The sequence below is a fragment of the Liolophura sinensis genome, chromosome 11 (assembly GCF_032854445.1).
Source record: "Liolophura sinensis isolate JHLJ2023 chromosome 11, CUHK_Ljap_v2, whole genome shotgun sequence".
NCBI lineage: Eukaryota > Metazoa > Mollusca > Polyplacophora > Chitonida > Chitonidae > Liolophura > Liolophura sinensis.
This window is the reverse complement of record NC_088305.1, coordinates 13084595-13217930: the sequence shown is the minus strand read 5'-3', so window position 1 is coordinate 13217930 and position 133336 is coordinate 13084595. Positions and strand designations below refer to the sequence as shown.

The window sequence follows — 133336 nt, the reverse complement described above, 5'->3', positions numbered from 1 at the left end:
GTGTTATGTGGCGATTTCAACTTCATAGATCATTACCGCAAAAACTGGTGTCTCAAATGGTAATACCATTGTTAGGTTAGGGTTTACAATGAGAAAATTCTCTCAAGTAACCAAATGTTTACTGGCTTCCTAATTTTGTCTAATTTCGCTTAACCTGGGAATGGAGGCTTTATATATGAACAGTGGCTGTCAAAAAGCACAGTTCAGATCCATATTTATCGACAACTTATATACTAACATGGTACACAACTTGAATACTGAGTTATGCCTTGATTATTTCTGGCGTATTTCCATCACTGAAAACTGTTCACGGTTGTCATTTAATTTGGTACACATATTTTCTTAGTTCTTTGATTGTTTGCAATGAACGTTAGTTTTGGGAATTGGTCTAGCGAAACACCCAAAGCATGTATGGTTGGCATCTGATATGCTATTGTTTTAATGCCTAGATTCTTCATGGAAATTTACACGTGGAAACGTCAAAACCACGTGAATAGAATGAGAAATGTACTTGAGCTATAGTGTTAGGGGGCGTGTCATTTTCTTCTTTGTGTATTTACGCATTTACATGACAAGTTACAATAAAACGCTAACTGAGGTATACTAAAACGAGGATGTATTTCGCGGGTCACGTATTTCATGGGTTACGTATGCCTGTTTGCTGGCTATTAAGATGTCGTAAATCCTCTGGCGTTGCTCTCTATGCTACAAGTCTGTTTATTATATTATTTATGTTAAAAAGTAGCTAGTCGCATCAGTAATTCAAGCGTACAAACACGCCCGCCAGGACTAAGGACGTCATACTGCAGAGAGAAGCAAACACCTGAAACGTCTTCATCACAGTTGTAAGATCATGCACCCTGTGCCAGGTATAAATTCTAAAATCTGTGCGCGATGGAGCGCATTTCATTTTACGCATCACGGAAATGTTCAAGCAGTTAGTTTTAACCGAAAAGCCCTTCAGACATGGCAAACAATAACAAATAGCAGAGGCAAAATTTTTATTCGTACTTCCGGTGTTTTTAGCCTTTTTTGTTCAGATAATTTCATAAATATATCTATGTTTACACGACAACCAGTCCTTGTTTCCTTGCTCTCACCTCTCGATACCAGATACTCGGCGACATTTGAACCACACATACCCAACGAAATTACTGTGGGCAGCAAGCCGTTCAGTACAGCCGAAGTATAGCTGTTATCGTGACCACAAGACAAGGAGCTAACTAGTTGCATCGGTAAAGGTAATAAACTAAAATAGTATTTGAGATTCAACTCCAAATGGCGGTAATGAGCAAGAAGGGGAGCTCGATTGTCATGAGCAAGTCCCCGCGCCATGTTTTTTGAGAGCCAGGGATGGAGTCATCTGACTGTTTTAAAATTCTGGCATTCATTCTAACGCAGGTCCGTCTAGATGGGCTACAGTAGGCTGTGTTCATATCTTGAGGCAATGACAGTCTTGTTTTCTTTTAAATTCTACCATACAGTAGGAACAGTGCCGTTAGGTCTTCGTTACAGAGAAACTTATTTAAAAAATGCTGTACATAATTCAATGAACCCTTTAAGTCCAACTCTCATAATTATTGCTAAATAAAAGGATTTTAAGTTGTACATACAGAATCACAGAAATCCGCCAATAAACACAAGACGGACAGCCTCTGGTGAGTGGCCTCACAGACTGAGAACGACATAAAACAGTGTATGGTACAACTTCAAAAAACATTTTTTTCGTCAGTTTTAATCAATTTATGCACATATATCTGTCAGTATAATGACAGAATTTGCTACGATGCGGTTGAATATTCCTGACGTAGTCTTACGTCATAATTATTCATTTGTTCCCTCCTGTAGCATTCCATCCCAGCCACTATAATTTTGTCACGTGATCGCGAGGCGTTCCAGAGTATTACATTTCCTCTCATGTACGCCGGATTAGCGTGAGCAAGATTTTAGTTACACCTATAGTGTCGTTCTATATTGTCAAGTTGTGTACTGTTGGATGGTTTTTGTTAGTGTAACATTTCTGTGTTTCTAACAGTGATCAAAGCTTTGTTCTCATCACAAATCGTCATTTCAGCTATTTGTTGTAATCGGGACAAAAAACGATATGTCAACAAATAAGACAATTTTTAATGTATACATAATAAAGTGCCAATCAAACATGTTCAGATAATTTCAAAACATTTCTAAAATAAATCTGGCGGAGACTTTTACACATGTACGTGTTTAATGTCAGCTTCTTGAAATACTTGAGACAGATGTGCCATTTTACAACAAGATTGACCACCATACGGGCGTTAGATACGCGTCTGAATATTTGCACGTCTTGTTCATTTTCTTAGACGGCGACGTAATAAGAGCAGTACTAAAAGCAACTCTTCTTCCTGCATTTCGTCGTCCGCCATTTTGAGCACTCACGTGGGATAGTTGAGGGTCACGTGGTGTATTAGAGCGAAAATATGCTGAGACGAATGCGCCCGTGTGCGGCGAAGAAAATGGAGAGTAAGTTGCTGTGCCTACCACCTCTCGTGATAGACAGCTCAGCAAGTTCCCCTCGTGTCCGCCAGGCTTAAGCTTTAATCAGATTTCCAACTGTATTGAGAGGTTCACGACACAACTATTGCACCTTATTTCATCAAGCAGTCTGGGAGATGGATGTCTGTGATGCGGATTTGCAGTTGCACTGGCTCGTGTTTGAAGTCCTCTCAAGGAAGCGGACCGTAATCTAGTGGCTGAAGGTCTCAAACCAAGCCTTTATTGGTAGTAAGGCCAGAGTGGCAATAAAGCTGTTGACGACACCGTTTGCGCAGTCTTACGTTCCTGTAAAAGCAGGTGGTATAAAGGCAGGTGGTGTAAGAATATCTCTTTTGACCCCTAGATACCTCACGTATTTAAATGTCACTGATATCCACAATCCAGTTTTGCTAACACCTTCAATACATTAAGTGCGAATATTATAAACTCTAGAAGTACATAACATGAATATATTATATAACGGAGACCTTGTGAACATTAGATAACTATATTATGTGTTGTGACAACACAACGGCGTGGAAATTCCACCTATCGGAATATCTTAAATACACATGAATGTTTTAATGATAAGGGTTTAACGTCACATCGGCAATACATCAGCCGTGTCGTGACGAGAACATGTTACAAACAGGTGGTACACTTGACTGAATCGTGAAATCCACTGATTTCACCACTGTTAAGCTGTAGCACTTAAAGGAGAAGAAAACAGAAAAATGATGCCAAAATCAGATGAAAGAGCGTCAAAACTTTAATATTTTTTGGGAAAGAGAAAAGGGTATTTGAAAATATTTTTGTATGGTGGGTATTTAGGACCAACTTTTGGTATTTATCAGGCATGGATAGCAGACATTGGATGCTGTTATAATTTTCGAGTGGGAAAGTTCCTTGACCCTCGGGCGCTTCTTGCGTATAAAGTAATGACATTTTACGCCTCTGTTTTTCTTAATTACTAACAACTCATGTTTGTGTGTACAATACCGTAGCTGTCACATGTCCGCATGGCTGAACTCTAACCGTATTATTCAGCCAGAAATATTTAAGGTGAAAAAGCTATGACCAGCAGAATTGTATCCTATGATATAGGCCAATGGCAGTAAAAAAACTTTATGACAACATCATCAGCAGCGATGCAGTCAGACAACTCATATACAGAGTTGACTGTAAAATCTTTGCTGAACATGGGCAAAGCCCACACAGTGACCAAAGACATGTTTGATGCCGTATTCAGCATCACATCCAACACACTCTGGGGCAGAGCCCCCATCAAGAATAAAATTGTGAGTTAGACGACAATGCCCCATACGACACCTCGTTAAAACCACCTTGGTCTTTTCGAGATATACAATGGGTGTACAAATTAAAGCCAATAACAGGGTGAACACTGTGGACCTGAAGGTCCCATTCACCCTGTCAAGGGCGACGAATATATGTTTGATATGGATTTATTAAGGCACCTTTTGCCTTCCTGTCTACGTTTGTGCTTCCTTCGGTACCAATATAGCTCGGTATCCAAACGAATATAATATCTTTACATCTTTCAATTAGTTTTCTATGTAAGGCTAAAATATGAAGAATGGAGACTAGACAGCGCTGAAAGGAAAGCGTGGACCCTAACAGCTGAAAGGGAACAGTGTTCACAGTCTGGCCCGAAACATTTGTAAAATTCCATTTGGTACGGACGCCTCACACTGTTGTCTAATAAGAACTGAATTCTGCTCGCAAAGCCCGCAAATTTTTGTCTGATCTGAGGCGTCTCATGGACGATGAGCAAAATGCCTTTAGGTCTTCGTGATCACAAATATTGGTTGATGCGGTCGCTAAATCGTAGGGTGTCCTGTGGACAGTCACTGTAAAACTTAACATACCTCTCCCTTGCCAGCATGTCCCACACAAGTAGATAGATCTGTCAAAGACATAAATTTCTTTCGCAGTTACTTTTTCGTCTGTCAGTGCACGCGGCTGTGGAAGGATTATTCTTTCTCTGGTAAGGCTCCTAGGAAGCGTGATTTCTGTCAGCCATTCTCAAAGTAGTGCCCAGGATCGCTCCATTGGATTGAGGCGGCTTTGCCTTGGTGCATTGACCATTAATGTCAGGCTGTCCAGTTCTACATGACGCTACAACCTCCCGTAACTCATTATGTTCACCAATGACTTGGTTGACCAGTCGGGTCCACAGTTAGCCAGGAGGGAAACCACAGTGCCAGATTGTCCGAGACAAGCGTTAAAATCGGGTTGAAGAAATGGTCTGCGTGTGTCTGGCTGTTACGGCTATGGAACTTGCTAGCCTTAAGGGGCACATCCATGCCCCCAGGATAGCCGCACACGTCCACTTGGATCAATCGTCTCCTTCTTTGTCACTCATGACCACAGAGAGAGACTCATAGTGTCATGGCTGCAGGCGATATCTTCTATTTTCGGTGATCAAGTTTGGCTTCCTCTTTCTAGGAGCCAAAGGAAATTAGTTTCGGGATAATTTTCTTCATCGCTTCAAGAGAAAAATCTCTTTTCCTAAAAAGGGCGACTGACAGTGAACCGACATTTGCTTTGTTTTTTCGGAGTACACATTCCTCTTCAAATAGAGAACACAGCTCGATGGCATAGTTTTCAGCGCCGCAGGTGTATCTTATATCCGGGTGGCTATTAGCAGCGTTGTTTCTCTTAGGACGGGCTCTGGCATCAACAACACCCCGACAACGCAGTTCCTGTGAATTGTACTCTTTGGTATGGTGCGCCTAACATAAGTGCGTGTGTCCTTAGGACACACATTGAGAAACTAGTAGTTTCGACTAGTGTGTGCCTCGGCAGATGTTTTTGCAATAAACCTCTGGGACAGGTTTCAGTTGAGCAAATTTATTCGTCATCGGTTTCCTTCTGTGTTTTACTGGAACATGCTGGGTGGATTGTCCCGTCCTCGTATTCTGCCATACTAAACATCCAATAGTCATGGTCGGAATCAGTGTCCTGATAATACGCCATTCTGTATTACCGCCTTTTTTGATAATTATTTGTGAATGAACATTTGTTGAAATAGTGGTCCTTAGGGCCACTTCCCTTTTGGATATCGTGGCACTCAAATTAGCGCATTTAATAACACATTTTCACTGGTAACTGGTTTTTGATTTAAAATGCTACTTGGTTATTTTCATATATCTTGATTGGGATAGATTGTCCATGCTCCCATCAGTTAAGTTTTACATTTTTGATACAGGAATAACAACTGAGATAAAAGACAACCAAGACAAGTGTGTACTGAAACAGAAGTAGCGGTGAGAAAAAGTTATTTATTTGTATAGTGTTCAACTCAAGTGGCCCAACAAGTTTACTCACAGGTTAAGTTATGCAAGTTGAGCGACATGAAGGATGACAGTGTGGTGATCAGTCAACCTCACCAGTACACGGACACTCTTACAAAGGGGGACAATAAAAAAGGGGCACCCAAAAATATATGCCAGTATGCCCCAAGTCAGCGGGAGCGTGTCATTGGTATATTCAATACCGGAATGTCAGTAACAGCAGTGATGACACACTTAAATAGGAGTCATTCCACCATCAGTCGCTTACAACCACGTTTCCAAGAGACTAAGAGCACTGTGAACCGTCACTGTAAACGTGGCCGACGACGACGTGTAAATACGCCCGTCACATGCGGCTCCAGCATCTGAGAGATCAGCTCCGATCGGCAAAACGAACTGCTGAAGCACTGATGGGCTGCACAAACAGCCCAGACAGTGTGAAACGGCCTGAGAGAGGCCGGCCTCCGAGCCCACCTAACACACTGGGGCCTCGACCTCACGGCAGCCCGGTGTCAGACCCTACTGGCCTGGGCCAACGTTCAAGTGCACTTGACTCTTGCACGGTGGTGAACAGTGCTCTTCAGCGACAAATCTCGGTTCCAGCTGTATCGCGATGATTTATTTATTTATTTATTTGATTGGTGTTTTACGCCGTGCTCAAGAATATTTCACTTATACGACGGCGGCCAACATTATGGTGGGAGGAAACCGGGCAGAACCCGAGAGAAATCCATGACCATTTGCAGGTTGTCTTGCAGACCTTTCCACGTTCGGCCGGAGAGGGAGCCAACATGAGCTGGACTTGAACTCACAGCGACCGCAATTGGTGACAAGTTCCTGGGTCATTACGCTGTGCTAGCGCGCTAACCTACTAAGCCAAGGAGGCCCCAATATCGCGCTGATGACTGACTCACATGACTCTGTATGGCGTCGTGTTGGGGGGCGTTATGCTGAGGCCAGTGTCCGGCGGAGAGTTGGCACATGGTGGTGCTAGTGGCATGGTGGTGGGCCACGAACAGCGCTCTCGTCCCCATTTTACCATTTTATCCATTACAACGTGAATGGGTAGCGGTACAGAGACGAAATCCTGAGGCCCATTGTCGTGCCGTTTGTGCTCCCCTATCATGTGACATTCCCGCAGGACAGTGGTCGCTCTCACATCGCCAGGCCCCCGTGGGGGTTTCCGGGGTGATAGGAATAGGACCTCAGCCCTCTAGGCAAGCTTGTCGTAAAAGTCGACTAACCTAGAGCTCTCCTGTGTGAGCCCGGTGAATACAATAGGCTCACATCTTCTCGGTTGTGTGAGAGGCAACCGGGAGCGACCTGTTTGCCGTGGGTGGCGACCCGTAATCTCCGAGGACGGGAATCCTGGTGGCTGAAAGAGGGTTGGTCTTGCGAGATCCTCACGCCCAACACGTCACTTTGGCCCTTACTTGGAGTGAGACGGGAGGTCGGATGGGCCCGGTCCGATCAATCGCTTGGTCATGTCTTGCCTCTGCGTGATCCCAATGTTTTCTCTAACATTCATAAGAGAATAAATGATACATTTTAACTTTCCTTTGAGGGATTACGTTTGAGGCGGTGGCTCATGGGTCAATCGAGTAGTACGTGTCTAATGGGTGACCTTATTCACTTGGTGGGAGAGAGGAGCTTGTGGTGGGGTTTGCTCATTGAGGCCATCTATTCGAGTATACCTCATGTGGAGTCCTTGGTGTGGTATCCTGCTGGATCTCCGCAGGTTCAGGCATCGCCCTTGTTGGCACTCCGTGGGGGTGGGGAACACATGGGTGAATTGTTATAAAATATATAAAATGTCATCTTTAAATATTCTCAAAATGTTCTAATGTGTCTAATGATCCTCCTCTGGGACGACTTCAAGTACCGAGAAAAAGAGGAAGTTGAGGTTTTGTCGGACTCACTTGACAAATGTAATAGACCGGACAGTTGGCCGGCTTTTATTGTTCCTCTCAAACAAAGAGTGAACAAAGGCCGGCCTCTAAACTTCATCCTTTTCTATTAAAACGGGCTCTCTTCAGGGTGTAACTGGGACCTTAAAAAACGTAAAAAAGCTGAGATCCGGAGACATTCTCATTGAATGTTTCCGCCAACAACAATCAGGTCAATTTATTATCTTTGAAAAAATTCAGGACATACCAGTGTTTACATCCCTCACAAATTCCCTCAACAGTTGTCGGGGAATAATTCGTGACCGGGATCAAGATATTTTGGAACTTTCGGAAGAAGAAATCTGCGACAAATTAAAATCACAGGGTGTTATCAGAGTGAAGCGCTTCACCACGAAGGAAGCTGGTAATATCCTTAAACTAAATACATATCTGCTGACTTTTAATAGTACCTCTCTTCATCGTACATCTACATTGGTCCGTATAGGGTCAATATAGATTTATATTTCCCAAACCCAACCCGCTGTTTTACTTGCAAAACTTTGGTCACGGCAAGGGCCAGTGTAAAAATAAACTGGTTTGTTTCGATGCGGCAGTGAGGGTCATGATGGTTTTGACTGCATCAGCACAGTTAAGTGCTGCAATTGCAGTGGAGATAACATGGCCTCCTCTAAGGGCTGTCCTCTTTTTCTTAAGGAAAAGCAAATAATGAATTTAAAATCCAAAAACAATATATCTTATCAGGAGGCCCGTAAACTGGCCTCTCTTTCTAATACTTCACCGCAATCTTCGTTTGCCAGTGTGGTAAAGCGAGTAGCATCTGTTGCTACTCAAACTTCAATGACTTTGGCCCATTGGAAACGACAAACCTAGTTTTTACTTCAATGTCACTTCCGGCTCACCCTGCGCTTAATTCCAGCCCAACCCAGACAACTGTAGTACAGGAAATAAAACCAGTAAGTAATCCACATCAAACTGAAAAACCTGAACCTAATCAATCCAAAACAAAAACTCCCAAACAAAAAGTCCGGAAATAAATCTCAAAATGATCATAATAAACCTAGTGGTCCCCCAGAGCGTCCCTCTAAGGCACTAGGGACCTTATCCAAACTTATAATAGGTTTGGATCATTGGAGGACGTTGGTCCTTTAACCTCAGATGCGATGTGATGGATACATCACCCGCACCAGGGAGATCTAACAGCCGATCTCCACGGAAGGGTCGTCCTCGGTCCAAACATGAAGATAAATCCCCCATACGCCCCCTCCATAATGTCTTCTTTAGACAAAATTTATACAGTGGAATTGTCGAGGTCTTAAGGAAAATTTTATTGAAATAACACAGCTAGTTCAATTACTAAATCCTATTGCCCTTTGTCTTCAGGAAACTCACCTGAAGACATCTGACAAAGATAAAATAACTCGTAAAAATTATTCATTATATAGTACTTATTCAAATGAAGAAGAGCGAGCTGGCAGGCGGCTCCTCGATCTTAATCAATAACAATATTATCCACAGCCCTGTTGCTCTGCATACAGAGCTTCAGGCTGTGGCTGTCCGTGTTTCATTGTCTGAAACAATCACATTATGTTCAGTGTATATTCCTCCTAACATTTCTTTGTCAGCTTTACAGTTACATAATTTAAAAGAACAATTGCCAAAACCTTTTATACTATTGGGAGATTTTAATTCCCCATAACCCCTTTGGGGCAGTAATACCATAAATAATAAGGGCAAGATAGTCGAAGACTTCTTATCGAAGGAGGAACTGTGTTATTTCAATGATGGTTCTAATACCTATTTACATCCGGGTAATGGCACTTATTCTGCTATCGATCTCACTATTACAGATACATCACTTCTCCTTGATTTTTCTTGGAAGGTTCATGATGATCTTTGTGGTAGTGATCATTTTCCGATTATACTAGAGCATATCACTTCTAATTCTTTAGAACGTGTAGCTAGATGGAAATTCGATAAAGCAGACTGGATCGCATTTGAGATGTTCTGTGAGGCTGATATCTCTCCAGAGACACTCAATGCAGCAGATGATCCTGTATTAAAATTTAATGAGCTTGTCTTACGAGTTGCCAATAGAACTATACCTAAGACCTCGACAAATCCCCAATCCCAAAGTAAATCCTGGTACGACAATGATTGTCGTAAAACCATAAAGGACCGTGAAAAGGCTGAACGCAGGTTTAATCATTGTCCTACTGAGAATAATTTAAACCAGGTTCGTATTTTTCGAGCTAAGGCTTGTCGATCACTCAGGTCCAAGAGACGATCTTGTTGGCGGAACTTTGTTTCGGGAATTACGTCAAACAAACCCATGCGTAAGGTCTGGAAGGTTGTTCAGAAGCTTAAGGGCAAAATTAATAAAGCAAAAGTCCAGCATTTGAATAATGGAGATAAAATATATACCTCTCCATCTGATATAGCCAATAAATTAGCTGAGACAATTTCCAAGAAATCTTCTACCGAGAATTATACTAAAGCATTCCAACATATTAAAAAACCAGTAGAAAATTAAATTGCCCTTTTCTTCTAAAAATTTAGAAGATTATAATCGTCATTTTAATATCGAGGAACTTAAAACTGCATTAAAAAAGGTCCACGATACTGCTTGTAGTCCCTGATAATGTATATTATAAGTTTCTGAATCATTTACCACCTGAGCCACTAGAGACTCTCCTGGACTTGCTTAATGATATTTGGATAACTGGTAATTTTCCACCATCATGGAGGGAGGCGTGTATTATCCCGGTTCCCAAACCGGGTAAGGATCATACTGATCCAAATAATTACCGTCCCATAGCTCTTACCAGCTGTGTCTGTAAGACTATGGAACGGATGATTAATGATAGACTTGTTTGGTTTCTTGAAATCAACAAGCTTTTATCTAACATTCAATGTGGTTTTCGTCAAGGTCGATATACCATGGATCACCTTGTTCGGTTCGAAACCTTTATTCGCGACGGCTTCATCAATAATGAACATGTGGTGCCCATATTTTTTGACCTTGAAAAGGCTTACGACACCACATGGAAATATGGTATTTTAAAAGATCTCGCGAATATGGGTCTAAAAGGCCGATTACCTATATTTATATCCGAATTTTTGTCTGATCGTCAGTTTAGGGTACGGGTGGGTTCCACTCTTTCTGACTCTTATGAGCAGGAAATGGGTTACCCCAGGGCAATATTCTATCACCAACTCTGTTTAGCATAAAAATAAAGCCTAGCAAAAACATTAACATCTGGCACAGAGGGTTCTTTATACGTGGATGATTTCCTCATATGCTTCCGAGCTAAGAATATGAATAATATCGAACGTCAGTTGCAGCTTTGTCTCAATAAGATCGAGAAATGGGCAACTAAAAACGGTTTTAGATTTTCAACGTCTAAAACCGTCGGTATGCATTTTTGTAATAAACGGAAACTTCATCTTGACCCTGAGCTTAATTTTTGTGGTAAACAGGTTAAAATTGTTGGAGAAACAAAATGTTTAGGTATAAAATTTGATAGTAAGCTATCTTTTATACCTCATATTAAAATGCTTAAAGCTAAATGTACAAAGGCTCTCGATATACTTAAGGTCGTGTCTAGCACCGATTGGGGTGCTGACCGATCAGTTTTACTTAATTTATATCGTTCTCTGGTGAGGTCTAAATTGGACTATGGATCCATCATTTACAGTTCCGCTAGGAAGTCGTACATTAAAATGTTGGATCCTGTTCATCACCAAGGTTTGAGGCTCAGCCTTGGTGCTTTTAGAACCTCACCAGTAGAAAGTTTATACGTGGAGGCAAATGAACCTTCTTTATATCACCGACTCATCCAACAAACTCTGCCTACGACTGTGTTTTCAATCCGTTGTATGTAGACAAATATACTAAATGTCCTAACAAGATCCCTTCGTTCGGTCTTCGTATACAGGACCATATTGTGGGAGCTAACATCAAGCTGGAAGATATAGCTCCGGTGTCTTTTCCGGAGTCTCCTCCATGGCTCCTCCCACAACCAAAACTAATATTTGATCTATGTAAATATAATAAATCGAATATAAATCCTCTTATAATTCAGCAAGGTTTTGCTGAAATTAAAGCTAATTATATGGATTATAAATTTATATATATACTGACGGGTCGAAGGATGGGGACAGGGTTGCGACTGTGGCTGTCTTAGAGCAGCGGGTCTCTTCCTTTCGTCTTCCATCCTCTTCTTCAATATTCTCTGCCGAGGCCAGAGCTATACTCCTGGCCTTATCATATGTTTCTTCTGGGTGTGCCCAGAGGGCAATGATATGCACTGACTCGTTGTCTTGCTTGTTGGCAATACAGAATAATAAATTAAAAAATCCCTTGATCCTTCAAATTTTAGCTATACATAGGAAATTAATTAAAAGAGGTAAAGATATTATATTCTACTGGATACCAAATCATATTGGTATCCATGGAAACACAGTCGCAGACAGGGAGGCGAAAGCTGCCCTAAATAAACCCATATCTAAGATAAAAATCCCTTATACTGACATGAAGTCCAAAATTCTTAAATATATTCGTTGCCTTTGGCAGGGTGAATGGAACTTGCAGCTCCATAATAAACTGCATGCTATTCATCCGGTCATTGGCTACAACAATTATAATTGCGAAAAGTCTCATAGAGACCAAGTAGTTTTAACAAGGTGTCGTGTTGGGCATTCTCGTCTAACGCACAATTTCATACTAGATGGGAGCAGTGCTCCCGAGTGCGTTGGATGCGATGCCCAATATAGCATCAAACATATCTTGGTTGACTGTGTAGACTTTGCCCACGTTCGGCAGAGATTCTACACGGTCGACTCTATATATGATTTGTTTGACAACATCGCTGGCGATGTTGTCATCAATTTTTTGAAGGCCATTGGCCTTTATCATAAGATATAATTTATTAATATATAAATATTTATCACAAGATATAATTTATTAGTATATAAATATTTATCTATAATGTTATATATACATTTCTTGATATATTATTTTTAAAATATGAGGGGTTTCGAGTTTTAACTGTTTTTGGTTATTCTAATCTGGTTTAAACATGTCCAAACATTTGTTTCCATTTTTAATGTTATCACCACCATATTGGAAACCTCAACTGCCTCGTGTTTCGATCTTGCTCTCGCCACGATATGGCTGAAATACTGCCGATGTGGCGTTAAACCATAATCATTCATTCATTCATTTATACATGTACAACAGAAGTACAGTTTCGGCCAATTACGTCAAATATGTTTTTTTTTTTTACCTAAGCTAAAAGACATGGACTTCATGTAAGATCTGCGACTCGAAATAGCTGATGCTCTCAAGTACGCTTTCCCAAAAATCACTGCCACTTGAAATGTTGTTACAACTCTTCCAGCATTGTTTCTCGACCACTTTTTTAGTTCGTGATCATAAAATGTTGATAATGGCTTCATAAAAGACATAATTAAGCGGTTGCATCTTATGGGGGCAATGTGGCGGTATACGTAGCAACTTATCTCCGTTTTCTGTTGCTAGGTCGATCATATCGATATTCTTTGTGTGTGTGCGGAATGTCCATCTAGTATTAAAAGGCCGCGGTTGACTTTTTGGTGGCGCCAGACGTCTTCAGGAAGTGTTTAAACCATTCTGTGCAAATGGAAAGTTTCTTCCATCCGCTTTTGTAGCGTGAAGCTATAGAACCATGTGGGGCCCCATTCATAAATTCAGGTTTCATTCCCACCCTTGGAAAAATGAAGAATGGCGGAATAAATGAGCCTGTTGCACTCAAACAAATTTCCGCAGTCACTAGCTGACCTCTCGGCGGAAACCAAGCTGCGCACTTGACGTCTTCCACGTTTAAACAGAATTTTAGACGGATTGATATAGACCGTAGTGATTCCAATTCCATCCAAATTGTATAAAAGAATAAGGTGTTTGTCCAGCAAAGGCTCTAGCAGATCAAAGAAAGCATTTACATTTTCTTTATTACATGCTCTTGTCCTAGGAGCTGACGTAGTTTCTGGCTGCCGGAGAGAGAGAGGGGGAGCTCCAAGTGGCGTTGGCTAAAGTAATAGGCCCCATCCCTTCCTGCCGTTTAAGTTTCTTTGTTGAATGATTTGGGACCGGATCAGTTTCTACGTGCTTACAGAAAGTGGTCTGAAATGTTCAAACAAAGGAAGGTGCTGACCAAGAAGCAAATTACAGTTATTAAAGCATTACAAAATTACAATATCAAGGATTAAATAGATAACTTTACTAAGTTAACTTTTAATTCTTAATACATTTTTTCTTAACATATTGCCAATGCATGACACCGTGTTATTTGGCACTTACATGTGATTTCGTATACTAAGCCGGTATTAAACTTTACGTTCAGAAGTTTACCTTCACAAATTTTGTAATTTACAAATACATAAATCGTTTATCATTAACAGAGGTCCTAAAGTGGTTGTGGAAACTTTTACTGTATGGTCTCAATGTGGACCAATGCTTTCTCCATGCTTTGCTCATTCCAAGTCTGTCGTTTTGCCTTCCAAACGTCGTTGCGTACCATTTTTGATTGTCTGGAAATTAAATTTATCTTAGTTTTTATTAGGAATATTTATTTACGGCAGACGGCAGCCAGCATTATGGTGGGAGAAAACCGGGCAGAGCCCGGGGAAAACCCACGACCACCTGCAGGTTGCTGTCAGACCTTCCCACGTACGGTTTTTAGGAATATATTATATATAAAATTCTCATATTTTTGACTGAATAAAGACAAAATAATTTATTGGTTCAAAGGCAAAATAAAAATTAAATCATATTTAAATTGATGGGGGAAAATGATACAGATACAGGGACAAAATGAAACACTGTTCTATTTTGCCCCTTGACTTGGTGTTCCATTTTGCCCCAGACACTATATTTTGTTTTTCTCTATCCACACTGAAAAGAAATACTTGTCAACATCGTAAATCCAGTATACTACGAAATGTAAAAATTTTTGATGGAAGCCATGGTAACAGTTAAACAAATTTGTTCACAGTTCAAACAGTAGCTTACCTTAAATCGGACTGTACAAAATTCTTCATCTACCTCCCAAATTATTACAGCTCTTTTCTGCCTACCGACAGTAAAGTCTGCGTGCTCACATGCGACGCGCAGTGAAGGAAAATTACGTCACCTAGCGGCTGAAGTTGAACGTGGTTGGAATTTTAAAGTTTCATTTTGTCCCGCGGTTTCATTTTGTCCCACTATCCTCTATTTTTCCGTACATGTCCCAAACAGAGTCTGACACCGCGTACATCAATCGGTACCGGTCATCCTATTTGAATTTGACTCACTTCTCTTCCATAACTCGCGCCAGCAGTGACGTAGCACAAGCATTCTCGACAAGTCTTGTTTGCTTTGGACAGGAAAGGTCAACCTACCACGTTTAGTTCTGCTTTATACAATCGGCAAAACCACCAAACGCACCGATCAGCAAAGAAAGAAAAGGGATTTATTTAAATCTAAAACTTAAATCTGAAACGCTTTGAAGCTTGGCTACGCAGGCTGCGTACGGAACTACGCGGACTTTCCGTCGTGATGTTTTTTTTACAAGCAGCGATGGCAACTTTTTTTTTCCTACGTATATACCGGGTTAATGAAAAACGTTTTGCTTCTCGTAAATTGGTACGAGATTGAAATATTGGTCTATATAGGCTACAGCAAATATCTATGGAATTAATGTTAATAGCTAGGTAAGAAATATAGACCAAAATATTTTTTTTCGTCGACTTGAGCGGAACATTTTTGCCTCGCGGAGGGGTGCGTCTGCACCCCACAGCCTACCCTCCTGCAACTATATGGGTGTATGTGCATGTTTTATCGCGGGCTATTTCAATATTGCTTGTGACAGACAAGGATAAAAAAAGCAATTCAGTTGTAAACATATCAACCGACTGAATTTTTGTTTCGCAAATAAAGCAAAGAATCTATCAAGAAATCGAAAATCCTGCGGGCAGGCAGTGGTAACTTTTCTGCTTTCCCAATTTTTTCTGTGATTTTGAACATCAGTAAGAAAACAAAATTGAAAAAGGGCACTCATTTGCGAAATTTTTGGTTCTTCTTTACATAACAGGTGAATTAAAAATTGAACTGAAATCTAATGCACTATTTTTTAAAATATCTTTATTGGATATTGGTGCATGAAAAAAATGTATATATATATATGATTAATTCGTGTTTTATCCCGTACCAGTTAAAATACAGTGTCGGCCAGCATTATGGTTGTAGAAAACCTGATAGTGAGCCCGGCGGAAGCCCACGACCAGTCGTAGGTGCTGGCAGGCTTTCCCTAGGAGAGGAAGCCAGCATGACCTGAACTTGAACTCACAACGACCGCATTAGTGGGAAGCTTCTTGGTCATTGCGTCGTGCTGGCGTGCTAACCACCTCGGCCACGGAGGACCCTGGGTAACCGATAGTGAATGAATGAAATATGTCCTTATATTCCCAGAAAACTCTAACTGTGTATGTAGGGAAACTTTTCCAAGGTGACTAAAATAAGTTGGTCCAAGACACATCCCCAGGATGACGTTAAATCTATAGCCAATATAGGATTGTAGATCAGTGACGTCCATTAAATTGAAGCTAACTATAAGGCATTTTCATACCTAATTCTGCTTAAGCCATGGGCGTGTAATTTGCTACTATTTATAAGCATTTACATGAATAGTTAGAAAAAAATGGTTAAACTACTTCTCTTGCAATCCTATATGCATCTAAAATCTAAATATCTTTATATGAAGTGTAAGTGTTTATAATCAATAAATCGCATAAGGGAAGTCTAATGGTGCATGATTATATAATTTATTTATTTGATAAAGGGGCCGAGGTTGTTAGCGTGCCAGCGCGCCACCGTCGACCAAAGAGCCTCCTACCTATGCAATCGCTGTGAGTTTAAGTCCAGCTCAAGTCTTTCTGTCTGTGAGACGGTTCCCGGCAACGTGCGCATGGTCGTAGGTTTCCCCCGAGCACTTGCCCGATTTCTTCCCACCATAACCGGCCCGGATAGCACAGTTGGTAGAGCGTCCGCTTCGGGACCGGTAGATCCAGGATCAATCCTTGGTCGAGTCACACCTAAGACTTTAAAAGAGGAAGTTGTAACTTCCTCGCTTGGCGTTCAGCATGAAGGGGATAGTGCAACGACTGGTTGACCCGTATCAGTATAATGGCTCGGGCGGGGCGGCTTACTTGCCTTCGGTAAGTCGTCTCAGTGATGCAGCACTAAATAAAAGAGCGGTGGAAATCCGTCCTGCAACAAGGAGGCACATTACACGTGCATGCACCCTAATGATTCCTTCGTCGTCATATAACTGAAAAATTGTTGAGTACGACGTTAAACCCCAAGCACTCACTCTTCCCACCATAAAATGCTGGCCGACGTCGAATGAGTGAAATATTCTTGAGTACGACCTCAAATACTAATCAAATAAATAAACGAGTAAATTTATTTCATGCATTGTCTAACGTCATACTCAAGACTTTGAGCATATGTTGTCTCTCCCCTACCAAACAGATCCCCGAACACACACACAGCACCACCTCATCTACGGGCCCTGCACTTTCGTAAGCCGCCATCTGCTCTTCCTACTTCTCTGATACAACATTTTGTTGGGACAAATGCGCCATACTCAAAATGACCCAAACTGTGCAGTGCGCTCAGTGTGGCCTTCGGCTCGGCTGTTTTTCCTCTTACACTTGTGAAGGTTCATTTTTACCTCGCATATACGAAAGTGTACCTATGTCTTACTTTTTATGTTATTGTAGGTTAATTGTAGGTTGATTTACATGAACAGTTAGGATAACACCCTAACTGAGGTATACTTGTAAGGGGCCATATATATTTCACAGGTCGCCTGTGACCATTTGCCATCAGTAGCACACTGTCTCCGCGTTTCTCTCTACTATTTCACTCCATGCTGTAAACTTGTCAACACTTAGGCTATAATGCACGTCGGCGTCGGTGTCCAGTAACAGCGGAAGCAATGTTAAGGTACAAATGGAATGTTAAAAATTACCGCAAGTGGTACATGAGTTCAGGTTTTGTATACCCTTTAGGTACTGTAAAATAACACTATAATCGAATATTCCATCGTGATGTATTGATTATCGTAAATTACAAAATACACACATAATGGAATCCATGTTAATTTAAATATTATGGGTAGTTTTCATCTGTTGAATTATTTAATGGTATTTTACGGCATAATCAAGAGTATATCTATTACAGTATCATAGCGGGAGAAAACCGAGCAGAGCCTGGAAGAAACCCAGAGCCATCCACAGGCAGGCATTCCCACGTGCTAAATCAATTATAATTAGGCGGCCTGTATTAGTTTATAAGTGAATAGGTAAATAAGTATCAATACATTTTTTTTGTATTATATTTGTAGGACCAGATCATCACCACCTCAGTCATCTTTCAGCTTTCGCTGGGCTTTACTGCAAATCAGTTTCATAATGTGGTCATAGTAGTCCGTATCCGATTTTTAGGCTCATGCCGCACAACTGGCTTGTCGCTGTATTTCGATGTGACCATGCTATTTCCTGTTGAATAATCAGTTACCACGTGTTGTATGTATTGAGCAAAACATTTAATTCTTGTTTGCATTTTCACAGCTGAAAGTCATCACCAGGTGTGTGACACCGTGTCTGGAAGTTCTCATAGTTATGTAACTTGTCGACATAGGGCAGATTGAAAGGAAAAATCGTTAGAAAATGGGGAAGAAGCGCGATTTTTCAGAGCGCCCGAAACCTGGACCAGGGAGGAAGGCACGAAAACAGGGTCTGCCAGGCTTGCCTCCGAGCTTGTCAGGTACTAGGCCATGTTCTATGGCGTATTCTAGTGATATATGTAAACCGGCATGCATTGCTTTGATCTTTTTTGAACAGTCGGTAACAAATAAACAGTGTCACTCATGATTACCAATTATGTCGCTCCGCATTTGTCAAGAACAAATCTTTTCCGGGACAAAGCAAGTCCTGTAGCTCTCAGTTTCATTCCGTGGAAATAAATGTACATTACCTTAAGTTGTTACAATATTTCTGAGAACGACATAAAGCACTAATCAAACAAATAAATATATTTTTGCCACATCAATACACTTTTGAACTTGTAAAGTAACGTGTAATTTTAGGTGTTGTGTACATGCTGTTAATCTGTTCTAATTTACCAGTATTTTTGTTTTTTCAGACAAAGATGGCCAAGCGAAGAAACCTGGCAGAAGAGAGCGGAAGAGGTTGGTGTTGAGTTTGATTTTGTACATGTTGTCCTGTATAGTGAGAGTTTTTGAAGCGTATTTGCTTGACTGGGTACAATAAACCTCAGAAGTCCAACAGAAGGCTCATTTTGGTGGGCCCTAAAGACCGAAATGATAGACCTGATAAAGAGCAGACTGGCCACCCATTCGCATAAGTCACAGTAACACATAACTACTGCGTTGACATCTGTCAAGGTAACAGATTTAAACAGAACACATTTTAAGGTACATCAGCAAATATATGATACCATATTTCGCAGTTTGGTTTAATTTCAGGCCTATATCTAAAAGAAAAACGTGACCACAAAGCTTCTCTGGAGAGCCATTTTTAATAGGGTATCTCTCATGTTTGCCATGTCAGATTTGATCACATGATTCAAATGGTATGTACAAACAACAGCATAGTAATGAGTACATAAGAATAAATGTTGTTATTGCACAGTTTGGTTTAGGCATTAAATTGCACTGCAAAACACTTCTGAACAAGAGATTAGAATGTGCAGTACATAGTTTTGTACAAAGGGATTAGACTGTGCTGAGTATTGTACAAAGTGATTAGAATGCTAGACAAGAAAGTTGTCATGTATACAATTGTCATCTGACCTCCTTTTTTTTTTGTAAAATATTCTACCTGCACTTGTTTTACAGGCAGTTCAAAAGGCAGGAGAAGCTAGCACAGAAAGAAGAGAGATTGAAAAAAAGGCAAGAAAATCAAGTGAAGAAGAGTGAGGAGCCAGCTGAGGATAGTGATGAGGAAAGCGACATGGAGGTCAGCATGAAACCTGTTAATAAGGTGGGGAAGAGTAAAGGGAAACCAGTTGGGAAAAGAAAACCAGATGAGGAAACAGAAGAAACCAGTGAGGAGGAAGAAGATGAAGACAGTGAAGAATCAGATGGTAACTTATTGGGATTTAATTGTCAGGTCTGATTGGCCAGGGAGGTTATAGGTCCTGCTGTTCATGTTAAAAGGCATCTCAGATGCCTGGTACTGGTTTCCCCAAGAGCTTGACTGGTTTCCTCCACATGTAAACATAACCGTCATGCAAGTGAAAAACTTTGTGATTAAACTGGTGTTTAGGTACAGTTTAAATAGAATTCAAAATAATTCATTTGGACTAAGTCATTTCTAAATGAGAATAAGTCAGAAAACTCTGATAAGTCTGACTTAGTGGCTAATAACGAGATATACTAGCATATTGACCCAGGAGTCTCTCATTGACACATATGTAATTGCTGTGAGGTTAAGTCTAGCTCATGCTGGCTTCCTCTCTTGTCATACGTGGAAAGGCCTTCCAGCAGGCTGCAGATGGGTGTGGGTTTTCCCCCGGGACTCTGGCCAGTTTCCTCCCACCATAATGTTGTCTCTCATCGAATAAGATAAATATCTTTGAGCGCAGCATAAAACACCAGTTAAATAAATGAAATAAATAAATTTAAGTGGGCAAGAAATTTGAAACAGTACTAAATATAAGTTGGCTTGAAATTAAAAGGGCCAGATTGTTTTTTCTCGCAGTATAATGTGAATGTGTTCAGTGACCTAAAGTACTCCCATTCAGTAACCTAAAGTACTCCCATTCAGTAACCTAAAGTACTCCCATTCAGTAACCTAAAGTACTCCCATTCAGTAACCTAAAGTACTCCCATTCCCATGTTTGTTACATTTACCTTACTTAACGAGTTATGTTTTTGTATGTCAGAACACAGTGGAGAGGTCCAGGGATTCACAGATGACAACAGGGACTGGCTGAGACCAAAACTGAAGAGGAAATTGATGGAGGATGATAGTGATGAAGAGGAGGAAATGGAGGTAACCATGGGAACTAGTTGGCAGGAGAATTTTGTCAGTTATGATATTAATTTAATGATTTCATTTCTTCAACCAACGTTAAACAGGTATCTGACATTTTGGAAAAAAATCCTTTTTGATACGGTGGTAAGAATCATCTTGTCCATATTAATAATAATTCAATTTTGCTTGACCTAAGAAAAGGGTGTTTTCATAAATGTCTATTTTGGGGCTTGGTAAACCAGTGCAGTAAATTCGGAAATTTGTAAAAAAAAACTTCACATGTTTTTCTCTGATTTTTCTCACCAGGGTCTTAATGCTATGAAGTGATCAAATTGATCAGAATTAATGAGAATTGTAATTTGGCTCTGAAATCACATTCATATTTCTTGAAACAGGCTTCATTTGTTTTTCTGCTCTTCACAATAAACTAGACCTCTTCAGTAAAGAATTTTCTTGTTGTAGAGTAAACATACCATATTGTTACAAAACCCAACTGAAGTGTTGTGCACCCTTTCTCCATTGAAGGGTGCTGAGGATTCTGATGACAGCGATGATTTACAAGATGAGTTTGATGATGGGAAGGATTTGGACAGTGATGACGATGATGATGATATTGGGGATGAGGAGGTTTGTGTTCCAGAAGTCCCCGAACACCTGTCACATATCCCCTTAATACTGTAATCTGATATAAAAGAAGAGTTTTGGGAGCACTATGAAGAGCCGTTCATTTAATATTCACCTTCTCATTATGAATATTGTACAGATATTCTTCTTTCTTGTGTTGGTCATGTAAAACATACTTAGTATACACCTTTTCGGTATTGTATGGGAACTGTTTTTCTGTAACATACCATGAAATAGTGTTTAGTGCGCTGTAAAAATAATGTAAAAAAAGACAAAAAGAATATCAAAAATTCCTTTCTTCATGGGAGCTCTGTAGATGCCTGATATCATTGTTATTTATTTCCAGCTTTTACCCATAGAAAAGGCAGCAAAAAAGTTAACAAAAAAAGAAGAGAGGGACAAGTAAGTGTTTTTTTATCTTGCTAGCTGAAGCTTGAGACGCTGGTACAAATCTAAACAGGGTTGTCCTTTAACATGTCAGACCTGCTTTGAAGCAGTTTTTTTAAAACCTTTCATTTCAAAACACCTGTAGAAGGGCAGGTAAAACGATTTATATGTGCATTCATAGTTTTGCACTTTAACACTTTAGCAGAGAATCGAAAGTATAATCTAGCGGCAAAAAAAAGAAAATTAGATAGTATTCTATTTATGTGATGTCTTTGGTATTTAGCTAAAAGGAGATTTATCACGGATTTTGGACCCACAATTTGTGTGTAGGCATGCAGCCTCTAACCTGAATCCGCCTTGAACTGTTTTTCTGTCGGGAAATGAAAAGTTGAAATTCAAAGACATCCCTAGAATGTCTTTTTTTTTTTTTTGTTTTGTAAGTCTAATTATAGCCAAGTTGCAGGTCAAGGGAAAGAGGTGTGCTCTTTGGCTCATTTGTTTGCAGCCTCGTTCTCATCACAGCTGACTCTTGACCACTGACACCCTGGTCTGCTGGCAACCTGCGGATGGTTGTGGGTTTCCCCCGGGCTCTGCCCAGTTTCCACCCACCATAATGCTGGCCGCTGTCGTATAAGTGAAATATTCTTGAGTACGGCGTAAAACAGCAATCAAATAAATCAAATTAAAGAACTAATTTGGCTGCAGGATTAAGTTATGAGTTTTGCCATTTACTTTAAGAACGATGGTTTTCTCTTGATTTTACTCACATAACCAGCAACATTTGTGTTAGTGTTCTGGAATATTAACAAATAGATAAAAATCTTTGTTGTTGTTGTTGTTGTCTTGTTTTCTAGGAAGTTATCAGAGGCTGAACTGAAGACCAACATTTCCCAGATGGAGACATACACATTACCTAGTGGGCAGGAGATTGAAAAAGAAAATATCCTTTTGCTTGAATTTTACTATTCATTATATGCTTAAAGTTACAAAGTATGGGGCACTGTTGTGATGATGTTTGGAAAATGACAGTGTCGGATTTCAGCTTAGATTTTTTTGTTAGCTTTAGGATGGCTTTGTCCATGTAGATATGTAGTTTGCATTCACGGTAAAGAATATATCTTGATGACTGGGTAACTTCATTCATTATCCTGTAAACTAGCGGGTCAGACATGTTTGGTGAGCTGATGCTATCATTTTCTGACCACTCTTAATGGTCAAATACACAGAGTTTCTCATTATTTTTCTTGGGAGTTCAAATAGTGCAATGACTAGTTGACGTGTATCAGTATAATGGCTCGAGCTGGGCACCTTACTTGCCTTTGGTCAGGCATCTCAGTGAAGTAGCACTAGATAAAAGAGCGGTTGAAATCCGTTCTGCAACAAGGAGGCACATTACCTGCACTCTAAGGATTCCTTCGCGTCATATGACTGAAAAATTGTTAAGTTAACCTCAAACATTCGCTCACTCACCCACTCTCTATCTCTTTCTCTCTCTCTATCTTTCTGTCTCTACTCTCTTTCTCTCTCTCTCTCTCTCTCTTGGGAGGTAGGTATAGTGTGCTATAGTAGAGATAAACAAGGTGTACTCTAAGTGACACACACATGAGGCATGGGCAGAATAAAACAGAGGCTATAACTAAGAAATATTCAGGGCTCAGTTTCACTAAACTTCTTCAGTTTTTTGTCTTAAGCAAAACTGTTGTGCATAAGCATGTAATACCATGCGTATGTAGTGTTTGACTCCAGCTTTCTTTGAGAATTGGACTTCAGAATAAAACTACCATCTTAAGCAATTTACTGAACTCGTGACACCAGGCCTTGATTTTTTACGCAACTACCTTGACTCTCCACACCTGTTCAGGCTCCAGATTTAACACTTCTGCAGCAAAGAATCAAGGACATTATCCAGGTCTTAGGAGATTTTACCAACAGAAGAGAGCCTGGAAAGTAAGTTATTTGAAAAGAAGAGTTATACAATGAAAACTTGTCAAACAGTAGCAGTTTTCTGCCCCTAGATTTCTGTGTTGATCTTTTTATTTATGAAGAAAATTATATTGTGGTGAAAAACACTTATGTAATCAATGCATGGGGTTGTATGCATGGGGTTTTAATGCATGGGGGTGTAATGCATGGGGCTGTAATGCATGGAGTTGTATGCATGGGGTTCTAATGCGTGGGGGTGTAATGCGTGGGGGTGTAATGTATGGGTAGTAATGTGTGGAGCTGTAATGCATGGGTTGTAATGCGTGGGGTTGTATGCATGGGGCTGTATGCGTGGGGCTGCAATGCATTGGGCTGCAATGCATGGGGTTGTATGCGTGGGGCTGTAATGCATGGGGCTGTAATGCATGGAGTTGTAATGCATGAGGTTGCAATGCATGGGGCTGTAATGTATGGAGTTGTATGCATGGGGTTGTAATGCATGAGGTTGTAATGCATGAGGCTGTAATGCATGGGGTTGTATGCATGAGGTTGTAGTGCATGGGTTGTATGCGTGGTGCAAGGGGATGTAATGCGTGCAGACGAAAAAAAACATTGTATTTCTACCGTAATCAAATATATGGGTTTGTTTTTTGTTTGAAGGACCAGACAGAATTATCTCACACAGTTAAGGAAGGATCTCTGCAGTTACTATGGTTACAGTGATGTTCTGATGGAGAAGTTGATGGATCTGTTCCCATTGGAGGTGAGCGGGTGGTTACATGTTGATGTCGCCATTTTGAAGTGTACACGAGTTTGTACTGCAAACGTGATACTGAGAGAGTTTCGTAGAGAGAATGATGCCATGCTGTCTTTATATAATGACTCCAATGCACATTGATCGGTGCGTACAATCACGGATAGAGCTGCTCTTGTGTTTCTGTTCATAGAAAGTTGCATGGCGATGCATTTTGATAAAGTTAATGAAAAATGGTTTCGAACTAAAATGCCTTAGTTACATATGTGTAAAATGGATCATGTACTGATAAGGCAAGACAAAAATCAAACCTTTGTTTCTATTCTAATACATCTAAATTTCACCAAAAAGTTATTAATGTGTTGCATTTTTAATTGAATCTTTTGAAACAACCAATCTTTCACCATTTAATACACACAATGTACAAGTACATTTCTCTTCACAGATAATGGAGTTTCTGGAAGCTAACGAGGTCCAACGACCAATCACAATCAGAACAAACACACTCAAGACTCGAAGACGGGATTTAGCTCAGGTAAGGTCAGGTGATTAAAGGTGTTTACAAATTTGGACCTGAGTACGCTTGTGCAAAATGATCGTAAGCTAAGTTGATCGTAACTACCATGGCAACACGTGTTTAAAAACATATGTTGACATGATAGTTATAATCAGCTTAGCTCACAATCGATGTGTGCAAGATACCGATGGTGTATTGTCATCTTATGTATGTCTGTCTGTCCATTTCACAAAAACTTGAATGAATTACATAAGTTTTAATAAATGTGAGGAATTTTGCATTCACCTCTTCTGAATGATAGATTGACTTGTTGTTTAAGTTCAGGATGTATCTGGTGGAATGTCCAAAATAATTGTGAATGGAACCTTGTCAGATCAGTATTTTTCAAAGTTATGCCTTTGATAATACTCTTGGCTCTCTTCCATTTCTTGAATAGAATGAAATGATAACAGTTTCTCGGATTAGAACATATGTGTGTGTATTAGATATCATTTTAAAAGTGTTTCCTGTAGACAAGGGGTTTTGCTTTATATTTGGGAAAGCAAGGGATTTTTCTGCACAAAAAGTACTGACTGTCTGTGAATGTCTCGACCAGTACGTGGCCGGTGAAACTTCGTGTACGGGCACAAAAGTCCAGTTACAACATCAGCAAATCTTCGCATACTAATGGTTTATTGCATGTAATGTGGACTTATTTATTTATTTATGTGGTCACAAGATAAACTCAGTTAAATGAGTGGAAGGTGATGAATGAAAGAAATGTAGGTATTCTGCGTGAGATTCAGCTGTAGACATTGAACATGCACTTTTTTATTACAGGCTCTCATCAACAGAGGAGTGAACTTGGATCCGATTGGGAAATGGTCGAAAGTCGGTCTGGTGATATATGACTCACAAGTTCCTCTGGGTGAGTCAACAGTGAAGACAACCTTGTGGAAGAGTTCTAATGCAGAAAACTATTTCAGCCCACACTTTGTTCAGTTCAGTTATTGATGTGGAATTATGCCCCGAATCATTCATTCAATCATTCATTCAATCATTCATTCAACCATTCATTCATTCATTCAATAATTCATTCGTTGTCAAACACATCCTCGTTGACTGCATATGTGTATTTTGCGCATATGCAGCAAATGTTCTGCGCAGTTCGCACTGTGTATGCTTGATGCACATGTATTTCACGTCATAAGAATTTTCACGTCATTATTGGATTTTCAAATTTTATTGGACATTTGGCTTTTTGGCTTTTTTTGAAAATGTACATCCAATTTTGTATGATTTTGGATGTTGGCATTAAGAACTATTTTACGGTATAAATTTGTTCTCGCCACGATATGGTGGCAGTACTGCTGGATTGGCATCAAGCCATAATCTTTCATTCACTCATTAATGATTTTGTGACAAAAAAACCTGACCCTGTTGTTGCTGTTGTCATTCTTCAGGTGCGACCCCAGAGTACCTAGCAGGACATTACATGTTACAGGGAGGCTCTAGCTTTCTGCCAGTCATGGCCCTGGCACCCCAGGAAAATGAGCGGGTGCTCGACATGGCCGCTGCCCCAGGAGGGAAAACTACCCATATAGGTGAGAATTATAGGCTCGATTTGTACAGTCTAAAAGACAGTCCGTGAGGGCAGCTCGTGTCTGTACCAGCTTCTAAGTTACAAACAAAATGCAGTATCTGGGGGAAATTCAGTTTTGTAAATGGTGAATCCAGGGTTTTAATCCTAAAACAAGTCTGGTATATGGACCGATAATCTTTACACTACCCTGTGTAAGAGGAACAGACAAAGTACTGGTCGGCCTACTATCAGTATCATCTGTTTGACATGCCTGGGTGGGGCCTTGTATCTGGTGTCTTCGGCATGGCAAGCCAGTGAAGCAGCACCATTCATGTGTCATCATTAGGTCTAGTGTGCTATAAGGAGATACAGTGGTGGTATAACCAAAATAATGATGAAAGTGACATTAGACCCTATCAAACAAACATAATTAAATGTTTAATTACCTGTAAATCTCATTGCCATAAAAGTAGCAAAATTTTCTTCGGTATGATTTGAAACACCAGATAAACATTTTTTATCCTCGGTGGTTATGTAATTAATCATGTTGGACTGACTTTGATTTTCAGCTGCCCTAATGAGAAACACAGGCTGTGTCTTTGCTAACGATGCCAACAAGGATCGCGCTAAAGCCCTTGTGGGAAACCTTCACAGAATGGGTGTCCTCAACACAGTTGTGTCCAACTACGACGGACGTCAATTTGTAAAGGTGGGTTACCTTGTGGTCAGAAATCCATATCGTATCATCTTCAGAAAATTGCTTAACAACTGTGGAAGGCAAGTTTTGATTCAGATAGTTTGGAGGTGTGTTGTAAAATGCATGTTTTATTTGTTTGATTGGTGTTCCAACATGTTTTCACATTAAAAAAATATCTTTGCAGTATGTTTCTTTGTAGCAGACCATTCTCTACACTGGTAAATTTCTTCCTTTGCCCAATTTCTCGGTCACACCCAGTACTTGCCCAACCCACTTAACGTGAATGATATATGCTTTATGTAGTCCAGGGGCCAAAATGTTTTGGCAGCCACTTGTTTGTAGGAGCTTATAATTATAATGAACTCAGCCAGACCCTAGGTAATCACAGCTATCCCACAAAAACTCTGTCGTTTTGCAGTCAGGCCCCTGGTTGAGGGAATCGTCAATGTTAAAAAATAAGAAGTCGAAATTTGACTGACAGACGAGCTATCAGTGAACTGTTTAAAGAGCCGTGTGTCACAGCTAAAAATCAAATTTATTATTAACAAGTTGCCATGGGTTTGAAAAAGGTACATGTATGGAAAGGAATTCACATGGTTTCCCCGGAGTCTGCCAGGTTTCCTCTCACCATAATGCTGGCCATTGTTGTACAATTCAAATATTCTTGACTACGGCATAAAACACCAATCAAATCAACTACTAGTAAATGAAGAAATCTTTACATGTGTGTGCTGATTGTTTATAGTGTGCCGATTGTTTAAGTGTGCTGATTGTTTAATTGTGCTGATTGTTTAAGTGTACAGCAATAAAGAACGTGGGTTGTATGGAACTTGCTCCATACAAATTTTGAGTTCTATAACACCTGTTCATAGATACTTGTAGTGTGATCATCAAAAACGAATGGATGTCTTTTAACACATCCTGATTGATCCAAGCTCCCAAGGGGTAAGGTATTTATTTTGTCAGTGTGACCGTTCCGGTCCACATTTTATTAATTATTTTGCTATGTGTTTGAAAAACCATGCTTGTAATTCAGACTGCAAAAAACTGTTTCAAATTTTGTGCACCTTATATACAGGAAGAGCTGAATGCAGCTTTTAATTTTTGGCACAAAATTGAACTAAAATAAAAAAAAAAAATTCCTGTCTGTCAGTCAAATAGATCTAATATTTAGATACATATCCAAACTCCTTTCCACTTGCCTATTGTTACACCTGGGTGGACGTCTTTGTCTACACAGCTCTAAAAGTAGGCGAAAGAATAGTGCTGAGAAGAGTTGTTTTCATGAAGACGTGATAGATTTGCTTCTTGTCTACTATCTCAGCCACACACTTCAACTCAGCCAAGCAAGCTTTTAGCATCAGCTAGTTAATCCAGATGAACAGGACATCACATGGACTTGAAACGACACGATTGTTTGGTTATTTGTGACGATGTTCAGTGTTGTTGTTGCTGTAGGTAATCCACGGCTTTGACCGCGTGTTATTGGACGCTCCATGTAGTGGCACTGGCGTGCTGTCTAAGGACCCAGAGGCAAAGACCAATAAGGTACGACAAAATTTAATTAAATAAAATAATTAAAATTTAATTTAATGGAGTATTCTTCAGTACAAATGGCTACATTTGAAACACACGTTACAAATGGCCATATTTGGAACTGCCTGTTACACTCCTGTTACTCGCTGTTTAACCTGTGATATTCTGCTAAAGCCTTGGAACTCTGTTACGCCTCTCTTTGTTAAACCCTTGGTACTTTTATTTACCTGTTACTTTGTTAAACCCATGATATTCTCTGTTAAACTCCTTGTATTCTCTGTTAAACCCGTGGGACTCTGTTACCCCCGTGTTACTCTGTTACCCCCGTGTTACTCTGTTACACACTTGGGACTTGCTGCTACACCTCCAGCTGTTACTCTCTGTTAAACCCTTGGGACTCTGTTACAAAGGTGGAACTCTGTTTCACTCTTGTTATGCATTCTTATATGTGTACCTGAATACTCTCAGATACATAATGAAGCAGGTATTTAAAGTATCTAAAGTAGGTATTCAGTGTTACACATATGATATTCGTTGTTACACATCTGCTATTTCTCAGTTACTGAGCACATATTCCCTGTTACATCTCATATTTTCCCCAGCGATACCCCTATGTTCAGCATGTCTGTTACATCTCTAGTATTCCTTGTTGTCTTTCAGGATGACAAAGATTTTCAGCGCTGCGCTCACATACAGAAGCAGTTGTTGTTGTCGGCCATTGATTGCTGCGATGCCAAATCTGCCACAGGGGGATACATTGTCTACTCCACCTGCTCGGTCACGGTAAGTTCCAGCAACTCGTAGCACTTTGCGTGCGTCTTCAAAACATGTAGAGAACCGATTTGTGTCTTTTTAGTGTCAAAGTTGCCCTTCATTACCCAGGTACAGTGAAAGCTGTTAAAAGCCAGTGTGGACACTGCATACAAATTTATAGGTAGTTCGAAAACGTAAATTCCGTTCCACTTGCCTATTGTTACACCTGGGTAGACGTTTTTGTCTACACAGCTCTAAAAATAGGCCACAGGATAATGCTGAGGTGTTGCCATGGAGCTGAGGTACATTTTCTTCATGTCTGCAAATCTCAGCCACATACTGTGTACTTAACACTTATCGAATCCACTGTTCTCATTGTTTTCGGGGCTTTGGTGACATTGACAGTCAGTGGCACTTGTGACTTGTTGATGAAGTCTAATCTTCATTCATGACCGCTTGGTTTCCAGATTTTAATTAGCATGGCCAGAAGGTTGTGGGTTCCCCTCAGGATCTGCTCCATTTCCTTCAACCATAGAGTAGGTCACTGTCATATAAGTGAAATATTCTTGAGGACTGTGTGAACACACCAGTAAAATAAATAAATAAATTGACAAGGCATTTGCAGGATTAGAACATGAAGATTTGTCTTATTTTGGAGGAAAATGCTAGCCATACAAATGATTGCTACATTGTGAATGGAAGAAAGATGTAACAGTCTATCAAATATTTTGGTGGTGTTGTTTTGTTGCATGACTTTCTGCTGCTAATGCGCTTGTTCACATTACAAAAATGTTAGTGTTTCCTTAGCTGCTGTGACAGAGTTGTCCCCCTTTGCTTGGTGAAGCCTTGACAGGTGTTGTGATTGTTTTAACAGGTGGAAGAAAATGAAGCCGTGATTGAGTATGCCCTGAAGAAGAGGAATGTGAAGCTGGCCCCCACGGGCCTGGACTTTGGCAGGGAGGGGTTTGTCAAGTAAGGGACATACATACATTGTAGCTATTATTATATACATATTATATAAATATGAGTATGGCGTAAAACACCGATCAAATAAATAAATAAATGTATACATACGATATGTTAACTAGAAAAATAAATGTTAGTGGCTGCATGTCACTTTCGCTTGATCGGATGTGGCTGTTATATACATTCTCTATCACATGTCACATCCTTTCAATTACATTCTTGCCTGTGTATTTTTCATTGTGTATAACAGCTTATCTATCATAGTTTTTTGCTTATTATTATTATTATTATTCTGGCAGAATCCTAATAACTGTACATTCAATCAAGTTATTATCAGGCCTAATTCTTAATGGGGATGTGACAGTAACAGAAATTAGGCAACTGCAATTTAAATTGCTGTTTTGTGTGAGGAATAAATTTTTTTTTCAATGCCAGAGGAAGGTATAAAAATAGAAATAAAACTTTTCCTGTTACAGACATGTTTACACGATCAGAGAGTCTTGAAAAACAGGACAAGCCTAAAAATCCTCAAGATCTAGTAAAATTAAAATGGTAGATTTAAATTTTTATTCCATTTATTGATTTTTTTATTTAGTATCAGCTGGTTCGTAAAATACAAAATAAATTTCAGTCGCCTTTAACCCCCCCTCCCCCCCCCCCCCCCCCAACGCACACAAAAATAATTTAAACTTAACTCTTGCATGGTTATTAAATGATTTAAGCATGATTATATCTGCCTATTGTTACACTTGTACTGAGCTTGAAAATTAGTCGACAGGAAGATGAGTTGTAGCCATGGAAACATATTCATTGCTTTTGCTCTCCGGCCGTCCGTGGAAAGGTCTGCCAGCAACCTGCAGATGGTTGTGGGTTTCCCCTGGGCTCTGCCCGGTTTTCTCCCACCATAATGCTGGCCGTCGTCGCATAAGTGAAATATTCCTAAGTACGGAGTAAAACACCAATCAAATAAATAAATCAATATTTATTGGTTTCATGGTAATCAAAGTGAGTAACAAGCCCTTGTTCAGTGTTTTATCAAGTCCAGCTCGTGTTGGCTTCCTCTCCAGGTGTACATGGAAAAGTCTGCCAGCAGCCTGCGGATGGTCGAGGGTAGAGCCCACTTTCCTTCCACCATAATGCTGGTTGTCGTCATGTAAAGGAAATATTCTTGAATACGGTGTAAAACACAAATCAAATAAACAAAATTCTATGTGTCATTATCATTGGCTTCTTCAGTTTATTGTTGAAGTCTGGTTGTGTAGTTTTTTTGTGAATCCTCATCATCTGTTTTTTTCTTGGCATTTCAGTTTCCAGAGACATAGATTCCACCCTAGCATGAAGCTGACCAGACGATTCTACCCACACACACATAACCTAGACGGCTTCTTTGTGGCTAAATTCAAGAAATTCTCCAACAAACTTCCTGCTCAAGGTAGGCAGATGGTATCTTTTGTAAAACTCGCCTATTTATTCATTTACAGCATTCTTTGGACGATAGAAGTACTGAAATATGGGTGCCATTTGTCTTTTTGAGTCTGCTTCACTTTCACCATAATGCTGGCCGCCGTGGTAGAAGTGAATTACTCTGGAGTACTTTGTAAAACTCCAATCAAATAAATAAATCAGAACTTTGAGGTCATGGAAGTTATACTATTTTTTTTGAAAATATAACAAAATTGTCTCGCATGTGTACCCAGTCATGTAGAAGAACGCCATTCTTGTTTGTGACCTTGACCTATTTTTTTTTCAAGGTCATTGGGGCCGAGCCTCCATGAATGCTTTGAATGCTTGTTGCTTGATTTATCAAACTTCTACCACTTTTACACTTAGGCATTATGATGAACACTTTTCATTTCCGGTGACCATGACCTTTATTTTTTTTTTTTTTTAAGTCATTAGGGCCATTTAATTTGTGTTTTGTGACAGGCTTGCAAACACGATATCTCTTGAACTCCCATGGTGCGTCTTGTCATTTAGACGAACTAATTTAACAATGACCTTAACCTATTTTTCCAAGGTCATCAGGACTGTGCCACCATTACCTTGCAAAATTTTGTTTTGAATGCTTGGAGCTACTTTTTGTGACAATAATAGGGGCTGTACCTAAATTATCATCTAAACCCAATGTCATTTGTAACTGTGCTTAAAACAGAAGGTATTTTAGTGTATTGCACAGTGTTTTGTGAGATTTGTTAGATAAATCAGTTTTGGGTCAAAGGGACATGTGCATCATCATATCTTAGTGATGGATAAGTTCAGACATTGAGCTGTACTAATAAACTTTATTTGTATCTTTTTCAGCGGGACAGGAAGGAGAATCTGAGGAGACACCTAGTGGTGGTACGAAGGAGGATAACTCCAGGGTAGAGACAACCACCGTCGACCAGACTGCGGCAGATACAGAGGGAACAAAGAAGGATTTCAAGCCTGGGAAAAACAAAAAATTTAAGAAATCCGAGGAAGCAGAAGATCAGGGGAAAAGTCAAAAAGCAAAGCCTGGTTTCAAATCAAAACCTGGGAAAAAACACAATCGCAAAGGTTTTAGAAATAAACCAGGGAATAAACACTTCAAGCAGAAACCTAATCGGCCTGGCTGAAGAATAATTAACTGAGGAGTCTTTCAGCTAGGATTGTTTTCATATTTTATGTTCTCTCAGTCTGTATCTACCAAATAAAATTGTACACATACGTGTATTATGTCACATTTAGTTTTATTGTAAAAATGTATTTAAGAGGATGTTTTTTTTTTTTTCTTGTGTCCATGTCAAACATAACAGGTGTAGGTCCGTTAGCTGTCCATAACCAGTAAGATCGCAGATGCGATCTGGAATATCCTGTAGAAATACTACCATTTATTCCATACACCTTGCAGCACCTGAGTCACTCTCTGTGTTCACTTGACATCACTACGACCACTAGACAAGCTTGACCTTTAAGGTCTGTGCAATGGGAGTTACTTGGTTTAAGACTAGCCCTATCACTAGTGTCTCCATGTAAAGAAAAGCTGTTAACAGCTTAAATTTTGCGATCACGAAGAAACGCGTAAAGTTCCATATAAGCTTGTACTTAAAGGCGCTTTTGAGTCCCTCCGTGGCCTTTTGGTTATCGACCTCCAGAAGCACATAGACCCAGGGGTCTCTTACTAATGCACTAAGTCCAGCTCATGCTGGATTCCTCTTATATCGTGGTTTGGGGCTCCTCGGTCCCAAACATTCCAAGTGGCTTTCGTGGGTTCATTTGCCCAGTTATTGTCAGGTGAACATTATACCCAACTTTCGGCTGTCGTCGGCATGACCGTCGACATATAATTCTGATACATTCTAATATGGTATTGATCCAAACTAAAGCTACAGCACACATGATTTTATGCATTATAGCTATCGTAATCGTGCACACTGTGTGAATGAACTATCGCGGAGATAGATAACGCAATATATATATATAAGGTTTATTTTAGCATCACGTCGTATGCAAACATGTCTGATGGAATTACCTCGATTTTGCACAAGGATCTCTTTTTTTTTTTTTTTCATTGTAGCATAGTTTCCTACAGTTATTTAATAGCAACATTACCCTGTGTTCTCGGTGATTGGGATAATCAAAGTATTCTTTGATGGGCAGAATAAAAGGTAATTCTTACAAACTTTGAGAACCGAACGCGTGTGACGGAATTTCTGCGGCAAGTATAATTTCGTAACGGTACTGCATGAAACCATACTGCGTTTCCAACTTGAAATAAGTAAAATCTTTATCTTCTTTCAGTGTTTCATCTGGGATACAAATGAGGACCGGTCAAAGAAAGTAAAATTATGTTTTCTGTGAGCGTGTTTTGTTATCAGTATCATCCCTTTAACTATAGTTTAACTATTTATCAATGCACTTATAGTTTTGCCCGCCATTGTTCTGGATAGACATCATACTGATAAAAATCTTTTACTCTCTTTTAGAAGATAATAAGAAACAGACCTGCAGCGTAGACTATAAAGACCACAGCAGCGACGACATTGTGATAGATGACAAATGATCCCACACAACCGCTGAAATAGGGCCACTTGTCAGTTTACGTCAGTCGCTCTGATTTTGAAATAAGCGTCTTCACATCATTCAAAAATGCCTCTGTCCATACAGAGAAGGCATCTCTTTTCTTTGGGGGTGCCAACAATCTGCGGATGGTCGTGGGTTTCCCACTGGCTCTGCCCGCTTTCCTCCCACCATAATGCTAGCCGCCGTCGTATAAGTGAAATATTCGTGAGTACGGCGTAAAATACCAATCAAATAAATAAATAAATCTTTTCTTTGGGCTGTTAGGTAAGACATTCAAAACTTCTCTGTTCGCTTTCCACAATGAGGCACTCCGTAGTGGACCTCAAAGTTGCGGTATAAAATGGTTAGTTAAGCCACTGCATTGTGTAGAGGCCTCACACCGAAGCTTTAACGTACCCTAAAAAAAAAAAATCTCCCGTTAGATCCGTTCCCAGCTATACGGTGATGACGGATTGCATTTTCGTCAGTGTGACGTATTAATCCGTACCTGATAAATTAATTTGTAAACAAGGGACGGATTAATTCGTTAAATCGACGAAAATACAAGCCGTTTAACCGAAGGTTTTGTGAGGCTATCCGCGTGTCGATTTTGCTTCAACAACGACAGTTTTTGCGTTGAATGGTTGTCATCAAGCTATGGATTTTCTCCTTTTCCCTTTTCCAACATATATCATCAGTATGGCTTGGACCGTTATTCAGTGGGAATGGAATCTTGTAAAATCTTCCAAAAAGAGATATTCTATCCTTCCTTGTCCCATTGAGGTCATGTGTTCGAATCCATCAGCTCTTTGTGGGGCGTCTGAAGCTTTAGGCCAAAAGGTTTGTCATCAGGTATATACCTGGCGAAGATCGTGTACATGACGTATTCCGGGCACCCATAAAACTGACCTCGGACAAAAAAACTTGAGCACTGCTCTAAACTCCAAAGAAATACATAAATTCCCCAAACTCGTCATATGTACCTGACGTGTTTGTCCTCACCCTTGATGACATACTGTATATTCTGCTAAGGTCACTATCCTGATTTCAGTTAGTGTATAGCCCCGTACGCACACATAAGCCTGTCCTGATTTCCACTCAGTATATTACGCAGTACCAGCACCAATAATTGGCGCATCTCTTAAATGACCACCTTTGGTTAAATTTAATTCCCATGCTTAAGTTAATTTGAACATACATGTACTATCTATTTGCCAGTCTATCTAACTGTGAGGGCCTTCATGGCTCAGTTGGTAAATGCGCTAGCGCAGCGTAATCACCCAGGAGTCTCTCGCCAATGCGATCCAGCTCATGCTGGCTTCCTCTCCGGCCGTACGGGAAGGTCTGCCAACAATCTGCGTTTGGTCGTGGGTTTCCCCCCGGCTGGGCCCGTTTTCCACCCACCATAATGCTGGCCGCCGTCGTATAAGTGAAATATTCTTGAGTACGGTGTAAAACACCAATCAAATAAATAAATAAATAAATAAATCTAACAGTGTCTCATTTCCATGAATCAAAGGTTGTTTCTCAGACATTGTGTCTTCAATGATTGTTGGACTGTACAGTTTAAATATTCAGCTTCATTCTCCATGCACTGGTTGTTTGCCTTTTTGACTTTCTGATTTTTTACCCCTGCAACGTGAAGTAGCTAGTACAGGTTCAATCCAGGCCTTGGCTAGGGAATTTGCAGACTCTACCACTTCTTTCATTAACTATTCCTTACGTAAACTTGCTTTTTAACGTGATTTCGTTTCACGTACGTTGTCGGGATAAACCACGGACCTTTGACAAATTGCTGATAAACTTTCGCACATCAGACGCACTCTGGCATGTATGCACACGGTTAAGAAAAGTGGCATGGCCTTCAGCGTGTACTATGCTGCGCAAACGGCCATATAGGACTACGCGCTTCGTGGGCAGCTCTTTGCCACGAAGGCTCCAAGACCAAGAAAAAGGGACAATGTACAAATTCCGCGAACAAAGACGGGGTTGAACTCGTACTTGTCAGTACTACGGTGCTCGGTACTGGCATGCCCGAAACTTTCAACATTTTCTGATTATTTACCGTGCTTCAAGGTTTCCCTAAGTTTATTATTAGGAACAGCTAGTTAAAAAAAACCTCAGTATATCCAAAAGGGAATCAAATAATGTAATAATTTGATATTAATATTTTGAACAATTCAGCTATAAACTTGGCAAAACAGTGCAAAACGTTTTCTCCGCAGTGTAAACAATTTCTCTGCGGTGATGACGTGCTCTCCATGGTGGAAAGGTTTTCACCACCGTGGAAAGGTTTTCTCCGCCGTGTAAACCTTTTCTGCGTGGTGTAGGCCTAAACGTTTTCTCTGCGGTGTAAACTTTTCCGTCACGGTGTAAACCTCGTCTCCGCGGTGGAAAAGTTTTCTCTACGGTGTAAACCTGTTCTCTGCGGTAGATAGGTTTTCATCGCCATGGAAACTCGTGTGACTCTTAATCCCGATCTGATATATTCGGCATCTTTGATCAGTACTTATTTATTTATTTATTTATTTATTTGATTAGTGTTTTACACCGTACTCAAGAATATTTCACTTATACGACGGTGGCCAGCATTGTGGTGGGAGGAAACCGGGCAGAGCCCGGGGGAAACCCACGACCATCCGCAGGTCCATCTTTGATCAGACGAACATACGCTACTTTAATAATCTCAGATCGAGACTAAGGGTCACATGGGTTTCCATCGCGGTGAAAACCTTTCCACCGCGGAGTAAAAGCTTACGCCGAGAAGAAAATCTTTCCACCGTGGAGAAAACCGTTAATATATAGTAGAATTTATCAATTTTGTTTAAAAATTTTTTTGTTTCTGCGTCAATTTCCTTTTGTGTAGGCCTATAGGCCTACTTCAATTTCTGAAGTGCATAATGATCAGTTTCATCAGAAAGTCCTCTAAATTAGGCCTGTCGTAAATCAGTAGAAAATGTAAAAAAATTCGAATGCCACTTACGGTGGGCCACTGCAGCCTGCGTGTTCGTGTGGCCCGCTTTGCTCACAAGCACCTTCTATTGGTTAGATATGAAAAAAATCACCATTGATCAAGTCACAATTAGGCCTACTAACTAGATGGCTAGCTTTATTCACAGTATCAACATAGACCTATTCAATGACTTGTTTTGACAAATAGTTTGATCACTTTGAGTGGCCAGTTGAAGCATGTCGTCATGAACTCAGTTTAAATCTCCCGCCAAATAATTACGGAGCATCATATGGGCGAAAATCTTAGCTAAACTGGCCAATATCCAACCTCTATTTTGATTTAGCAATTTAATGGTTTGGTCCCAAGCATTCTAAATGCAAAGTATTGTGTTTTAATTATACCCAATGGCAAAAGAAAGTTAAATAGTTTCCGGTCCAGTGACTTCCTCTGGTTGGGGTCCGCCAATTGGTCAATTGTCGGACCCCTGATAGGAGTATTGTATCTCCATATTGGGACTAGGGAGGCAGAGGTGTCTTCCGGGTGACGAGTGATTCCTATGATAAGTGGCGAGGGAAATGAACTCTGACGAGTTAGGATGACTTGATTTTAATCCTGGAACGGACTATCTCGAATCTTAATCAACGTAAGTATAGGTATGTTACCGTATGTTGGCTGTTGGTGGCCGATGTTTATGTGTTTGGTAGGCGGGGACGATCTGGAGCTTAAGGCCGTCAGGGAGCTTGTCACACTACCGTGCTTGTCACGATTGCAGTGTGTGACAAATGTTACCACAGAGTCAGTATACGAGGATGTAAAAACTGATCACAGCACAAAAACAGGACGATTTACCATTAATGCCAACTGACCGTGCAATGTAATTGATCCTACACTAGCAGCAAGCACCGAAGAATTAAATTTGCATCAGCACTGGGAGATGTTGAGATCACTTAGACGTTAGTCAGGATTTTTGAGGAAGTTAGAGATGTTAAATTTGTGTAACGAATGGCCACAAATTTTAGCGATCAAACACACGATGCATGTTCAATTAGGCCTAATTCAAGAGACTACAGTAAATAATGGTATCCACACAGTTGTGTTCCAACACATCAAGCTCTTCAGCTGTTTGTTTTATTTACATGTAGGTTTGTTGATGTTTAGCCTAACTTTGAGCTGTTGACAGTGTATTCAATAAACTAAGCAACTCAACATGATGTGATATATAAATTGTAATTGAAATGATGTTAAAAAACAGAACAATGTCAGCTGAGAGTGCAACTGCAAGTAATGTTTTTTGGCCAGTACGTGCCTTGTTGGAAATGACAGAAAGACTTGAACCGTCCCTCTTATCTGACTTGAACTCGGTCAAGGCCTGAGTCTGTACCAGCTTTCCCTTAGGTGACACATGTCATGATATAAACATGACGTGTGTCATGCAAGCAAAACGTGTGAATCGACTCAAAGAGAGGCAGTCATTGCAGTTAGTAGATAAATATACAACCGTCCCATTCACCCAGTCAGTGCGGCCACAAAATTTACAACAACAGCACTTTGGTAGCATGGAATTGCCTTGCTACAAGATGACACAGGTACGTGTACACACACGTAATGACTCCTGGTCTTCGTATGACTGAAAAAATGTTAAGTACGACGTAAAGCCCGAAACATGCATACATACATACATACTGTGGTAACAATAGAACCATGGCTGGACTGTGCATGAGAATGACTTCAACTTTCACAGTGGGGTTCGAATTTTGCACATGTCCAAGTTAATCCCAGCATTCATTCATTGATGGAAGAAAATGAAAAAAGCTCAGGTTGCTGTCAGTAACTTGAAATATATGCGCCCATTCTGACTTACCTGTACATACATTGTACATGTACAAGAAGAGAGCCTCCTTACAGCATACATTTGTTGATGGACGCTTTGATTTACTGTTGAATCTCAAACAGTGTAGTCAACATCGACACAATAAGGCGCCAACAAAATGAAGGCAGATTTTAATCATCAGCACTCTAAACATATGTCTGGGATGAGAGCACTCTGCAGTTACAAAGAATTGCTGTTTGATGCACGCAGATGGCAGAACAGTCAAAAGTGACTGTGATTTTGTATCGTTTTATACATTGTGGATGTCAGGTTATTTCTGGACTGTACTGTACTATAGGTGAAATACAGTAAACTGAAAAAACATTCAGGTAGTTTGTATGTATTAAGAAAAGTGAAAGTGTTGAAGATAAACTTTGGGGGGTGTTATTCATGGAATAGGTTGTACTTTTAACTAATGGGAAAATGTAAGGTGATGTGTCTGATGGAGTACACAATTACATGTACACAAAACCTCATGTTTATCAGATTCTTCTGTGTAACAGGATTTGCAGTGGCAAAGCAGGATGAGTGGCGTTTCCTGCACAACAGAACATATGACCTAAAAACTTGGTTGTAAGCAGATTCCATTACAAATTAGATTTATAATTGCAGCAATCAGTCTGCAGACAAATGGGTGTGCATACTGAAATTCCCTGTTTTCATGCTGAGCTTCCAGTCATTTACATACATGTACATCACTAGGGTTGATGGTTAAATTTGTCTCCTCCACCCTCTAAAACTGATCAGTGACGTGTAAGTTTACCTTAACTGTGAATATTAAGGTCATTTGTGTCATCACATGTGGGGCATTGTGTATCTGGATAAATTGGTTCTACAGAGACAAGTGGATGTGCCTGTAGATTTACATGTAAATTGTAATATAAGACCTTTCCTGGTTAAGTCTGCCCAGTGTATGTCACTGTGTGTGGACTACATGTACCTAGCAGTATTGAGAATTGGCACATAATGTGAAAACCGTATAAAGCCAACTGATGCTGAGAAAAGAATGTAATTGATTGCCAGCTGTGCTTGGCGATCAGTACGGACATGCATTACCTTAATTCTTTAACCTTTTCAGCTACCATTGTGACCAATGTTTTGAAGCATTCTGAGGTGTGGAGAAATAATTTGCGTAGTTTTGTGAAGCTTGGATCTTTAGTCATTTTTAACATCATTTTCATAATGATTGGATGCATAAATTTCATTGAAAAAAGTGCTTTAGTGGTTGAAAGATTTACAGTACATGCATTTATAGTTTCTCTGCTTGGAATTTCTACGATTTAAAAGTAAGCCAAATTTTGGACTATAGATCAAATTGACTAGGAACTGACCCCTTACTGATACCCCCAACTTTTAAAGCTCATTTTTTCCTGTAACATGTACTTGTTCAGGTCTGTTGTAGATGTTCTTGTACATGCAGTACATGAAACTTCCTCATTTGGATGACTAATAGGCCATTTACAGTCACGGAAAAAATTATTAGACCACTCATATTTTCTTTGGTTTCTTGTTCATTTTAATGCCTGGCAACCCTAAAGGTGTATTAACCGAAGATTACAATGAATACGACAAAAATCCAGCTGATTCCATAATACTTTGTCGTATTTGATATGCTTTAAGGTCAGTTGTATTCCTAGGGTGTATGCGAGGCAATTTCATGCTTTCCATTTACATGCAGACTTACATAAAGAGTGGTTTCCTGTTTACATGTAGGCTTACATAAATAGGGGTCTCTTGTTTATATATTAAGACGCAGCACAACTCGGTAGTTGTCAGCTCTCATAATGCCTAAAACGAAAGAATTATGTGGAACCAGAAAGGCAGCCATCTTGGCACAGCTGGATACTGGATTGAGCGAGCGACAAGTGGCCAAAAAACTGAAGATCTCTAAGACAGCAGTTTCTTTACACCAAGAAAAAGCAAGCCGAACATGGTACTACAAAACTGCTAGCTGGTCAAGCCAGGAAACGTCTTTCTACCCCACGAGATGACCGAGCACTCATCCGGTCCTGTATCAAGAATTGTCGTCAGACCTCCAGAGACCTTAGAAATGAGTGGGCATTGTCAACAAATGTGACTTGTTCAGCAAGAACAGTTCGAAACCGACTTCTTGAAGCTGGTCTAAAGTCGCACAGGGCACGGAAGAAGCCCTTCATCAACGAGAGGCAGCGGAAGGCCCGCTTGCGTTTTGCAAGGGATCACAAGAGTTGGACTGTTGATGATTGGGCTAAAGTTCTCTTCAGTGATGAATCCAATTTTGAGTTGATGCCTACTCCAGCCAACTTACTGGTTAGGAGGAAGCCTGGGGAAGCCTACAAACCAGACTGCCTTGCTCCTACTGTAAAGCATGGGGGTGGATCAGTGATGATCTGGGGTTGTTTCAGTATGGGTGGAACAGGACAGATGCAGTTGTGTGAAGGGAGAATGAACCAAGTCACATACAGAGCTACTCTTGAAAACAGTCTTCTTCCATCAGCTGCTAAACTCTTTCCTGGCTCGAATGACTGGATTTTCCAAGACAATGCCCCTTGCCACACGGCAAGGTCAGTTAAAACCTGGATAGAGAACCGGAACATTCGAACCATGAATTGGCCTGCTCAGTCACCTGATCTGAATCCAATTGAAAACCTGTGGAATATTATCAAGTTCAAAATGGAGAACCACTAGCCCAAAAACAAAGCAAATTTGTTCGAATTTTTGCAACAGGAATGGGCTGCTGTGACTGCAGGGCAATGTAACAAACTGGTGGAGAGCATGCCAAGGCGCATGGCTGCAGTCATCAAAAACAATGGGCATGCAATCAAGTACTAACTCCCGTGTGAGACTGAGAGTCATGTGACTACGTGACTAGGAGACAGGAGAAAAAATGAAATGCCAAAATGTTTTTGAGAATACAGTTGCTACATCTACAGATGTATGAACTTAAGTGATTTTGGTCATTGTCAAGAAAGTCATAGAGAACTGATAGATATCACCTCTTAAATAAAACCCTTATGAACTATTTCTGTTTTCATCACTTTCTTTGCCCAAACAAATATTCCTTCAGTTATGCAAGGTTTTAAAATGAACAAGAAATGGGAGAAAGCAAGGGTGGTCTAATAATTTTTTCCATGACTGTACATGTACATGTAAACTGCACATAGTGTCAGAATTCAGGGAAAGTTTTTGGAGCACATGTGTACCTCGCCCTGTAACTTACATGTACATCTACATGTACATGCTTTATGGCAGATAAATTGCATGTATTAATGTTTGGTGTGAAAACTTTGCGGAAATATATTTATGAAAAGAGGTAACACTTATATGCTTACTGTATAATTATATTCCTTGTGATTTGATACAGCAAGGAAATTATCTGCAAAAATAATTCAATCAAGGTGTGCATATATCATCTCTAATTTATGTTACAACTAGAGTCTGTATTCAAGGCTTTCAAGTGTGAAGTTGTCGTGGTGACCGCAGCAGTAGGCTGTTGCCATTCCGGTTTGAGGTCATTTATCTGCTAATGACAGATTAACCGGTTTGTAACGTCATAGTCATGCGGACATGTACACCTGTGATTTCCTATTGATTTGTGACCAGTGATTAGGCGCTAACAAATTGATGTTGTATGAGCATCTTTGAGGTGTAGTACTGGTACGCATACATACAGTGTACCTGTAGGTGCTTGTTGTTCTGTATGTATGTACATGACAGGTGCAGTATGCATGTTTAATGGCGTTTGATTTCACCACTGGATCTCAGAACCCCCTGTCCCCGTTTTCACGCCCCACTGGCTCTCCCTGGCATCCCTTGCCCTCCCCTTCCCTTCCCCCTCATTGGTACCGCTTATGCACCTCCTTCTCCCCAACCATTGGCACTGTGTTTCACGAAACGTTCAGCTTGTATCAGGAGACACATTTTGCTTGATTCTTTAACCATACATGGCAATGTATCATTTAAAGGCCTTAATGTGCTTCTGAAAATGACATTTTTATAGGCTATAGTTAAGGTGAAATACAGCACAGTATATGCATGTATATGTAGGGTGTAGTTGGCTTTTACAAGGAACTTACGTGTCATTATTATTATGCCGTTTATTTATGGTTATTTTTTTCATTTGATCGACACTGCTATCTCCCCCAAGTCTACATGTACACAATGAGCTTACATGCTTATCCTGTTTCAAAGTAGGTCACCATGGCGCCCAGTCAAGCCTGAAGATTTTAAATGTATAATTTAAATTAAAGACAAACGATAGAAAAAAATATACCCACACACTGACAGGTAGGACTGGTGTAAGGTATTTAGTTGTTTGTCCATGTGTATGGGTCGGATAACATATTTACATACTCATTTTGTATAGGCATGTGCTGAAACATGTGCTGCTGTGTTGTCTTTCCGTGGTTTAAATGTAAATGATCTGTCATGGACTGAGTTTTAATGAAGCTGATAAATTCAGTGGTTGTGATGTTTCAATGTAGTAATGTATGCACTGTACATGGGGAGTACATGCACAGTGTAAGACTGTTGCATCAGTGAAAAGCCTGTAGTTTCTCCAAGGCTCTGCATGGTTCTCTTTACCCCTAAACCTGAAGGCTGTCAACTCTGTCCTGCACCACATCATTCTTGAGTATGGCAGTATTGTGTTTTTTTGAAAATTCACTTGGAGGTAATTTAAAAATTACCTGAGCTGAAAAACGTACCTGTACACGTAGACTTCATTTCAGATTTCTCAACATTTTTGTGACTGTCAAAGGTTGATATCATGTTTTTTTTTTTACATTTTGTTGCCTCGAAAATATTTGTCACTATTTGTCGTAGCCTACACACTGTATGCTTTGATGGGCGAGGTTCCACTTCTAATACATGCAGTTCAGCGCCTCAAAAACTAATCTAGCATTACATCATGGTTGCTGTCATGAAACAACAAAGGTAATTCAGAACAGGCCTATTGTGATGGGTGTCAAACAACTTTGTGGGGAGAAGAGCCTGATCGAATCCTGATTCAAACTCACAAATTACAAGGTGCCACATGTAAGCTGGCCCTGCATTCCCCTGTATTCCCAGCAAATTCACATATCACGACATGTTAGGAAACTTCCGACCACTGACTGAATGTGTTTAAAATAGAGGTCTTATTAATTACGAAATATAAAAAGTGCCCCAAAAATGAAATTTTATTTGCCTTACATGTAACTGTCTTGATTTCGCTTGTTTTAGAACATCGTTTCAGATATCCTTTTAAATACAATGTCGCTCTTTTCTTCAAAAATACATGTATGTCCCATTGAAATTCTGCTATTAGATGAACAGATTTGCATGTGTTCTTTCCCTAAGCATAGTTAGATGTATTAAGTTAAGCTGCACATAGTGGTATTGCGTAATGTATTTGCCATGTAAGTAATACAGTGAACATTCCTGTGCACACTGAGTACACAGGTAGATGTACCTGTTAGTCAATACTGCACTGCTCTACGTGATATTATACCATGAGGTATAGACTATCAAGGATGAGACAGGGATGAGCTGTCCTCAGATGACAACATCTGAAAGCAAAGATGGTCATGGGGAGCAGACTGTCTATTAAGTTCTGGTGACCTCTCCAGGTATATATAGATTTACCTGACAGGCACACCACCTTATCCTCGGGTAAGGTTGCAGTTACATGTAAGTGAGCGACGGAATCCTGATTCAAACACATGGGCTTCTGATGTTCAACAAGACAGACCTGTGACCACTGGCCTAGTCACAGTCCTAGCAAGAGGCATTGTGATAAATTTTTTTGTTGATGGCTATTTTATACACGTAGGAACAGTAGAATGTGCATTACGTGGATCTTCTTAATTATGCAATTATGGTAATACTTGTACATGATGAGGATAAAATCTATAACAAATCCCTTATGCCTTTATTACATGTATATATTTCCCTAGTCCACTGCGGGATATATTTACTTACCTACATCTACATATGCTTATCATATGTAGATTATTGCATTATGATGCATGAAGGACCAGTTCGGTTCGTAAGCTCAAAAACTAAATTTACAAGGAGGAAATGAAAAAATAAATGTAGATGCACTTCTGAAAATATGTTTTCATAATTTAGAGATTAACCCAGTTTAAAATTTATAGGAAGTACAGTGAGCATAGGAGATAGGGACAGAAGTCAGGGTACAGATGAATATTTATCAGTAGAATAATTCTTCACCGACACTGCATATAATTCCATATACAGTATGTATATGGCCTACTTTTGTAACCAGCATTCATCATGCATCGTAGTGGTGATGTGGACAGTGGAGATTCAGCTGTTCCTATGTAGGTTGGGAGGCTTACAGTACACACATGTACATCTATAGTGTATGCATAGTCATACAGGTGTGCACAGACTCGCTCTTCTTACCTTTACATGTATACCAAATACATGTGTGTGTATGTTTTACATTTAGTGTACTCTGCTACAGATATCTACGTGTACGGTGTATGTCCTCTTTGATACATGCGTGAGGTTAGGATTATGTGTAATTTGTTGTCATTCGTGTTCCAAGGAAATTTTGAGAAGGCCACAGGATGGTGTAAATACAGGTACAATCCCTTCGAACAGAATCTCGGAAGGCCTACAATTAATTTATTTGCAGCCATAAACTTGTTGATTATTAATTCCTTGGATATGTATTTCAATGCTTACATGTGTTTACCATTGCATTCCTGTTTTAAAAGCTATCTGGTATTGTGTAGACACGTACATGTGCAATATACAGATGGAAGATGAGTAATATAGCCCCGATGTCAGTTCGTAACTGTGGTGCCTGTTAGGTGGAGAAATCCAGCCAAAGCGACAGGACTTACGGCAGTCTGTACTGCTGTTTAGCTGTCGCAAGAATTCTGCTGAACTTGAGTGTTAAAATCAGTGCGTGATTGTTGCCCGGCTCTAACAAATGTACATGTACTATACATGTGTATTAACATTATACATTGCCCATCAGGGTGCCCCAAATCAGAACTCCATTGCTCAATGTCTGATTTGAGTGGTATTTTTGAAAAGTTTACCTTTGACCTTTTATCTGGACAGTGTGTAAATGAGCGCACCTTGATCTCACAGGTATGTTATTAGAGAGACCAAAGAAAACTGTGTGGTGTATGTCCTGTGTAGATATGACCTACTTTTACTGCTGGGATTGTAACTTCCTTTGACTAGGCTAGTTTTACCTGGGTCAAATCCTCAAGGTGTGCTTTGTTTTAACTCACCTTTTTTTTACCTGTGGCTGTGAGGTGTGTAGAGTGTTAGTGTGATGTCAGTATGTAATCAGTTCACAGAGCACACCCTGATTTTGCAACATTACTGCGTTCAGTTGTGTTTTATAGTTTGATGTCAGTTGACAAACCTGTAGTGATCTGTCTGATGTCTTTTATGTAGTCCACACAGACTAAGACTTGCTAAAGTGCAGTATAAACCAGATGTATTTACCTTTATATGTGTGACGAAACAAAAATGCATTGCATACGTCACCCTTGCATAATGACATCACCCTTTTCGTGTGAAGAATGTCAAGGATTTAGGACGCTTTTGTAACGTAGGGTTTGGGAGCAGCCTGTCATGTGGGTGGACTCGTGATTCATCTAAACCCAGTTTTAATACACCTATATAAATATATCTGTGAGGTGACAAGGTGTACTGGATACATGTGTAGCTGTTCAGAGAATAGGACTGATTGTTAGAGGGTTGTCAGTAGGTGCTGTGTTCATTGATGATACATGTATATATATTCAGCACAGGTAGACTGGCATGCATGTACGCTGTACCTGTAGCCTCACGAATCAGTAAACTGCAGTCTGAAGATGACTGCACATGTGCATGTATTTATGCCTGTGTAATTGTTTTCAATTAGTCTTGCCTAATGATCAGACCCAGCGGTGTACTGTAGTTTGGAAGAATAGGCATCTGTTCTGTTTGCACAGCAGAATATGTGGGCAGTGTTTAATGAATTTGGGTCTTTCATTAATAAATTTTCTCCTTTTTCCTCACAGGGTTTTGGTATGTACACGTTTATTTAAAAGTGAATGAGAATTGGGTGTTTCATGGGAACTGAGACCTCTTCTTAACTATGACTGTGTGTACCATGGAGTAATGTAGGAACATTTTCATAGCTCTGTGAACAGGTTAAAGTTCACCAAATGAATATCTAATCTGAAACAACTCTGTTTTTCTTCAAACACTGGGTAAAAAAAAATTGAATATCATCAGATATCCTACAACTTACACATGTATACTGTACCAATCCTTATGGTGATGAAATTAACATAGATGGGAGAGAGAAAACTTTCCAAGGCACACTGACTGACTTCATAGAGCCTTTCAGGGTTTTGATGATGATTTCTCAGCCTTGACATTAAGATTTGTGTACACATAATAGCATGTGCTAATAATAACATCCAGGAACCCTCACTGATTGCAGACAGGGTTTTCATATTACCTGCTGAATACCTTTAGATTGTGGAAATCAATAGTTTACTGACCGGGGAAGTTGTTTACAGTATAAAATTACATAACCTGACATGTACAAGGGAATCACACTGGATAGAAATACCCGTTTTGATATTGATCAAATCTTTGGATTACACACATTGTGCAATACTGCCTTCTTCTTGAACTTGTGATGCTGTCAAAGGTACAGGTCTTATTATAAAGACTTCTCTTGTTGTGGAATTTAGCTCAAGCTCACACTGTTGTGTAAACTATTTTGAGATGCCTAAAACATGAAAACACAAGAAATGCTTGATAATGTATGAGCCATTTAATTTTCTGAGACAAAATAAGTAAGCCTTTCAAGGTGACAGTATGTCATAATAAAGGTGGGGGAAAAGGATACCCACATTACATGTACATCATTGTATGCAAATTATGGTGGGCATTCTGTAGTAGTGTGCAAAACTTGTGGGCAAATCATGGTGTGCATTCTGTAGTAGTGTGCAAAAATTGTGGGCAAATTATGGTGGGCATTCTGTAGTAGTGTGCAAAACTTGTGGGCAAATTATGGTGTGCATTCTGTAGTAGTGTGCAAAACTTGTGGGACGTCCATTAAATTTGTGGTCTGGCCTGCATGGCCCAGTCGGTTAGCACGCTATTGCTAACCCGTTGCTGATCCTATAATGACCCAGGAGTCTCTCACCAGTGCGGTCGCTGTGAGTTCAAGTCCAGCTCATGCTGGCTTCCTCTCTGGGAAGGTTTGTCAGCAACCTGCGAATGTCCGTGGGTTTCCCCCAGGCTCTGCTTGGTTTCCTCCCACCATAATGCTGGCCGCTGTTGTATAAGTGAAATATTCTTGAGTACAGCATAAGACACCAATCAAATAAATAAATAAACTTTGTGGTCTGAGACTTGGCCATGTGTAGCACAACTGCTTCGGGTACAAATATAGAGGGTTTGCATGGCCTAAATGTTCATCTGGCAGCCATATTGGAGTACTGTGGATATACCATGGTAACAAGTCTCCAATATGGCTGACTGGCTGTGTCATGTGCAACTTCTCTTGTTTATTATTAAACAGAAAATTTATGTATGAGCATGTCTGTATTGCATGGTTTACATGGCAAGTCTTCCAGGAAGTTGATACATTATGTTAATGGTGTTATAGACACTGTACAAGTCCATCCTGGCCGGTACAGACCATTATGGCCTAATGGTTAGAGTGTCCGCCTTGTAGTCACGAGACCCGGGTGACACCATTGTCTGAGAGGTTAGAGGAAGGAGACAGGACTGGTTGTCCCAGTGTCAGTATAGTGTGACTAGGTTGGGTATCTGTTGACTTCATCATGATACTTCAGTGGCGGCAGCACGTTGGTGGCATGGACTCGCCCTAAACCCCAAGCATTCATTCATGGTCTGTACACAAGTTTTTATACATGAGAGATTGTGATGATGTGGGACAGTTGCAGTGTTGCAGTTAGTGTTGGTGACCAGTTTGGCCAGAAATTCTTCGTTTACAAGGCCAGTTAATGCACTTTTATCTCAAGTTTCCAAAGTGCAGACTTGTATTTTTTGTATGTTTTTTTCCATGATGTAATACTCACATATATATATATTATCATATCAAATACAAACATGTACATGTACATGTATGTACAAAGAATATTCATTTGTATAGGATTAATTCAAAGCTGATTTGCGAGGTTCTTTTGGTAGGGTGGTGGTTTATAGGTAGGACGGGGGGTTATGGGTGGGGTGGTGTTTGATGGGTAGGGTGGTGGTTTATGGGTAGGATAGGGGGTTATGGGTGGGGTGTTGTTTGATGGGTAGGGTGGTGGTTTATGGGTGGGGTGGGGTGGTGTTTGATGGGTAGGGTGGTGGTTTATGGGCAGGATGGGGGGTTATGGGTGGGGTGGTGTTTGATGGGTAGGGTGGTGGTTTATGGGTGAGATGGGGTGGTGTTTGATGGGTAGGGCAGTGGTTAATGGGTAGGGTGGTACATGTAGCTTATGGATAGGGTGGGGGTTATGGGTAGGCTGGGGGGTTATGGATAGGGTAGGAAGGGTGTGGGGCTATGGGTAGGATTCAGGCTTGTGGATAAGGTGGGGGTTATGGCAGGGTTAGGGGTTATGGATAAGGTGGGGGATTATGGGTAGGGTGAGGGGTTATGGAAAAGATGGGTGATTATGGGTAGGATGAGGGGTTATGGAAAAGATGGGTGATTATGGGTAGGATGAGGGGTTATGGATAAGATGGGGGATTATGGGTAGGATGAGGTGTTATGGATAAGATGGGGGATTATGGGTAGGGTGAGGAGTTATGGATAAGATATGTTTATTATGGGTAGGGTGAGGGGTTATGGATAAGATATGTTTATTATGGGTAGGGTGAGGGGTTATGGATAAGGTGGGGGATTATGGGTAGGATTGGGGTTTACTCCATTCATAAAGGGGTTGAAATCTAATGACGTACAGTAAGTGAAAAATTATTGAGCCTGTGCAGCTTAGACGCTCTTATCCTGTGAAACTCTTATCCTGTTACTTGCAGGTTCACCTGATGTCTTTTTTTTTTTCACCACAAGTCTAAGCCAAATTTAATCAGCATTTTGGCTTAGTTGAGTGGATGATGTAAACAACCCTGGAAGGTTTTCGATGACTTACGACACATGTATCTACATGGGCATTTACACATATACATGTACAAATTACAGCTGCATGTAGACGTACAGCAATTTACGAAAACCTTTGCAGGGAGGGCATAGTTACATTGAATTAATTCCCGCATGTGTATGTTAATAAAGCTGGAACAGGTGGACATGTGGTTTGCAGTTATTTGATCCTAACCTTGGACAGGTGTGGGTACATGAAGTCCCTGAAACTGATACCTTAAATCTTTCAACTTTTGCATGTGAATTATTTTTTTGAAAGCCTCTGAATTACATTTTCAGGCAAACAGGCATCCAGATCCAGTTGGACAGACTACAAATTTGAATTAACCCTTGACTAATTTTCTCCATAGCATACATGTAAATCTGAGCCTAATTACGAAGGGAGGATCCCTTAGAGATTGTTGATGGGGTAAAGGAAAGGCCTTTATTACTGAGCTGCGCGAGAATTTGTACATTCCTCGGGTTACACAGCTCATGGGGCCTTGGGGACAGTCACATCGACAATGTCTTTGTCACAGTTTAGATAGTCTTTGACGATGACTTGTCTTCCACACTATTTACCCATAAAATGACCACCACATAAGGGGTGTTAAGCAACAATCAAATAAAAAAATAAATAAATAAATAGATAAAATTGGACCGTCACTTTGTGTGTTTACAGAGATTGGATAGAGCTGTGGTGTTAAACCGTGAAGGATGCCTCCTCCACCACCCCCGGCTCCCCCACCCCCGCCGACGGCGCCGGCCCCTCCCCCTATGGGGAAGAGTTCCAAGGGGCCGTCAAAGGGGGGCTCGGCTCCAGTGAACCGAGGGGCTCTGTTGGGACAAATTCATCAGGGGGCCCGGCTTAAGAAAACGGTGACAAATGACAGAAGTGCACCCCAGGTGGGAGGTAAGCTGTGACTTGGCTCTTCTACAGATTTGTCAACATCTACACGTTTGTCATTATCTAGATTTTGAACTCGATTTGTTTGTAGTGAAACAAATCAAGTTGTTTAGCTCAACGTTCACATTTTTTTGTGTTTTTTTTTTTTTTTCAGAAACAAAGCCATTCAGTTGCCATTAGGGCTGATATTTTTAGAGTTTTGGTAGTAACAAGTAACAGTTGCACATCATGGGTACTGGTAGATCGAGAAAAAACACTCCAGTACATGCTGCATGCAAACACTGCTAGTTTTCATCCTAATTACCAGAGGCTATTCATTGAGAAGGTCGTAAGTCCACAGCAGATGAAAAAAGTTTGTGTTCAAGGGAGATAACTCTAATGACCATAAAGTGAATATGTGCTATATTTGAGTGAATGAGTGTAACACTGTTTATAATGATATTGTAGTCTATGTTCAAGCACCTTGATACAGTGTACTTGTAGTTGTGTTTTGATTTTTATTTGTTCTACCAATACTATGAAGATTTCGTTATTTTTCTTATATTTAAGTGCTGATCAATGTTTAATTTGATCGGTACTTGTAGCCCCACTCTACCTGACTGAAGCGGTCTAGTGTCTAGAGTGTTTGCATTATTGGGAGAGAGCCATGTTCACTCCTTCATTTGGACATCACTCATGGCTGCGCCTATGACTTTACAAATTTACAGTTTTGATACTTTCTGGCTTTGAGCGTTTTGATATGAGTGGGTGATGTGGAAGGGAATATTGAATCGCAACTCCCATGGCTATGGAGCTCTGTGATGACAGAGGGAAGGCGGCTGTTGTATCATTATGACACAAAAGTGGTGTCTTTGGAAATAATACATGTAATTAATAACAGATATTGGTCTGTGGAGAAATTCATTGTGTCGTTGAAAATGTGTTTTGAGAAAAATGTAATGAGTGAATATCAGATCAATGAAAATGACGTTCCACCTTTTCGTTCTTTTGCAAAACCAATCCAGAAAGTAAGAAAAAAAAAGTGGCTGTAATTCTGTCAGCAGAACTATTGTCTTTTAATTTTTTTTTTAATCAAACTTAGATCTCCATGTATACAATATTTTGGTTATATACATATTCTGGAAAATGGTAATTTTGGGTTAAACTGTACATTGTGGAAGTTCTGGGGATTCCAGTGTGATGTCTTTTTTTGGAAAAGTTGGGCCAATCCGAGTAGTTTTTACATGGCCTGGTACAGACTACAAATAAAAATTTTGGTCTAGGTTTTAAATTGAGTGAAATTGACTTTTAGAACTCATTAGAACTTGAAACATGCAAATACAAAAACATTCTGGGAGTGGTTTACTCTATCATATCATGATTGACCGCATTCATGTACAAAGATATGGATAAGCAGGCAAAGAGACCGTAACATAGAACAGTGTCCCCGTCACAGCAAGGGACATAACTCTGATTTATTTATTTGATTAGTGTCTTACACCATACTGAAGAGTATTTCACTTATATATTTATTTATTTATGTATTTATTTATTTATTTGATAGATGTTTTACACCGTACTCAAGAATATTTCAATAATACAAGAGCGACCGGCATTATGGTGGGTGGAAATCGGGCAAAGCCCGGGGGAAACCCACAACCATCCACAGGTTGCTGACAGACCTCCCCACATATGACCGGAGAGGAAGCCAACATAAGCTGGAGTTGAACTCACAGCGGCCGCATTGGTGAGAGGCTTCTGGGTCATTATGCTGCGCTAGCATGGTAACCAACTGAGCCACGGAAGCCCCCCATTTCACTTATACAATGGTGACCAGCATAGTGGGAGGAATCTGGGAAACCCACGACCATCTGCAGGATGCTGGAAGGTCTTCCCACTGCATGAGGTGGACTTGAACTCACAGGGACTTCATTGGTGGGGAGGCTCCTGTGTCATTTCTCATTATATTCTTAGTTGTTCTGCATGTTTGTGTGGAAATGCTTCCAGAGAAGGAAAAGTTTAGTTACATGTACATGTGGACATGTAGTTTATTTTCAGCTGTTTCATACAATTGTCTCTGTTCACTGCTTTCTGATGGCTGAGAAGGTTGGTCAAACATTTCCCCAGTATCCCTATGGTACTTTCTTAATATTTTTGAATATGATATATACGGTTCGTATACATATTTTTTTTCCTGTGGTACACTCCCATAGTATTTCTGAAGATATTTATTTCACACTGTCTTAAAGATGTATTTTATTAATCTAAACATATTTTTTATTTTTGCAATACATGTATTTCAACACTTAAGTGCAAGGCAAATATTTCAGGAGATGAATTTTTAGCAATGGTTGTAGTGATTAACAGACATGTTTGATGTTCATACACGTGCGTGTGTCCATAATAATATGTGGGTGTGCTGTACCTTGCGGTGGTCTCTTTCTTCAGGTAGGAAGCAGGGTGGGGGTGACCCAGGGGGAACTACATGTAGACCTGTGAGTGTCAATCGTTCTAACACTGTGGCCTATTCTTCAGCAGGACGAGGTGAACGCCCTAAACCCCCCGTACGGCGGAAGCCGAGTCTAAACAACCCAGATGGTACAAGCTAACCCCGTCATCGTGTTGCTGTTGTTGTTGCTCATACGCTGATGCCACTAACATATCCATGCATGACGGCTTATATTCTTTCTTGTTTAGGTTCGGTGGTATTGTGTTAGAACAGTTGACAGCATTCCCTGTTTCCTTTGTTTCAGTGTTGGTTATTTGGGTTTCTTGTTAAATGCAGTTGCTGTGTTTACAATATAAATATGTACTGTATGTGTACCAGGTTTATGGCAGGCCTTTACATATTCTTGTGATGCTCTTCCATGTGTTCATGGCGTTCGGTTCTTGCACAGCTGTTTTATGTATTTAGTGCATTGCAAAACACCATAAGTGATGGGTACCTAACCAGATTGTCATGAAAAAGCAGACTGTTATGTGTGTAAAATCAGAATCATTTGAAGAGGCATTAATAGTGCACTTGTTTATTTCCCTGTGGAAATATACATAAGTAACAGACCATTTTGTGGAATTTCTCATTGAAAAGTAAAAATCTGACTCTTATGTCTTCAAGAGAATACCATAAAGACATTTAACTGCAAAGTTTTGTTGTCTGTACTTGGGCTATTTACATGCAACAGAAATTCTAGCCAGCATATTTCCTGTGCAAACTTACCGGTTGGACATTAAAATAACCACTTGATAAAAGCTATTTACACAGGGCTTGCCAGATTTATTTCAAATTTCAAATCTGGCGAGCCCTGTGTAAATAGCTTTTATCAAGTGGTTATTTTACTGTCCAACCGGTTGTTGCAGTTGAAGTGAGTTGTTTGGCACATGATCATGCGTGTCGTTGGTTTGCCGTCAAGCTGGCACCCCTCCCTGAGTCATCAAACATGACAGTTTCACTTACCTTGACAGAACTTGAGCTCTTATTAATGCTTGGTAGAAATCCTCAAGTCGTCTGTGATTGAAAGATGTCAAAGTCTGCATCAACAAACCAACCTATTTCTAACAATAATCCAGTTGTCGAATTTTTTGAATTGAGAAATGAAACAGATGGTTGCGATCATCGCACGCTGGAACCTTAGGCAAGGTACATGTACGTGCTGGCCGTTAACATTGTGTGGGGTGCTTGGCATAAAGGGGTTGGTCCAAATATCAGTAGTTGCACTGGGCATGACTGTCCATATACACGCACATCCACGCCTGACCATTGTGGCTAGGTGAGACATCAGATAAGTTTTATATGGGCATACCGGTCCAGTGAGGAGGGGCTGTATTAATATGACAGAGCTGGGATGGCCCCACTGATGTGTAAAGGGAGACTGTTATGACTGTTTGAGGCTTTACGGGACTAGCCTAACGTTACCAGGCAGTTTATGAAATAGTCTGTTGTGCCAATCCCAGTTAATCTGAGTTGTCTCCCCTTGTGCAAGAATACAATTGCAATTCTCTCATGCAAACAGCTAATTCAAATATTTATTATTATGAATGCTGCTGTTTTGTTGTGGATCTGAAAGTCTCTGCAGATCACATATATGTGTGTACATTTTACAGTGAGTCATTACCTCCCCAGAACAGCCTGGTTTCCTTCCACCATAATGCTGGTTGTCCTCGTATAGGTGAAATATGACATTAAACTCCACAGTCACAGTCAAATAAATAAATATCATGAGACGTGTATGTACATGTAGCTGAGGTAATAGAAAGCTCTGCTGATGATATGTACATTTCTGTGGCATGTGTTTTATACATGTATTTGGTTTTGGGGCAACCATGCTAAGCTGCAGGAATGTAAGCACTCTTTTATGGTATCAAGTTTACACATTTATACCCAGAAGCATGTACACATAACCTGTTATTTGTTTTATTATAGAATGTGTATTTAGCATGATTTTGCCTTGTGCAGCATTAAGATAGGGCTTCAGATACAGTAGCTTTACATACAGGGTGTTCTCATAACTAGATCTTACCATTTAGCCTTTTAATTTTGGTCTTCTTCATTTATGTATCTTTTGTCCTGTATGGTACATGTGTAATTCTTGGATTCCTTAAACTTTTTTTATGGTTTAAAAGAATAGTTTTTGATAACAGTTTAAGAGTTAAAAGCGGGTAAAGTCTACATTTGTTAGCTAGGGGAAATGAGTTCAGAATTTAATTACATTTTGTGAAAGTGTTCTTTCTATATGCGGATGTGTTTTCTGTTTTCTTTTGTTTTGAAAAATTTGAAAACTTATATTGAAATTTGGAAGAATATTGATGACAGAACAGAAGGGCTTGTATCCTGTACATATACATGTGATATCACCATTATTGAGCTTTTAAGCTTTCCAAGAAATATTGTTTTTTTTTTTTTTTATGCAAGTAAAATTATTCAAAGTTAATTACATAAGCATAGGTGTATTTTCAGTGTTGCTTTACATGATGCATTAAGCCCACAAAATGGCTGACAAATTCATACAGTTTCCAGGAATGTTAACCTTGAAAGAAAATTTTTTAATCACTTAAAAGACACATGTGAGTTGTTGTTTTTTTCTCTTGCTTATTATGTTTCATCTGAATGTATTTTCTTCATCTAAGCTAATCAGTTTATCCTTGTAAAGTGTGTTGTCTTACACGAAGTCTTGTTGTTGTTACAGGTGTGAAATCTAGCCCGGTTGGTGGCGGAGGCGGGGGCGGGGGCGGAGGTGGGACGTCTGGGGGTTCAGGAGGGAGTAGCAGCTCAAGCCAGGGCTCAGGCGGGATGGGCAGCTCTGCAAGTCTGGGTGGACTGTTTGCTGGGGGAATTCCCACATTGAGGAAGACAGGGAGGCTACCAGCGGGTTCTGGGCGTGAGTATTCGAATTATACATAGCTCCGTGTACAGGCATGGGAATTTTTTTTTTTTTTGCCAGTTGGCAGATTTCAGACTTTTTTGTTTTAATTTCAAAGAAACAAAAGCAGCTGACTTTGTCTTAACAGGTGATTGCTAATGCAATTTGGTGGTTTGGGTGAGGTATTTTCAGACTTCCTTTAGAATTTTCAGACATTGTTTTCTGGCCGTATGTACTGGCTGTCATTTTTGCAGTGTTTTTGTTTGAAACAAGACCAAGCAGACAATAAGGTGCATGTACATTTTCTTGTGCATTGCTGACGTATCCAAGTCCCTGTCAAATAGACCATTGTTCTCTGGCAATGCGTGGGCAACAGTTTCCCCACAAAACGTCCTCATAAAGGCAGGAAGGAAAAATAGACTACACAGCTTGGGCCTAAATAGGCCTCCTGAAGTGCCTGTCACTCAGCAATAATGTGACATAGTTTTTGAGGCATGAAACTGCAAGAAGTGGGACCCTGCCTATTAAAGAATGCCTATACATTTCATGTACGGGTTATGTCACAACAGTGACAACTATTTTCTAAGCAACAGAATGTAGAAAAACATGACATCAGCCATTGAGAGTCTCAGAAATGTGAAGAGATCTTCAGTGAAGTGGATTTTTTTAGCATAAGTAGAACAGAAGTATTTAACCCTCTAACCTGCTGTACATATACATGTATTTCATTAGGGAACTTTCAAATTTCCTTCGAATTGGTTTATATATTATGTGTATGTCGTTACAAATCAGTTTATGAGCTGAAAATCTGCCCTGAAGATTGGTCTTCAACCAACTTATGCCCCTCTATCTCCAAAAAGGTAGCCATTTTAAGAGGTTCCACCAAAGCATACCTTACTCCTAAAAATGTGTCATTTAAATGGGTGAGTACCCTCATTGGGTGGAAGAGTGGATGCTACGTGTAATTTGGTGCGTCCGTATCACAGTTACATGTAGGCGGAAAATGTCCCCCATTAAGAGTTGATATCATTTTGCCCTCTTTGGGTTCCGGTTTACAGTGATATTCAGGTACCTGATTTCTTCTAATTTTTGGGACATCTGGTCTGCTCATTTTAACCAATATATATGTAATTGTAGCAGGAATATTGAGCCTCTTTCTTCTCACATTGTTAGACCTTCTAATGAACAACATACTCATATCTTTACTTGTCCAAAAAGCTGATAAAGAACTGTAATATTCTACTTTCAACACTACTAATATCTGACCCCCCCTCCCCCCCCCTCAAATAAAGCATTAGAGTACATGCAGTTGTAGTTTTTCATTTACATTTATAACACCCTTTTTGGACTCCTGTTGACACTGTCTTCCGGATTGATGAAGTCCTTCCTTGTTCACATACTTGTATAAAACTGCAAATTTGTAACATATATGAAACTTTAATCGCCTGAAATCCTTTTGCAATCCCGGTTATGGACATTGGATTTTTGGCTCATCTCAAGAACTAAGGAGAGGTATTGTGAGATGGGGAATCAGATGCTGTCGGTGGTGGTGGCCTGTTTTAGGCCAATCATAGGGTTGCAGTGGCCACCCATAGTACGCAACTAGCCTATCATTTGTAACTCCTCTCCGGCCGTACGTAGGAAGGTGTGTCAGCAACCTGCAGATGGTCGTGGGTTTCCCCCGGGCTCTACCCGGTTTCCACCCACCATAATGCTGGCCGTCGTCGTGTAAGGGAAATATTCTTGAGTACGGCGTAAAATACCAATTAAATAAATAAATAAATAAATACTATCATCTGTAACGATTTGCATATCAAAGAGCAAGCTTAACCGCATAGCTCGACATTTTGCAGAGCTATTCACAAGGTTACAGTTACCTCCCATAGTACATGGATTGCGAAATGCGGTTCCTGATTTGCATATTAAAGACCCCTGTGGTACAGTTGTGCACTAACTCCCTACAGTGTCTTTTACCACCACAATGATTTACAACTCCATAACATATGAATTCACTGCTCTGCAGTCTCTACGCACATGATAAAGTCATAGTTGTGACAGAATAATAATTTAGGTCTGGTTGATTTAGTGGAAAGATTTTAGTTCTACATAATTAGAAGGTAGTACCTGTGTTTGACATTCATTCTACTTTTCTTTGGTTTAGAGGTCAGTATTTTAAATGTGTCACATGAGTGGAACATTATGCAGTTTTACAAACTGCTCAGTCAGGCGAGCTACCGGTATTCTCGAAAGGCCTTAGTGAAACTAGTAACATTCTTTCCACCTGTAACAGTGACTTGTATTTAATTATGTCATCGAAGTTTAAGTGTAATATTAAAGGGATACAGAATCAACGCTGATTGACTGAGAGTGGAGATAGGGTTTCCTAGGTTAAACCCTGCAGTCTTGTTCACGCTTGAATAGCCTGGGCTTGCCTATCTCTCACACCAGTCAGTCCGAATCGATTCTGCATCCCTTTAAATGTGGCAGCAGCTGCAGCAATTCAGTTCAAGGGAGGTAACTTTTGGGTTGCTAGTGCTCCTGCATAGTTGCCATCTGTATACAGGTGTGTGGACATGTACAGTGTGTGTATAGTGCATGCACATTTCAAGATCTATAGTGGTACACAGTTATTGTGTGATCTGTGTGGCTACAGTTTTCTTAGGGTCTTGCGGTGTCCTGTGTCCAGATATTTGACTCTTTCACTCTGCGCTCAGCACTGCGTGCCCAGGTGGTGTATCGGGCTAGATTACCTTGCACAATGTGATGTGCTTGACATGTACAGGATATGCGGAATAGTGTTATTCTGGGCCAGGCAGATCTGCATATACAGTTACATTTACAAATAAGAGGAGCTCAAGTTGAACAGGTAAGCAGGAAATACAGAACAGATTTTGGCTCTCTCGTTATAAGCTTTTCTTCTTGCTTGATCCCCACATCCCACTTCTGTAGTGGATCGTGTATAAAAGTTATGGTCAGGCATTGACATTTTCTAACATTTTTTATGTGCACATTTAAAAATATCATTTTTCTGGGTAGTTCAGATTCGAAGAGATTTCCCCTACCTCTCGAGTAATATCAAAGAACATCTTAATCCAATCTTAATAGATATTAATCCAAGGCAAATGTTAGTGTGAATGACACTAATGAGTTTATTTTTTAAATAGAAAGTAATAAGATATGTACTAGCTTTCTGTTGTCTATTAAAGGCATAGAAATTTTATATTGTAGTCAATTCTAACGTGACAGTAACATGTACATTCCTTAGAAATAGAAGTACGTGGAAAGGGTTGCCAGCAACCTGCGGGATGGTTATGGGTTTCCCCCGGGCTCGGCCCAGTTTCCACCCACCATAATGCTGGCCGCCCTCATATAATTGAAACATTCTTTAGTATGGCGTAAAACACCAATCAAATAATCAAGTCCTTTGGATAGAGCATTTATACATGTAGATGTCCACAGCTACCAAAGCCAAGTTTAATACATGTTAAAAGAAGCATGCATATCATGTAGTCCAAAGTGCCCACTTCCATGGACATATACATGATGTATGAGAAAGGCTGAGCAGTTGTGGTGTACATGTATATGGTTGGTCTGTCTTTGCTTAAGGGTGGAAAAAACTGCATTCCTGGGCGCCCCCCTAGCACATGTAACTGTCTGTGTGCATAACAGTTAAAGAGGCTTTGAGCTAACCTTGAGGCTGTCATATGACATAGGCTTGTGTGCAGCTGCACTTCCTTCCTACCCTACAACAAAACCCCCCCCCGCCCCATCCCCCCTCGTACTTTTTTTTTTTTTTTGACAAAAATCCTAAGACAGCCTTGCTTTCAGAAACACATTCACATGCAACACTGGGCTCTTATTATGTCATTTAATACTACAGCTGAATAGCGTCTGTTTTCCTTACATTGCGGATATGCTCACTGCTGAGAGCATTGTGAACTTCGGCTGTACTTTTGTAGAAAGACAGTTATATGTACTTACACACAAACTGTACAGGTATATACATCTTGTGTGGAGATGGGTCATAATGTGCACTTTATACTTAGAATTTTGCACAGTGTAAATACAATTTTTACGTATTACGTATGTCGTCTTGAATGAATTTAGTTCAAGTGCACCATAAGATATTCGAGCCTGATTGTGTTTATTTATTGATTTATTTGACTGGTGTTTTACGCCGTACTCAAGAATATTTCACTTATGACTCAGAAACCCACGACCATCCGCATTTTTCTGACAGACCTTCTCGTGTGTAGCCGAACAGGAAGTCAGCATGAAGTCAGCATAAGCCAGACTTGAACTCACATTGACTGCATTGGCGAGAGGCTCCTGGGTCATTGCGACTAAAAAAGGTTAATTTTTATGTAAAATTAACCTACATACAGAGTGTGTATATTTTTAATATTTAAAAACTTAAAGAGGTTAGAAAATATATTAGTGAAAGTCATACACTTTTGATATGTGAAGTTTCTGTACTTTTCAAAGAAAGGAAAAATCAAATAATATAGTATTACTGAAGTAAGTTTTTGTAGCCTGAGCAAACGTCCGTTAGGCTCGGCTTTCCAGGTATTAATCTAATCCTGTATTTGCCCTCAGACGTATGCCATTGTGTATATGTGGGCTTTTTGGGGTGGCATTTATTTAAGTTGTTTACAGGGCAGTTTAATACTTCCTGGTTTGACTTGGCTGTTTGTGTGCGTGGGGCTATGTGCCACATTGTCTGTGCAGAAGGGACGTACATTGGGACACCCAGGCAGTTTAGTAGCACATGACCCACAGCCAGGCGGATCTTTTTTCCCTGTCTGATAGAAGTGTTGACTCTAGAAATATTGTGACAAAGAAATTCCCATCATTGGTAGACATGTAACAGTTTTTTCTTCCTCCTTCTGGAGGCAGTGCTAGCTGCCGTTACAGTTTTACTCGGAGGCCATCCCACATAATGTCTCATCACCAGGGAACCCCTGACAGCCTTACCCAGCTAACATGGCTTACAACACATAGTGTTGAAGGGGTACTTTGCTTCTTTATAGGGGCACTCTTTTCTGTTGTGCAGGCAGTCAGCCCAGTAAGTATTGGAAAGTTTCTATGATTTAAGAATGTGCTAGTACAAGATTTGATACAAGTACATGTATTTGCTGGTTAGGTAGCTCACCCACATGTTGTTATACATACATGTACATTCATATTTTCATTTATATATATTGTTTTGATACTAGTTATATTTGTACATGTATTTGTTGGTTAGCTAGTTTACCCACATGTTGTTATACATACATGTACATTCATATTTTCATTTATATGTATTGTTTTGATACTAGTTATATTTGTACACGTATTTGTTGGTTAGGGAGCTTACCCACATGTTGTTATATGTACATGTACTGTACATTCATATTTTCATTTACATGCATTGTTTCGATACTAGTTATATTTGTGAACTGAATGCAGCTTATTATGTTATTAGTATTAATGAAATTTAGAGAATGCCCGTACGCTAGTTATAATGTAACGTCTTTCTGTTTGTTTGTCTGGTTAGCTTTTTTTTTTTGTTGAGGTACAGTTTAACTCTAATCTACTGATCCATTTATTGCCGGAAATTGTCAGATTGAATATACTACATACTACATATGTAGGATTTAGAAAAATGATGGGAAATTATCGACACACATTGGCCAAAAAGCCTTTTCAAAAACCCATTTCTTCTTGAAGAGTGCGTGAGCATCATGGTAGTGAGTATGATGTGTGGTGGAGTATAAGAGTACAGGCAGCTCTCCTATACATGGGTAGACTTGTACAGGTTTGAAATGTCCGCAGTCTCTGGTGCGAAACTGATCATTGCTGGTTGTGCATGGTACAGAGTCGTTGCAAACAATACAATCCTGTTGCCCCTTCCAGCCATCTGTTATGTGTTAGATTTGCATCAAGGTAAATGTTTGCAGTATGCACAGCAGTTGATGTTTATGTGTGTCATGTATTATAACTGACAAGAGTGCTGTAAAACGAAATGATATTTACACTGGTACATACTTGTACACTGTGTACAAATAGCATTTGCATACTTTGACAGACTCAGTACATACAAATAATATTGGCATACCGGTACAGCACATGCATGGCAGTAAAAATAATTCTTCAGAATGACATCAAAAAACAGTCACATCAATAAGCACATTCTCAACATACTTGCATTTGCAATCTACAAACATGTTCGTAGTAGCTACTGTATGCAACAGTTTGGCTCTTCACGTTTTGAATGAGCAGATTTTGAATGTGACGGCTTAATAACGCAGGAGCACGCTTTGAATTGACCTACATTAGGTATGTAATGTTTCCTTGGATTTAGGAAACTATTGATGTGCAAGTCAAATACCCAGTTAGATATAGTTGGACAACTGTTGGGTCCTTCAGAAATATCAGTTTGGAAATGGTTATTTTGTTGCCCAAAAATATCTAGGAATGTCAAGGTAAATGTCTTCTGTTTTTATTTTTAACCTTGGATACTTTGACCATTTTACTTAAATAGAATTGTGTTTTATTATTAAAGTGATTCAGTTTGTGTACCTAATTTTCCATTGTGTTTTGCAACAACCAGAAACTATGTGGCCTGAATTCATTAGCCAGTCATCAGATGAAATACTTTCATTTTCTGAAACTGTTGAATCCCACTTTTTCAGGGTAGAAATAAATTATGTAGACTGGGTCTACATTGTAGATGTACTTTAATATAGTATGCATAGGTTTAGCCAGGTTGGTGGTGGGGGGGGGGGGGGGAGTCTCTGTGTCTTTGAGACGCCCTATTCTGACAAAATTAACATGGGAGAGATAGGGAAAATGGGAGACAGTTGGAAATGAGACAGCCTGATTTCAAATTCTGGCTAAATCTATAATGGTATGATTGATAAACTGGTAAATTAAACTATTCAGTGTTCATATTTAGTGATCACAAGCTGTCGTTAAAAAACCCTAGGTACATGCTATTAGTTACATGTGGACCTTCTGCAGCTATACGGGTAGATATTTGGCGGAGGTCGTTAAGATTTTTCTGAGGTGATAATTGAGAAAAAACATTAACGAGTAAAGTTAAATATCTATCTGTATTTTCCCAGAACATCGTCATGTAACAAATTTATCACCATAAAGAGTATTTTCGAGACGTAAAACTGCGGAAAACTAGTGCTAACTTGACCAGGTCAACTGCTTACCCCGGAGCTGTCTCCCTTTGCATTTTTTTTTTTTTTTTTTTTTGCAGTCCGTAAAATAAAATCTATAAATCCTTACAGTCCATGTAGGTATTGGAGTTCAGAGCCTTCCAGTGTCCAAAGATTGTTGTAATGGATGTCATTTTCTATTAATACTATTGTTCACTGACTATCGTGCAGTTATTAAACATGGGAGCTGTCGTATGTTTCTGTCCCTGGCAGCGGACCTATGTCATCATCACCACTAATCAGCTGATTTAGGTCAGTCAGGGTCAGTGCGGGTATATGGAAACTGATGTGCCCCTGGAGTCCCATTATATTCGATCTTGTGTGTTTGGCATTTCAACCAATCAAATAACTAGAATTTTCTCTGAATGGTGATAAAGTGGGTTATATTTTAAGGTATACTCATGGACATGTGTATCATGTCTGGCCTGTTGCCAAGTTAATACCACTTTGTGGCATGGAGTGTAATACGAAACTGTTCTGTGAATCTCCTGTGTAGTTGACAGAGTTCTAACCTTCAGATGATAGAAAGATGGCATGTATTTATTTATTTATTTGATTGGTGTTTTACGCCGTACTCAAGAATATTTCACTTATACAACGGCAGCCAGCATTATGGTGGGAGGAAACCGGGCAGAGCCCGGGGGAAACCCACAACCATCTGCAGGTTGCTGACAGACCTTCCCACTTACGGCCGGAGAGGAAGCCAGCATGAACTCAAAGCGACCGCATTGGCGAGAGGCTTCTGGGTCATTACGCTGCGCTAGTGCGCTAACCGACTGAGGCACGGACGCCCCCAATATGGCATGTAACTGATATATATCTTTATGTGTGTATGTATGTATACATGTACATGTATATACATGTACCCTATCCATTTGCACTGATTTGCACTGTTCTGTTCTATTCTTTTTCCACATCAGAAAAATCCTTGTTTTAAACCTTTCACATATGTCATATCTGACTTGTAGACACCTTGGTTTTAATGGTGATTGTGTTTGACATGATTTGATTTGCTCAGGTGTCAGGTGTACATGTACCTTTATGGGGCATAATATAATCAAATGTATGGAGACAAGGTGTAGAGGTTACAGCGTAATCCTGTCTGGACTTTATACATGTTGATATGAACTTGTAATGTCATAATGGTAAAGGATATTGGTATATGTCTAACTACACTCACTGTATTACACAACTACCAGTGTGATAAATGACCTGTAATAATTTTGCCAAAAAATTGTGTTTTGAGAGGCATATAAATGTCATAAAATATTGCTTTTGGTGCTGAAGTTTACCTTTTCCCAGTAGTATATACCATGCTAAATGTACATTCACTTTCCAATCAAAACACCTTAGATTATTAGAATTCTCAGAATCAGGCAAAATGTGCAAATTTAGCCGGAATTTATGTGTCACAGGCGGAAATTAAGGTTATTAATCATAGCAGCATTAAAGACAAACTGTTTGTGATGAGCTATATATTAGTGATTAAGCGATTTTCGATCTTGAGTGATAACTTTCAGCACCCAATATGGGTAACAGATATGAGCTTATCTTCAGACCAGATATACTGAGTATAACACAGTCACAATTACAACAGGAAAAAAATGAGGGCAGAATTTATAGTTACCAATGTCTGACAGGCTTTAAACTTAAATATTAGTAACAAATGACCTAAAGTGCCCGGAGAGACTCAATGTTGATTATCACAAAGATATACCACTTATACTCTACTATCCAGAGTCAGTTTTAGGATGTACAAGTATGTTGTGTTTTGAGGCAGAATTTATAGTACTTTGTATTACTCAGTGTTTGCTAGATGTTTATTCAAGCGTATTCTGAAGGCACTCTGTGTAGACTAATAAAATTACACTTTTCTTTAAGCCCTGAAATTGGCCGATACTATCATTGTAGTTTTGTCTTCAAAACCAAATAAAAAATGTTCATAAATGGCACAGAAAGTTGCATTTTCATGTGGGGAAAAGCTGGAGGAAATCAGTCACATTAGCAAGGGACATACATATACGCAGCATATAGTTAGCTGTCAGGTGTTACCGTCATTCCTCAACCTTTTCGCGTACAAAAGAGCAACTTTCAGTGCATATTTCGCGTACATATAATCTGAGACAAAACTACATTAAGTGGATTGGCCAATTTCAGGGCTTCACAAAAGGTATCATTTTGTCAGTCTACACAGAATAATGCCTTTAAAATATGTCTGAATAAATACCATGCAGACATGACATGAACTAAAGTGAGTAAGCTTGGGATACAGGCACTGTTTTACATAACCATTTGTAATTGAATGGCTAGACAAGGCCACATTTAGTATATGTACATACATGTATGTTTAGTATAAGTTATGTGTGATAATTAAGTAAATGTGGTGCATGTTATGTGTAATAGTTAGGTAAATTTGGTGCATGTTATGTGTGATAATTAAGTAAATTGTGTGCATGTTATGTGTGATAATTAGGTAAATACAGTGCATGCTATGTGTGATGATTAGGTAAATACAGTATATTGTATATTCGATAATTAGGTAAACACAGTATATTGTATGTGCCATAATTAGGTAAACACGGTATATTGTATGTGCCATAATTAGGTAAACACAGTATATTGTATGTGCCATAATAAGGTAAACAAGGTATATTGTATGTGCCATAATTAGGTAAATACGGTATATTGTATGTGCAATAATTAGGTAAATACGGTATACCGGTTGTAATGATACATGTATGTAAATATAGCTGGTCTTCAGTTATAATTGGATGACCTAAGTGTAAGACCATGCAGGTGCAGTGCTCTTGTTTAAACATAGACTCTCAGTACATAAGAGAGATTAAATAATATACGCTTCACCAGGAACAGGTTTGGGAACTGCTGTGGGATCTGTCTCCTTTAAGTTGAGGACACTGGGTACATATTACAACCCCAAACTGCCATAATGCAGTAGTTCCTATTAAAGGGTAGGGCGTGTAGGTTTGTGGTGTTTGTTGTCAACCTTTAGTAAACTTTACTTCTGTGATTTGACCTCTCCCTTGGTATAGTATGCGATCTGTGTGTTGATGACATTAAGGTTGTAGAGGCTGGTTCTGTTACCCATTCTCGTACCATTGTAGGAAGTGTGATAGCATATCAGTGCGTTTGCATTGCCTGAGCCTCACACTAGTCGACACATATAGCTATGACCATTTGTGTGAAATTGCAGGATGTGTGGCAAAATTGTTTATCTCTAAAATTGCTTACCAGTGGGGAAGTGCTTAAAATTGCGACACATTGCTCATTTCACCTAGTTATGCAAAAATGCACTTTCATATAAGCACAAAAAGCCTGTATAACGATACAGAGTCTTTTTTCGATAAGAAATTAGTTAAATCACAAAAAACTCGAAAGCCGATGAGCCAATTATAAAGAAGCCAAATGTGTCACTTGAAAAATGCTAAACTTTAGGTGAATAAAGTGGTAAATGCATGTACTGTTTGTGGCAGGCTCTGATCATAAAGATGTACATGTGTGTAATGTGTGTGGCAGGCTCTGATCATAAAGATGTACGTGTATGTAATGTGTGTGGCAGGCTCTGATCATAAGATGTACATGTGTGTAATGTGTGTGGCAGGCTCTGATCATAAAGATGTACATGTATGTAATGTGTGTGGCAGGCTCTGATCATAAAGATGTATGTGTGTGTAATGTGTGTGGCAGGCTCTGATCATAAAGATGTACGTGTGTGTAATGTGTGTGGCAGGCTCTGCTCATAAAGATGTATGTGTGTGTAATGTGTGTGGTAGGCTCTGATCGTAAAGATGTACATGTGTGTAATGTGTGTGGCAGGCTCTGATCGTAAAGATGTATGTGTGTGTAATGTGTGTGGCAGGCTCTGATCGTAAAGATGTACATGTGCGTAATGTGTGTGGCAGGCTCTAATCGTAAAGATGTACATGTGTGTAATGTGTGTGGCAGGCTCTGATCGTAAAGATGTACATGTGCGTAATGTGTGTGGCAGGCTCTGATCGTAAAGATGTACATGTGCGTAATGTGTGTGGCAGGCTCTGATCATAAAGATGTACATGTGCGTAATGTGTGTGGCAGGCTCTGATCGTAAAGATGTACATGTGTGTAATGTGTGTGGCAGCTCTGATCGTAAAGATGTACATGTGCGTAATGTGTGTGGCAGGCTCTGATCGTAAAGATGTACATGTGTGTAATGTGTGTGGCAGGCTCTGATCGTAAAGATGTACATGTGTGTAATGTGTGTGGCAGGCTCTGATCGTAAAGATGTACATGTGCGTAATGTGTGTGGCAGGCTCTGGTCGTAAAGATGTACATGTGCGTAATGTGTGTGGCAGGCTCTGATCGTAAAGATGTACATGTGTGTAATGTGTGTGGCAGGCTCTGATCGTAAAGATGTACATGTGTGTAATGTGTGTGGCAGGCTCTGATCGTAAAGATGTACATGTGTGTAATGTGTGTGGCAGGCTCTGATCATAAAGATGTACATGTATGTAATGTGTGTGGCAGGCTCTGATCGTAAAGATGTACATGTGTGTAATGTGTGTGGCAGGCTCTGATCGTAAAGATGTACATGTGTGTAATGTGTGTGGCAGGCTCTGATCGTAAAGATGTACATGTGTGTAATGTGTGTGGCAGGCTCTGATCGTAAAGATGTACATGTGTGTAATGTGTGTGGCAGGCTCTGATCATAAAGATGTATGTGTGTGTAATGTGTGTGGCAGGCTCTGATCGTAAAGATGTACATGTGTGTAATGTGTGTGGCAGGCTCTGATCGTAAAGATGTACATGTGTGTAATGTGTGTGGCAGGCTCTGATCATAAAGATGTATATGTGTGTAATGTGTGTGGCAGGCTCTGATCATAAAGATGTATGTGTGTGTAATGTGTGTGGCAGGCTCTGATCGTAAAGATGTACATGTGTGTAATGTGTGTGGCAGGCTCTGATCGTAAAGATGTACATGTGTGTAATGTGTGTGGCAGGCTCTGATCATAAAGATGTAGATGTGTGTAATATGTGTGGCAGGCTCTGACCATAAAGATGTACATGTGTGTAATGTGTGTGGCAGGCTCTGATCATAAAGATGTACATGTGTGTAATGTGTGTGGCAGGCTCTGATCATAAAGATGTATATGTGTGTAATGTGTGTGGCAGGCTCTGATCATAAAGATGTACATGTGTGTAATGTGTGTGGCAGGCTCTGATCATAAAGATGTATGTGTGTGTAATGTGTGTGGCAGGCTCTGATCATAAAGATGTACATGTGTGTAATGTGTGTGGCAGGCTCTGATCATAAAGATGTATATGTGTGTAATGTGTGTGGCAGGCTCTGATCATAAAGATGTATATGTGTGTAATGTGTGTGGCAGGCTCTGATCATAAAGATGTACATGTGTGTAATGTGTGTGGCAGGCTCTGTGATAGTTTGATCCAGTGGTCTGCTGATCATTTATGTGATAGTTGAGAACTGTGCAGTACTGGGATAGTTCAGGACAACTGTCTGCTGCTTATTTATGTGACAGTTCAGGACTGTGAACTAGTGGTGTTCATTTATGTGATACAGGTTTTTTGATAGCGTGCAGGTTTATTCAATGCACTGACAATTCAGAAGACGTATGTATAATATATATATATATATATATATATACATTTCCCGAGAACATTGTAACATTATATGCATGTGTGCCTGTATGATATTGATTACAGCGTATGGATTGTATAAACACCTGTGCAGGTACATGTTTACAACAGCCCAGAATTCATGACTAATGGTCCTCATAACAGGTACATGTAGGAACAGCTGTAGAGGGGACAGGTTAAACATGAGCATGTAGATACATCAGTATGTACATTTACACGTATCAGGTGATGTCCAGGTGATATGTGGTTGTGGCAGTACACCTGGCAGTTTTCATGAGAGATTTCGACGGTGGTATTTGTATTTATAGAAAGAAAATTTGTTCGGAACATAACTCATGGTTCAGTCAACTCACCTGTGTACATTGAACTCACTCATGGTTCAGTCCCCTGTCTTGGAAATGTACAGTATATATCTATGTACATTTATCTCGTATACTTGTACATGAAGTGTACTTGGGAAATTAGACTTAAAATACCATGGCTGTGATAACAGAAGTCCCTCCTATTGATGTGAAATTTGTGTATTGCACCAAGCTGCGTCAGACTACATGGGTACACTGTTCCAGCCCCGATTCACTGATCTAAAATGACCCAGAGAATTGGAGTTGGTATGACTTGTGGGTTAACTCCCCTTCCTGACTGGGGCCTCCAGTTGGTTAGCCCCCAGGAGCCTCTCACCAATGCAGTCGCTGTGAGTTCAAGTCCAGCTCATGCTGGCTTCCTCTCCGGCCGTACGTAGGAAGGTCTAGCAGCAACCTGCGGATGGTCGTGGGTTTCCCCCGGGCTCTGCCCGGTTTCCTCCCACCATAATGCTGGCCGCCATTGTATAAGTGAAATATTCTTGAGTACGGCATAAAACACCAATCAGATAAATAAATAAATAAATCCTCTTCCTGACTTGGATACAGTAGGTATTTTTTTTTCCATGTAGTCATGTAGTAAGGTTTCAAGTGTTGTCCCAGAGAATCAGACGTGGTTGGAGTTCAAAGAGTGTTTTTTACATACTGGAGATTGCAGGGATCATGATAAACATGTAAAACTGGTCCATTGGTCTAAGGCCAGTGGTGTTTTCGCTGCGCCGTCCCAGTTTAAGTATTGCCTGTGATTTACATAGTTTGATACCAGTCAACATACCTACATTTTTCAGGAAGCAATCACCACTGTGGCTCCCACTAGATACTATGCATTAAGATGAAAATAAGTCTTAGAGAACAGTTTCATAGTAATTTCTGTATTTATAACAAAAATACCAGCTAGTATTGAGGAGGACCTGTAGTTTTCAAAGCCCATTGGCCGAGTTAGTCCTGTGACATTTTATGGTCAATGTTGATCCCTGGGTTCAGACATGGGGCTACATAAAGAGCGGGCTCAGATTAAAACTGAGAATTAAAGGTGATGTTATCTAAATAGAGATTGGAGGTGTCATTGTTAATCTCGATTCTTCAAAGCATTTATGGCACCTTGACCAATTAGGTCTACAAGTTCAAATCTACTTTCTAGCTTTTGCTGGTTCAGCTGTGGCTTTGTTAAGAGACTTGTCTGCTGACGTATCTGGGCAAGCAAATGAGGTTAGTATCCGGCACTAATAATCCCGCACTGAATCTGGAGTAAAATGTCACATAAAACACCTGTCATGTACCCAGGTAATGAAAAGACCAATTCAACATGAACTTACCTTTCTCTTTTTGTTCTTACAGCTCCGCCACAACCATTAAAACCTCCAGGGGCAAATCGTGCTGGACCAGCTGGTGGTTACGGCTCTAACAAGCCGGTGACGAACAGACAGATCAGCAACGGGCCAGTAGCCGCAAGTAACGGGCCTCCTCCACCCCCGCCCAATTCTAATAAGCCAGTGACCAAGTACGGTGCTCCTGCTGTCGGCAATCGTTTTGGATCGGAAAACGGCAATCACAACTCTAATAACATTGACTCTCGATCCAACCATGGTGCACCTCCTCCCCCACCTCCAGGGAGAGTAGCTAACCGACCCCCGCCTCCCAACGCCAGACGTGCTCCGGGAGGACCCCCTCCTCCCCCACCCAGCAGGCCGCCACCCTCTGTGACAGCAGAGAACGAAACCAATAGCCGACCGCCAAGTGTGAATCTGAACAAGAACAGTATGAACGCAAAGACCATATCCACGCGGCCCTTACCCCCTCCCCCAGCTCACCCTGGGCCTCCTCCTGGCGTGTCGGGTGGGCGCTTCCCCACAGGGCCAACACGCTCACAAGCTCCACCCCCTCCTCCTAACAACCGGAGTGCCCCTCCCCCTCCACCACAGAGGACAGTGTCTGCCGGGTCGACTGGGCGGGGCCCCCCAGCTGCTAAGCCTCCCCCTCCTCCAGCTAGAGGACCTGGGGCGCCCCCACCCCCTCCCCCACATGCTGCCCCTCCCCCTCCTATACGAAACATGGGTTCCAAGCCACCCCCTCCACCGTCAAGAGGGGCCAGCAGCACTAGTTTAAATGAAAATGGTAAGTTATTTTGTTGAGATCAGGTGGTAACGTACGATACTCAAGCTTCCTCAGTTACTGTACCTTGTCTCGTATAAGCTGATCCATATCAGCGCCTTAATCCTCGTTGGTTTCTGGGGGGTCTCTATGGCCAAATGGTTGGCATGCCAGTGGAGGACAATGGCTCCGAAGCCTCTCCTCAATGTGGTTGCTTTGAGTTCAGGCCCAGCTTATGCTGGCTTCCTCACCGTTTGAGTGTGGCAGGGTCTTCCAGAACCTGCAGATGGTTTCCTCCCACCGTAATACTGTGTGGTCCTTGACCATTAGTTTGGAAGGTTAGGGTGTTTCTTCAGTTCGTGCTGATGTCAGGTGCAGCTTTATATCTGGTGGTGTACATTACAAGTACAGCCGCTTCCTAACTTTAAATCCCACATCTATTGTGGCCTGGTGGTTAGTATGTGATATACCGACTGTATCCCAACGGGATGAGACCAGTGGCCTTCGTTGATCAAATCGATTGTCATGATCAGTGTACATGTTTTGTCTAGCCGTCATACAGAGATGATAGTTTGAGCATAATGTCATGACGGGGGCTTAATGATAAGATTTAATAACATTGTCAGAATATTTGATTAATATTCAGTACAAGTACACTGCCCCAAATAATGTTTGAAGTAGATCCCCGGCACCCAACATCAGGTGGTATGATGTTTCTCAAATAGATCCCGATCAACAATAGATCAAATTTGGTGATCAAACATCAGAAGATCGGCTTCACTATTACAGTGATCCTTGCCTGGACTGTGTGGCGTCACAGCCATGTTTACAACACAGGCCATTGGAGACAATTGCTTTATTCCACAGCTGATTTCGCAATCGTGCCTTGCCCATGTATTATTTGTCACTACTGTAACACAGTGCAGGACACTGTCGTGTTACACACATCGTCAGAAAAGAATGCCACAGATTGAGAAAATTTGGACCAACTTTCTTCCAAGACACATTGTGGTGATGGAGGACTTGTAGAGATACAAAGCCAAAGGGCATTATTGTCCACTAAAGAGGAAAGTCTGGGTTTTCACTTCCAAGTGTTATTACTTGCGTATTCAGGACAATTCAGAACAATTCAGAATTCTGTAACACAAACGGGTGCCACGAGGATTACAGATCGGCAATCACCTGCCAGCTCAGTTCATACCTTGTCTGACTCCAGGTCACTTTAAGGGTGTGTCTTCTCTGCATGCCGTACCTCGAAGCTTGTGATGGAGAATTTGAGGACCTTGCCAAAATTTTAAATCAAATTTCAAGGAGTTAACATTCATTTTTTTTCCCATTCAGTTAAACTCAAGCTTTATTTATTTTTACCAGTGGTGTATTTGTGAAAACCTGTGACATTAGTTTGATGGCTACATTAGCTGGTGTTGAACAACCAACTGCTTCGTTCATTGCCACTCATAATTTGATTAGCCTGACAGGAAATCATTCTGCAATAGGGTGAAACTGCTCATAGGTTAAGTTTCTAATCCTGATGATGTTCTCATTCTGGTTTCTTCCACTCATAAAACTGACTACACTAACATCGTTTAAGTAGATCTTCCTGGAGCATTAAAGTCTACATCTGGAAAAGTGAGTCAATTACTTGCCAAAGGCGAGTGGTTTACTCGGTGCATTCTGGTTTCTTCCACTCATAAATCTGACTACACTAACATCGTTTAAGTACCACTTCCTTGAGCATTAAAGTCTACATTTGAATAAGTCAGTCAGTTACTTGCCAAAGGGCTGTGGTTTTGCTTGGTGCATTCTGGTTTCTTCCACTCATAAAACTGACTACACTAACATCATTTAAGTACAACTTCCTTGAGCATTAAAGTCTACATTTGAATAAGTCAGTCAGTTACTTGCCAAAGGGCTGTGGTTTTGCTCGGTGCATTCTGGTTTCTTCCACTCATAAAACTGACTACATTAACATCATTTAAGCACAACTTCCTTGAGCATTAAAGTCTGCATCTGGAAAAGTGAGCCAGTTACTTGCCAGAGGCGAGTGGTTTTATTCGGTGTATTCTGGTTTCTTCCATTCATAAAACTGATCGACATTGTTTAAGTAAACCTGCCTTGAGCATTTAACACCAATGACACATGCACATGATAAGAAGGGTCTTTTTCCAACCAGGAAACTGCAGTGTTCATGTATGTGTTAAATATACTCACAGTTTAAAGTTGATAAGAAACGTACTACATTACTGCAGTATGGAAACAGAAAGTGTCACTTGTGTACAACAGGCTTTTATTGATTGCCAAGGTCAGACAGATAAGGTACATGTAAAATTGAATGCCTTTTATTTATTAGGGTATACATGTCATTTTCCCTATATGTATATATGTATTTCTAATGATGTATTTATTTATCAGGATGAAATTGTTCTTGGTTTTAAAGACTTTTCTTGGTGGTGTTTATTTTATTTTATATTTTATATTGCATTGTTTTAGAAAGTGAAAACCGTAAACATCATTTTATTTGATTGGTGTTTTATGCCGTACTCAAGAAGCGGAGAAGAACCGTGTGGAAATCCACAACCATCCGCAGGTTGCTACCAAACCTTCCCATGTACGTCCGGAGAGGAAGCCAGCATGAGCTGGACTTGAACTCACGGCGGCCGCATTGGTGGGAGGCTCCTGGGCCATTACTCTGCTCTAGCGCACTAACAAAGTGAGCCACGGAGACCCCAACATGAACGTCAGGGATCATCTGTGATAGTACAGAACTGGTAGCATGAGAAGCAGCGAGTAATGAGTAACACTTCATCGTAATCCTATAGTATATCCTATAGTATATCCTTAGTATATTGCATATTGCTGATCTTTCATTTCTCTTTCAGATTTTGAATCCAGGTTTAAGTTCCATGAAGTGAATACATTGCCCCCTCCAGAAACGTTTGCAAATTGTACAAAAACTTATCCTAGTACAAATCCCAGAAATGCTCAAGGTGAGTTGTGTCTTTTAAGTAGGTCGAGTATTCACACCAGTGTCACACCCAGAATAGATCAAGGTGAGTGGTGTGTTTTAAGTAGGTCGAGTATTCACGCCAGTGTCACACCAAGAATAGATCAAGGTGAGTTGTGTCTTTTAAGTAGGTCGAGTATTCATGCCAGAGTCACAGCCAGAATAGATCAAGGTGAGTGGTGTGTTTTAAGTAGGTCAAGTATTCATGCCAGTGTCACAGCCAGAATAGATCAAGGGGAGTGGTGTGTTTTAAGTAGGTCGAGTATTCATGCCAGTGTCACACCCAGAATAGATCAAGGTGAATTGTGTCTTTTAAGTGGGTCGAGTATTCACGCCAGTCACACCCAGAATAGATCAAGGTGAGTGGTGTGTTTTAAGTAGGTCAAGTATTCATGCCAGTGTCACAGCCAGAATAGATCAAGGTGAGTGGTGTGCTTTAAGTAGGTCGAGTATTCATGCCAGTGTCACACCCAGAATAGATCAAGGTGAGTGGTGTCTTTTAAGTAGGTCGAGTATTCATGCCAGTGTCACACCCAGAATAGATCAAGGTGAGTGGTGTGTTTTAAGTAGGTCAAGTATTCATGCCAGTGTCACAGCCAGAATAGATCAAGGTGAGTTGTGTCTTTTAAGTAGGTTGAGTATTCATGCCAGTGTCACACCCAGAATAGATCAAGGTGAGTGGTGTCTTTTAAGTAGGTCGAGTATTCATGCCAGTGTCTTACCCAGAATAGATCAAGGTGAGTTGTGTCTTTTAAGTAGGTCGAGTATTCATGCCAGTGTCACACCCAAAATAGATCAAGGTGAGTTGTGTCTTTTAAGTAGGTCGAGTATTCATGCCAGTGTCACAGCCAGAATAGATCAAGGTGAGTGGTGTGTTTTAAGTAGGTCGAGTATTCATGCCAGTGTCACAGCCAGAATCCAGGTGAATGGTGTATTGAGCATGTTGATGTACAAAGTCTGGACTAGTAGGTAAAGCATTCTGGACAAGGGAAAATGAAGTAAGACCATTGAGAACTGGCTATAAAGATGTAATTTATTGAATAAAAGCAGCCTAATATTTGAAGTTGTAAGGTGGGTTATATGGACCATACTGCCAGTGGAAAAGTACGCGGATGTCAAATTACCATGATTTCTTCCTGAACTTTATTTAAGGAACCAGTAACACATCGGCAGTAAGAGTTATTACACTGATAGCTATGTGTAGAGTGGGGAAAAAATTTCTTGTGACAGCAGAGTAGCTAAACAAATGTATGTGGTTCTTAAAGCCCACCATAAAATTCATACACTTGAATGCATTTAACACATTTTAACAAAAAGTTGAACAAAAAACTATTTGTTACACCAAGTTTCCCGCTATCCATTTCGTGAGCCTAACCTAATTTAACCTTGGAAATTTCATAGTTTCTTCTGCAAAAGGTTTGGAAATTTCAATATTTCCCCTGCAAAAAGCTTGGAAATTTCAATGTTTCTCCCGCAAAAAGCCTGGAAGCTCGAAATCTTTAAGGTGTACATGTGAGAAATATTTAACTAATGGATTTGTGTGTGTTTCAGGTTCATCTCGACGAGGTCCCCCTCCTCCGCCTCCAGGGGCTCGGTGAGGGCAGCTGTAATGTAACGACCCTTACACCAGTCTGTCCCTCAGGCACTCACCAGCTTCACGAAGTGGCTCCGTCTGGGGTTCGGGGTAGACATAAACTGCTGGTGGATTGGACAGCGAGCATGTGTAGGTCTGAAAATGACAAGCAACGCAGAATTCTTGTGATGATGAAACCAACGGGGCTTCGTGTTAATATTCCAAGCCCTTGTGTCAATTGGATCAGTTTCAAGTCCCCTCACTGGATGTGGGTTACAACAGTGTACATATATACTGGCCATACTCAAACGCAACCGCTGTCTGGTGGAGTTTTGAACGCTCTGATAGACAGAAGAGAGAGCTTACTGATGTATCCCTTTGTACCTATGTGGTTCTGATGGGAGGCCAGGATGCATGAGTATTTGTGCTTGGCAGGGATACATATGAACAAGTGCTACATGTCTCGACAATAAACGAGGAAACGAATAACGGCGTCACAGTGTAATAGGCGGATGTCGGACTCTGTGGGGTTGTGTATATGTGTACATAATCTAGACTGGTAGAAAACCAGTTGTCTTGATTTTCATCTGCTTAGACAAAAACGAAAAAAAAAAAACACAAAAAACCAAACATAGGGGAAAGAACTCTAGTTGGAAATCTAGAGTTATCTGCCCTTGCAACTCCCTCAAGTTTGCTCCTCCATTCCAGGTTGCGCTGTGAGGAGCTGTGATTCATAGGCCCAAACAGTAGGTCTATTATTCCTTGAGACTTTCTACTACACCCACTGCCTTCCAACTCGACCAGAGACTAGGCGATAGGTAGAACTCTTCTATTTGTATATACAGCATAAAGGGCTTTATGCAATGGATAGCTCTTTGTCAAGTCGAGTGGGAAAGAGAGATTTTATGTTTGATCAAGCTTATATTATATTCCTATTGGTATACCATAGATATATTCCTCTATTGAGTGAGGCAGAAAAACCTGGTGAAAAACACAACAGTTCCGTATCGGTGGTGAACGTACATTGTAAAGGTGTTTCATTTGAGGTGACCACAGTGTTGAATGGAATGATATAACAAATATAATGAAGCAAAATTTGCGAAACTAAAACAAAAAAGTGACAACAATAACAAATAGATAAGTATATAAGTAGATATTATGACCTCGTCCCTGTAAAAAAAAAAAAAATTTAAATCTGTAGAATCTAAAGGAAATCTGATCAAACCTTCCAAGTCAAGTAAGAATGTACAGCAGTTAGTAATTTTGGAATTACTCCACTGGATTTGAGTGGTAGACATGACTGGCGCACGAATAGGGATCGTGGTGTGTGTGTTCACTGAATTGAAATACCTCTATTTATACAGACATACATGTTCATAAGGCAAACAATTTCTGCTTGGTCACAGAATTTTTTGGGGTTTTTTTTTTCCTTCACGTAGGTGTAGATAACTAAATGTCTCAGGTGAAAAAGACACAGGGTTTGAGCTAAAGCGTGTACGACATCTGGGGCCGATTCCTCGAAGCCATTTCTGACTCGAGTCAAAATTTGAAATGCGATCTTAAGGCTCACTTTTCGGCTTTTGTAATTAAAATGTTGTCCCCAACGTTATCCTAAGACAAATATGTCCAAATTTCAACTTCCACTACCAAAAACTAAGCATTGTGAAGAGGTTTTTAAGTCAGAAATGGCTTTGTGAAATCGGCCCGTGTTTCACAATGCAAACACGCCTCGGCTGCAGGCACAAATACCGTAATGTCACCATGACAACCAGCTGAAATTAAGGAGTTTTGAGATCCAGCTCTTTGGTCACCAAAGGTAAAAAGAGTCCTAATGTACCATATGACCCGTCAGAAATGTTAAGCAACTATTTTTGATTATATTTAGTGCAACATTTGCTGTCTTGTAAAAGGCGGAAAAAAGTTTTTCAAATCTTTCAAAACTCCCCTGTTGTTACCTATGTAGGTGTATGGTTTATGTACAGTTGGTGGAACAAGGTGTTGGTGTTACAGGTGATAGGTGCACAGACATATACATGGACGTACTTACATGTGTAGTCTACATGTATAGGAATGTGTACATGTAATTCTCTAATCACAGAAATGTTGGTTGTACGTGTATTCACACGTACATGTTTGTGTACATGTTTATCATGATTTTGCCTTGGATGGACAAAACAATAATTGTGGTCTCAACTTTTGGAATTATGTATGACAAATTATGACTCTATAAAAAAGTTATTTTTATGATTAAATACAAAAGAATTATGTGAACTGATCAGCTCTGCATTCTGCTATCCTAGGACTATGTACATGTAAGTGGAATGGAAAGAGAGCCTGCTTAGCATGTACTGCAATGACGACTATCCACTATCAGTGATAAGATATCAGTCCCCAGTTCTTTTGTTTTTTTAAAGTTGGTAATTTGGTACAGTAGAAATGGGGGGAGGGGGAGGGGGGGCAAAATACATTCAGGGTTTGAGGTTTGCTTATTCAGCATTTTGGACATTTTTTCCTAGCACTCTTGTAACCCTAGAATAAACTCCTGTACATAAACATTTTCAAAGTATTTTTGTATACCGTCGTGCCCCCAATCCATACACCCATCCCCATCTCCTCCCCTTAAAACAGCACTCTGTATTTTTGTCTTGTGGTAACAGTGTTTGGGTTCAGGTTGTGACGTAGATGAGGTAACCGCCACACTGATCAGATTCACTACAGTCAGGTGGTGAATTAACACTTTGCATTTGTTGTTAGCTTGTGTTTGCTTAAGTGTATGTGATGGAACAAGAAGGAATTAAACATCAGGGTCCAACTCTACAAAACCATTTGTGACTTCAGTCAAAATTTTGAACTTCTTCCCAATGCTTAGTTTTTAGTACTGCAAGTTGAAATTTGGGCACATTCTGTTTCAAGCTAATATTCGTGACATGGACAAAATTTTAATTTCTAAAGCCGAAAAACAAGCTTTAAGGTCACATTTCCACTTATGACTAAAGTCAGAAATGGCTTCGAGGAATTGGCCTCACATTTGGTATATAAGATAGCTGGAAAATTACACTTTCGTTGGGAGCTAAAATCCTGACTCCAAATTCCTCAACCTTTTTCAAATATAAATGAGTAACTTTGAGTGCAATTTTTGCACATAATTAATTTCATTATGGATGCAAAACTACATTGTTTGGATTGGCTAGTTTCAGGGCCTAGGGTCAACACAGAAAAATGTCTTCAGGATAGACTTGAATAAACCCTTTGTAAACATGCGAAACGGTAGAAGAATGACAGTAAGATTGAACATTTAAAGCCTGAATCACTCGATCACGAAATATTAAAATCTTTTAGTACCCCTTTCACTTCACATTTCAGTAGTGTACATTTATACCAAGATTTAATGCTGCCGTCGTCGTCATGTGCAAGATCCCATTTGACAGTGTCTACATGTGGCGTTGAGTGAGCACTGACAGAGCGGTACAGAGTGTTACAGCATTATGTAAATGTTAACTACAAATGTACATGTGCGTGGAAGAGCAAATATATTGTGTGCACGCAACAACATACATGCACATTTATGTTCATTTACCATGGGGAAAGTAATAAACTGTGTAGCATTGCTATAATCGCACATGTATGAAGTGTGACCAAACAGTGCATTGACCTGTGTACAATCCTGTGCACATTAACCCTATGGATAAGACATGCCATGCCCGCAGTGCCATCAGATGTACATGTAATTTTATGTAAGCTTTTTGGAACTGGGTCTCCACGGCAAGTCTGTGTGGAAGTTTCATGAATTACGTGCAGTGAAAATTGTACTATAAAAGGCAATCATGTTGTACATGGAAAGATTGATCTTGCAAATTGTCTTTTGTAACTTCCTCGATATCTTGATGAAAAGTTCTGACTCGAAGGTGATTTTGTCCAAAATTAAAATGGACATTCCTTTATTTTTTAATATATTATGATACAGGAGTGTTTATACATGTACAAGACATCGAACATGTAACTGTTCTACTGCAAGTCTATATGAGTGAATGATTGACAGTGAATATTTTGATTTCCAGCATTAGATACATTTATATGTGAATGTCTTTCAGTTTGTAATGTGGGTGTGGTATGTCAAGATATGATGTGATCCTCTCCTTTCTGTTAGCTTTTGTGTTACGTGTACAAGCACTTATCCCAGGTACGCAGGTCGTTACAGATGCTACAGTCATATTTACCTATCGTTAGGACATAAAACGTATTGTTGAAAATTGATTATAATGTTTACTATTTTAGGGGAGTGCATCTCGGGTACCAACGTTTTGATCCAAAGGGGAAAAAATGCCCAAAAAAGAAAATCTGTGTTTCAGATATGGTTTTGAATGATTGTTAAAAAAGAAAAAAAACAGAAAGTGCTCTACAAATGTGACAACAGCTCCGCAAAGTACAAATTCCCCAACTAAGTGAGGCTAACATTGACAAAATAAGGATACTAAACAAAGGGAGAACACTCTGCTAGGCTTCATTACAAGATTAAAGAAGAATATCTATTTGTGTCTTATCTGGCAGTGGTGTAGAATTGTTTGATAGGGAAAAAACTGGATCCGAATCCAGATTCGAGTCACCACCAACATGTAATGGCTTGGAGCCTAGCCCTGGGGCCCTGAGATTCGCAGAAACTTTAAGCTAACCTTTTCTGTAATATTGCTGACAGAGATAGACAGACCCAAGCTCTGACACAGTTTTCACCAGGTTATGAGTAGAAATAACACATGTGAACCACATGTTTGTAGATTGGGCTGTATGTGAAAAGGACAGTGTATCAATGTGTTATTGGACAAAATGTTGTGATCTGTGTGAATGGTTCCCAGATGATCAGTGCTGAAGTACAGTGCATATATGTCCATGTATATCTTTCGTTTTTTTGTTGGTCTTTTTTTTTCACTTTGTTGTTTATATTAGATTCATTCTTACTATACTATGGGTGAGAGCTACCAACAGGTGTAAAAGTGGACATGATAGTTTGTAGTACCTTAGCGAGGTCCGTGATCATTTTGTCTCACCTGTAGTTTTGAAAAAAGACAGGTGTGTGCTTTTCCTGTGACAGTTTGCGCTGACCTAAGACCAATACTTATCTGTTGTATACAGTATCTTTGCGATATATTCTGTGTAAATGGATGCAGAATTTCTTACCTTGTATTTGCATAATTTATATTGGTGTAAAGTAATTTGTATTCCGCAGCTTGAGGTTCTGGCGACTGCGAGTGGCCGTGCAACTCGGGTGTTGTGTGGCTGTGCAACTCGGGTGTTGTGTGGCTGTGCAACTCAGGTGTTATGTGGCTCTGCAACACTACAGTCGTGTGGTTTGTGACTCTGGTGTTGTGGGGCTCTACGACTTTGGAGTTGTGTGGCTCTGCGACATCTGGGGAATGTCACGCTGAAGAACTTTTCACAAACCAGTCAAGTGCTGTGGTGGGTTTTACTTGAGAAAAATCCACTTGTATTTCTTCCCATTTTGGAGTATTCTGTAATAAAAAAAAAACATGCATATGTACAGGCGAAAATTGATAATAAATACATTATTATTACAATATTTCTGAGTAAGCTGTGATTACATGCATTTGTTGTCTTGTACAAGGTAGACCCTTAGCCTCTGATCAACAAGGCATTCTGTTTGAGTGCATCTATCAGTCGACATATTTATAGATGATTAAGTGAGTGAGTGAGTGCTTGGGGTTTAACATTAGATGTTTAAGTCTGCTGCCAATCTTATACGTATGTTCATGTATGAAGCATATGGAGCTCTTGACTGTTTATATAGCCTTAATGACTATAGGCAGATTATGCTTGTGCAGCCATTTGCACAGGCTTAACGTTTATTGATGACCACTTGTCTTCAACCAATATGGTGTGCTTATCTGTATGAAAAAGTATGGGAAAGTTTATTAGAAACTTGATTACAAAAGGTTGATGGTTTACTTGTGGCACTCCGGTTTCTCCACCCATAAAACTGACTGCCATTGTATTAAAGTGACTGACTGCCAAAACTGACTGCCATTGTATTAAAGTGACTGACTGCCACTTTTTTAACAATTCTTGTTTATTTATTCATTTAATTGGTTTATGACGCCATACTCAAGAATATTTCACTTATACGTCGGCGGGCAGCACTATGGTGGGAGGAAGCCGGGCAGAGCCGGGGGGAACCCACAACCATCCGCAGGTTGCTGACAGGCCTTCCCACGCACAGTCGGAAAGGAAGCCAGCATGAACTGGACTTGAACTCACATCGACCGCATTGTTGAGAGGCTCCTAGATCATTACAATACACTAGCGCACTAACAAAATGAGCCACGGAGGCCGCGAAAAATTTTTGGATATTGTGTTATTGTGTTATGAAATTAATGAACATCTACGTACTTGGCCAGTAGCTTTGGGAATACATGTACATACATGTTCATGGTTTCCACTAAGACTTGGACCGTAAGCACTGAATCTTGCCGTCAAAATCCATTGATATTGTAGTAAAAGAATATTGCAACATATCCAAGAATATTTCTGTTCAGGACATGGACAATTATGCTGTCCTTTAACCTTCACCATCTGAATTGGGGTTTTCATCTGCGCTCAAGGCTCAACAACATCAGCCGACATGAGATTTGTCCTCTTTTTGGAGGACTTCTTCTATTTATACGAAAAATGCATCAGAAAAATGTTCAGTTTAATTCAGAATTGCTAAAAATATTAAAATTATGAGTATGATGTATAATTTCTTCTTTTTCATCCCAGTGTCCGTCTCATCCCTGTAAACATAATTAGGAATGGAGGAAACCAGGCAGATAACAGGGGAAACCTTGACCTTTTCCCAGGTGCTGTCTGCAGCAAACCTTCTGGGACCCGTTTCACAAAGTGATTTGGGGGTTTAGCCTACAACTGTAATCTGGATTAAACTCATAAATATGTGGAACAAAACGATAAAATTTAGTTAAATCTAATCTGTGGTAATACAATTTTTAGCCAAGTATTAGCATTTAGCTTCAAATATTCAGCCCCCACCGTATTTCTGGCCCCTGTCATGTAAGTAAACTATTCTCGAGTACTGCATAAACATCAATCAAATGAATCAGTCAAATATTCGGTTTTGTGACGTTGATTTAAGTGTAGGACTTCAGCCCGAAATGGCTGCAGAGGCCCCAGACAGGGAGCTTGAAATGATTGAGTGAATGAGAGTGCTTGGGGTTTAACGTCGTACTTAACAATTTTGCAGTCAATTGAAGTGCCTCCTTGTTGCAGGACGGATATCCACCACTCTTTTATCTAGTGCTGCATCACTGAGACGCCTTAACGAAGGCAAGTAAGATTCCCCACCTGAGCCATTATACTGATACTGGTCAACCAGTCGTTGCACTATCCTCTTCATGCTGAACACCAAGCGAGGAAGTTACAACCCTCTTTTTAAGGTCTTAGGTGTGACTCGACCCAGGATTGACCCTGGATCTAAAGCTCGCGAAGCAGACGCTCTAAAAAACAGTGCTATCAGGGCCGGTCTGAGCTGGAAATGAACACAAGATCTAACTGGTTAGAGGCCTGTCTGCAGTAGAGATTTTCCTTGTACAAGTCATGATAGGCCAATGAAAACACACTACCTGAAGTCAGCCTTTTCGCATATCAAAGAATCACATTCTGTGTGACATTCACTTTTTTCATTTGATTTTAGAGACAAACTACACTCATTGGGTTGGCCAATTTCACGGCTTCACCTGAGGTATAATTTTATCAGTCTTCGCCTGATAATAAATGAACAAGCATCTCACACACATTCACTATGTTGAAGAACTATAGTACTCTGTAAATCTAAGAATGCAAGAAAAACTTCCCAAAAATCAGTTGCTTTGAACAGTATTTTTATATTATGACATCCACAATTGATTTTATTACAAGGGAAATCTTAAAGTACTATGATACATGTGCATCCAAAATCAGAGCATGGAACACACATCAAATTGCACACTTAGACCATTTCTGAGCATACATATGTGTTCACATCAAAGTAACCGTCACACAACAAAAATGCCCAGCCCTAGAAGCACTAATCTCCTGCGTATCAGACAGCTAATTTATGTATTTACTGCCATGGAATGTGAAATCTACATACAACCCAACCCCTCTCCATACACAAGCAGGCCTACTATATAATACTAAATAGACCCCAGAATTGAAATCTTCAGCCAATTTCATAAATCTTGAAAAATCCCTTTCATCTTTTATTTCTATGTTGGAAATAATGATTTACAGTTGAAGACTGATAGCATTTACAAGGAAAAGCCATGACAATTTTTTTTTCGTGCTAAAAACAAGACCTTAATTATTCATATTCAGAGCGAAAATATTAAAGATGTATTTTACAAGGTGAATATTAGGATTTCATTAATGATCTGGCATCCATTAATCCAATTTCATCATACTTCTTTAACAATTAGGACTTAAAATTTCTCTTTTGTTTTTGACCCACAAAATATTCAGACCTTTGAAAGTGCAGATACAAGTTTGGTATAAAGATGATAATAAGATTTACCTTTGTCAATACTTATATAAATGTTATTAAACGGAGTTTAGGAAGGTGCTTACAACAAAAGTGTTTTTCTTTTCCCCCTATCTATCCTTGCTTTGGTCTAAAATTAGACTTTAGTCTGCTTGAATATTCCCACAATAATCCGTCGACAAGAATTACACAATATACTGTGTAATCTTAAACCTTTTCAACCACTAAATCACTTTTAAAGTGGAATTTATGCATATAATTATTATAAATATGATGCTAAAAATGATTTCTTTGTCTTGTTGAAGATGCAAGCTTCATAAAACTGTGCAAATTATTTCTCTACGCCCCATAGTTCTCACAGAATGTTTCAAAATATTGGTTACAGAGGCTGTTTCACAAAGGTTGAAATATTAGGGTATACAACAATACAGGGGCGTGTATGTTCACAAATCACAGTGAGTACAGATCACATGTTTATTACACATTACAAAGATACAGGAGAATTATACTTAAATAAACACAATAGATACACATGCCTGTCAACAATTTTTCTTTCATGAAGTTATTTGCATGTACTTGTACATGTTATATAATAAAGTAAATTAATTATGATAGTGTAAATAGACATTCTACATTTATACATATATATATATATATATATATATATATATATGCAACATTTTCTATACAGTGTACAGGGTCCTCTGTAGCTCAGTTGGTTAGTGCACTAGAGCAGCGTAATGACCCAGAAGCCTCTCACCAATGCGGTCGCTGTGAGCTCAAGTCCAGCTCATGCTGGCTTCCTCTCCGGCCGTATGTGGCAAGGTCTGGCGGCAACCTGCGGATGGTTGTGGGTTTTTCCCAGGCTGTGCTCGGTTTCCTCCCAGCATAATGCTGGCCGCTGTCGCATAAGTGAAATAGTTTTGAATACGGCGTATAACACCAATCAAATAAATAAATAAATATAGTGTACACATTCACATGGATTTCTGCATGGAGTTCTATTTCACCACAAAACATTACCAAATGTACAATGCACATGAAAAACTACGTTCATGTAATACTTTCCACACACTATCATGTTGGGTTGTTCACCAGCCGTCAAAACACACCATTGCCCTGTGGGTGTCTTGCATTATATGCACGTGACTCTGCTTTGCACTCAAACTTGTCACTCGGTTCACGTGCTGTTGGTAAGTTGACTGATACTATCACCACTAAAACTTGTCCATACACCATCCTCTACATCAATTGTCTGTTTATCCAATTAGAGATACTGAAAAATCATGATTCATTTATAGTGAATATCATCCGCTGTTTTTTTTTTTTTTCTGACAGTATAATTTTAGTACTGAGATTAATTTGCCTTCGTTGGTTTCATCAATTCAACATGTCTCACTATAGATAGACAAGGTTAATACCATACTTTTTAAAAAAAGTGTCGAAATAAGCCTTGTTGTTAAGTAAAAGATTTGAACTCGTCACATGAAGAACAAATCTCATACACCTTTTCAAACTGCTTGCAAAATAGCTCTAGAAGTTCAGTGCTTTTGACTTTTATTTAGCATATCTGACAGAATTCAGAGCCTTTTACACAGAGCTCACATCCAGGGTAGTATACAAAACAGTGGCATTTGCAGGCAAAATACTGGCCATTTGTGAAACAACAGATTTGAGAACAGTTACAAGTGACACTCTCACATACCTACAAGCTTAATACAAGTAGCTGGTACTCTCTCATTCCAGCCGTGCAAAGTCTTAACAAATTCTGCGTCATGGAGAGAATAGCGTAGCTGGAAGCAAGAACATTTGATCATGTAACAAAAACATTAAAACCATGCACAAATCACATATTTTACTCTGTGACATGTGGGAGCACTCTCCAGAGGAGAAAATGACGTACTGTTACATGTAATCGGATTGTGAAGGCATTTACAACAAGTGCATATGGAAAGGCACGTCATTATAAGCATAACTGGACCACGCTAAATTGTACAGTGCACTGGTACCCACACTCAGAACCCGCATCTCGAATGTCTAATGGATGACACTATACAACCATGACTCATGATATACTAATTGCGGACAAATTCTCCAAAAATAAACAAGATTATTCACAACAACAACAACATAGCATCTCTAATTGGTTAACATATATACATACATGTAAATGCATATAATTTGGTAAATTAGAATCTACCTGTACAGGTACTGTACATAACATCTCAAATTCTAGAGAAACTTCTCAAAGTAGGGATTTCAAAATTTGTAGCATCATACTAAAAAGGGCTGATCTCTCCATGTTTTACAATAGCTTAGATATGTTATCTTTTGGTATCCACTGTGTTTAGTTATCATGGACTGTTCCTAATTCCTATAATGCCATCAGTAAAAGTCACATGGACAGTTTTGCAGTGGAAATATAATTTTACCGAAGCAACAAAGTCTTCAGAAACTACCATGCTGGTTCAGTGTTTAGCTAAATACTCATACATATAATGTGTTTGCCTTAAAGGTAAAGAAAATACTAGTAAAGTAAAATGCATTTGAATGTTTTATTCTATGGTGGCCCTTTCTGACCACAATAGAACCAGTAACATCAAGTAAGCTTTTTGCTTGATAAAACACATTAGACTGCTACATTTAATCATTAGAAAGTATATACATATAGATCTATGAATGCATTCGCTGATTTGACTTCAAAACGAATTATTTCAGGCAAAAAGTATAAACGTGATGTAATTGATACCTTCTAGGTCACAACAGACCACCACAGAATCTCATCTATTAACACAATTTTACTTGGTTAGAAAAATTGGAAAAGAAAATAAATCTAACCATTTTCCTGGAGAGTTTTTAAGTCTTTCATATGATATACCCTACATGTACATCTAAATCCTCAACTATTTTGCATATGAAAGATCAACTTTCAGTGCAATTTCTGCAGATTTTTAAGTTGATTTTGGAGACAAAACTATACTACATGTAGCTGGATTGGCCACTTTCAGGGCATCACAAAAAGTATAATTTTATCAGTCTACACAGAATAATGCCTTCAGAATATGCTTGCATAAATACCTAGCAAACAGGTGAAAAGATTGAAGAATTACAGTATACTTCATATTAGAGTGGTTTTTGCCTTTTAGTTTTGTTGAGAACAAACACTGTATATGCTGAACTATGAACTATGGGAAATTTAATGAACTTTATCAAGATTTTTATCCTATTGGTAACCTTGGAAAGCAACCAAATTTCTATATATACCCTGGAATTCCTCTTTCTTATGCCCGGAAACTGTCAAGGACTCGGAGAAACTGCTCACTCCTGTGAGCATAACAAAAAATGCTATTGAACTCCACTCAATTTTAACAAATATATGAAATTTTCTTGGTAAGGTTTACTGGATGAGATCATAAACAATTTATCACATTCTAGACGCATCTCTGTTCAGAAAAAACATGATTCTAATAAACAAATGGACATCATTCCATCAAATACACACCAAACCGCCATGGTTATTACAAAATGACATGGTTATTACAAACTGGCATGGTTATTACACACTGACATGATTATTACACACTGACATGATTATTACAAACTGCCATGGTTATTACAAAATGACATCAATCTGTCAGCATAGACCTGAGTATACAGCCTGATCTCAGCATGTACAAACATCAGCACACCCATGACTAGCAACTAGATATAGTGCCTCATGGCGATCTTTTTCAGCGCAGTGCTTTAGTGAGGCAGCGCCATAACCAGTCCTGCCACAAGAAAACCCAAGGAAGATTTGCTGTGTAATGAGAACATCTTTCCAGTGCTCAGGCCACCACAGTAGTAGCTGGTGGGAATCTCCATTTAGCACAGCTGGCACAGTGCTGGACTTCAGCTGTGGAGTTCAAATCCTTGTGTGATCTACATTTATTGCAGATGGAAGTAGCATGAAAATCATAGGTTCACCTCATGTTAACCTGTTATTCAAACCAAGGATGGAATTACATTGTTGTGTCCAAATACACATGAACTCCACTCAATAACAAACAGTAACAATTCAGCTCTCTATGCTGGCTCTTTCAAAATACATTCTTAACAACTATTGGTTGAAGTCGTTTTGTTGACCAATATGCAAAGCAAACAACTTTTACGCATTTCACAATGCGCAAAGCTACAAGGTAGTAAATCACCTGTTATAACCTGTGAAAACTCCATCCACTATAAATCTGAGTCTGTTTGTTCGCTATGCACATGGAAGTCCTGCTCCAGTACAACACATCACTAGCCACCTGGTATTTATAAATGAACCAGCCAATTGCACAAATTCACTCAAAAACCAGTCATAGGTTTTAGATTTCAGTCTGTAAAACCGTCATGGCTAAACGCTCTTGACTACCTATCACCCCCTTCACCTTCCACAAAGGTGTAAAAATACGGCATATCATGGAAATGATGTTCGTTCTTGACGTGTCGGATGACGCCGCCCATCAAGAGTTTCCGTCCGTACGTCAGCGCCTCACCTCGATCCTGTACAAGACCCGCCTCCATCAGCCATTCACACAAGTCCGTCCCAGAAAATACGTTCTTGTACACTCTCAGCCGGTACCTGTTAATCACAACGCATCACAGTTAATACTTAAGGCTTTTCACACAGCAAATTGTTTATACACTTGTAAGACAGAATCTGAAATTGCTTTTTTGCGACAAATAAGTATAAATCAAGTCAATCCACATGGTATCAAAAGATAATACAAGCTAACGACTTCTGCTTTTATAGGAAAGAATCTGAAATTCTCCACTGCAAAAAAATAAGTACATACCCAGTCAATCCATATTGTACCAGCGCATCTCAGTTAATACCTCAGGATTTTCAGAGAGCAAAATGTTTACAGGAAAGAATCTATCATTCTGAAATTCTTCATTGTAAAAAAAATAATCACCAACCCAGTCAATCCACACTATAGTAAATGATATTTAAGCTAAGAACTGTTAATTTTTTCTTTTTCTTTGTTTCTTGAGGTCAAATCAAATATACTGTGCAAGTGCAGTGTGATCGTGCGCTGGCCTTACCTGAGATCCTGGACTATCTCTTTCTTACAATTTTCTTTATGGTATCTCACGAACTGATCACACACGTGCTTGGTCTCCTCATCCAGATCTGAGCTCTTTGGCAAGGTCACGACCTCTACACCGTACATCATACGACGCCACCTGGTGAGTAAGGGAGATAACAATGGCACTGGTTAATTTGGCCACTAAGCAACATATGTACACAGTCCACTTTATACATGTGACACAAATCTGTTAGTATTTTACCCCAAAACTGTCCAAAATTCTTAAATGCATGTACCGTTTACACAATGTGTACATCATATCGATAAAAATTTTGACAACTGATTCTATGGTGTGGTCTTGATGGCTCAGTCGGTAGAGCATCCACATCGGGGGGGTGTAGATCCAGGATCAATCCTGGGTCGGGTCACACCTAAGACTTAAAAAAGTTGTAACTTAAGGGGATAGCGCAACGACTGGTTGACCCATATCAGTATGACGGGCGGGGCGGCTTACTTGCCTTCGGTAAGTTGTCCCAGTGAAGCAGCACTAGATAAAAGAGCGATGGAAATATGTCCAGCAACAAGGAGCAACATTATATACACTCTAGGACCTCCTTCATAGTCATATAACTGAAAAATTGCCAAGTTCGGTGTTAAACCCCAAGCACTCACTCTACGGTGTGGTGGTTCAATTTCAGGCACATTTAAGCATCCAGCTTCAAATATTTTGTTTTGTAATGATCATAATTTCAGGATTTAGCCTAAAATGGCTTTGTGCAACAGGCCCCTTTACCTTGAAAACAATCTCCTGTAGTCTTATACATGTAATTCATTTTTGGCCAGGACATGCAAGGATGGTTTGTATGTATGCAAGGATGGCTTGTATTTATGCAAGGATGGCTTGTATTTATGCAAGGATGGCTTGTATGTATGCAAGGATGGCTTGTATGTATGCAAGGATGGCTTGTATTTATGCAAGGATGGCTTGTATGTATGCAAGGATGATTTGTACGTAAATTAGGGGCATCATACATGTATGACTCATGCCAGAGTATAAGATTATTGCATATATGTCAGGGTTATTGTAGTTATGAATGAAAGAATGATTATGGCTTAACGCCACATCGGCAATATTTCAGCCATATCGTGGCGATTGTAGTTATGCACCTGAAAATCTACACTCCTTAACCAGCCAAGTGCATTCCAGAAAGATTCCCCTTCCATCAAACAATGGTTGTGAGATATTGTCTGAGATAAGATAAGACGATATTCACGCTCATTTCATTTACTCATTTATTTCAACGGTGTTTTACACCATATTCAAGAATTATGGTGGAAGGAAACCGGACAGAGCCCAGGCAAAACCCACGATAATTGGCAAGCTGCTTCAGACCTTTCCAAGTATGGAAGGGGTGGAAGCCAGGATGAGCTGGACTTTAACCTACAGCGACCACATGGGTGAGAGGCCCCTGGGTCATTGCGCTGTGCTTCTGAGTTTTTAAAATTGACCTTTATGTTATATACATCAGACACTAAGCAATACATTTGTTTATTTATACGATGGCTGTTTAATGCTATGTTTAATGTTTCGCTCACAGGGCGGCGGTCATTTTTGTGGGTGGAGGAGACCACAGCACCTGGGGTAAAACAGCGATCTTTGACAAGTGACTGATGAACTGTTCCAGAAATGCACACCACGGCAGCAATAGCGTAGCTGCACATAACACATGCACATACAAACAACAATACATACTTATAACTGTAAGCCCGCATGCACGTGTACACTGTCTCAAGTATTTTGTCAATGTGAATATATCGAAAACTTAGAAATGGTGGCAAGGCTACTGAAGAGCTTGCCTGTAGAGACACATGAATGCAAAACTTCAGCTCAATACATAATGTACTAAAATCGTGAATTTGGTAATTTACGGTAATCAATATGCACACAGATCAGCGATGGAACATCTCCCATGTGTTATTATGCTTTATATAACATAAAACTTCCGATCACTACATGGTGTACTTTTTAAGATACAACCCAAAACATTTTGTTTACCCGTGGTTTCTAATACGCAATACACTAAGTCAGGAATTTAATACTTTACGATATTTAATATGTACACACTGAATCAACAATGGAATATCCCTCTCATGCTATCGTGTCCTACATGTGCGCAAATTCTGAGCTCTATATGTGCAGCGCTATTTAAGATACCACCCCTAACACTTTGCTTAACATTTATTCTAATACACAATGCACAGTCAGCAATTCAGTAATTTACGGTATTTAATATGCACACACTCAAGCAACGATGGAATATCCCTGTCGTGTCATTGTGCACTACATATCTGCAAACCCTGATCTCAATACCGGTAGTACTTTTTAAAATACCACCCCTAATAATTTGTTTACATTACTTTCCCTGTTATTAGACCCTGACGCCGAAACCGACGCTCACGGTACGACATAAGCTATGCCTGTACTTCGTACAGGCACGCCAATAACTGTAATACATGAATAATTTATATCAGGATTTAGACAACCCAACAAAACACAACAAAATACCACATAACCCATATACACCTGTTCATAAAAAAACATACCCTTCCCATAAACCATTTCACAAAGTCAATCTTAAACAGCAAAATTCCTGCCTGTTTTCACAGATTTCACTCCCAAAAATTTCACTTTTCTTGAACACTGTAGTTGTTGACACAACATTTTAGAAGTGGGATTCCTTTTATTGGACAGTTGCTTGGTGGAAGATAACTCTGGAGTGATCCAGGTGACAGGAATGAAACTGGAGATCTGCTTTGTGAAAAGGGTTATCAAACAAATAAAATTTAAAAAATAAAATAAAAAAAGTACTCATATTATAATAAAAAATTACATATAAAAAATAAAAGTAAACACAATGTATTTAAAGGAAAATTATAGTGAAAAATATATATACCATAATTCTTCAACCTTTTCGCATGTTTGTAAGGTTTTTATTCAAGCATATTCTGACTGCATTATTCTGTGTTGACTGATAAAACTATATTTGTTGTGCAGCCTTGAAATTGGTCAATCCAACCAGTGTAGTTTTGTCTCTAAAATCATATTTAAAATGAGCAATAAATTACACGGAAATATGCTCTTTCATACGCGAAAAGGTTGAAGAAATAGTGCACGTAAAAAAATATATATACATAAAAAAATGAAAATAGATACGATATATTGAAAGAAAAAAACAAAACTTCATGACATTGAGTACGAGTTATAGATGTAAATGTAGGTGACATCATGCAGATTGACTGTACCAGGTCCATGGGATGGGACAAATCTGATAAACTGTTACCTGAGGTATCTTAACAGCAGCCATCTGGTCTTAGCCCAAGCCAGGCTAATAGGTAGAAAACAGTTACAGTGTTACACGAGAAAAATACAACATCAAACGAAAACAACCAAACAAATGCTATACATGTGTTAAAAAAGAAACCAAAATGTAGATGGATGTAGCGCCAGATATTAAAGGGCAAAAGTTGAACTGAGCATCGCAGAATTAGAACATTAGTTAAGCTGATGATTGAAGATATAAGAAAATGGTTACGATGTGAAGTTCTGACATATGCGATAATTTACTGCTTAAGTATATCAAGGGAGATAAATCATTCTTAAATTAATAGTACGACTGTATAATCTACATGTACCAGCACCTTGATTCATGCAACCTCTAGACTTGTCAGCTCCTATAAACCTTCATCCCATAAACTTCATGTACGTCAGAATGAAAATTCATACGTCTTATGCAGATTTAAACCTTCCCTCACAGCCTTACAGCAATGCACATAAATTATGTGATCAGACACCACAGAATGCATAGCTCTGAACACCGTATCAAATTGGTTACCATGGTACATAACAACTCCCAAGACACAGCAAACTTGCACCTGTCACATCGTCAAACAGTATGCACCTGAGTCCCCAAATTCTGTTTTGCATTTACAATGACGAAAATTGTGGACAAAAACCCGAGCTATTCTATCTTTGGGCACTAAAACCGGTGGATGCGAAAAAGCTGTCTTAATTCAAACAGGTTTAGTTTAGGTCGCCTTTTTTCACCAGTATAAAGGTCCAAGCTGGTTTTCAGCCACCAATTTTCCCCACTGTATCCCTGGCTTAATCTAACCCTTTACTAACATGCCTATCAATGCTGACATTTGGGATCCTTCACATTAAGACAGCAAGTAACAATGCCGTAATATCCCCTCCTGTCATTTGACGCAATGCCATATCCCATGCTGCCATTTATCACTCAAAATCGTGGAATTCAACCAAGATGGAAAAAAAAAAAAGGCCATGCAATTTCAACCGAATGTTCCAAATTTCATGAAACACAGCTTAATCCTTTACCCTATTTACCACAGCTGACACAAAAAAATCCAACAACCCCAAAACAGTCTCAGGCATTCAACCAGCAACCATTGTATGCGATAAGTCCATATACAACCACCTGTCTGTCAACTGACTGTACCATAGTATACTACTCACCTTTTGACAAATGGTACCACAATAAGTTGAGAGTCCAAGCCAAACAACGCAAAGAGTAGGAAGCCCTGAAAATGGAAAAACGGTAGAAGTTTAAGCATGTGGTGCACAAATACATGTATGAAGACTCAAAACATCAAAGTCTGTATTTTAAAGCAGAGAAACATTAGATATATTCAGGCAAATCCTTCAGTTTCAGCTATAAAAGCTTTACAAGGAGACAATCCCTGGGCACTACCCTTTTATAGACTCCCACATACATCCAATCATACATTTCTATAAAGTTGATGACTGTATTTGTTAAAAAAGGGAGAAAGAGCTAAGATTTGACGACTCCATTGTCAGATTGATGTATTGCAGGGTTGCTGTAACGATGAGATTTGATGGTTAAAACTTTACAGCCCTTTAGAAGAAGTTTTTTTTTCTGAATTCTTACATCAGGATTCTGTTTCTATATCCTGATTAAAATTTGAAATTAAACAGCACATGAAGTGATCCTGTATCAGAGCTAACTATCTGTGAAAACAAGCTGGATGTTGAAAATCACACTTGTCCATGGTACCTGTCCATAGTTGAAGACCCCGTCGATGAATTCAATCTCCACGTAGATGCCAGAAGTCTCCTTGTTAAACAATCTCCACACACACAGAAATAGACCCTGGTCATCAGAAACAGTACAGGTACATGTACTACCCCTCCAATTTCACCCCCTCACTGATGACTTGCATGTATAATTCCATGTTACCCTTATTCTTCAACCTTTTCGCATATGATTTTTTTTTTTTTTTTTTTTGATTGGTGTTTTACGCCGTACTCAAGAATATTCCACTTATACGACGGCGGCCAGCATTATGGTGGGTGGAAACCGGGCGCAGCCCGGGGGAAACCCACGACCATCCGCAGGTTGCTAACAGGCCTTCTCACGTATGGCCGGAGAGGAAGCCAGCATGAGCTGGACTTGAACTCACAGCGACCGCATTGGTGAGAGACTCCTGGGTCATTACGCTGCGCTAGCGCTTTAACCGACTGAGCCACGGAGGCCCCTTTCACATATGAAAGAGCAACTTTCAGTGCAATGTATGCACACTTTTTATTAGATTTTGGAGACAAAATAACATTGGTTGGATCGGCAGATTTTAGGGCTTTACAACAAGTATATTTTGAAGGTTGAAGAATTTCAGTACCCAAAATTCACTGTCATTAGTAGAAAACAGTGACACAATATTATAAACTGCTTTAAACTCATGGTCAATGATAACAATAAAAAAGTCGAAGCACCACCACGTAAATGTAAACGGTTTCACAAGCCTTTTGAAAGACTCACTGTCAAGTGATAAAAATGTGCAAAATTTTTTTAAAATTTAAAATTTGCAATTTAAAAGGAATATGGATCTTTGATTTAAATGACTTGATCTACACAAAGATCCAAAGAGGGTGAAAAGCCTGTTCATATTTACATGGTGTTGCCTCAACTTCTTTGTTATTATCAATAACACAGTCCATTTTAACTAAGATACTCTCACCACAGATCTGTGACATCATATATCAAGTGTTTTATCAAGCATCTTAAGACTCACAAAAAAAGTTGCAACTGCTTAAAAAGTCAAAATTAGAACAGGGAAGAACTCAAAATTTTCGTTGGTTCAATATCCTGCATGAAAGAGTGTGCAAATTTTATACTTCCTAGAGCAGAACATTTTAACTGTAGCTGAGTTTAAATTTTTGAGTCTTTAATACAATTGATAAATACAGGCCCTGTTTTGGGCCAGGGTGGGCCAAAGGCTTACAATGAACATGGAGAGACAGAGCAGTAACAGCAGAATTAGGTGTCGTGACAGCTGCATGTCTCCCTGACTCTCACGCTCCGCCTCCCTCGTCAGCACTTTCGGCTCCTCCTCCTTCTCCGCGTTGACAGCCGTGTAATGCCGCAGCAGACCTTCACACTCACGCCGCTGCTGATCATTGCAGGCCGTGACACAGGTGTGATCATCTATCACCTCATGCAGGAGGGACTCCATGCTGTCTGCACTGTTGCTGGTCGTGGATGACCCCAGACTGTCCTGAGATTTAGGGAACGGGATGATATCCTCTATACTCTGAACTGTAACATGCACAACAGCTTTGTCTGAACGAACTCGACTGAAGTTCAAATTAAACACTGACCACAGATATTCAAATATTTGAATAATTCAAAACAAAAACCAGCTAATTATACATGTAAGGTTGATTATTAAATTTTTAGCTGCACGATAAGTTGCTTTGTCTGTCTCTCCGTTGGTTTCACCATCATTCGGTCACTCATACTTTTACCATCCCAACATTTAATATGAGACGGGTGATTCAGTTAACAAAGTTCTTGAGTGCAAGACAGCACTCAGTCAAGGCGGGACATCACAACTTTTGGGAATATCTGATTCTTTTTTAAAGATATTTGAAGATCAACAGTGTGCCAGCTGTAGAAGATAGCCATGAACTGCTTAATCGGACATTATTTTACTCGACTGCGGTGCATTTCACACTTTTCAATGTGATACAAAGTACTTCAAAGCAGGAAAAGTCAGAACAACAACAACACCACATTAACAGTCACAGAAAAACAACAACAACACCATATTAACAGTCACAGAAAAACAACAACAACACCACATTAACTGTCACATAAAAACAACAACAACACCATATTAACTGTCACATAAAAACACCACCACCACCACCAGATTAGTTTTTACCTTCTCCTGTTCCTCCACAGCGAATGGCTTCACTATTTTCACAGTTGTGACAGTTCGTGACCTTCTCTCTCTTCTTGCCTTTCACTGATTTCACTTTGGCAACCTCACTCTTGACAGCTCCGTTGATGGCCCCGTTGACTTCTGTGGCTGCCATATTGGGGCCAGATGACATCGTCTCGTCGACATTAGAGAACAGGGGTTCCTCTTCGTCTGAGGCCCAGGAGAACGTGCGATGCTTTGCATGCCATTCAGTCCTCTGGTGAATCACCAGCGACACGACGCAGATCACAAAACACAACAACAATATCACCACTGACAGGATCGTCTGGAACACAAAAATGACAATTTTAAATTTATAAGAACTCGTGCTCTTCTTATTTGTCACATGATCTTTGTCAATGCAATCATTATGTCCACAGCAATACTCCCGCCAAGAAGACAGACAAAGGTTACTTCCTGTTAGATACTTACAGTTAGATGTGAATATTTTAATTTCACTTACGTCAAACTTTGAAAGACTGATTTCTATTTCACAGATCATTTTTTTATTGGTTTTACATATTCTTTTGAGTTTTGTCCACAAGTTCCACAAAGGCATCAGAATTCAGATTAAAATCTTAATATTCTTAGCATTCTAAGAGTACTGCCGGAGTTGTCTCCCCTGTTTATACCCCTGTTCAAGTCCCTCGGACTTTATTCCTGCCTTTTATGAGAAACTCTATCATTGTACATACATTGTACATTTTGTGAATAAACATTCAGCTCGGTTCACAAAGGAAAAGAAATACCTGGTCTGTTCCATAGTGGAAGGATGGGTCTATCTCATTCTTGGTGTGGTTATTGGCAGCTATGAGCAGGATGCCAGTACTAATCATTGGAACCCTGTAAACGAATCAGAAATACAGTATGTGCCAAGGCAAAAAATCAATACCTACACGGGCATCCCGAATTACACTTATATGTACTGTACTTCTTTCCTGCAAGTTTAGTATGTAAAAATGCACTTGCTAAAAGCCTGAAAATGATACTTTTTTAAGTTTTTCTAATAATAAAGTAATCAACCTTTACAAAACCGATTGATCAGAATAAATCATGATGTATCATGTACTGTATATCTCCTAAAGTTTAGCTTTTTGCAAGTGACACAGTTGGTTGGATTCATCCGTCTGACAGGTCCACTTAAGGAGTCCGCATTATAAGGTCATTGTGAGCTTCTGAAAGTGCCTTTTTGTATACTAAACCTCAGAAAATTAGGTAAGTCATTCCAGGAAAAAAGATTCAGGTGAGAAAAACTGGTGGGATGTATAAGTCATTTCCTTATTCCCACTAAACTTCAGATAATTAGGTAAGTCATTCCAGGAAAAAAGATTCAGGTGAGAAAAACTGGTGGGATATATAAGTCATTTCCTTGTTCCCACTAAACTTCAGATAATTAGGTAAGTCATTTCAGGAAAAATGATTCAGGTGAGAAATACTGGTGGGATGTATACTTCATTCAGTATTCCCACTAAACTTCAGACAATTAGGTAAGTCATTCCAGGAAAAAAGATTCAGGTGAGAAAAACTGGTGGGATTTATAAGTCATTTCCTCATTCCCACTAAACTTCAGATAATTAGGTAAGTCATTCCAGGAAAAAAGGATTCAGGTGAGAAAAACTGGTGGGATGTATAGGTCATTCGGTATTCCCACTAAACTTCGGACAATTAGGTAAGTCATTCCAGAAAAAAAGATTCAGGTGAGAAAAACTGGTGGGATGTATAAGTCATATCCTTGTCCCCACTAAACTTCAGACAATTAGCTAAGTCATTTCAGGAAAAAAGATTCAGGTGAGAAATACTGGTGGGATGTATACGTCATTCAGTATTCCCACTAAACTTCAGACAATTAGGTAAGTCATTCCAGGAAAAAAGATTCAGGTGTGAAAAACTGGTGGGATTTATAAGTCATTTCCTCATTCCCACTAAACTTCAGATAAGTGAGTAAGTCATTCCAGGAAAAAAGATTCAGGTGAGAAAAACTGGTGGGATGTATAAGTCATTTCCTCATTCCCACTAAACTTCAGATAATTAGGTAAGTCATTCCAGGAAAAAAGATTCAGGTGAGAAAAACTGGTGGGATGTATAAGTCATTTCCTCATTCCCACTAAACTTCAGATAAGTGAGTAAGTCATTCCAGGAAAAAAGATTCAGGTGAGAAAAACTGGTGGGATGTATAAGTCATTTCCTTATTCCCACTAAACTTCAGATAATTAGGTAAGTCATTCCAGGAAAAAAAGATTCAGGTGAGAAAAACTGGTGGGATAACATATTGATTCTTCGGGCAGAAACTGGCAACTCCCACTCACCCAAACCCGAAGAAAGCCATCCAGACTCTGACGCGCAAAACATAACACAGGCTCTTGACGCGCTCTAGGCATATTGCCACGGCGATCATGGCTGTCCAGCAGCGTGACGACAGCACGCCCACCAGGAGGACGACAAACTGGGCATAGTGCTGCCAGGTGTCATCAGCATCCAGAGCCCGGTACAAGACCATACCCAGGCATGCCAAAAACTGAAACAACAAACAGCCAGTGAAATTACTTGCAAGCTTTTTTTCAGGCATTTTGACCTATTTCTTAATCGTTTCAACCTAATTATTTATAAACCTGTTCACATGTTTAGAACTTGTTCACAACTGTTCACAACTTTGAAAACAATTTATCCACCTGAATATTTGAAAACCTCGCATTGATATAACGTATAATCTAGGAAATTTTATATACACATAGAAATGTATAAAATTATGTTTTATGATATAGGCTAATTGCCTTAAGATCTTCTACGAGAGCTGTGTCAGGAACACTGTCAAATAATTTAAATATCGAGTTGACAGTGTAGAACCTTTGAGAAAAGTCCACCGATTTGTGTGAATATTTTACCTGGGAGAAGATAAGACAGAGTGTGAATTGATGAGGCACACGCCTCCACTTCCTGGACAGAATGAACACACCAGCCACCCACACCTGCAACCACACAAAAAGCAAATTTACTTATTTATTTGAATGTTGTATAACACCATACTTCCCACTTATGACCAGAGGAAACCAGAGAGTTATAATCATTCTACATGTATAATTTATCTCGATTTTTTTACTATTTTCACATTTTGAAACGAAAACATTACATGTAAATAATGAAATTGCACTGTAGTCTTGGCAAAAAACGAAAAAAAATGAGCCATTTCCACTGCAAATCATTCAAATGATCAAGTAAAAGTTGAAGTATTTTCAAAAGCTTAGTCTGACTGGACGATGATAGTGTTAGAATGTAGCCCTGTCTTGACCAGGGGCCAATTCCTGACATTTCTGATAAAGTCAAAATTTAAAACATTATCACAATAATTAGTTCTTGGTTTTTAGAAGTTGAAATTTTCACACATTCGTCATACAATAACTTGATAATGAGGTGGTCAAAAATTTTAATTCAGAAGGCTTGAAAATAAGCTCTAAAATCATGTTTCAAATTCTGAGTCAAAGTCAAAACTTCGTGGGAATCAGCACAAGAGAACAGCTTTGGGACGACGAGCCATTACTCACACAGCCGATCATACTGACGATAGAGACATCTAGCGAGGTGTCCAGTAGAACGCTTTTGTAGTCCGTCTCTGAGCTCACCACCAGGGTCATCATCTTGGCTGATATGAACATGAGAGGTGCAGCGACAAATGTACATGCGACCATACCCGAGGCCACCTACAAATACGTGGTTCAAAACACAGATGGTTCCCAAGACTTCTCGATTTTTTTTTTCTCGATTATATACATGGCATTTTAGTTTTAAGAAGCAAAGTATTTATTTGTTTTTATTTGATTGCAGTTAAGTTTTACACAGAATATTTCACTTAGAAAGGAAATCGGCGCGGCATAGTGTACAGAAGAGCCAAAAGGTATCGTGACTATGCTAGTATGAAGTCCACTGGTGTCCGCTGCATTGATGAAACATTCAAGGTGAGAAAATTTCAGTTGAAAAACTGACTTGGTCTGTAAATATATCTCTGTGGTTGAAGTTAAGGTTCCTTTATAATAAAACCTGTTCAATGTTTTGTATAAAGAGGCTATATGGGAGATTTTTGGTAAACAGTTGATTTTCACTAATCAAAGCATATTTCACTTACACGACAACAACCACTATCATGTTGGAAAGAAACCTGACAGACATCGAGATTTATTTATAAATTTGATTGGCGTTTTACGTCTTACTCAAGAATATTTCACCTAAGTGACGGCAGACAGCATTATGGTGGGTGGAAACCAGGCACAGCCCGGGGGGAAACCCACCACCACCCGCAGGTTGCTGGCAAACTTTCCCACATAATGGGAAGACATCAAGAAAACCCATGACCATGACCACAAGAATCAATATAGTCCTCAACAACAGTAAATATAAACTGTTAATTCAATACATCTTTTTATGAGATAAATATGTCCTTATAGGTTTAAAGATTACAAATAATTCATCGCAAGACTCCTTAATACATGCTGGCAAATCTATCTACTTGTACTTGAATATCAAAGAATATGGGATTAATACAAAATACATCATGATATTGTTTAAAATATTAAAAAACAATGTTATGTTATCAAGAACACATGTATTTCAATCAGACTTGATGGTTAAAAACTTAAATGCAATGGTGCAACTGAATTAGAGCGTTAAAAAATTTCTAAAAACAAAAATCAAATTAATTAACGAGATACTCTTTGATGATCTATTATTCGTCACATACTTCAAGTCAGTGTTTTTTTCATAGTTTATAAACATTTACAACAAAGCACTCACAATCTCTGTGGCAATGGCGTACTGGCTGGCGTAGAGGAAGACACTAGGTGCTGTTGGGAATGTGCCGTAGAGAAAACCATACATACTCAGCGAGATTGTTTCATTTTTGACTCCCCCGGAGTGCAGGGCACTGACCACCTCCCATGTGATCAGCGGCAACAAGATTCTGCACACAGAAAACATTCTGATGAAACAGCAGAATTCTTACAACCACACGAAACAATTAATAACCAATACTGAATATAGATATACATCTGTTTATTTAGTAATTTTGGTTGGAGTTTTAGGAAGAAACTGGGTTGAGCCTCGGGGAAAACTTGCGACTATCCACTGGCAGACCTTGCCACATACGAATGAAGAAGATTGCGTAGATATACATCTGGTACCAAAAGCTTGCATCATGCTGGCTTCCTTTCCGGCTGTAAGTGGGAAGGTCTGTCAGCAGCCTGCGAATGGTTGTGGGTTTCCCCCAGGCTCTGCCCGACTTCCTCCCACCCTAATGCTGGCCGCCGTTGTATACGTGAAACATTCTTGAGTACGGCGTAAAACACCAATCAAATAAATAAATAAATAAAAGCTTGCAACACACCTCTTTAATAATTAACCATCCTTGAAAGGATGTGACAGATATTCATATAACACAGACCTGATATACCCTAATTCTTCAACCTCTTCAACTGCCACAGCAAACAATATCTTGAAAACACATAATAATAAGAAATAATAAGCGGAGTTTTTTGAAGCTTGCATCTTTAATGACAGACAAATCATTTTAGCGTCATTTTCATAATAACTGTTGGCAAAAATTCCACAGTAAGGAGTGCTATAATGGTTGAATAGGTTGAAGATTTACAGTAGAACTGTTTTAAGTCACCAAGAAAACTGCTTTGTATAATCAACCTTATACACTTTTTGTACTTACGTCTTTGCCATGATAAGCATGACAGGGACGATGAGAGCAAAGCCCACCTGTCCATGAACCTTCCCCACCAGACTGAGGCCCAGGTAAAACAGGGCAGACGCACTGTAGGCATCACCTGTCAGAGCAAATAAAACAGGTAAGTATTTATTTGGCCGACTGTGGTCAAAATCTGTTCAAAATTTTTTCTCTCATACAAAGGCAGTCAGGTTTGTGGGCGGAGTAAATTGTATCACCTGGAGTAAACTGGATTACCTGGAGTAAACTGTATCACCTGGAGTAAACTGGATATGTTACCCGGAGTAAACCATACCCTTTTATACCAGGTACCAACAAACCTCCTGACAAAGCCACTGCTGAATCAGCGAGAGCTGGATTCAAGCTTAAAACATCACCGGTCAAAGGTTGCACTGAGAAAAATGTTTCATCTCACTGAGACAAAGGTCTGATGGTAAAACAATCCATTTTTGGTGTGTTACAAGGGCCACTCCTTTCTGGTTAAAGGCAGCAGACATATCTCAAACTTTACTATAAATCATGCACCACCCACCTCACAATCCTGTTCTTCAAATATACAGGCTCAGTAATGAGCTATGGCGGTGAGTTTTCATTCTGTCTGCTTTGTATAAACATGTATGATACACTTCTTTGCATACCTTAAATCTTCAACAAACATGACAACTTAGAGTCCTTTTCCTCAACCTTTTTGCATATAAAAAGCAACTTTAAGTGCAATTTATATACATTTTCGCTTTGATTTTGGAGTGTCAGGGCTTCACAAAAAATATAATGTTATAAGTCAACGAAAAATAGTGCCTTCTAAATATGCTTGAATAAACACCTTGCAAACATGTGAAAAGCTTGAAGAATTACAGTATCATTGTAATCACCACACCATACATGTGTCCTTATGTAGTATCTACAGCATGTTCATAACTCAGTAAATAAATGATTAACTGCTGTTTAATTTACGCATGTTTACCACGTTAGTCAGGTTGACATTGGTGAAGAAACCCAGAGATCTTCATCTCATACATGTACATATTCTTATTTATTTATTTGATTGGTGTTTTACGCCGTTCTCAAGAATATTTCACTTATTCCACCATTCCATTATGGTGGAAGGAAACCGGGCGGAGCTGAAGGGAAACCCACGCCCCACGGTTGTTGACATACCTTCCCACATAAGGCCGGAAAGGAAGCCAGCATGAGCTGGACTTGAACTCACAGCGACCGCACATATACCTGACTAACCTCTTTACCTTATGCTGCATCGGACAGTAGCAACTTCACTGGTCACTATCTACAATGGCTATGTGGAATGGGGTCATCGGCTTACCTAGGACCTGCAATATATCCTTGATGATGTAAGGCGTGGTCTGGTTGAAGATGAAGTTAGCGATGATGCCGAGGGCGGTCATGAAGACGATGGGGTTGGTAATGACGCCTCTCACCACATGCAGGATGAGGATGCAGGCACCTTTGTGATTCTCTTTGGAGTGGTTTTTGTGAATCTCCAGCATCATGAAACCAATAGGGTTGAGGAAGACAAGCGAGATGGGGGCCACGAGGTAGATATACTTCAGGTAGTCAGGGTGGGTCTCCTCGTACAGGGCCTGTACTGTCAACAAGCCAGTAAACACAATGATCAACAACAAGGCAACAAACAGACGGATCAACAAAAATGGCAATAAATAAATTGACCGATCAGCAACAAGACAACAAAGAGACGGATCCACAACAAGGCAACAAACAGACTGATCAACAACGAGACAACACACAGACTGATCAACAACAAGGCAACAAACAGAATGATCAACAAAAATGGCAATAAATGCACTGAACCAGGCAAGAACAAACCGATCAGCTACAACGCAACAATACACTCATCGATAACAAAGCCACAAACACAATGCTTAAAACAAAGGCAACGAATACACTAATCATCAACTGGCACACAAAATCGTGATTAACAACAAGGCAACCAAACACACAGATCAACAACAAGGCAACCAACACACAGATCAACAACAAGACAACCAATACAATGATCAACAAGGTAACAAACATACAGGTCGACAAGGCAACCGACACAATGATCAACAACAAGGAAACCAACACACTGATCAGCAACAAGGGAACCAACACACATGTTCAACAACATGGCAACCAACACACCAATCTACTACAAGGCAGTAAACAACTGAACTAGGCAACAAACAGACTATCTACATCAAGATAGAAAACATCTTTAATGTCAACTGATGAACTCCAGCAATGCTTTAAATTCTCACCATACATACGTTATATATTTATTACTATGTTTTACAGTTGAACAAGTATGCAAGAGTTGCACTTGTTATGAACTCAGAGGGCTGATTAATACGCCTTCCTAAAGTGAGTGATTGAGTGAGTGCTTGGGGTTAATGTCGTACTCAAAAATTTTTCAGTCATATGACGACGAAGGAATCCTTAAAGTGTATGTAATGTGCCTCCTTGTTGCAGGACGGATTTCCACCGCTGTTTTATCTAGTGCTGCTTCAATGAGACGTCTTATCAAAGGCAAGTAAGCCGCCCCGCCCGAACCATTATACTGATACCTGACTGACCTCATTGGTCCACAGAAGTGCACATAGGGCAGAATACATGTGTATCTGATCATTTTTGGTGAAGGAACCTTTTGGAATCTGGAGGAAACCAGGTAGTATGTGTAGGATACCAGGCAGTATCTGTAGGAAACTATGCAGCATCTGTAGGAAACCATGCAGGATCTGTATGAAACCATGCAGCATCTGTATGAAACCAGGCAGTATATGTATGAAACTAGGCAGTATCTGTAGGAAACCAGGCAGCATCTGTAGGAAACCAGTCAGTATCTGTAGGAAACAAGGCAGCATTTGTATGAAACCATACAGCATCTGTAGGAAACAAGGCAGCACCTGTAGGATGCCAGGCAGCATCTGTAGGATGCCAGGCAGCATCTGTAGGAAACCAGGCAGCATCTGTAGGAAACAAGGCAGCATTTGTATGAAACCATACAGCATCTGTAGGAAACCAGGCAGCATCTGTAGGATGCCAGGCAGCATCTGTAGGAAACCAGGCAGCATCTGTAGGAAACCAGGCAGTATCTGTAGGAAACCAGGTAGAATATAAAGGAAACCACCTACATACATGTATGTGTATATATGGACATTTTATACAAACCTCCTGCCATCATGACTCAAGCAAAGCCAGTCAAGACTCGGTTGAAAAAGGAGAATCATTTCAATAAGAGTTTCTGACAACAATTTTGGATGTGCGCCACTGTGTGTCCTTTCCTTGTGTCACAGTGACTTTCTATTTTCATTCCTGTTTCATCTATGTATTTGCCTTCATCTTTAATTTAACACAACACTATTCTACTTAGTCTTGTTTGGATGCTTGCTTTGGTGTCACGTTGCACTGAGAGTTGTCACTTTGGTGTTATGTTGCATTCAGAGTCAGTCTTCATGTCACTTTGGTGTCACATTGCATTCAGAGTCAGTCTTCATGTCACTTTGGTGTCACATTGCATTGAGAGTCAGTCTTCACGTAACTTTGGTGTCACATTGCACTGGGAGTTGGTCTTCATGTCACTTTAGTGTCAACGTTACATTGGGAGTAAACCTTCATGTCACTTTGGTGTCACATTGCATTGAGAGCCTGTCTTCATGTCACTTTGGTGTCACATTGCATTGAGAGCCTGTCTTCGTGTAACTTTGGTGTCACATTGCATTGAGAGCCTGTCTTCATGTCACTTTGGTGTCACATTGCATTGAGAACCTGTCTTCACGTAACTTTGGTGTCACATTGCACTGAGAGTTGGTCTTCATGTCACTTTAGTGTCAACGTTACATTGAGAGTAAGCCTTCATGTCACTTTAGAGTCAACGCTACATTGAGAGTAAGCCTTCATGTCACTTTGGTGTCACATTGCATTGAGAGTCTGGGTCTTCATGTCACTTTAGTGTCAACGTTACATTGACAGTAAGCCTTCATGTAACTTTGGTGTCACCTTGCACTGAGAGTTGGTCTTCATGTTACTTTAGTGTCAACATTACATTGAGAGTAAGCCTTCATGTCACTATTTAGCCAGTTGGAAATTCTCGTGTGACCTTACATGACCACTGTGCTGAGTCGTCGACAGACAATTTTGATTGGATGAACTAAGACTTAGAGATGAATGCACTTGCCTGGCAGTTGAGGGTGTAGTTCACACCAAACCTATCTGCCATTAGTTTTCATAACTTTGGTGGTTTTTTTCTCGTCAGGTCATTCTGTCCTGTAGACTACAACTGAATCAAAGAATCACTGCCGGTCAATAATCAACAGCTTGTCCTGTTCCCTTGCAATCCCAGTTTGGAACGTCTCACACGACACTTGCTTCTTACTGCAACCTGCCATCCAGTACCAATTTGATTTATTTATTTATTTACGTAGTTGGTGTTTGATGTCGTGCTCTAGAAAAAAATTGGATATTATTATTTAATGCCAATTGGTTAGATTCACTGTTCTCAAGAATATTTCATGCCTTGGCCTGGTAACTTACCTATAGGGTAGCCAAAAGCAAAATCGTTACTCTGGGTGCTAAATATTGCGAAGAGACCAGCGTATCCAAGGTTGACGGGGCGTTTTATTAACAAGGTGAAGAATACGATGATGAAAAATATCACAGTCTTGGCGATGAGAATGCTGGCAAGAAACCTCCAGTTCACTTCGTTGAACTTGAGCTCGCACATGCTCTTTAGCAGCAAGGACGGCAAGCAGAATTTGGACACGAATGTTCCGATACCTCGAGCCTGTGAGCCATTGATCATATTAGTCCTACCCGCCAGATAACCAGCGAAAATGATGGCAAAGCACTGCACAATGGCGGGGTACAGATTGTCGAAGGATACAGTCTCTGAGGAACCTCCCCCGCCCATGGGTTTGGGCGTGGTGATATTACCCAAACGCGACGCCAGCACCAGGTGGTGTGCATGACCCCCACCTGACCCTTCAGATGCCATGTGCTGCACAAAACTAAGCATCCTGCTAGCGGCGTCACCTCACCATGGATGAATCTTCAGCTGGATTTTTGCCACCTGCTGAAAGAAAAAACAAACACTTAGACTTTCTACCAAATGCAAAGTATTCAATACTATAAAACATGGGCACAACATGATAGTTTTCTCACAAAACAAATCAGCACATCCAATTTTATCAAAATCAAACACAGCTTGTAGCAGTTGTTGGAAAGAAACTGTGATGTATTTTGCTAGTACAGTAGGTTCACAGGGGTACATGCAGACAGCAAAGGGAGCCCTGGCACATGAATTGAGAGATTACCTGGACAGGACAACAACAACAATGACCTCTGTCTTGATACAAAGGTAATGACGCCTGTACTTCTCACAGCAAGATGTACATGTATATTAAATATGGCATTGTTCTTGTAGGAGACAGTGATAAGATTTTAACAACAACATGAATATTTCATAATTGGGTGACATAACTTGAACTTGAAACAAGAGTCCCATTGTTATTGCTGTCATTAATTATAATGAGATGATTTATTTGTTTACTTATTTGATTGATGTTTTACGCCGTACTCAAGAATATTTCACTTATACGACGGCGGCCAGCATTATGGTGGGTGGAAACCGGGCAGAGCCCGAGGGAAACCCACGATCATCCGCAGGTTGCTACAGACCTTCTCATGTACGGCCGGAGAGGAAGCCAGCATGAACTGGACTTAAACTCACAGCGACCGCATTGGTGTAAACTCCTGGGTCATCACGCTGCGCTAGCGCTTTAACTGATATAATTAGATGAAAATGTAAATGTACATGTACAAGACACAAGGATTAGAAATTACACGTACATCTAGGTACCCCAGTTTCTGATTAAATTTCATCTGTGTAGTGAAAGTGATCTAAAGAGTAAATCTGTTCATTTATTTATTTGATTGGTGTTTTACACCGCATTCAAAAATAATTTCACTTACACTACAGTGGCCAGCATTATTGTGGGAGGAAACCAGGGGCAGAATCCGTGGAAACCCACGACCGTTTGTGTAAAAATGACATAGATATAACAGAACAGCTGCAAATTATAACTCTAATCCATTAACTCAGTTTTGCAGTACATGTAGTAGGTTTCAATGTTTGAACAGATTATGAAGAACATTTATATCATGAAGTTTTCATTGTAGCTGACTCCATGTGACCTTAAGCTTGGGACCTTAAGCTTGTATGTATGTAAATGTATGAGCCTGCTTTATACTGTATTACATAGCGAACATGTCAAGTCGGCAAAGAGATACCAGGCAATCTTACATCCACACCAGGAAACAAGACTGTTCAAATAAGCCACAAAACATAGAAGCCTTGACAGAACTGTGTGTCACGGGCGTTGTTAGTATGGAGCCCACGGAGGAAACAGTGACAAGGTACTACTAGACTACATGAACATGTGACTGATTCACAGTGACCACAGCTACACACTGGTTCAGGTATACAGGAACACTAGTACAGCTTATACAGGTAGACTCGGTATCAGGTACAGGAAATTGAGAACCAGGTAAACAAACACCTACAGGTACAGTACCCTGCCAATAGCCACTGACCGGTAAAGATCACACATCTAGCTACAGTGCTTCATTATCAATATCAAAAGGTTTCTCAGTGGTATTTATTTTAACTAATTGATGTTTTATGCTGTTTTCAAGAATATTTCATTTACACGACAGCGACCAGCATGATGTTTTGTCAGTGGTACCCTCCCAAAGTCTTTCTAGTTTCCTCCACCCTTTTGGAAAGCATTAAATTTAAAACATTTAAGTCTTAAAATATTACACAGTACATGTATGTTATCTATCGAGTCACAGTACTGTCCTCTTCAATGCAGCCTTGCTCTAGGGGTCTATACTGACTGATGACATTGATTTATTTACATGTAGTTATTTAATTTGTGTTATGCCATGCATATTTAACAGTATGACACTTCTGCTATGACAACTGACAAACATATGATGGGAGCCAACTGGGCAGAGCCTGAGGAAAACCCCATGAATTTTCTGCAGGTTGCTGTCACCATTCCACATACATGCACATGTACGTCTTCGACTGGCAGATCGCACTGATTTATTTATTTGATTGGTGTTTTACGCCGTACTCAAGAATATTTCACTTATACAACGGCGGCCAGCTTTATGGTGGGCGGAAACCGATCGGAGCCCGGGGGAAACCCACGACCATCCGCAGGTGGCAGACCTTCCCACGTGTGATTCCCACGTATGAGATCACACTCAGTCTATTTGGGTAATAACATACAGACATTAAAAAAACTACTATACACATGCCCCTGATGGAAATTACATACCCATGTACATCTATATACAGGTGTACACATAGTTCAGTTTGTCAGCCAAAATATTCAACTATTTTTTCCACAACATCCTAAAGACAATATATAACAATCAGCGAATTTCAGGAAAGATCCCATGCCGGCTGTCATGAATAAAAAAACTAGGACAGCATAATATGCGTATGTACTCTCCACACCAACACAGAGAGGGTAAAACCTCAATGGGGCCCCTGTTTCCGGCCTCCAACTCATCCCATATAAACAAAAACAAAGAGCGCTGTCATTATCTAAACACAAGGGCAGGTGTGACAATGACACAGCTTGATCTATTATCTCCTGAACATCCTAATCTCACCGCATCATTTAAGGGTAGATTAATCTTCGACTTTCTGTGACTCTACTCCTAGTGTATTTTACTAAATATAATGTAGTCTGTACGCCAGATGCAGTACAAAACAATTTTTACTACATATAATGTAGTCTGTACTCCAGATGCAGTACAAAACAATTTTTACTGCATATAATGTAGTCTGTACTCCAGATGCAGTACAAAACAATTTTTACTGCATATAATGTAGTCTGTACTCCAGATGCAGTACAAAACAATTTTTACTGCATATAATGTAGTCTGTACTCCAGATGCAGTACAAAACAATTTTTACTACATATAGTGTAGTCTGTACTCCAGATGCAGTACAAAACAATTTTTACTACATATAATGTAGTCTGTACTCCAGATGCAGTACAAAACAATTTTTACTACATATAATGTAGTCTGTACTCCAGATGCAGTACAAAACAATTTTTACTACATATAATGTAGTCTGTACTCCAGATGCAGTACAAAATGATTCATATGATCTGTACTTTACACCATACTCAAGAATATTTCCCTTATGCGATGACACCAGTACCAAAACCAGGCAGAAGATTCATTTTATTGTTATATATGTATTAATAAAATGTTGTCATAACAAAAAAAAAACAGCTCTAGGCAAGGGTGTGTTAAAGAACTGCCTAGCGGAGTTAAATTGTGCATCTGTTACACTGTGGGATTACATGTGCATATTGATAATGCAGTCAACGTTATAGGGCATACATCTATATCCCTGCCACAAAAAAAAAAAAAAAACAACAAATTTTGCAATTAGCCAACATCTTTTTACTACATTAATATAATCTAAACATGTAAGTTTAGTCTAGTGGTAGTTAGGTTTTACAAAAAGTACTCTGTAAAAAGCATAGAATGTTCCCTAAAATTAATAAACATGCACCATGTACCACGCTCACAAGGACAATGCAAATATGAACCATGTAAATACGCCACACAATAATTAGCTCTACAACAAATAAAGTACAATGGCACTCAGTGCATGTACAAACAATGCTTACATCAATTTGTTCAATTTTTGCAAAACTGAAGCTAGCAATGGAAATAGACAGATTGATAAAATCTTAATTTTAAATTTCTCATGAAATTATAAGAGGTACATGTATTCATAAATTTCATTAAAATAAAACAGCTATTACTTGTATTAGACAAGGTTGTAAGAGTTGAAAGGTCAAGGTCGGTGATTTCATAGGGCTAATAATTATTTTTCACACACATTTCATTCAATCTGATATTGACAGAAATGCACTGTATGAATAATACATTTATAGTACACATTACATATTTTCTCAAAATTTGTCCTATCTTAATTCCTAAAAAAAAAAAAAGAGCACCTTTCAGTTCAATCTATGCACCTTGATTTGATATAATTTTCACCTTCCTTGGGTTGGGTGACTACAGAGCCACACAAATCTTACCAGTTAACACCAGATTAATTCTCTCAGAGTATGCTTGAATAAACATCTTGCAAGCATGTGAAAAGGTTAAAGAATTACACTATATACGATGTATCTGTGATTGAAATCTACACGTACACCTCATAATATGTATATAGTCTGTTAAGTGAAAGTGATCGTAAGAGTAAATTTAGTTATTTATTTTATTGGTATTTTACGCCGTATTCAAGAATATTTCACTTATACGACAACAGCCAGCATTATGGTGGGAGGAAACCAGGCAGAGCCCACAGGAAACACATGACCATCAGCAGGTTGCTGAGAGACCTTCCCACTTATGACCAGAGAGGAAGCCAGCATGAGCTGGACCTGAATTCACAGCAATAGCATTGATGAGAGGCTCCTGGGTCATTACACTGCGCTATGTAAGAGTAAAAGCTGAAAGGTTAAACTGTTTTGGCCTTCAAAGGGCAGTGAACAAGGAAGTGTGGTGTGAAGTGTAATTAAGGTCAGGTGTCGTCCAGGTAACACAACCAGCCAGGTGTTATCCAGGTAACACAGCCAGCCAGGTGTGATGGATAACAGCTGGTGGTCAGGTTCTAGGTGCTGCGTTCACAAACTGCGTTGTCAGCACACTCTGTAAACAGGGAATTTCTCCCCACATCACATAATCTATTGTCATAATCACACTCACTATTATTATAGTCACCGCCTCTATTGTTACAGTTACAGCCTCTATTGTTACAGTTACAGTCTCTATTGTCAGTGTCACATCCACTGTCACCGTCACAGATCTACTCCCACTTCAGCACTACGGCCTTTGTTACATGTATATAATACGCCCTAATAAGCAGTGGCGTTTCATACTGTATTGTTACATCATGCAGTCAAATAATGCATGGTGGATTAATATAATCTAGAATACTACTGGGTAATTTCAGGTATATGCTAAGATGTGTACCTGTGAGAAGAGAAAAAAAAATGTTAACATAAATGCATGGTGACTTTTGGCAAAAAATCCGTAAACTGAAGTTATTGCTCGTGCTATTCATGGTGTTGAAATAATTTTTCAACTTATACGAATTTTACTACCAACATCAAACGGCTACGCGTGCACAGACCAGGCTGATATCTTGTCAAAGGTAATTATTTGTGCTATTCTGCAATAATAAAATTCAACTGGATTAACACTCATTGATTTTTTAACAAAAGCCCTAAATTCCTCAACCTTTTCACACATGAAAAAGCAAAATCCATGCAATTTATGAACATTTTTAATTTGATTTTGGAGACAAATCTAAATTGGTTGGATTGGCCCATTTCAGGGCTTCACAAAAAGTATAATTTTATCAGTCCACACAGAGTAATGCCTTCAGAATTAGCTTGAACAAACACCTTGCAAACATGCGAAAAGGTTGAAAAATTACAGTACAACCTGTTAAGTGATTACAAAACATTGCGGTACTGGGTAAATCAACTACTTAATTACACATTAATGCTGTATTTTAATTAGTAGACATACATGTTTATATACATAGGTGTGTAATAGTTAAACTCATGTAACTGACATGAAATGTTCCCACTACTGAAAACATGTGCTGGTTCATGTTACTTCTTGTAAACACTTCGTATTTTAAATTTCTTTGATAAACTGCCCACGACAAAGCAGAAAAAAATCAGCCGTGACTTTTCCCATGAGAATGACAACACAGGTATCACGACAGCATGAATAGGAGTGTGTCAACTGACGTCTGCTATGCGATACGTGCCTAGAACTTCACAGCAATCCACAGGAGAACAATCAGTGTTGATCAACCACAAAAAAAAAAAATAGCCTACTTGACCGACTCTGTTCAGAATCTTAACTCTAGTCAAGACTTACTGTACACACATGTATGAACCTTTCTATTTCACCCTGCCAGGGCCACATCTTGAGTCACTTTGGTTCTGGAAAACGTCTGGGCTCCCAAACTGTTGGTCGCCCAAACTAAACAAGCTTTATTAAAACTAAGACATAAATTAAAGATAAATGTGATGGTTTACCTATAAAAAGTTTAGTTTTCATCCAAATTTCTTTTTAATTCACACACTTAAGAAGCTCTTCGAAAGCATCATTTTGACTTGCATTTTTAAAATTTCTTTATGAGCAGTCACAGTGTCACCATTAAAGTTTGGGATCAGAGCCTTTGAAGCTTTTTAAGACATGGCCCTGACTGCCTCATTGAAACAATACAGCTTGAATCAATTCATCAGGTACATGTACACTCATGAAAACACACAAGGTCAACAATGTGCATTGTAACACCATACATGTACATTTACATGCAAATTATTAACACCCCTACAATGAGTTGAAAACAGGGATCATACATTCATGTGTATGTATGCAGGCTAAAATTACAGTTACTTTAGTTCCTCCAAAAGTTTAGTGCTTTCAAATGACACATTTTGCTTGATTCTGATTGATTCATCCACCTTCTAATTATTTATTTATTTGATTTGTGTTTCTTACGCTGTACTCAAGAATATTTAAATTACACGACGGCGGCCAGCATTATGGTAGGAGGAAACCACACAGATCCCGGGGGAAACCCATGAACATCCGCAGGTTGTATACCTACATCTGCATACGTTCACACTTACTTATAGAGAGGAAGCCAGAATGAGCTGGATTTGAACTCACAGCGACCATACTGGTGAGATGCTCCTGGGAAGCTCACTTGAAAGTTTTTGTGAAGTTTAATTAATTTTATCATGAGAAAACTTTTAATGCCTCTGAAAGTGCATTCCTACATACCGAACTGCAGGCGAAATAGAATAATTCACATTCTTATCGAAACTGAAATTATACATATAACTACCCTAATTCTTTTCAAGTGCCTCTACAACTAATATTCTGAAACATTCCCAGACAACTGTTGCGTGTACAGCAATAATCTGCTCAGTTTTATGAAACTTACTCTATTGTTACAGTCACAGCCTCTATTGTTACAGTCACAGCCTCTACTGTTACAGTTACAGCCTCCATTGTTATGGTCACAGCCTCTATTGTTACAGTTACAGCCTCTATTGTTACAGTCACAGCCTCTATTGTTACAGTTACAGCCTCTATTGTCACTGTCACTGTCACATCCACTGTCACAGTCACAGATCTACTCCCACTTCAGCACTACGGCCTTTGTTACATGTTGATAATACGCCCTAATAAGCAGTGGCGTTTCATACTGTATTGTTACATCATGCAGTCAAATAATGCACAGTGGATTAATACAATCTGGAATATTACTGGGGAAACTTACATCATTAATGAAAATAAAAAATCATGTTTAACATCATTTTCATGTAAGCATAAATACCTCTTCAAAAAGAGCTTTTAGTGGTTGAACAGGTCGAAGATTTACATGAAAGAGTAACTTTGATCAAGGATTTGCGCACTTCTGACCTGTTTCCAAGAAAAAATTCATTCCCCTTTTATTTGAAGTGAAATGCAAAAGCACTAAAATAACCAGGCACTACATACATCTGCACATAAACGTGAATATGAGAAATAGTCATTAGAACGTGTATATCTACATGTATATACGCAGAACATATGTGAGACATTGTATAGAGAAGTCAGCTGACATGTCAATGTCTGACATCTGTCAAAGGGCAAAGTTCATCCACAAATATCAATAGATAGCTGCTTTATCAAACACACAGTGCAAACATCTTCACAGGTGAAATACAAAGTAACATACTTGTGAAAGTACATAACGTACAATCATGCCGACATAGCCTTCGTCCTGTGTCTACCGACCTCATCTCTCATATTTACAAGTGTATTTATTTACTTGTACGTGTACATTTGGAAGAGGAAAATTCTGACATTGTCCGTACTGCATAAAACACCCAAAAATAAATGAACACACGGTGTAGCATTATAAGAGAAATAATTCTACTACAACTTGCTGAAAGTTAATACAAATTTAATTGCTTTGAAAATGTGATTTTATGTGACAATGTGTCTGAAGAAAATATTGAAATCTACATAAGGAGTCTACTCACTCAAGCTTGCAGAATTTCAGTTCATTAATATTCTTTCGCAACGTACCTGAATGTTGCGTAACCACTGCTTACAAAGAATCAGCATTTCCTTTGTGTCCAAAATACTGAAAACTCTTTTCTTAATAACATTATCCCCAGTGTCTGAACACCGCATGTTTAGCACTCAGGCATGTAGTCAAGCACTGATGGCTGTGAGCTGTGACAGCATGACGTGGTAATGTCAGCCTTGACTCAGTAACATTGATAGCCTCTGTCTTGTTTTTAATAACATCAACATCATAAAAATTCAAAAAAAGACAGTGAAAAAAAATTATTATTACAAATTACAGGTTAATGATGCTCAGATATAAATACCTGTACCTATTTAACCTATTCAATGTTAACTCACAGAGAAATGGCACCAGAGCAGCAAAAACACCATTGATCAGCTGACGGTCATGTACACAATAGCCACCTGAAGCTCACATGGTATAAAAAGGTCTGACTTCATCCAGCAGCATGTACATGCACTTGTATACATCTGTGTTCTCAGAGCAGAGATGATAGTCCATACCCAGCTGGGTCAGTTTTAACACACTGCTGTCCAGTACAAGTTTAACACCTGTCAACTCACCTGTCCTTATAGCCACTTACACGCACCCTCCACACATGTGCAAAGACATAATCATGTTTCGCTGTACACGATACATCAAAGTTCACATGTTTACAACAACACAGTATCCTTAATGAAAAGTTTTAACCCACATGTTTTATGGTCAAAAACCCAATATTTCACCCCAAAAAGTGCATTTTTTTGGTGCGTATTCATATCTTCAATGTCACAAAAGATGACAATTGGCACTGAAAGTTAATTTTTTCCACTAGGGTATCATCCTACCTATCCACATAAAGTTCAACGCGCTTTTCTATTCAGATAGAAAGAGACTCAGAAACACCAAAAGGCATGGAAGGAAATTCTAGGTCATCTAGGGTAACGATTCTATGACCTATCTGCACTGGAACTCAAGTGTAACAACTCAGTAAATCAAGACAGCAATTACCTTAAATACTCAACAAACTTTACATGCAATTTGATAACATAATTTATAAGATTTCAAAAACTAAAAATGCAATGTATGAGTAGAGGCATACTATATGAATATATATATATGTATGTATATGGACTTCGTAGAGATAATAAAATAACGCATCTAGATCAGATAACATTCCTCTAATATGTCAAAACATGTACTGTATTTATTTATTTATTTATTTTATTGGTGCTTTACACCATACTCAAGAATAATTCACTTATACAACGGTGGCCAGCATTATGGTGGGAGGAAAGCCCTGTGGAAACCCACGACCATCCGCAGGTTGCTGGAAGACCATCCCACATACGGCCGGAGAAGAAGCCAGCATGAACTGGACTTGAACACACAGCGACCGCATTGGTGAGAGACTCCTGGGTCGTTACGCTGCGCTAGCGTGCTAACCAACTTAGCCACGAAGGCCCCTTCAAAACATGTACTACTGTAATTCTTCAACCTTTTCGCATGTTTGCAAAGGTGTTTATTCAACTTCAAGCATATTCTGGGGGCATTACTCTGTGTAGACTATTTTGTGAAGCTCTAAAATTAGCTCAACCAACTAAAGTAGTTTTGTCTCCAAAATCAAAGTAAAAAGGTAGCTCCTTGACATATGAGAAAAGGTTGAGGAATTAAGGAATGTCTGTTGTCAAATACGTTGAAGATTTAAGGTATGCAAACAGGTATGCAAACAGGTATTATACAAGCATACAAAAGGAAAAATCACTGTCATAGTTCATTACTTGTGACCTATCTGCACTAGAGCTATTACAATGTATACCCATACAGTATACCAATTCTGTGATGATGTAGGACAGTTAACCAGAAAATATACTCAGGGGTTTCATTATAAGACAGGTACCAGCCATCTGCAGTCTGCTACTTCTACAGAAAATTGATAAGGTAGCTGCCTACCTTCAAAGCTCCTATTTTTACTTCCTTTAATATTAACAGTATTATCGTTAATAGGGATTACACTTTCTGAATATGGCACAGATTCTAGTGCTGAAATCACTGCGGGTTTCGAGCCAGCGACCTCAGAGTCAGGCACATAACCGCCAGCAATACATGTCAACTGTCTAGACCACTTGACCAACAGGCCTTCCACAAAAATGGAAGGTAGTTGACCGGTAGACTTTACAGCGAACATGCATTACCCCTCTGATGATCACAAACGACGTCACTCCCTTAGGTGAATATATCAGATAGGTATAGATGTCATTTAGAAAGTGGATTAAGTAACAGTAAGTATCGTTAATAGGGATTACACTTTCTGAATATAGCCTTTAATATTCTATATGTATTTGCTATAATTTTTCCCAGGTTACAAGCAGCCTTCTCAATTAAATAATGAAAACCCTACATGCATGTACAGTGCAGGTATCACATGCAAGTTTCACATCTTCACAGGCGGCGGAAACGGGGGTGGGTGGGTGTTTGTTGGGTACTGAAAATACCCTCAAATAAAATTTTGTTCTATAGACTAAATGACACAGGCTGAGGCGTTCGAATAAAAATGATTAATAAATAAAGTATAACATGCAGTTTATCCTGAATGTATCACAATTTTTTCACCAGAAATAACCTAGATTGCATTTCCAACAAAATGAATGGTGAGAGCTTCAGGGGCATAGGCGGTCCCTGGTCCCTCACCTGATGGGCTGGGAAACTTCTTTCGCAGTTTCAGCCCCACACCATCCCCCCACCATCCCCCCCCCCCCCCAATTTTACATTCCACCTCACCTCACCTGTAAACAGTACACCTGCACACGTATTTCACACGTTCGTCAAAATTTTCAAAACACGAAGGTAAAACAAAACTCACCATTCACTTTCAAGCTCAACACCGCCAAATCACTAAATCTCAGTATTGTGTATGTATGCTATTCAGAGCAGGCTAATCCATGTGGTGTGCCACAAATTATATAAATATAATGGACTTACATAAAACCTGTGTGAAAGGGACATTCTGTGTAAGATTGCATTTTTAACCGGTTTTCCATTAACCCACACAGAGTAAATCCCCTAATTTTTATGACACTAACAGTCATAACTTCAGAGTAAATATTTACAAATACTTCATGACATACAATTACATTAAACCATGTCGGTTAGCGCGCTAGTGCAACGTAATGACCCAGGAGTTTCTCACCAATGCGGTCACTGTAAGTGCAAGTCCAGTTCATGCTGGCTTCCTCTCCGGCCGTAAGTGGGAAGGTCTGACAGCAACCTGCGGATGGTCATGGATTTCCCCCGGGCTGTGTCCGGTTTCCACCCACTACAATGCTGGCCGCCGTCGTATAAGTGAAACATTCTTCAGTACGGCGTAAAACACCAATCAAATAAATAAATAAAGAAACATTAAACCATAAAATCAGTGCATGTACATGTACATAAACGTATATTCATCATCATCTTTGCTTTATTACAAAACATACCTGTATATCCTGTTCATAAATCTGAATAGACCCTTATGAAATTATTTTCATGTGTAAACTGGCACACTGCAGGTGTTTGTGTGCGTTAGAGACACTTTATTGCCATTATCAAAATGCGCACCTTAGCAGACCTAATGCAATCACAGGCACTTGCTGTACATCCTTGTCAAGTAGGTTATTCTGTGCTTTTTTCAAATACACTGTAAAAAGTCCATATTCCTCATTCTGGCTACATGTAAATCTACACTCCTGGCCTTGACTACTGGACACAGTTATTTTCTGTCAGTGAATCATTTGGGATCCTAAACAAATGAGATTATTGTACCTCAATAACACAGAATTAGGATAAGTAAGGTAACCCATATTACCACATTAAGGAAGTCCTCGTGTTAATTAGCAGGACGTGTGCTTCAGCGCAGAGATGCATATATACTTACTTACGTAAAGCTGCATGGCCACACAATGAACTGCAACACCTCAGCTAAACAGCCTGGCTCTGTAAACAATGTCACTCGTCAGGCTGTACCTGAGGAAATGCAGGTTAACGAGCTTTGTGCTCACCTGTCAGGTAAACCTCCACACCTGTCCACAACCCTAGCTAATTACTTGTGGTGGGTGGGGAATCCGGCTCAATACTACCTCTGACAATAGACACTACTGTATTCCTCCTAAAATTTTATTCTTTACTGTGTTACATGTTTTAATGAGAGTTCCATTGATCTTAGAAAGGTGTTATGAAGACTGTTTGAAAGGTATGATTATATCCTACTGAAAAGATGTAAGTTTCAACAACAAAAGTAATGTGTTATGACCTTTCTTTTGCCTCTAAAATACACTTCTTTTAGTAAATTCATAAGGTAGATACAGTACAAGGGCAGCCAACTCCTGCTGGGGGGAAGGGGATGGTGATCACAGACTAACAGTGGCAGCCTGCAGGTAAACATTTCTGTACAGACAGTTTCGACACAAAAAGTATCATGTCCAACAGACAACTTCACTGTGTCATCACAACATCAACACTCCCACATAATACTGTTACCAGTACAAGGTGCATAACGCTTCTAAAAAGCCAGCCTGACTAGACATGTATTTATGGCTTCTATGAAATACATGTATGTATAAATGTACAGTGGTTTTATCTTTATAAATACCCTACACGCACATGTATATGAAAGCTACATGTACATGTATATGCAAGCTACACGTACATGTATATGAAAGCTACATGTACATGTATATGCAAGCTACACGTACATGTATATGAAAGCTACATGTACATGTATATGCAAGCTACACGCACATGTATATGAAAGCTACATGTACATGTATATGCAAGCTACACGTACATGTACATGTATATGAAAGCTACATGTACATGTATATGCAAGCTACACGTACATGTATATGAAAGCTACATGTACATGTATATGTAAGCTACACGCACATGTATATGCAAGCTACATGTACATGTATATGCAAGCTACACGCACATGTATATGCAAGCTACATGTACATGTATATGCAAGCTACACGTACATGTACATGTATATGAAAGCTACATGTACATGTACATGCAAGCTACACGTACATGTATATGAAAGCTACATGTACATGTATATGCAAGCTACATGTACATGTATATGCAAGCTACATGTACATGTATATGCAAGCTACACGTACATGTATATGAAAGCTACATGTACATGTATATGCAAGCTACACGTACATGTATATGAAAGCTACATGTATATGCAAGCTACATGTACATGACAACAAACTGTCAGTCAGTTGTCAGATGAACTCTCTGTTTTAATTTTTCTTCATCATGTGGCATTCTTCCAAAATCCCTGTTTATATAATGTTAAATCTAATTATTCAACATTTTTACTGTTTACTGTATTATGCATGTAACCTTCTCTGTATCAAAATAATTTTCAATTCTATCATGATTGGGCATCTGGGAGTGACCCTGTTGGGATTTGAACCTGTACTTCAAATGTGGGACCAAAGAGAAATTCCCATTTTTCCGGATGTACATGTACATAGCGATCCAGTACATGTATATTCTGTCGACAGCAAAAAATAACCCTAAAACACAACCCTAAGGATATGATGTAGTCTTATAAATAACACAATTACATGTTTCAGAATTTGGAAATTTACATCAACTTACTGTACATGTACATTTCTATTTCCGACAATGACACCATTAAAAAGAGCGTGTACACTGAACAAAATGCACGACACAAGATCATTGAATAGTATAGTGGAAATAACAATACAGCATATAAAATACACCAGGTACTGATACATGTTATGTAAGCATGGAAAATAAACCAAGCAAAATGAAATATATGTATACGTACACCTATATGAACAAACTTTAAATTTTCAAATAAACTTCACCTGCTACGAATCCCCTAGGCTGTGACACACTATGACTCCGCCACTGTTAAGTCAGTTCAATATAAAGTTTTCTTCCCATTACCTAAGTTTATGTTACTGTAAATCTGTTGCCTCTACATATGTTAGCGAAGCATGTACGTCTTATACTTACTTTTGTTTCCAGATCCAAATAAAGCATGCTTAAATCTAACTTTAAATACAGTTCCAGACAGCAAAATGCACATATTATAAAATAATTTTTTTCCTCTCCAAACACTTAAGACTACATGTACTTACCAGGATTGTCATTAATCAAGTGTTCACACACAAGGTACATGTCACACTGCTCCATATCTTCTACCCATCCACTGGTCACATGACCGGGTCACATGGGAGGGGGCACCTGCTAGGCAGCAGAAAGAGAGCACATCATATTATACACATATCTGCATGTTTGCCCTGAATCACCCCAGCCTTCTGAGAACATGACCCGAGTTTGTTACGATGTTACATACGAGGACAAAACCACAGGACGGTCATCTGACAGTTGTGTTCATTTGGCAGTCGTCTATTACAACACACAGGTACATTTGCACACCTGTACATACCTGGACATTTCACATGATATCCTCATGTTGAACAGAAGATGGCTCCAGACAGATATATGTCAAATGATTAACCGTAGTAGTATACCTACAAGTAGGTTAATCCGTTAAAATCCTGATTTTACTACAGTGAAAATCTGCCATTACATGTAACTGTAAATCACATGTAACTAATGAGATTCGTTACAACTACAGGTACACTTATTCCTATGTTAGGATGATAACTATGTTTTCTCAATGGCCAAACAAATTTATAGGACTAATGCAATGTAGTTGACTGAAAATTTTGTCCAGGACTAAATTGTTTTGTCAGACTATGAGACATTTGTTGATCTTAAAAGAGTGTTTCAAGTTTAGTTTGAAGATGGACAATATCCTAGTTGAAAAATATAGGTTTCAGCACAAAAAATAACAATTTATGATTTTTATTTTCCTCCACAAAAATGCACATTTTTGGGCAAATTTTTAGAGCAAATTTTTTAGGGCTAATATTTATTTGATTGGTGTTTTACTATGAATTCAAAAATATTTCACTTAAACGCTGGCGGCCAGCATTATAGGCGGACGAAACCAGGTGAAGGAGTCTGGTGAAATCCATGACCATCCAGGTTGCTGACAGATCTTCTTAGGGCTGATATTAACTAAGATTAACAATGTCATTTTGGTACAGAAATAAAAGCCTGTGCGTTGTATGTGTAGCTGTAACATTATGATCCCACTCAAGGCTAAATCTACTGTTCCCGGCCGATGTTTTTTAACAGCAATTTTTTGTCTTTTCCCAAAATTTAACAACATACATCACATCAGTGAATGTGCACTTTGTTTCCAACTGCCACTAGAGCAATGACTACAGAACTCATAAAAAGCATAAAAACACATGCAGTCATTATTGCATACAGGACCAATTGGCCTGTTATTAGATTCATTTATTTGACTGGTGTTTCACGCCGTGCTCAAAAATATTTCACTTATACAAGGGGAACCAGCCTTATGGTGGGAGGAAACCGGGCGGGGCCCAAGGGAAATATGGCAGTTTATAGAGGAGTAACCCAACACAACCGTATGTATTGGTTTCCAAAACTTGCATTGTAACATATACAGTCATAGACATTGCATTCTTGCTACACTTGGTACGTCATAGAAAGACCATACAGTGTTGTGTACAATGACATCATACTATACAGTAAATACTATACCATGTGCATAGGACACAACTGTAAACCCACGACCATCCGCAGGTTGCTGGCAGACCAACTGGCCTACCAGTCAGTATACTCGGACAACACTAGTTTCCTTCCCAAAAAAAGTTCGAGACGAATCCAGAGGTTTTCACAACAAGCAAGAGAGGACTTTCTGGAATATTTATAAACCACGAACAGTTGAGAGCTGATCATTCGTGAATGACACAGACCACAGCGAAGAACGTCTTACTTCAATTTGACTGCTTTTTCTCCTTTTTTTTTTTTTTCGTCATCATACGCCTTAAAAATTGTTAAGTACGACGTTAAACCCTAAGCATTCAATCACTAACTTTATTTATGTTTTTGTTTTCTTTTGCTGTTTTTTTTTTTTTTTTTTGTAAATTGAACGTCTCTGGTTCATTTTTAACCAATGAAACATCAATAAAAGCATGTGAGCATGGGAAAAAATGACGTCAAAAAGCATGGGGAAATGAGCACGTAAACAGCACCCTAGTCCTCACAATTCTCCCACAGGTTATTTAACAGCTGTTATTATTATTATTAAATATTAATTCAGTTGGACTCATACTGGGTGCCGCTGTTTTGAAACAGTCTTCGGGGGGGAAAAGCCCCAAAAAAGCAACACAATGGCTTCCCAAAAGCAAAACATGTTCACATTTTATCGGCCATATGTCAATGTGGAAATCATGTCAACACGAAGAAGCTGCGAAGAAAGGCGTCGTTCTCCAACGACAACAACAACAACAACAACACTCACTCTATCTTCAGTTAAAATCTAAAAATCCTTACCGCAGTAAATTGAAAGAAGGCAGATCTTCAGAGCAGTTCTAAGTGAGGTCCTAGCTAACCTTATGTCAAAATGTGCATTGCATGTATCTGACTTACCGAAAGAGGTCAGACATTGAAACATCGACAACACATGTATTGACCTTTCACCTCTTTGCACATGCTTGCGGGCATAACATGAAATCTTCAGAAAATTTGTACACCGGATCTGACATCACGTGGTCACACTGACGCGCATGCTCATACGCTTGAATACGCCAAAAAAATAAGCACGTGTAGTGTATGTTGACAAATTGTTTTAATTTCTATCTTTGTTACGTGTCTGTGAATCCCCGTGAATAGAACTACGTTGGGAGGAATTGAATTAAATGAGTCGGTAAAATTCTATCACGTTTGGCGGAGCTGAACCGCGAGAGTGACACCCTAAAACAACAGACTGTACTTTCATGTTGAAAATTCTAGTCATTGTTTCAGAAGTGTCAGATCATTTTTCCTTTCATTTTTGTTTTATCAATGGTTTTCATTGTGCTAATAATAGCTAATAAAAGACTATGTACGGCATAGAAATTGAGTAAAAACCCGCAGATCAGTGACGATCGACGGCTAGGCTATAGTGCGACCAATGGCAAATGGTCACACGTAGAGAGAGTGGGGCATAACTCGCTAACTTTGGAGGTTCAGGCGCTAGATTCAATAGTTCTATGGATAGAGCACAAACGACCATGTTGTAACAGACTTCGTAAACTTTCATTATAAACAGCCAGGATTCTCACATGTCCACATTTCGTCCAGTATAGGCGAAAATAACGCTCACCTGGGATCTATAGGGGTTCTGTTTTGCCTTTCGACGTTTTAACTCTTCACTGGTAGGCCTATATTAGGTCTACGCATTTTCTTCTTTCTGTTTTAATGAGGTAAACACGATTTGTAACATACGTTGTGAAATATTCACAAAATGATATCGGTAGCTGTGCCACAGCGATGGTAGGCTTAGACATGCATACCGTGTGAAAAAGGCACAATATACAATATTTTCAACAACTTTTTCACATTTCAAAAGCAGATGTATTTTAACTATAAAGCATATACTCTATTTTAGCGTAGGCCTATAAGAAAACATTTGTTAGAAAGAATTAAAAAGACTTCAACAGACAATGATTTCAACTTGTTCCTTTATCGGAGTTAATTTCCTGCATTTACATGTGCCAAGTTATGCAAGTGTGTGGAAGGACACCTAAAGACCTTCCCAGACTGAAGTTGAATGCCTGTACTTGGCCCATAACACAAACATAAACTCAGATGTGTAAGTTTTATTTTTAATACGTAGGCCAATGAATGTTTTTAATTTTGAATATATTTTTCAATTTAATAGTAAAAATATGTAATAAGTCATTATTAATATCTGTCTAAATATCAATATGCAGTTGTAGGCCTATATGAATTACAAAGGTTGTAATATGCCCCAGATCACTATAAACTCTTATGTTAAATGAAAATATTGCAGATACTTATGTTGGTACTTTTTCCGTCATTTTCTTTTTTCTGAACTGTTTTTGTTTTAAATAAATTGAGATGTGCAAGCTATTGTGGTTATCAACTTGCCCTGCACTAATATAATACAGAAGCGATAATTGACGGACTGTTCCATGGTTTACTATGGTTCCATTGGATGAATACACTGCTCTTATAAACCTTTGGTGTTCATTTTAGTAAAAGCAAAAGCAATGAATGTGGAAGAGTTTAAATTTTAGAATGAGAAGTCAGATATAAGCCAGATTAGAGTATCTGCCTCCCACGTTTAGAAGATTCATGAAACGTTATGTTTTTTTTTTGTTTTTTTTTTTTGTTTTTTTGTCGTTCTACTCGACGTGTAATATATGACATGTTTTCAACTTGGATAATTTTACAGTATTAATGAGGAAAAATAATATGTAAAGGGCTGTTAGCTTACTTTGTTATCTTAAAATCCCATTTCAAGCTGCTGTGAAAGTGTATATTATATACTATTTATATACTGTAACCGTTATATATCCTACACATTTATATAAACAATTGCGTTCACCTATGTTTCTTCTGATGTGTTGTGTTTGTTGTTTTCAAATTGGTATTTTTTCTTTAATAGACTAGAGAGTGTTTGCCTGAATTACAGTATTTAATTGAGCTTATTAGACATAACGGCGCAAAATGGATCGTGGGTCAACGCAAAACGAACTGGTGTGCCGTTTTGTCCCTACCCATAGCGGTCCGTTCTGCCCTATGTTGTTAATTTTCTTTAATGTTGACACCTTTCAAAAGAAGCTCACCAGCCGTTCTCCTCTTGGTCTGTTTTTTTGTTTTGTTTTTTAGCTTGATGATATGGCCATGAAAACCAATGCAACTTACCATAGATCAAAGGTGATCGAAATTTTCTCCCGCCTCTAGGGTAACTATATTTGTCAACATTTATCATCAACTGCAACGTTTATGTTGTACAAATAGCTATATCTAACACTAGAACTGACCATACATATGGTAGCCTACTACCACTCGCATAAGCCACATATGGTGCAAAAATCCGTTTTGCCCGCTGCAGGGTCCGTTATACCCCACTCTGCCCTACGTACGTATTTCCGGTGAAGAACGACCTCTTGTAAATTCAGTCTTGATTTTATAGGCATAGGAACGTATACACAACCTTAGAAGGCCTACCGTGGTTCATAGTTCAACTGGAATTAAGTATGGTACATTTAAATAAATGCAGTGATTCTATGCGTCGAGAAAGACCTAGGAAGATGGACGTTCCAGGTCAATAATCGCAAGGCCTAGTACCAAAACGACGTTTAATACAAACTATCAAAAGAGAACTAAGAAAGTATACAGTAAATTACGAAAATAGGACGGAACAATTGCAAATAGAAACAGTGCACCGCTTTTCAAAGATGTTGGAAAGGCCCAAGGTATTGCCTTTATTCCAAGCGAAAGAGAAATCCGTGTTCAAATCGTGTACCATTATGCATGATATTTTGGTGGAGTGGACTCGCCCCGCCAGAAGAAGACACAGTGTATGTCCACACACCTAATGACTCCTCGTTGTCATATGACGAAAAATTGTAAAGCACGACGTAAAACCCAAGGCATTCACACATACATTTATTTGTTTGGTTCTTATTTAATTTCTTTACTCGCCCAAGCCTAGTGTCAAGGACTTAAGCCTTCTCCCGTTTTGACAATTTTTTGGCAAAGTCTTCAAGCGTCAAATTTACAATATTCCTGTTCTTAGTGGTTTGTGTTGTTGATGTTAGTTGCAACTTAATATTTGAAATCAATAGTGTACTTAATTTTTAAAGGCTTTACCAAAGCGAACACTGGTTTAGAGACTTCAGATATTGTCCAGAAGTGAAGAATATTTCAAATACCAAAAAATGGACGTTCCAGAAACCTTGCGAGTTTAACTGGAACAGTTCCCAATAGAATACCAGCCTTACTGAGGAATTGTCTTGAATTGCTTTTAGTTCTTCAAACAAGATCTGGCAGTGGGGAAAAGAACAAAAGCTCTAAAGTATTGTATCCCTTTTACTTGTACTCTGCTCGGCACGATATGGCTTAAGTATATTGCCGATGTGGAGTTAAACCATAATCATTCATTCTTGTACTCTGCAAGGATTCAAAGATTTAGGGTCATGCCGCTCTATAATTCTATGGCCATATATATCTATAGTGAGGGCTTTCACAGTTCCACCACACGCTTTAACCCTATGGGAAAACGTAAATTGCTTCCACTCTGTCTAATATAAGGAAGTAACATTGAATTAAAATCAATAATAACGCAGCCGCAAAAGCCAACAACAGCAATGTCAACTAACTAACCGGAAGTCAAGAACATAGAATCCAGGCCACTTTGTATGGAAGATTCCATTGTGCGATACGGGTCACATTATTTGCTTGTGGCAAAGTAGTCAGTACAAGCATATTTCTAATCATCCCTCCAAAGGGAAATACTTGTGAAGTGTAATCAATATTTACGCTCACTCATGTATACGATTGTGAGTTTAGTAACGCTATAAGAAATCTTACGCTGTAAAGAAGAATCTGTTAATAAATTTAACAGAAAGTCTGTTATCTGAATGATGTTAAAACGTATTTGATCTGTTATTGCAACAGATTATTCTACATGACACACATTATCAATTAATTTAGTATAACCATTCTATTAGATTAGCGGAATATTATGTTTAATACAAGACATTCTTGTGTTATAACCGCGGAATACATTCTAGCATCACTCAGGCAACAGACTTAAATTTTAACAGAATTTAACGTTTTAACGTTAAATTTAAGAGATTAATTTGTTGAGTGCAGCCATGTAGGATTGTGAGCATAGTTAGGCTGTTGAAAACTTAACAAATTCATTTGTCCATGGATGACCTAAAATGGAGCAAAAAAGAGAAGTAATTTCAGATCGAGTAAGTTAACTGATTATATTAATTACTTACAGATCTTTTAGACCTGCCTTCTGTAGACGTTTGCTCTTACATGTATGGATTTATTCCAAGTATACCGCCAAGGCATTGCTGCATTTCAGAACACATACTCAAACATAACTCTTTCCCAATATCACATCACTTATGTTACACACATGACATATTTATCTGATTGCTAATTTATTTATTTGTTTGATTGGTGTTTTACTCCATACCACGGCGGCCAGCCTTCTGATGGGTGGGAACTGAACAAAGCCCGCGGGGAAATCCACGACCATCCTCAGGCTGCTGACAGATTTTCCCACATACGGCCGGAGAGGAAGCCAACATGAGCTGGATTTGAACTCACATCGGCCGCATAGAGGAGAGGCCCCTGGGTCATTGCGATGCCCTAACACGCTAACCAATTGAGCCACGGAGGCCCACCATTGTTGATTTATGTAATCCTCAAGAATATTTGTGGGGGGGGGGGGGGACAGGGGTACGCGGCATAAACCATCGACCTTTGTCAAGATATTGACGATTAAAAAGAAGGGGGGGGGGGGCTCATCCGGTTCCGCCACCACCGTCTAATATGACTTTTCCCGTACAGACGGACAGGCAAACAGACAAATAAACACCAGCAAAAAATATAACCGGTTACTGGACAGGTAATGAATCAACATTTTATTCTTTCTTTTGAGAATTAAATCCGTAGCAACATTACCAGGGATTAGGTCAACAGGGGAGCAGAATAGAATTTAACCCCGCGCATTCCATCGAACGACAGCTCTCGAACAAGCTTCTCTTGACACCTTAGCAGACATGTATGGTGATACGGTGTTGTCAAGGTAACGGGACATGACGTTCTGGTGGTTGAAAATGAACTGGTCATGCCGCAAGTCTATAGCAGCAGGGTGAATTGTACATCTTGGTATCGGAAAGTGAATGAATGTACAATCAATGCTCAGTTGCCGTTAGGAATCGCCTAGTGCCATCTTGGAACGTTAATGGCCCAAGTTCGCACTATCTTATATGTCACCCTAACTGATTTGCTCTACGCTGATCATGGAGCGATACCTAATCAGGCACCTTAGTTTGTTGCCAATCCTGGTAAGTATATATTTATATATATATATATGTTGTCTCATACCAAGGGCTGAAAAATGGCACTTGTTGATGCCTCGTTTGGTCACACGTAACCAATGATGAAGGCTTGTCAATTTACCTCATTTAGGGTTTTTGTTAATTGTCCATGTAAATTATTGATAAAGACTTAAGTAATGTACCGCGTTGTATACTTTGATTTCACACAGGAGGAATACGCCTTTAGTACTATATGTTATTACGCGAGTTTAATTTTCCGTCATCGGTTTTATTCCTTATGGCTTGCTGCTCACATATAATGTATAAACGCATAAGCTGAGTGTATATTTACAACGTATACCCATAGGCCTAAACGTGTTCGAACCAAGACTTCTCAACACACACACACTAAAGGTCAATATCATATAGTCGACTACTGATGCCCACTTCAAAGAAACTCTCACATGGAATATTTGTCTGCGTCAATTCGTCTGTACTAAAAACTACGGCACGAAATATTTTCTAGACAATATATTTTATATATGTTGAGGTGATGAGAAACGTTTAAATCTCTACATTTCTAAATTTCACCTCGATCTTAATGTCCATATTCACCTCTAAATTTTCGTCCATTGAGACCCGTTTTCTCGACCATTCGCATTTATCTCTTTATTATTGTTCATATTTATTCTTCTTTTGACTCCAGTGTTTACCCTTACATTATCAACGTAAATGTCATATACCACTTCGGTCTACAATATATTACCGTCCTTATTGACCACTATAGTATTGTCCGTGTGTTATTCTCCATAATTACCTTTATACTGCTGTGGTTCATATATATGACCATACTATTGTTTACGTTTATGGGTATATTATTGTTCATTTATGAGATATGTCATTATACATATATTTACGTATGGTAAATAAACATTCAATTCAATTCAATTCAAATTCAGTTCAGTTCAGTTCTACGCTAAGTCATCCGGGGGTTGAGTAGGGTATATGGAAATTTAAACCCTTGCTGTGAAATTTTAACCCTGAGCCGCAAAGGGTAAAAATTTCACACCCAGGGTTTAACCTCCATATACCCTTTTCAACACGAGGATAACTATTTTGTCCCTACAATACTTTTACCAATAGAAAGCCATTCTCGGATAGTTGTAAAGCTTAGCTAAAAAAAATCGTGCCAGCCATGTCGACTGCAGACAGCGCGAGTATAGTAGCGTGACGTCATAATGACGCGCCATGGAATGAACTGTCACAAAGAAAAATGACATGAGCCTGCGCAGAAATTCACCTGCGCAGGGTTTAAATCTCAAATACCCTGTGTGGGCATGGCCTGGAGCACTGATAAGTGAATATCAACATTTTATCCCGCCTGAGAATCGCGGCTGATGTAGGGACAAAGTATGTTATCGACTACATTTGCGTCTATATATTACCATCTTTACTGGCCCGTATTGTCCATGATTATATACCTTTACATTGTTGTTCATATTCATGATTAACTTCTGTATATTGTCGACTTCTACAGTTTACAAAACTTTCAGAACTGACAATCAAGAACACCCAATTGACCAATCATAAGGAATGTTGTTGCAAATAGGTCAACCGGATGTTTCACGCTTTGCCTACAAATGTTTAATCTTGCTGTTACGTCATTCACCAGGAATCGAATGAAAAGTAACATTGTCACGAGAAGGGATGGCGGGACATCTATCCATTATCGACTATATTTACTAACGTATTACTGCCGTTGAAAGCTGAATCATGTATGATTACGAGATCCCCAGAAAATTTCACAGCAATTATCCACATCTTTCTTTGTCCAAGTCTCAACTAGACCCCAGAGTGATATTCCGAACCTCAAGTTCGGATGTTTCCAGATATAGTACATATAGATAAGCCAAGTATTGAAGCGTTAGGGCAGCGTGATTGGTGGGAGTTTCATTGCCGGGTTCATCGTCCTTGTGCCATCCAATGACAGTATGAGACAATCACTTTTCTGACATTTTATTACAAAATTGAAGTGTTTCAATTACAATACCGTATGTTAGATTGACTGAAAATGAAAAAAAAAAAAGAAAAAAATAATGAGGAAGTTTGTAAAAAAAAAGGGCCAGGTTTTTTGATTGAAGTGTTTCAATTATAATATCGTAAGTTAGATTGACTGAAAATGAAAAAAAAATAATGAGGAAGTTTGTAACAAAAGGGTCAGGTTTTCATGAATTTCTGAGGTCTGAAAAAAGCTTAAAACAAAGCAAATCGAAGATAAATCTTCTACAAAAAAGACATTTGGGCGAAAAAAAAAATGTTGAATCAACGGTGAATTAAAATACAAAGAAGCTATCGGAGTAATCATCGGTCTTCGGAAAGAAAAAGTTCTTAAATGACCTATTCATTCGCCGTGCGTAATGATATATACTGGCATCCCCAAAATCTTACGAATTTCCTTTATTTCACAGTTAATGCTGCACTTTCGTACACATTTCCAGTTTCTTAGTCGTTTATTCATCTGTTTGATTGAACTTGCCAAAGGTCGATTTTTATTCTCTGGCATCCCGTGTTCCATGCACCCATAAAACCGACCGCCATCTTGAAAATGAACAATTCTTTGACATGGCGTTAAACAGCAGTTAAGTAAATAAATCCATCCTCCTGCCTCCTGTCACCATGGCTTAAGCAGATTTAGGTAAAAAAAAATGCTGTCATGTTATTAACAATTTGTTAGACGTCACTGGTCTAGAATGACTCAAAATGCTCTGTTGATTGTCATTGGTCTGGTCTGGCGGACTGGTTTATATGTGGTTGAAACTAAGCAGATTTTCGAGGACACAATCTTATATATCTATAGCTACTGACCTATATAGCTATAGGGTACACTAGTACCTACAACATGAACAAGCGACCTCATAGTCAATAACAAAGCCTTATGGATTGGGGGAAA

At 39.4% G+C, this 133336-nt stretch overlaps 3 protein-coding genes across 5 annotated transcripts; 2 read left to right on the top strand and 1 right to left on the bottom strand.

The window, feature by feature from the left end:
• Positions 1-18331: 18331 nt before the first annotated feature.
• On the top strand, positions 18332-33227 carry LOC135477663 (uncharacterized). The gene is made up of 18 exons (XM_064757845.1): positions 18332-18578; positions 18957-19002; positions 19672-19919; positions 20721-20830; positions 21338-21439; positions 21783-21838; positions 22678-22763; positions 23677-23770; positions 24407-24509; positions 24946-25035; positions 25837-25924; positions 26460-26600; positions 27148-27287; positions 28734-28823; positions 29472-29594; positions 30439-30536; positions 31838-31962; positions 32832-33227. Exons 1-18 carry the CDS (start codon positions 18482-18484, stop codon positions 33125-33127), a joined length of 2133 nt encoding a protein of 710 aa, XP_064613915.1. The 5' UTR covers positions 18332-18481; the 3' UTR covers positions 33128-33227.
• Positions 33228-38005: 4778 nt separating this feature from the next.
• Positions 38006-78522, top strand: LOC135478012 (WAS/WASL-interacting protein family member 1-like). Of its 3 annotated transcripts, none has more exons than XM_064758263.1 (7): positions 38006-38149; positions 51157-51387; positions 53809-53958; positions 56544-56735; positions 71275-72051; positions 74907-75014; positions 76583-78522. In XM_064758263.1, exons 2-7 carry the CDS (start codon positions 51192-51194, stop codon positions 76627-76629), a joined length of 1470 nt encoding a protein of 489 aa, XP_064614333.1. In that variant the 5' UTR covers positions 38006-38149; positions 51157-51191; the 3' UTR covers positions 76630-78522. The 3 variants fall into 3 exon arrangements, with proteins under 3 accessions (XP_064614333.1, XP_064614334.1, XP_064614335.1); XM_064758264.1 differs by having other exon boundaries at positions 38006-38159; XM_064758265.1 differs by lacking the exon at positions 53809-53958.
• Positions 78523-88440: 9918 nt separating this feature from the next.
• LOC135477543 (lysosomal cholesterol signaling protein-like) lies at positions 88441-122645 on the bottom strand. Its single transcript, XM_064757686.1, has 15 exons — positions 122566-122645; positions 107746-108280; positions 104519-104800; positions 103183-103297; positions 102261-102426; positions 101018-101173; positions 100361-100444; positions 99785-99993; positions 98228-98321; positions 97440-97764; positions 96498-96811; positions 95273-95368; positions 94714-94778; positions 90196-90336; positions 88441-89731 (listed from the first exon to the last, which is right to left on the bottom strand). Exons 2-15 carry the CDS (start codon positions 108224-108226, stop codon positions 89518-89520), a joined length of 2742 nt encoding a protein of 913 aa, XP_064613756.1. The 5' UTR covers positions 108227-108280; positions 122566-122645; the 3' UTR covers positions 88441-89517.
• Between the last annotated feature and the right edge of the window lie 10691 nt (positions 122646-133336).

Coding starts and splice junctions, on each gene's coding strand:
- LOC135478012 (XM_064758263.1), top strand. CDS start 51,192: ATGCCTCCTCCACCACCCCCGGCTCCCCCACCCCCGCCGACGGCGCCG. Junction 56,736..71,274: donor GCTACCAGCGGGTTCTGGGC/GTGAGTATTCGA, acceptor TTGTTCTTACAG/CTCCGCCACAACCATTAAAA. Junction 72,052..74,906: donor CACTAGTTTAAATGAAAATG/GTAAGTTATTTT, acceptor TTTCTCTTTCAG/ATTTTGAATCCAGGTTTAAG.
- LOC135477663 (XM_064757845.1), top strand. CDS start 18,482: ATGGGGAAGAAGCGCGATTTTTCAGAGCGCCCGAAACCTGGACCAGGG. Junction 20,831..21,337: donor ATGAAGAGGAGGAAATGGAG/GTAACCATGGGA, acceptor TCTCCATTGAAG/GGTGCTGAGGATTCTGATGA. Junction 30,537..31,837: donor GGCAGGGAGGGGTTTGTCAA/GTAAGGGACATA, acceptor TTGGCATTTCAG/TTTCCAGAGACATAGATTCC.
- LOC135477543 (XM_064757686.1), bottom strand. CDS start 108,226: ATGCTTAGTTTTGTGCAGCACATGGCATCTGAAGGGTCAGGTGGGGGT. Junction 95,369..96,497: donor TCTGTCTCTCCATGTTCATT/GTAAGCCTTTGG, acceptor TCTGATGACCAG/GGTCTATTTCTGTGTGTGTG. Junction 94,779..95,272: donor GGGTCTTCAACTATGGACAG/GTACCATGGACA, acceptor TTCCATTTTCAG/GGCTTCCTACTCTTTGCGTT.